The sequence below is a fragment of the Diuraphis noxia genome, unplaced genomic scaffold, assembly GCF_037042655.1.
Source record: "Diuraphis noxia isolate RWA-SAM2 unplaced genomic scaffold, SU_Dnox_SAM2 contig0001, whole genome shotgun sequence".
Lineage (NCBI taxonomy): Eukaryota > Metazoa > Arthropoda > Insecta > Hemiptera > Aphididae > Diuraphis > Diuraphis noxia.
This window is the reverse complement of record NW_028301711.1, coordinates 95,616,649-95,726,724: the sequence shown is the minus strand read 5'-3', so window position 1 is coordinate 95,726,724 and position 110,076 is coordinate 95,616,649. Positions and strand designations below refer to the sequence as shown.

Below are 110,076 nucleotides of genomic sequence, written 5' to 3'. Positions count from 1 at the left end.
TCTGTATTATTATTTACTCTACACAATTAGACTATCCAAAATATTTAGATTAATTTTAACCTATCATCTATTTATAACATCAACTTATTCAACCCTCATAAAGTTAGCAGCACAACTATGACAGAAACAACTTTACGTTAGAAAAATGTCACCCTGATAAAAAATGTACACAATATTACTAGGTATATTACTGTAGGACCTACAGTGTAGGTATATACCATAGAGTAATACTAATAATACTAATAATACTAATAATATTAGTAATACTCTATGGTATATACCTACCTGGTTCTACCTATTATGTATTAACTGTTTTATACCTTTTCGTAACATAATATTATATTTGTTTACAAAAACTATCTGTTATCTTTACATCTTAATGTTACTCTCAGTCAAGACTATTATTATTAGTATTATTATGTTCGTTGTTGTTATTCAGACCTCATGTTTGCCACGTCATTGTTTATACTTTTGTAAATAATATTTATTAATTAATTATATATTGTTATAACAAAATATTAAAGAAAACGATATAAAACATGGCGCAGTCTTTAAAGTATATGTAAATACCAACGTCTTACGTAATAATTATTTAATTGCTTGGATTCAAATCGATAAAGAAAAAATTGAAAATGGAATTATATAGACCAGCGAACCTTAAATTGATTGGTAATATAAATGACAACTTTAAAATATTTAAACAAGAAGTAGAAGTTTACTTCATGGGCCTAGGGCTGTAATATAATCGATTATTTTCTGTCCTTTATAAATAATCAATACAATCGAAATTCGATTAGTTGATTATTATAATCGATTAAAATCGAATATTAATTATAGCCTAGATATTATTTATAGATTACATAAATACACATATTATAACAGTCTACACGGAAAAAAATAACAAACTATATTTTAACATAACTGATATGTTAAATGTTTTTATGTGGAGACAACAAAAATACAATAACCAGTACCCAAATTTAGATTGTATACACGATACACCGGAATGTAAAGAAGCAGCAACAGACATAATTTTATAAATTATAAATATTTGTATGTAACCCAAAAACTATTTAAAACAACAACTAAGGGCCGTTCTTACAATGTCCGGTTAAGTGTCGGTTAAGACTAACCGGTAGAATTCTATCGGTTAACTCATGATAAATTCTTCCGGTTAGTGTTATCAGGCACTAACCGAGCATTGTAAGAATGGCCCTAAGTTGTAAACGTTACCAAGTAAAAATATATACAGGGTGATTCTTTTATCAAACAACATTCATTATTTCAAAAAATATTGACTTTTTTCAATTTTTTTTTTTTCAAAATTTTAGATTCATCTTGTTCTAGAACTATATATTTTTTTAAAATATTTTCACCCTTATATTTATCAGGTAAACCATTATCAACTTTTGATTTTTAAATGACAACCTATACTTAAAATGTCGTAAACTAAAAAGGCTATTTTTTCAATGAATTTTCACGTTTAAATTTTCAATTTTCGTTAATCTGTTTACAAGATATAGCCTCCCAAAGTTGGATGGTTTTGGGTGGCGTTTGTGTGTTATAGGTGTATGTTGGGTGGTATTTACACACCAACACCATATAAGTGTTGTTTGATAAAAGAATCACCCTGTGTACGAAATTTTGCTAAGCTTGGCCAAACATAAAAGTAATTTTCACCATACTATTTTGTAATCGTTAAGATTAATCATGTTAAAACAACTCATTTTTAATATAGTAGTAACAATTTAATGTTTGTAGTGGATATAGAATGATATAATAATGTACACAATACTTTTTGTAGCGCTTAACAAACGTGGCTGTAAAGTTATTAAGCATAATATTATGACTATTATAAGTCTTTTTTTTTTTTTTACAAAAAAAAAACTTTTTATTAAAAGAAAATATATACAATCTGTATAAACAATACAATAAGTAATATGGTTGATTAATATACAAAACTGGACGGCTTGATGGAAGGGAGTGTCCAAACGACACTACTTCAATCTAGACTTTAGTTGATTTTTTTATTTTTTTATTTATTTTTTTAATGATAGAGGAGGTCCCTGGGCTTTTTTGTTATCGTTACAATACGTTAATACATTCGATATCGTTATAATTGGTCTTTCCAATTGAATTTAATATGTTGTTAGCATTAAGTTTGTTGTGCTTATTATAATTAAATTAGTAAAACTGAATGAACTGTGTCGGTAACATATAAATGATAAAAATAGCCCAAAACTCGTTATCACTACCAAACAATATTGCAAATACTATTTGGTACTTGGTACCCTTAATGGCCGTGAGGTTAACGCCGTTTACGGCACAAGTCACAATTGCACAACCCGAACGCGCGCTATTAATTGTCATTTGGTACTCATTTGCGCCATTTGCGGTCATCTGTCATTTACTCATTTGTTACTGGTTTTAATTTTACGTCTTTTGTTTTCTCGTTTAACGTTTTGTGTTTCATTTAATTTTATTACATAACTCGCCCTCCGTGCTAGTGACATAATATATTATAGAATAAAAGTTAATCTATCTAGGCATACCTATCAATAGTTTCAACATTTAAAAATATGGCGGATGCAGATCTAGCCGACATGTTATATGCATGGAAACTTGGTCATTATGTTGAAATATTCCGTGGTACGTTTAATTGCTAATCATCTACTATAATCAATAGGTAAGGAATCATGAATAAGATATACCTATCTTAATTTGTGGTGGGTTAGTATTAAATATAATAAAGGATATATTAAAATATTTTTTAAATTATTAACATTAATAGTTATCAGGGTTTGAACTTATTTGAACTTACACTACAGTAACTACACAGCAAATTTACAATACCTACATGTAGGTAATATTATTGGTTATACATTAATACCGGCATTGCACATAATTATGGTGACCAGACGTACTTATTTTATAAAGACAGTACTGTTTTTTGGTAACATGTCCTACTGTCCTAAATAAATGGTCAAAGTACACTTAAATGTACTTATTTTTAATAATTTAATAATTGCAAATGGGAAAAATATTACCTAAATTCAAATTTAAGGGATTTAAAAAATTTGGTCTGCACATACGCAGTAAAAACTTTTTTTTTTAAATAGCAACACCTATTTTTAACACCATATTCTCCATTATATACCTATAATGTATTATCAATCATCAATAGTACTTAATGAATAATATTTGAATATAGGGCTAACTATGTGAAAACAGTTAATAGACACTCCATAAAAAAATATATCTATTCAGTACCAACTCTGATAATTATTATAGTGTATAATTAAGAAGCCCATATAGTATTCTTGTTAATTAAATATTATAATTAACCATTTACTCAAAACATGCTTTATAAAACTGCAGCACTGCTTTTATTATTGGTATTTAATTGCACTTAACATGTCAACTATACTCTAGAACATGGCATTGATATTTCTTGCTTATCCATGCTTAGCGAAGAAATGATAAAAGAAATTGTACCCAAAGTCGGTGACAGAGCTAAGGTTATAACTAATCTTGGTGAATGGAGAAAAGTATTAGACCTAGCAAATAATAGAACTGAATACATGGTAAGCTTTTAAGATAGTTTTAAAAGTAGTATTTGATAACTTTATTAAATGAACATAATTTGCAAATATTAAATAGGTAACTTAGGTATATTATAATCATATATAATTGCATGTCACCTTTAACAATAGCCTTTTAAATAAATACATTTTTTACAACATAATGATATTTGGTTTCCTAATACTGTTGTGATTTTGATCACTGTTAATACATAAAATTAGCCTTTAAATCTTAATACCTATTAATTATTTAGAAGTATTATATTTTATAATAATGCTTCGATCAATTTACATTGTTAATTAATCTATAATTATTTAGTAAAATATTATATTATAAAATCATTTTTAGGACTTGAATAACTCTCAAATAACTCCAATAGACATTAATGTCTTGTCTCAATTACTTAATGAGGATTTATCTCAATCATCCAATGAGGTTTTGTCTCCATTGAACATTGATGTTTCATGTTTAACATCACCAGAATCTGAAACGAGCACTTTAAATAGTGGGGCATCTACATCATCGCAAAGTACTGTTCAAAGTACAGCAACTACGTCTTCTGATAATACTGCTGAAAAGGTAATTGTGATATTAATTCTATTACTAGTTAACTTTATTAGTAATAAATATAATTCTTCCAGGGCCCTAAACTTCTAGATTTTTTGAAAAGTACAACAGAAGGTAGATCAATTTTGTCTGCTTACAAAGACTTGTTAGATAACGCCGGAAGCAGAAAATTATGCAATTTAATTGTTAGGAGCAGTGGTCGAAGTGGGCCCCCCCCTTCCTCTACTTTTTTGTACTTACATTTTTCATCCCTCTACTTATTTTGTCTAGAATAACACATTCCTCCTAAGACTTGTGTTTTAAAATGAAATAATTATTATGATTTTTATAAAACTTTTTATTTTTCGTATAGGCCGTTTCGCAATCATATTATTTATACCCGTTTTTAGAGCCACGGATTAAGAATACCTTAGTCGTGTTTAGAGCTAATAACATAATATTTTAATATCACAAAACAATAACAATATTGATGATAATAAGTAGGGACGTAGCAACTAGCAATATGCTAAAATATCTAAACGTCATTTCTGACAATATTTTGTTGATAAAATGATAACTGATAAGTAGATGTGTATGCGTGAACGTGAGTCGATCAATTTCTAAATTTAGCCCATGGATATAATATTGGTTATGAGTGTAATGACCACAATTAAACATGTATACTTTTGATAAGGTTTTAAGCTTTATGATTATGGTTAATGCGTGTCAGTACTCAGTAGTAATTGATTATACTAGATATATTAGTACATTAGTAATTTATAGTATTAGTATTAGCACGTTAGTGTTCGACCCCAGTATATTATATTCTCAAAGTTATAACTTATAAGTATAGATTTTTAGACTGTGGATAAATAATTATATCTTAAGCATGTCTTTATTAAATAGGTTAAACAAAACAAACGTGAACCCAATCGACGATTCATTGATTTCTACTCAAGCCATAATGAAAGCATCATCTAATAAAACTGAGACAGTGAGTATATAATTAAATAGTAATGATAATAATATTTCAAACAACTCTTAATGAAAGTGATGCTAAAAATGTTTACGATTATTCAAGTGTCTGGACAAATGAAATGTTCTTAACATTTCATAATAAATATCCCTGGATAGTGGTAAAAGACCAAAAATTGGGCTGTAGTATATGCGTGCAGGTTCAAAACCTTGCCACATTAAAACACAAGGGATTAGATTTGCTATTGAATGGACAGAGTGTAGTGTACATACTTATGGAGTTAGTGATAAAGATAAAAGACAATCCTTAAGAAAAAAAATCCATAAGCATAAAATTAGTGAATGTCATAAAAGATGTGAACAAATTTTAAAAGCACAAGAAGAAAATATTTTGCCAAAAGCTGTGTTTAGGGGTATTTCTGGTAAATTTGAGAGTACAAAAAGAGTATTTAATACTGTATATAGTATTGTTAAAAAAACAAGACCATTTACTGATTTACCATTTGATATTCAACTTCAAAAGTTAAATGGATTGGATATGGGTCGCATTTTACACAGCGATCATGCTTGTGCTGATATTGCTAGCCATATAGCAATAGAAATGAAAGCAAAAGTTACAAATTTTATTGTCAAAAATAATTTTAAAATTGCAGTATTAATTGATGAAGCTACCTCAGTGTCGAAAAAGACTTGTCTGGTTGTTTGTATTAGAGCTTCCGCAGATGTCAAAAATGAAACAGATCCAATAACATTTTTTTTAGATTTATTAGAATTAGAAAATACAAAATCTGAGACCATAGTTGTGCAACTTTTGTCATGTCTAAACAAACACAAATTTTCTCATGAATTCTTAATACAAAATTTTATTTGCTTTGCTTGTGACGGAGCTTCTAATATGATTGGAAGAAAATCTGGTGTGGGAAAACTTTTAACTGAAAAATATCCAGATTTATTGGTCTGGCATTGCTCTAATCATAGACTTGAACTTGCTGTTGATGATGTAGTTAATGAGGTAGCTGGCATAAATCATTTCAAAATATTTTTTGATACTCTTTATGCATTATATAGTTCATCACCAAAAAACCAGTATGGTTTAAAGAGCTGTGCTAAAGAATTAGATTTACAATTTCTATCAATTGGTCGAATTTTAAATACAAGATGGGTAGCTTCAAGTTTGAGGTCAGTTAAAGCTGTTTGGAGAAACTATGAAGCACTTTATTTACATTTTGACAAATGTAGTTTGGATAGCTCGAGAACATCTAAAGAAAAAGCAACCTTTAAAGGTTTAAAACAGAAAATAACATCAACTGATTTTGTTTTAAATTTAGGTCTTCTATATGATGCTCTAACAGAACTATCAGACCTTTCATTAGAACTTCAAAAACGGTCTACAAAACTACCTGATGCTCATAACTTAATTAGAAGACAAATTATGATTTTTGAATCCATATCTGGGAAGTGTAATGACGGTTTTTATAAAGAAGCTGAGAATTCTGAATGTAGTTTGACCTTTAAAAATATTGGCCTTCGTGAAAATAATAAAAATAAAATAAACTATAAAAAATTTTATCGAAGCTTGGCTGATAATTTAAAATCCAGAATGTTAAACTTTACATCTTCACATGTATCTTCAACATATGACACATCAAATAAGTATGTTGAGTTTATTCAACTGCTAGAAGTTTTAAACCCACAAAAATGGCCTTTAGAAGTGGATATATTATATGGAGAGAGAGAAATAAAGCAGCTTTCAAACATATTTAAAATAAATGAAAGAGATTCAGTCAGAGGTTTTCGTGAGTACATAGATAATAAATCTGTTATACCAAACAACCTTAAATCTTTAACTCAAGCTGTAAATACATTGGTAGTTTCTACTGCTGAATGTGAGAGGCTCTTTAGTGCCATGAACACAATGCATTATTCGCATATACCTAACCTAACCATCGCTTAAAAACATCACTTATGGATCTTAAAAATATCAGACTAAAACTACCAGAAATAATATCATCGGTACAAACAACACAAAAAAAAAACACTTTGACAAAACTCATAAACAAGTGGAATATACACCTGGGAAACTTGTTCTTATAAAATTTCCTTTTCAAGAATCAGGAAAAACGCATAAATTAACACCAATATAATATAAGGGATCATATGAAATTATGTCAAAAATAAATTACGTAAATTATATGGTAAAACCATTAATTATAGAATAGACAGATAGACCATGCTATAGGGATTTTCGGTGACTACAATTTTAATTATGATAGCTGCCAATAGGTAGCGTTGTGTGAATTAATTTTATATTATTCTACTGACAGTGCGCAAGACATCATGGAAAGTGATGAAGAACTTGTGATTATTGCTTTGTTGTTAGATGAAGAAGATGAAGTACAAAGAAGAGGAAATAAGAGAAAACATAAAATGTGGATACATGACATATTTAAAAAAAGGTCACAATTTGGAGAATATCATACTCTGTTTACTAATTTGCTCAACGACGATGTAAAATTTTCCCAATATTTTCGTATGTCTCATGCTAAATTTACAACTCTTCTTGACATCTTAAGTCCTCATATATTAAAACAGAATACAACATACAGAGATTCCATAGAACCAGAACAAAAACTTGCCGTGTGTTTAAGGTATGTATTAAAAACAATTAGTTTTAAATATTAAAAAAGGTGGTCAAGTTGGTGTCACTTACGGTAGATTACAAGTAAGTAACAGTATAATGAATGATATTACATTCGAATGCAATGATAGTAATTATTACATTTTAAATTTGATAAATTTTGTCAAAATCCGAACTTAAATGCTTATAAAAAAAAAATTGTGTCTATGTATTTTTAATATTGTGTGTTTTCCTTAATTTTTCATTTGTTTTTCACGGCGCTTATGAAAATTACCAAAATTTTTTACTTCTGACCCCCTCAAAGCACCAACTAGATTCACTTTCCTATCATAAAAGATACTGTTTAAGAAAATCCAAGCATATTTACTGACCTAAAAGGTAATAAGAGACACAAAAAAAAAAATTTAAAAAAATACCTCGTTGTAAAATCAATACATTCATTGCTCCGCTCAGAATCTAAAATATAATTATTGGGTAGGTATTAAATATTAAGTAGGTACATCGTTTAAACACAATATGAAAAACAACACGATATGTATTTTTAAACCAATTAGTTTTTTATTATAGTTGAGTCAGTTTTTTACAATGTGGTACAAAACTAAGTTAGTCCGATACATTATTTATATTATAAGAAATTATTATAAATATTATAACTATTTGTTATTATAAATTATTATAATTATTTATATTATTAGAAAATTTTAAAAATTGACTTAGATATTGACTATCTTGATCCTGCGTATAACAAAATTCGTTTGTGGAAGGCGAAGGAGTCATAATTGCATTCGAATTAGGCAAAAGAGACATTGTTGCATTAGAATTAGGTGACGGGGTCATAATTACATTCGAATTAGGTGAAGGAGACATCGTTGCGTTAGAATCAGGCGAAGGAGACATCGTTATAGGTGACGGGCAATGAATATGCAGAGTTTCGTTCACGGTAGGTGAAAAAGACATTGTTCTATTCGAAGTTTGTTTTGAACTAGACAGTGTAGAAAGCATTGAATAATTTGATGGTAGTGGAGGCATCGTTACGTTGGAAACAGAAGTTGGTGAAGTTAACGTGAGTCTCATCTCTATATTGTTAACCATTTGAAACAATTGCGCCTTAATGTGAACTTGATCTCGAATAGGAAAAGTCTTGACTGTTTTTGCCATATTTATAAAAAAATTCAACCATAGGATCACTTTGAATACTGTTGAGTTGTTCTTTTCTTGATAAATATCCCTGAAGGACGTTAGCTGCAGTTGGTTGTTGTGATGTTACAAACTTAGATTTCCTACCAACATTTCGTGATGATAAAATGGACGATGTTGGTTGTGACTCTTGTGTATCACTTGATTCATTTACCGAATCACTATCTAAATTATTTAGATTACGTGATGTTTCAAGCTCTTCTTCATCACCGTTACTATCATCACCAATAGATGGCGATAGGTTTGATAGTCGTTCTTCCTCGTCATTCAAATACGGAGTGAGGAAAGTGAGCTCTTTATAGTATTTGGGAGGCTTCAGTTTTGATGCTGCTTGGCCGCTTTTGGTTTTGCGCAGATTCAAAGCTATCCTATGGTTGTCTCTAGTTCTGGTCCATCGCTCCTTGCATGCATTACCTGTAATACTTTACAATGAATCAATATTTTTAGATTATGATCCGATCAGCGATGTGTTGATTTCACGACGTGTGTTTGTTTTATATTCCGAAAGGAGTGATGAATGTATTAAGTATTAATTTTACAATACAAAACCGATTTTGGTTTTTGGTGTAATTCTAAAAGAAAGTACCGTAGAATGTAGATACATGACATTTCAAATGATTGTTTATATAAGCATTTTCTACACACCATAGCATTTTCAAAATATTTTGCCTTATTTTCAGCTGTTTACGGACAATTTAAAATTTCAATTTTTTTGGTAAAAAAAACGTGAAAATTGAATACAAGGCTCCTGATTTGTTATTACAACAGCAGTTGAAAAATATTAAAAATACATAGACACAATTGTTTTTTATAAGCATTTTATGTTCGAATTTTGACAAAATTTATTAAAATGTCGATTATTAACAATTATTGTAATTAAAAAACTATAAAATGTTCAGTTTTTATTACTAAGTCGTATGTTAGGCTATTTCTTTATAAGTATTTGAGTATTTAGAAAAATATTAACCTATTTTTTCGGTTGTCATTAAATTTTTTTCAGGTTTTTGGCCACTGGAAACTCTTTTCGTTCAATTTCATTTTCCTTTAGGCTAGGTGAAACAACAGTACGAAGAATAGTTTACTCAACCTACGAAGCCATACACCAGTTTCTGCAGCCCCTAGTTATGCCTAAACCATCTGAAGAAGTATGGAGAGAATCGGAAGAAGGTTTTCGTGAAAAATGGAATTTTCCTAACGCGATTGCTGCCATTGATGGAAAACATGTGTTGATTCAGGCACCACCGCACAGTGGTTCAAATTATTTTTGTTACAAAAAACACTTTAGTACGGTGCTATTAGCCTTAGTGGACGCAAATTATAAATTCATAATCGTAGATATTGGGGCTTTTGGTAAAAACTCTGATGCTAGCATTTTGCGAAATTCTAATTTGGGTAAAGGCTTACAGAATGGAACACTAAATATACCTTCACCAAAAATACTACCAGGGAGCAATGACGCATTACCTCACGTCATAGTCGGTGACGAAGCTTTCCCATTATGCACGAATTTGATGCGACCATACTCACGTGACGATGCACAAAGAAACGAAGAAAAAAAAGTATTTAATTATCGGTTGAGTCGTGCTAGAAATACTGTGGAAAATACGTTTGGAATATTGGCACGGAAATTTAGAATTTTCAAACGTAAGTTGTCTATGTCTCAAGAGCACATTGTGAGTGTTGTAATGGCTACATGCTGCCTGCACAACTTTCTAAGAAATGACACGTGTCACTGGACAGAAAATGATTTGAATATTTCTATTTCCAACATGAGAGGACTGCGAGACTTAAGAAATATAGGTGGAAATTCAAAAACAGATGCTTTGGCGGTTAGGGATGGTTTCAAAAGTTATTTCAACTCAGCAGTAGGGTCAGTAGAATGGCAATTGAGGAGAGTTCGAGCTGGAAGGAGGTTCACGTGACTCTATGATATAGTGGTACCTTTAATACAGTACAATATGTAGTACATTTTGTACTTAAATAGCTTTATTTTACTAACTAATTATATTGAAATATGAATAAACTTACCAGTTTGATTTAATCTTTTTCCAATTTCTTCCCAAATATTATTTCGTCTTTGTTGATTCGAATAATGAGGGTGTTTTAAATTGTACAACTCTTCGTATTCTTGTACAATTGTTATTAGCTTTGCAATTTCCATGATAATATGCGTAATAATAATTATAATTGAAATAATAAATATATTATAGTTAAAACACGTGTATACTGAGTGTCGAAATGCGACAAAATTCAAATGATCAGTGAGCCAGTGAGGCGACCAGTGACGACCGGTCGTGACACGTGTCCACTTATCGGCAATCCGTATGATGTCATCCGCACCAGTCGGAAAAGTTGCCCCTTCGATCAATTTCGTCGGCATTACCGACGGACCGATACGTGCGATCCGTCGGCTGCCGGTCAGTGGACGCATATGTATAACTTACTATACTAATAATTATAAAATCCGTTTCATACGATCCGTGCGATACGTACGATGCGTGCCTATGGACGCGTACCTTAACATTCCTAGACCGGATTGAGGCAGTGACAGAAAAAGCGATAAGCCTATTAATGACTTTATCGTTGGTAAACCTATATTTATTATTTTCTGAGCATTGCGCTATGATTGCCACTATCGCTATATAGTATATTCACAAAATTGTTAATTTTTATGTCGAATTCTACTACAGAAAGCAATAATTAATTAATTTCATTACGAAAGATCAATTTTGTTTGAATGTTTGGAATGTTACGATTCAGTAAAATCTGCTTTGGGCGGAAATATTTAATTGAACATTACATACTATACTAGATTTACCAAGTTTTAAAAATAAAGCAAATCTTTAACCATATTGTAATTTTTAATTTTATTGTATTTTTGTGTTCAAATTTTAAAATGAATAAAAACTCAACAACAACTTAAATAATATAGAAAAAAATAGAAGTAAATTAACTTCTTTCTATAAAAAATTACTTTTTTTTTTAATGCATTTGCCTATATTTTAGATTCTGGCGACTTATTGAATATAATGGATTCTTTTAATAAAACTATGGAAGGGCATAAAGATTTTATTAGAGAAGAAAAAGAAAAACAAAGAAAATGGGAGGAAGAACTATTAAAAGCAGACCAAGAACAAGCGCAGAAAGATAAAGAGGAATTCACCAGCCTTCTTACTAGTTTACTGAAGCCTAGAGATTAATTAATTACCATTATGTATGTATATTTAAAATAACTAAATAAAATGTAAACCAAAGACTGGAAAATAATGCAATAAGATAAGAAAGTATTAAGTTAATTGTTTTGTTTTTAAATATATAATAAAGATGTTTTGAACTGTGAGTCTTATATTATAATGTTGTACTGATGATTATCTGGATGGATAGATATTATACATTTACTGAACATAAATACTAAATAAATACTACAACATAAATAATATACATTATTAAATTATTAATATAATTTATAAATAATATAATAGTTGTGTTTTGTTATTATAAGTACATACTGAATGTGTTAAGTTTAGAAACCAACTATAAGTCTATATAATATGGTGAAAAACGATTCTGAGTGAAGATATACCAAGATTGCTATACTGGATTAGAAATAAAATACTAGGTTTAAAGAATAAAAAAATTTTCTTTATTATTAAAAAAACACAAAATAACGGTAAAATACATTTATACATTTATATTGAAGCATAATTATTAGAATAAAAGTAAATTGTGATGTTTTTTGGTTATGAAAAGAACCGTTTAATAAGATTGAAACAAATAATCTTAAAAAAGACTATTTAAAAATTTAATGCTAAGTCCTGAAAAGAACTGTTTAATATAATAAAAATCAACGCTTATTCCTGAAAAGAACTGTTTAATGTAGTTGATGTGAATTGTCCTAAAAAAGACAAGTTAAGACTGCTTCTATATTGTTTTATGCAAATAGGTACAAGGTCAGAACAAGAAAAAATGTATTTAATTTATTTAAATATGGTTTAATATTTTTAATTTAGAAAGTTTTGCTAATTTTGAGGTAGTTGAAAATAATTTTGTTTTATTAAATATTTTACAAATTAAAAGTTGTTAAATTATGTACATTTTATGATCTATGCAGTTTGTCAATGATTCATCAAGCCATTTTTTAATTGTATTATTATTTTTTAAGCGCTCAGTTAGTTGAAATTTTCTTTTCTTTTTATGTAAATAGTTTTTATAATTGTTTTCAAAAACGTAAAAAAAAAAAATAGTAATATTTTTATTTGGTGTGACGTGTGAAAGGGGGGTGATTTTTGTTGAATATATTAAAGGGCTTGAGCCCCCGCCAATGTAACTCCCTATTTGCGCCTATTTATTAGTACCTTATTAATATTCAATTCAATTTAATTTTTTTTAAATTTATGTTCTTCAAACACCAAATTAATTAATTGATATATTGTGGGTGCTTAATCACATTCCTTTATAGTTTTAAATCTAATGACATATTGTGCTGTGTTCTTTCTTCATACATATTTATTTATTTGCATAAATTTCAAGAAAGTAAAAAACGATGATGCACTGAAAGAAGTAGACATAGACATCACAAATAATAAATTGTCTAATGATTCTGACGAAAGCTCAGAAAAATGTAAGACTATTTTAATTAATGCGTTATAATATAATAATGTACCTATATATTTGATTATTTTTCAGCTTTATTTGATGATAGTGATACTGACAAAAATTATGAATTACCTACCGCTACAGCCGAATGTTCCAAAAAATGTATACTTAATTATGGTAAGAGTAAGATTAAAGTTTAAGTTATGTCCCTAAAATGTATGTTGAAAAAATGTATATTTAGAATCTGAAAATGATGATACTATTTTCGCTGCAGCTAAATCAACTGCAGTTTTAAACCAGCAGCTGGGTATGTATCATATTATTTATTGAAATTTAAGTATCACTGTTTTCGCCACAAACGCTCCTGCCATGAGGTTGGCGTCTGCGACTTGCACCTAAACTGGAAAGCTGCTAAGGGATAGTGAACATAATATATGGTATACGATTGATAAATAGAACAATATCCTTTTATAAGACCTCTAAATATATATATTAATTATGCTAATATGAAATATTGACAACATTTACCCACCAGTGATGGCCAATCTACTGGGAGGTAATACATAAAAATATAACAAATGCTGAATTAATACAAATAATATAATAAAAGGGGGAGACAACTGATCGTACAATAAACAATACACAAAGGGGGGAGGATAACACACACACACACACACACACACACACACACCAATATAGCGGAACCCGGCCGCTGTCCGAGCTGGAACAGGGGAGAGTGGAGGTAGCGTCCTCACCCAGTATGACCAACCTCACATATGCTGAGCTAGCAGTGCGGTCTTACTTCGTGCACAAACAATCACGTTAATATTTACAGTTACGTATTTTTTTATTAGATTAGTATAAAAAAAGTCCAACATTGAATATTACGCCTATCTCCAAAAAACATACTACAGCAAACAGGGTTGTTTTTCATGAAACAACAAATGATCCGTGAGATCAGGGAAACTAGCCGTCATCTAGGATGTCTATCCTATCCCAAGCACAATTGTTGAAAACTATGCTGGATCCGAAGATTAGGCACCTACCGAGCATATCTGGCATGTCTGCTAGTGTTGGATACTTTAAACATGCCTATTGTCAAGGAAACTTCACGATAACTGGATTAATGTCCAACAAAACTGAACCTGACACCAATGTCTCTATACTTCTGAACTTCTGTAAAATGGTTGAATACGCAGTATGGAACATGCCAAAGGCCAAGCAAAGTGAATTCAGGGCGCAGATAAACTCCACAAAAATAATGGGCATGAAGGTCACTGACCTCTTGAGTCAACATGTATCAACAGGGATCATGTGCCTGAGATTTGTTAGAGTATTAATGAGAAAGTATGATGGTTTCCGAAGTCAAGTCAGTGACCTTCTCTCCAAACCCTGTCGGGAAAATAACAGCCTTATTACATAGAAACATGAAAGGAGTGTCGTTCCGTGTATATGAGAGGGAAGAGCGAGTGAACTTCAAGATCAAGGGATGTCAGGGTCAGTTCACTCATAGCGGTATACTAATCACATCAATAGTATGTAATACAACTGGTTCATATCAGATAAGAATGGCACTAGCATCCATCGGAGTTTATTGCAAAGTGGGATTTAGAGAGAATCAAGAAGCCAACCTGAAGAGGATGCAGGATACACAATATGATATGTTCTGTGCCAGGCCTTGGGAAGTCGCTAGGTGTTCAAAGTACGAGTGGAATGCATTAGTAACCACTAAACCTGGCAGAGCAGGAGAGTTAACAATTAGAATGGTGACCGAGTATGAAGAGGGCAAACCACTCAACTGCTACTAGAATGAATCCTTTCAGATAATATTTGAAGACAGAAAGTAAATAATATCGACGAGGCCACCTAAGCCTGATGAACCAATAAGCACCCTAGTTGACATGCCTCTTGGACCCTTGGAAAATTTCTTGACAGGCCCGGCAAAACTGAAGAGGAGGATCCTCCACTATTGTAACAATAATTACCCGAGGTCTAAATAGGTAATAAGTAGAGGTCGGATTTATATTCTCTTAAAATCCTTAAAATATGATGTTTTTATGTCGCATAAATTAGGCAATATATTCTCTTAATATTCTTTTAAAATACCAGATATATGATGTTTTATGTCCTTAAATATGCAAAATATTCTTTTAATATTAAAAAAAAAAATTCAGTTTAAATTTATTTTAGCTAACGAAATAACCTACGTGCTATCGCAATTGATATAATCGCAATTGGATTAATTTTTATTAAAATCCAGAAATTACTTATTTATAAACAGAATTATTTAGTGAACATTATACCTATCAAAGTGCTGATATACGTGAAATATATTCATTATATACCGATATTACAAAAATATTCTCAAATATTCTCTAACCCATAAAATAACCTAACCTAACTGATATTACAAAAATATTCTCTAACGTGTTAAATATTCTCTAACCCATAAAATATGCTTTTTTATGCAGAATAAATTTTTTCCTATGAGTTCTGTGTTTCATGAATCGTAAAGATTTCTCACTCCCACTTAACTGCATAGACTAGAAATAAATATGTAAAATCATAAAAATCCGACCTCTAGTAACCTTTTCACTGCTACGGACGTACTATTACGTCGCACGCAAACATACCGTTCCCTGCTACGGACGTACTATTACGTTCCTTTATCTATAAAACGAAATACGCAAGTTATCACATTAGTGATTACACCGAAAAATGCAGAAAAATGAAACGAATTTAACGGTAAAAAAAACGTTTCTATGTTCATTGTAGTAGCAATGAAAATTAATTTAACTTATTATTTATTTCAGTGGTTACTAAAATGGCGATGTTGTGTTCTGTGCGCGTTATCTGTTATCGGTTTACTGCACGGACGTGTATACGTCCGTGGTTTACTGCTATAATAATTATAATTATTATAAATGTATACCTAACTAATCAAAAACTATTTTGATAATAATATGTTTGAATTCACTACTATGGTATCTTGGTATCTTTATATAAAACAATAAAATGAGTAAAATGTTTAGTCCGATGTTATTGTGCACCAAGTTCGTACATAAATTTGATGTAAATTTTTATAAAATGTTATCTGACGCAAAAATTTTAGAGCATTTAGATGAGATTATACTTGATTATGATTCAGACGACGATTTCATCAATGAAATTGAGGAATTTGATGAAAAAAACTACGAAGAGTTGATAGGTATGTTTGTTTGATTTATTCAGTTTTTTTTTTATTTGAATAAGGCTTTGACACCCGAATTCGAAATTATTCATAGTGTTGTAACTCATTTATAAGTTACAACAATGAATGAAATAAAATAAACATATATAATTGAGCTAGTATAGTTTTGTACAAATGTATAAATTCAATTTGTACATAATTATAATTTCATTATGTATCCATTTTTTTTATATCATAGAGACTGAATCAGATAATTGTCAAAATAATACAGTACATTTTACACCATGTACTACAGCATCTTCTACACAGCAAAGAATTCTTCTTTCAAAACAACGTAGACCAGTATCAAAAGAACAAATAAATCCGAAATGGAAAAAGCGTGGAGTGTTTGTACCTAAGGTTCACCATTTTGATACATCTAAGGTAAAATAATAATTTTAAAAATAATAAATAAACAAGTACATAACTGTATGTAATTCAAAACATATTAGTATTCTACAGTTTTTGATTAATTTTTAAAGTGGAATTCAAAAAGCAGAATTCGAGCTATCAGAAGAATCAACTGTGTTAGACTTTTTTGAAGCTTTTGTGTCACCCAATTTATTGGGAAAAATAAGTTTTGAAACTAACCAGTATTGCCACAAATATAATATTCAAACACCATATTCCAGGTATAAACCAAATAATAATGAAATAAACCATTTTATATTTGTATATTTTTTTTATAAAATGTTTTTAGAGTTACTCATTGGACAGACAACCAATTTGAAGAACTATATGTGTTTTTGGCTTTGACCATGCTAATGGCACGGAATAAAAAATTAGAGATATCTGATTATTGGTCCACTGATCCACTTCTACATCAACCCATTTTTGGTCAGCATATGAGTCGTGACCGTTATTTGTTGTTACTTAGAATGCTCCACTTTAGCAACAACGATGAGCAAATACCTGGGGATCGGCTTTCTAAGATTCGAATGCCATTACAAGAAATAACTAAAAATTTTAAAGATGCCATGATACCATTTGAAAATCTAGCAATAGATGAAAGTCTTGTTCTGTGGAAGGGTCGTCTTTCATTTAAACAATTTATTAAAACAAAGCGACACAGATTTGGAATAAAAATCTTTGTTATTTGTGATGTAGAAACTGATTTCATTCTAGATATTCTAATATATACTGGAAGCACAACAGAATATAAAAAAACAGACCCAAGCCTCGGTATATCCGGAGCTGTGGTAAATACATCGATAAAGCCATACTTGAAAAAAGGTCACGAGCTATTCATTGATAATTGGTATACTTCACCTTCGTTAGCCATGTTTCTTTACAAAAAAAAAACAAATGTCACTGGAACTGTTAGAAAAAATCGTAAAGGAATGCCTAAACTAACATCAAAACTTGAAGTTGGTCAAACAGAAAGTCAACACACAACAACTATGCTAGCTACAAGGTGGAAAGATAGAAGAGATGTTTACATGTTGACAACACAATTTGAAAATAAAATGATTACTATTGGTAAAAAAGATCATCATGGAAACCAAGTAAATAAACCTCTATCTGTGTTGAAATATAATGAAAATATGGGTGCTATAGATAAAACAGATATGTTGTTGAGCTCAATTGAATGTGTGAGAAAAACCATAAAATGGTATAAGAAACTGTTTTTCCACCTGATAGATCTATCCTTACTAAATGCATATAGTTCATACAAGACTGTTACTGGAAAACATTTACCATTGGCAAGCTATAAGTTTCAACTAATCCGGGAAATACTAACGAAATATTCAAAGAAAAGTGATTTGAACAAAAGAGGTCGTCCACGCAGCAGTGATACTGTGATACCAATGCGATTGACAGATAGACATTTTCCGTCCACTGTACCACCAACATCTAAAAAGGCAAATCCTCAAAGACGGTGTTTTGTATGCCAAAAATTAAAAAATAAAAGAAAAGACACAACATTCATGTGTAAAGAATGCGATGTTGGGTTATGTCCAGCTCCATGCTTTGAAGTATATCATACTAATAATAAATTTTGAATTTTCTACTTTATAATAATTTGTTTTAAATTTATTTTGTTACTATTATACTGAATTAACTATGTAATTATTAATAAACAGTTAAAAATATAATTTGTAGCCTTGTAGGTACGTTGCATTTTAATTATTTCAAAATCATAGTATGCGGTTCCTACGCTAGGTTTCCTAGTTTGGTTACCCCTGGTCGTATAAACTTTAAACTTATAATTCAGGTCAATATATATATATATATATATATATTTTTTTTTGATTTCAACACATGGTTATATTTAACTAAATTAATCAATTAGGAACATGAAAAAAAAAAAAAAAAAAAAAAAATTCAGCAGAGATGAGTATTTTAGAAAAAAAAAACTTAGCAGTGAAAAGGGTAATAAGTAATGATAAATAAATAAATAAAGATATAATGCTTACGTATATACGGCAGTGACAGGAAAAACACTTCACACAAGACCGCCTTCTCCTCGAAATCGTTCACATTCTTCACCACGGTCCCAGAGAGCCGGAGTCTTGTGTGTTACTCGCATGGCTATAAGTAGTGCATCGCTTTGACAATCATGCTGATCTATCTTTAAAATTGACGAGTCACTACTGATTTGTGCTAGTTGTGATGTCCCCATTCACAGTTGTTTATTAAATATCTTACATTTATAGATGTAATAATAGGTATTACAACAAACATCAGTAGAAAAATGAACGATGGTGTTCATTAAAGTAAAATAAATAGTTGAATTTTTATAAAATATTTGTATACAGTTTATAACACGGAATTGACACAACAATACACATAGACGGTAGTACACGGACTGATTTCGTTTTACTTAATTCGTTTTACTTAATTTCTGGCTAGTAATCAACAACAATATTCGGACATGTCTCTATTACTACGTTTACATGCACAATTAAGGTCGGTTTAAAAACTAAAGCGGTTTAATCATGCATCATGTAAACGCGTTAAAGCGACCTTAATTACTTAAACCGCTTTTATTTTAAGGACGCTCGAATATGTGGTTTAACCAAATTAAATCGTTTTAATAAATAAAGTCAGATGTATTTTTGTACATGTAAACACTCTAATGATTCTAATCGATCATTTTTATTTTGATAAATGATAACATAATACCATGATAATACAGATTAATCATATTTTATTTTCACGTATAACATACGTAAAATATAAGTCATAACTCATAAGTCCTAACTTCTTTTCTTCTGCTGACGAAAATCGAACTGCCCAACGAAACCCGTTTAAGTTTAGTGACCGATTTCAATTTTCTAGTTCAATGTTTATCTTTTTCATATTTTATGTGTTGCAATACTATCACATATATTGCGTTTTTTATTGAATAGGGAAGTATCCATTGTGAAAAAATAAGAAGAAAATATTAGGAAATTAATAAATTAATAACTCAACAACATTTTAATTAATTTGTATTAAAGGATAGTAAAGTAACTTTCTTTAGTTATAAAAACAGTGAAAATCCAGTTATATTATAGTATTTTGAATAGCAAATAGTCAAAGGCAAAACAAGATAAACAGCATAAGTTATAATTGAAGTTGTTTTAAATAGCAAATGGTCACAAGTCAAAATAGGAAAAAGGGCATAAGTCATTTTACAGTTATTTTTCCATGCAGATAGTAATAAGTCATCAAACAAAAGGTAAAACATTATTTTAATTTTTTTCAAATACTTTAAAAAATCCATAAAAATATAACAATAAGAAATATGAAAACAGAATAAAAAAAGATAAAGAATATTTGATTTTATTAAAATTTATGCTTCTCCTGAAAAGTAGCTATTTTTGACTAATGCCCCTTTTCCCGAAAACCGTCCATTTATGACGAACAGCTACATTACTAGTTAATGTCCATTTAATAGCTGGTAAATTAAAATCACCTAATATAATAACTTTGACATTATTGTAATTACATGACAAGCTATTAACCGTATAAGTATGATCATTATAAATATTTATATTAGAATAAGGTGGAATGTAGATAGCGCCAATTAAAAATACAGAAGATTCAAAAGATAATTTTACAAATAGTTGTTCAATATTATTATTTAGAATAGTGAGACGACAGCATTGATATTAACGGCAATTAAAACACCACATCCTCTGCAGTGCCGTAACTACCCTCCGTGGCGCCATTGGCGAATTTTATTTTAGCGCTTATTTTAGTTTTATTTTTTACTTTTTAGATAATATAATTTGTATATAATATAAAATTCTTATATGTTAATCATAATAAGGCTATATTTTATAAATAATTGAGTCTTTATAGTTTATGAGTTATAATAGATTGTTAATATTATGTAAGTCTTAGCTTACAAAAAACATCTGCAATTTTCAATATTTAACCCACCACTTTTTATTTTATTCATTATTTCGGTCGCTAGTCCATGACCAGTTTTTTCCTAGGATACAATGAAATCAATGCAACTTTCTTTAATACAACATTGATTATCAATCACATCTAAATATCTTATTATCTGACACATTTGTTCTTTATGGGAAAGATCTGGAGTACAGTCAAATATAATGGAAAAATATTTTTCATCTTTTATTTTTTATATGATTTCATTCCGAACTTTTTCACCCATAAGATTTATAATTTCGTTTAGAACTTTTGGTGAAAAATAACTTATTGATCCCTTTTTAGATTTCATTGTTGAAATATGTTCTGCTAAAAGTGGATGATAATGACTTATCAGTTCTATAGTATTCAAAAAAATGCCACAGTTATTTTCTCCTATTATTCCTGATTTACCTCGAAGTGCCAAATTATTTTTTGCACAATATAATATGACATCAATTGCTACTTTTAAAATATCACGCCATTTTTGTTTTTCAATTTTTATCATTTTTTGAAAATCTTCATCTATTGTTTTTCCTTTTTTAATGCGATTTTCTAATTCTTTCCATTCTATATAACATTGTCGGTGAGCAATTGTATTTTCATGAACTAATATATTAGGGTTTAGATGTTTCTAATCACAATAACCGTTTGTTGTATCAGTGAATGCAGAAACTCTGCTTTTTGAAAATAAAACACACGGATAACAAAAAATTTTATCTGTTGAACAACTATAAACCAACCATTTTCGTCTTACTTTTTCTACGTTGGGAAGATTTTTATACAACCATTTTGAACTAAAATGCCTACAATCATTGTCTTCAGGAAAAATATAATTGGATAAATCATTATGATAATTATGGTGGAAATCATACTCGTCGATTGCTACTCGTATTTTATCATTTACTAATGGCCACTTAGCTGGGTCTGAAAAGTCTATGTGACTATTTGAAATTGGTTCTAGTAATTCGGGTTCAGTCTCAGAATTATCAGTTATGAAACTAAGTAATATTATGATTAAAAGTTATTACAGTTGAAGAAGTGCCAGAACTTGGTATATTTTCAAAGTTAACTTGATCAGATGGACGATTGTCAGATGAAGTTGAAGTAGATAACCAGTTTTTTAAATTGATTCCTAGTGGGCGTTCTTTTTCTTCACGTTCCTTTCTTAATTTTTTGAATTCAGCCCCAGACGGTTTTTTTGGAGGCATTCTAAAAAAATATACTTAATTATAAATGTAAAACGAATATACCATTTTTTAAAATTTAAATGATTGAAAACACCATCGTGTTATATTTATTAATTATATTATTTTTTTTTATATTTTTTATTCAAAACATCAAAAATACCTCATTTTTAATAAAAAAAAAAGAAAAAACTTTATGAAAAAATTACAATTTACAAAAAAATAAGCAAACGAAACTAACAGAATATTATTTCGATTAAAATTGAGATTTTAACTAAGATTAAAAATAAATAAAATAAGTTTGGTAAAACTGTCCCTAATTTACACATGAGTGTATAATGTAATGTATTAAATTAAAAAAACATACTTGATATAATTGATACACCGTAGTTTAGCAGCTCTTGTATCGAAACACACTATTACTAAAGTGTATTTTATACACTATATAATATAAAATACGGAAACCGACTGGCGAGTGGCAAGTGACAACTACCGAGAAACGTAGCCCATAGGTAACCTTATAGTGTAGAGGTTGTAATGAATTTTTTACTACTGATAAGTCAGTTTTCTTCATTTACAAAACAATCTTTATTTACTTTTACAAACAATATAGATTAAATAATTTTACATATATTTATACATAATTGTTTGACACGGCCCGCAACGGCAACCAGTACAAAGTACAGGTGCCGCAGCGACCTGCCTACGGTCTTGTCAACCGCCACCACGGGATACGACCGCGCGACAGTCGACCCTCCCGCCACGCCGCAAAGGCACAAGGCGGGACGGGAAGAGAAGTCGTGACGGACGCGGACCGGCCGTCGCCGGTATTTAACTCGTTCACCGACCGTCGTACCGACAACCGTAAAAAGGACGATCAAGATATATACACCGACTCGTGCGCGCTGACAACAACACTTAGTGTTATTTCATTTTCATTTTTATCAAATTGATTAGCGAATAAACGTGGCCCAGCCACATTTCACCTTACCGTCAGTGTTCAGCTTCTTGTGTGTTCCCTCACCACACCACTATCACCTTACCACACCTGACCGGCCGACGCTTCACCACCTCAACACCAGCATCGCCGTGTCAAATTGGCTCCCCGCAGAGGAATCACCTCAAGTCAACGTAAAGGTAAGAGTTTTTGTTCACGCTGACACATACCTCGGAAAAGTGCTTATTATATTAGTATTAAGTGATTTTAGCCAGGTCTGTATTTTCCATACAGTATCCATTTTGTATACATAATTTCACAAAGACATACATATTAATAATCGGTATTCCTAAAAGTGATATTATATAGAATAACGGGTATTGTTATTTTACATGATATATGCTCACGGACATGAATATAATAATAAGTATAGTTTAATTACTTACAGTCAATTAGAACGTCAATATATACGTGTATAACAGTGCAACGCCAAATGCGGAAATAATAACGATAAATATCTACGTATTTCGGGATGCCGGTGATTACCGCGGTTATATTGATACGGGTACGATTGTAAACGCGACGATATGCCATGGGGCGGCGGAGGTCGAGGGTCTAGCTGTCTAATAGCCGTCTTAGGAATCGCACCTTTACAGAGGCCGATTAGAAAACGAGACTACAATACAAGTGTACAGCGGAGGGGAGGATCATAATACAAACACGGCTGCGGATATAACAAGGAGCGTGGAAAATATACAACGAACTATCGTGCGGCGGGATTCACGCTTTGATTCTTGCCTAGTCGGCCAACTATTCCTAGCCGTCTAATAGCCGTTAGGAGGCCGATTAGAGACCAAGGGTTAGTAGCCTCATACTACACACGATCAAAGCGTATCGAGAAGGTCGGAAGGTGCCTTTTCCAGTGTATCGGTCGCTCCTATATAAGTAGCCGGGTATTCCGGGGGCGTGTAGAAATACACGGTTACAATACCTCTATACTGGTTTCGCACTCTCTCTCGATCCGCGCGCTCTATTGGCATTTATGTTATGTTATTTTTGTGATCGATATTATATTGTTACTGTACTATTCCGTTAGGCGTCGCGTCGTAAGTATATTCGTTACAAGGTAATGTAAAGATAAACTTTATCTATACTCGGTATAGATATTATATTATAAAGAATGGTATATACTAATATACTGTATGCCGTCATATTAGTTAAATAATTTGGAAAACTGATCATTTGTGGTAATCATTACTATGCCGTTTGTCGTTCGTGCCTATATGGCTACACATTTCATACACACAAAAATAAAATAATACATAATCAGTGTATAATATAAATGTAAATAATGTAAGGCTGGATTTAGTGCTCGACCGACGATCAGCGCGTACCGTGCGTGCTGACGGTACGCGCTGATCATCGGTCGTCACCGAGCGTTTAGTGCTTAACCGACGGCAAATTCGATCGGCTGTCGTACGTTATTTTGTTATAATTTAATTGAGTTATACTTTAACTTATAACTAACTTTAACTTAACTATTAAGATGAATCCATTCATTGTAAATTCACTAATATGTGCGTATTATTTAATCGACGGAGTAAAAAAAAACTGAGAAGATATCACGTTCACCCAGTAATTGTAGACCGGCCAATTGAAGGGGAATTCTGTACGCTGTTTTCAAAATTACGAGATCACGAGTCAAAATTTTTTGATTACTTCAAAATGTCTACTAAAAGTTTTGACGAGCTGCTTGCAAAACTTGAAGATTCTTTGAAGCGTCAAAACACTTTTCGTATTCCTGTGTCACCGTCAGAAAGATTGGCCGTGACTTTAAGGTAATTATCTTAAAATTAAAATTAAATTCAACAAATTTTAATTTTTAATACAATTTTTTATATTGACATTATATTATTTATGTATACTTCATAATACAACATAATATTTTTTATTACAAATTCTGCATAGTAACAAAATCATCTAAAGAATATGTCGAATCATCATCTGGTGTCTGATACTGTTGTGGTTATTCAGTTATATAAGATGTAGAAGCATCGGAATGTTGTGATTCTGAAGTCGAAAATGTATGTGATGTTCCCCGGTGGACTTCACTAGAACTGCTGGATATTTCGATTGCTTTTTGTAGAACTGCAGAACGGAAAAGTAATTTTTGGTGATTAGAAAAAGTTTTCATAATTGGCAAAAGTGAACAAAAAAATGACATGTCATCGTTTTGCATTAATTTTGTATTTTCTTTAAACATGTTCTATATTTCTCTATCAAAATTATCGTCTTCATTACGAGTTCTTTTTTTAAAACGTTTTGCTTGCACATTTTTCCGTTCAGCAGCAGTAGTTTGTTCTGGTTGGCAAAAGTTGGAGTCTTTGAACGTCGAAGGTAGAGCGTCCTCATTGGTTATCGGTTTGCCTAGTGATTTATCCATTGTGTTCTGACTTTCTACAATTGATTCCTCAGTATCTATTATATGTTTTTTGTCTAAAAACTGCATACAATCAAAGTATACATATTTCTTTTTGTTTCCACCAGCAGACCCAGACTTCGTGTTCTTCAATATAGCTTTGCACCAAACGTAAGCGTCCCGTGCCATCTTCCACCGCTGTTGTACATTCCTTTCTGTAAAATTATTAATTTATTATTATTATTTGGGACCTATTTCATGAAGAATGCCTTTCGATTCCGAATACAGGAGAAGGATGGCTTAAAATCGCCGCTGGCTTCGAGAATATAGCAAACTTCCCTAACTGCATCGGCAGTATTGACGGAAAGCACGAAAGAATAATCTGTCTTGAACACAGTGGAAGTTTGTTCTCAAACTATAAAAAATATTATTCTATTGTTCTATTGGCCATGTGCGATTCCGATTATCGTTTCACCTATATACATGTAGGTGCATGTGGAACAGACTCAGGCTCGACTATTTTTAAGGAAAGCACTTTATTTACGAAAATAAATAACGGAGAAATAATGTTACCTCCACCAAAACCACTACCTAATACTACAGAACCACTTTCATATATGATAATCAGCGATTCTGCATTTGGTATATCAAACAAAGTATTAAGACCTTACGCACGAAGTAATTTGACAAAAAAAAAAGAAGATATTTAACTATAGATTAAGCCGTGCAAGGAGGTATATTGAGTCTACATTTGGAATAATGAGTAATAAATTCAAAATATTTCATAGACTAATGAATACTGCATTGCCGAATACAATAACAATCGTAAAGGCTTGTTGCGTTTTGTATAACTTCATAAGAGAACGAGATGGTTACAGAGTAGAAGACATATTAACTATTGAGGGGTTTCAAGAACTTCAACTAAATGTGAACAATAATATTGTTAGAACAGGCGATTCGATAAGGGATAAATTTGCCAACTATTTCGTTTCTCCTAATGGAAGTGTATCGTGGCAAGATGCTAGTATCTTTTAATAAAATCTATATTAATGTAATTATTATTACAATATTATATAATTCATTTACTCTAATAAAACTTTAATTAACTCATATAATAGAATTATGTTGTTTTTTTAAATACTACAATAGGTACTATCGAATTGAATATTTATAATTAGATTTAGATTTCCATTGGTATTATTTCCATAATTTTAAATAACATTTTTATTTACTTACCAATAACTTTTTTCTCATTATCAGACACATGGTCGTAATTTTGTACTATTGCTTGGCAAACTTCAAACGAAGCTTTTATTTTGGCATCACGGTCTTTGTACAATGCGCAAGATAAGTCCCATAATGGCGGTCGAAGATGCACCTCAGAAATAACACGCTCAGTATCGATGTTCATTTTTATTTATTTATTATATTAATTTATTAATATTATATTATATTTATTAATATTGTAATTATAATTATACTTTTTTAAACTAATATAATAAACAATTTACAACACAATAACATAAAATGTAAATAAAAAGAATATCATATTATATAAATATGTGTACGCGCGTACAGTCGGTCGGTCGTCAGTGTGGAAGTAAACGCTTGCATTGCTAAAAATAGCCATGACTAGCATATTATAGCATGACTTTAATTCATCGATTACAGATTTAAAGTGATTTCGTTTAATCAAAGTTCTATCCATTGATATAGTAATATTTTTAAAATCATCCACGTTTTTAAGCTTACATTTATTTTTAAGAATTTCTAAAACATCATACTGAGTAGGCAGAGTAGCTCGAGTAGGCCTATTTTTATTTGATGATTTACCCAAACGTACAACATTAATTTTAATAGGATCAACATTGACATCAATTCGCCTCAAGATATTAAATATACCCAATTTGTCGTCCGCATTTGACTGAGTTTCAGGTAAATTAAAAATAATAACGTTACAACTTCTAGACTGACGGTCATTAATCTCGGCAAATTGTTTTCTAGTTGTTCCATTTTTATTTCAATTGATTTGTTTTTAATCAAAATTTCATTAAATTGTTTGGATATATTGTCTAACTTACCGCTAAGATCATTGAATCTTGAATCAATAGGGCGTATATCGATTCCGCCAGCTATTGACTCCGCCGGCTACTGTTTAAAATATTTACATATCGATTCCGCTGGCTATTAATTCCGCCGGCTACTGTTCCCGCCCTTGTAATTTGTAAATGTATTTTTAAAATTACAGTCCTACATAATATACTTTATAATATTTAAAATTATAATAATTGTATACTAATTAAAACTAAAATGTATTCTAATTTGTATAAAATAATAAAAATAAAACGAGTCAATATAGGTATTTTATTTTATTCCGTACGTATTGCTATAAATCGTATAGGTATTACGTATATATTACCGATTCTGACTGAAATCTTATCTTTAGATATGATATATCTTAATATCTATAATATCTATATTTATATATTTTATATTGTTAAAATGTGGACTTACCAATCTTTCCGTATTACTTCTCTACTAGTTACTATTTTACTAATCAGAATCGATCTAGTTAACAAAATTGCTGCATCACGTTAGTATAGTGTCGCGCACTCGTATTATTATATTTATTAAAGAGTATTACTTACTAATTATAAATTACAATGAATTTTACTATAGTTTCTTGTGAAAGAAAAAAAGATTTAATTCTATATAATAATCATAAATATTATAAAAAAGACTATGTCAAATATTTAGATGCTTTTAAATTACAGTGTATAAATAAAAAGTGTACTGCAAAAATGTATGTCTATCAAGCCACAAATCAAATATTAAAAAAAGTGAAAGTATTCATAATGTCAACCATAGCGAAGAAACAAGTATTCTAAAAAAATCATTTTCAAATGGACTTAAACGAAAATCGGAAGACGAATTAGAAAGGCATTCAAAAATCATTAATAGTGGCATTTTAAATAATCCAAAAGTGACACATACTTTTACATACAAGTACAGATATTAATAATATTTATCAATGTTTATACCGTTCTCGTAGATCTCATACCCTAAACTCCCAACAAATGTTACGGAATTAATAAATATAATGAGCGAGCGCCAAGTTAAAACCGTCCAAGATGAAAACTTTATTCTTTTAGTTGATTCGGATAACAAAATTATTTGTTTTTCAACAAAATCAAATCTAAAATTATTATGTACAGTAAATAAAATATTTGTGGATGGTACTTTTACTTACTGTGCAAAATATTTTCTCCAGCTATTTACCGTCCACATTTTTAAGAACGGACATTATGTTCCACTTGTGTACTTTTTACTACCCGACAAATGTAAAGACACATATGCGCGATCGTTTGGTTATATTATTGAAAAATGTTCAGAAATAAATTTATTGTTCAGTCCATCGAAAATAGTTTCTGATTTTGAAGAAGCTCCATATTGGTGCAAAAATAATTTGGCCAGAAATACAGATTGTTGGATGCCGATTTCATTTGACGCAAAATTGGTGGAAACACATTCAAAGTCTTGGTAAATATGTATTTGAATACACACAAAATATATTATAAATATTATTTTTGTATTATTTATTATTAATAATAATTGTATTAATTTATTTTTTTTTTTTAGGTTTATCAAAAGACGAATCAAATGAAATAGGTAATTGGCTAAAATTGGTATTCGGCTTACCATTATTATTTATTAAATTCGGAAGAAGTAAGCGATTGTTTTACGACAGATTTGATGTCAATTGCTCCAGATGATGAAAGGGTAGGAAAGTTCTGCGATTATTTAGTTGATTATTATATTGATGAAGGAGCAAAATTCAATCCACGCATTTGGGCATCAAGGGAAATAACATCGGAACGTACTACCAATAGCTGTGAGTCTTTCCACACAAAATGAAATTCACAATTCACAAAAGCTCATCCCAACATTTTCATATTTACCCATGTTTTAAATACAAAAATACAAACTGACACTTATATACATATAAATGGAATAAATCAGTTCGTGTCCCGCTATCGTACAAGCAGCACGTGTGTTACCTTTGTGTCCGTTATCGCTTTTATAGCTGTCGTTAGCTCGTTATATAACATCAAGGTCGACACTTATCGCAGGTAATATGTAATTTAATATACACATATATACATATACCTATATCTTACTAAATAAACGATCAAACCAATTAAATTACCGCCGTCGCGCGGCGATTTAACTCCAATTCAACCCAACATAAAATGTCTACACTAAACCAGACCAAACATCAAATATCTAAATCTAACATGCCACCTTCTTCACCAAAACAATCAACCGAAAATCACGTTCCTGACACCCCAGAAAATATGGAAAACAACTTAACACATCAAAATATTGTAACCAAAAATAAAACTTTCGCAGAAACACTAAATCCAAATCCGTTTCCAAAAAAAGATCAGGCTATTATATTTGATAAAGAAAACGAAGAAATACAATTAAAAGATTGCATTATTGAAATAGGTAAAATAATCAAACCAGAAAACATTATATTCGTGTCCAAAATATCAAAAAAACGAATGTGTATCTTCTTATCGACAAAATACCTAACTAATAAAACTACGAAAATTTAGTAGTGCAAGGTCAAAATATTAAATTAAGAAAGCTATACAATCCGGACAAAAGAATTATCCTTGCAAATGTATACCCCAATATACCACACGAAACAATAATAGAAGCACTTAAAGAGCACAACATAACACCCACTAGTCCTATATCATTTTTACGCGCAGGTCTTCACATTGAAGGTTTTACACACATACTCAGTTTTAGACGCCAAATGTATATATATCACCTGATGACGAAAACAAAATGCCTAGCTCCATACTGATCAATTTCGAAAACGCAAATTATCGGATATTTCTTTCTAATGACGAATTAACCTGTTTTCTATGCAAAAAAATCGGACATACTTCAAACAATTGTCCTAAAGCAGATGAACTTAAACCCACTGAGACAACTAATATTAGCCCTGTATCAAATACCCAAACTCAGTTAAAATTTGATGAACCTAAAACACCTGTACATCCAGATTCGGAATTTGATTTTTTCGAACCAATGGACCACTCTCAAACCGACAATAAAGACCAACCAATTGAGACAGAACCACCTCCAAATACCAAAAGATCAGCTTCAACACAATCGCCCACACTGTCGACTTCAACAATATCAAACAAGGTGACTCCATCACCAAACCAAATCAAAACACGTAAAACTAACCCTACCAAAAAAACAAAATTAACTACCGCGACTGAAAAGTTCATAGAAAACATTGATTCACATTTATTACCAATTAAAAGTTTTGTTGACAATAATAAGGAATTACCAATCAATTACATACAGTTCAGAGATATAATTGAAAAAGTACAAAGTGACCCAGATCCAGAACTTATACTTGAACAGTATAACATTTCGATAAAAGCTATGATAGATATAATTGAAAAAGTCAGACCTAAACTTCAATCAAATAGTAGTAAAATACGTTTTATGCGTCTGCATAACGAACTATTCAGAATATATCTAGACAAACAGTTGAATTCAGACACATAAAACTAAAACAAACCACTTTCCTACCGCATTAGTTAAAAAAAGAAATTAATTAATAAAAAAAATAAAAAAAATAAAAAGTGAATAGTAAAAATACATTTAATACAATTTCAACAAACAACTCAAATATTAATATCCTCCAATGGAATGTAAATGGTTTCTTCAATAGACTCAACGAAATCAAAATTTTAATCAACACACAAAACCCCAATATTATTTGCTTACAAGAAACCAACTTTACACATAAGTCATTGCCCGACATTAAAGGTTTCCAAGTTTTCACCAGAAATAGAAATAACTGCAGCAGGGCCAGTGGGGGAGTTGCCATTTTTATGGACACCTCGTATCCAGCACAAGAAATACCAATAATATCCCATCTGGAAGTAATTGCAATCAGATTAAAAGCCAAAGAAAACTTAACAATATGTAACATCTATTTACCTAACCTCACTAATTTCAACCTAAATGATATTCAAGATATAATAAATCAACTCCCTACAACTTTTTTTTTTACTTGGTGACTTTAATAGCCATAACAGTCTGTGGGGATCTCAACACACTGACGCCAGAGGTCGCATCATTGAAACAATTCTGGATAACCCTAATATTATGTTATTAAATGATGGAAATGACACACACTTTACAACTGCTTCAGGCAATACATCTTCAATCGACCTAACTCTATCGTCTACCTCAATAGGCTGCAATTCCGAATGGAAAGTAATACCAGCAACACATAGTAGCGACCACTTGCCCATCATCATTAACATTAAGTATCGTAATAACGTGGAACTCTACGAACTCCCCCCTATATGGAATCTAAAAAGCTCAAATTGGGAATTTTATACACAATTAACCAACTATGAATTAGATAAATTGTTTATACCAGAAAATGAAGATGCTGAAGTAACACTTGAAACTCTCGAAAATATTATTTTGACCTCAGCCTCCAAATCAATAGGAATTACACGATACAAAGGAAAAAAACCCTCGGTCCCCACGAAGCTTGCGATATATCTATTAGGAACAAGAAAAAAGCCTATAACAAATACAAAAAAACCAAAAATATATTCAACTTAATTGATTTTAAAAGACTCAGAGCTATAGCCAAACGAATCATTATTGATAGCAAAAAACTAGCTTGGCAGAACTTTACTAAAACATTAACAACCTCTACTCCCCCATCCGAAGTTTGGGGAAAAATTAAAGCAATGAAAAATATACCAGTACACAAAAACATCACATTTTTACAAACTAATACCCTAAACTTAACGGCATCTATAGACATAGCAAATGAACTTGGTCGTAAGTTTGAAGAAAATAGCAATAACTCATCACTAGACCCACTTTTCCTAGCACATAAAAAAGATAATGAGGATTACAATATATTTAAAACACCGCAAGCGTTCTCACTCATAGATGAAGACCTAAGAGCATTAAATGATGAAATTACTATTAGCGAAATAATGTTAAGTCTCAGTAAATCCAAAAGCAAGAGTTGTGGTCCTGACAATATTCCTATAGACTTTATACGACACCTACCTACCCAAGGAATTAACTAAATGTTAAAAATATTCAACAAGCTTTATCTGACCAACAAATTCCCAAAACAATGGAAGAAAGCAATAATAATCCCCATCCCAAAATCGTCAAATAATCAACATGCCACTGAAGGTTATCGGCCTATATCGCATTAAGTAAATTATTAGAAAGAATAATAAATAACAGACTCAGTTGGTACCTGGAAAAAAAACCTACTTGGGGAAAAACAATTTGGTTTTCGGAAACAAAGAAGTACCGACGATTGTCTAACCAACATTGAAACTGAAATTCGCGACACATTCGCTACAAAACAAAGTATGATACTTATATGTCTGGACATATGCAAAGCTTATGATAATGTATGGCGGTACAAGGTGCTCACAACTCTATACAACTGGGGGATCCACGGCAACATTCATGCTTATCTACAACATTTCTTATCAGATAGATCATTCATTGTAAAAGTTAACAACACGCTCTCTGAAAAATTCACTCTAGTCAATGGAGTGGTGCAAGGCTCCCCCATTAGTGTTACACTTTTCTTAATTGCAATCAACGAAGTCACCAAAATAATAAAGCTGCCCACCCATATCAACATATTTGCCGATGACATAAATTTACACTGCAAAGGCAAAAATAATAAATCCATTTTAGAAAACATCCAGCTTAGTGTAAATATCATAAATGATTGAAGCAAAAAAAATGGTTTCAGATTTTCATCAACTAAATCCAAATGCATAATTTTTTCTAAGAAAATAAAAAGAGAACTTAAACCAGAAATAAAACTCAACAATGTAGTTATTCCCTTAGTCAATAACATCAAAATCCTTGGAATGACCTTCGACAACAAACTGAACTGGAACAAGCACTTTTCAGCCTTAAAAACAAACACTTCCAAAACCACCAACATAATAAAAATACTTGCGAACAACAAATGGGGTGCTCAAAGTAAAATTCTTCACAATGTTTACAAAACACTAATTAGATCTAAAATAGAATACGCGGTGCTATCATATACGGCAGTGCAAAACAACAAGTCTAGAAAAACTCGAAACAATTCAAAACAACAATCTACGCCTAATAACAGGTGCATTCAAAAGCAGTCCGATATTCGCAATAATAATCATTGGTTCAGAATACAAATTTAGATTACCTACCCTAAACAGCATTTTCACCGTAGAAGCCTTAGCGATCCAAAAAGCAATCCATATAATCAAGGAAATGCCTAACAACACCTTCAACATACTAACCGACTCTCTGAGTACATTATTAAGTATCCAAAACCCTTATAGATTATATAGTTTTTGACTTGAATTTGAGTTTATTTTTGGTCTGGTATTATGGTGACAACGGTATCGTTTCTATTAAAAATTACTTACATAGTAGCTTAATTCTATCTATGAATCAATCATTCATTAAATATAAATTACCTTTAAAATAATCTCAGAAGAATTTGGTTTTCGCACATTTGTAGCCAAGTAAGTAATTTTATTTTGATCTCGCATTGCCATTATAAAAGGAACAACATCATCAACTCCAAATTCATGTATAAAAAATTTTGCCATGAAGGTTTTTTCTCCTAAGCTTGTGTAATCTATTACTGAATATTTGTAACCGGTGGGAATTTGACTCTGAACCACATTGAAATTGTTTAATATTTTGTTATTCTATTAATTGTAATATTATTTAAAAATTAATTTCCTATTTTATATTACCTGTAAATCAACATGCATAGGCTGACTATCGATTATTTTTGAACTTTCTAATTCTAATGAACCGGGACCTAAATTATCTTGTTGTGTCTATAGATCAGTTTTTAAAAATATATTGTTAAAAGCGGATTAATAAAGGATTATTATTAAATATATTTCTGAGCTGTTTTTAATATGTACTTGGGTATCAACTTCTTCCAAATGCATCTTCATATGTCTAATCATATTTTTTCTTTGAGTAAAAGCCTTCTCACATTTCAAACATTTGATTGTATTTTCTTTAGGGGTCTGTGTTTTAATGTTATGCTTTTTGAGTAAATGTTTTTTTAATGTACAGTTGTGTTTAAACTTTACTCCACATTCATCGCAATTAAAGTTCTGTAAAGATATAACGTTTCTCCCTTTAATACCTGGGATTTTTACTCTTTAAAATATAATGTACTTGAATATATTATAGTATATAATGCTTCTTATTAAGAACCATTCAATTAATTCAAGTATAAATATTCACAATTCATGTAGTAAAAATTAGTTACTACAGGATAACAAAAATAAACAAACAAATACATAATATACTATAAAAATGTACATTATATTTTTAAAAAATTCAATAAATATTCACAATTCATATAGTAAATATTAATTATTCAGGATACCAGGATAACAAAAATAAATAAGTACATAATTACATAAACTATAAAATGTATATTATATTTTTAAAAAATTCAATAAATATTCACGATTCATGTAGTAAAAATTAGTTACTACAGGATAACAAAAATAAACAAACAAATACATAATATACTATAAAAATGTATATTATACTTTTAAAAAATTCAATAAATATTCACAATTCATGTAGTTAACATTAATTATTACATTATATATTATATATTAATATATTATAATAATAATTAAAACTCAATATATAATATGCCCCCATTATAAACACACAATAAAATATAGGTAATTTATGATAAGTTATTACTATTATTTAGATATAATAATTAAACATTTAATATTGAGAGTTAAGGCACATACAAGGCACATTCTGAATTTTACAATATTTTATAATTTTTTTTAATTAACTAGTCTAACATAGTATGACAATAAGAGCTACACCCAATATTATTATATTTTAACACCTGACATGGAAGCTTTTTAATAAAATAATAAATTATTGACATGTAGACATTGATGCCATACTTACACTTTCTGCTTTGCTTAAACCTATAATATAACAAGCAATTAAAATTCAGATATCAAATATGAAAGTACAAGGGAAGTTTCTTATGAGTTATTTGTGGTAAATACAACTTACTCATTTTAAAACTCTTGGAAAGTTGGAAATCTCAAATCTTTAAGTAAAATAAAATATTAAAATATAATTCTAATAAAAATATAATATTGTTATTTAAATATTTTATCTATGTATTAAATGATAAATGATAATGGCACTGTGATAATACGGTAGATTGGACGGCGTTGTGTAGTGGTAGAGGGGGCAAGTTAAATGAGTCACCGTGACACGATTTTAAATTTCGCGTGCCGGGCCACACTATCCATTTTCACCGGTCCGTCGGTGACCGGTGAAAACGCATCCGTTAGCTGATAAAAACCAAACACATTTATATGAATATAATTGGCCACACTGTCCGGTGCGCAACGTTCCGTCGTCCGTTAGCCGGATCGCAACGCAACATGCTGCGTTGACAGTGGACACATTAATACATTATCCGTTTTTAACGCATCCCGCGCGAATCCAAGTTCCTAGGCACCAGGCCACATATATATTTTCAATTTGTTTTTTAAGTTATTTAATGATGGATTCAGATAAACTAATACAAGCCGTACGTGGACAAAGTGCTTTGTGGGAAATTGGTTCCAAGGAATACATGAACGCAAATATAAAAAAAAAAAGTTGAGCCGAAGTAGGTTGTCTAATGTACCCTGATTGGAACGAAAAAGAGCAACAGGAAAAAGATGAAGCCGGTAATTATACAATTTTTTATTGGACAAGTATAATTATATTTTTTTTTTTTACTAACTAATAGAATAAATGTTTAGAGGAGATGGTATTAGGTAATTTGATGAAAAAAATTAACTTAAGTCACCTACCTATTAACATAAGTGTATATAACTCTAAAAGTTAAAAGTTTATGTGGAGATAAATATTTATTCAACTTAGCTAAGAAAAAGTTAGTTATTATTATTATTTTTTTTTTTTATATCTAACACCTGTCTTAGGTCACACATTTAGTGATAATACATTTTTTTTTCTAAATTATAACTAAATATTTAGTCCATCCTTATATATTACTTTTTTCGCAAACTAGTTTTGGTAGTTTAGCTTTAGACAGTTATATTCTCGTGGTTTGTGTCTAATTATGTCTAACTAAATAAAATAGGTATTTAATCTTAAATCATTCTTTAAAGACCATAATATACCTATTACCTATTGAATAAACAAATATTAATGAATCAATTAGTTTACAATACAATTTTACTTTATTTAACATAACAAAGAAAATTGTAAACTTACAGAATAAGTTGGTACCTACCTCCTTATTTTATATTAAATCAAACAAAGTAATTCATATTATTACATCATAATATGACAATTACATATACTTATACACATGCAATATACACCTATAGATATTCAATTTTATATTAATACTTTTTTATCCCGTTTTTTATTTACTTCAAGCATCAAATAAAACAGTATTCTGTAAATCATAAAAAGTTTTAAAATTATTATTATAGTTTAACTTTTTATACAATTTGTATAATTATACCTACTTTTACTTTTACAATTACCTACTTTATTTTTAATTTGAAAATGTAAAAATCAATGGTTTTTAAAAAGTTACATGTTAGTATACTGAAATGGTACAGCTCCAGGTCCCATAAAATAATTAGCAAAGTAATCTCTTACACCAATTCCTTGTGATCGAGAACCTGTAGCATGTGCTTCAACATCATCCAAAGAGTGGGTTTCTGCATCCTCACTATTATACCCATCTCTTACTCTTACAAAGTTGTGTAACATGCAACATGACTTGACTATTATATCAGCGATATCTGGTTCAACCTGTATTGGAGTATGTAAAATACACCATTTGTTGGCTAAAACTCCAAAAGCACATTCAACCATGCGCCTGGCTCGTGATAGGCGATAATTAAATACTTTTCTCGTTAATGTTAAACCACGTCCTGGGTATGGTTTAAGAAGATTGATATGAAGTGCAAACGTTTCATCTCCAATGAAGACAAATGGTTGAGGATTATCATTAACATTAGGTAGCAAACTGGGACTGGAATATTAAGTTGGTTTGAATACAATTTTTGAAGACACTTGAATCCCCTTCCTTTCCATAAGCTCCGACATCTATTGCGGTAAAGCATAGATTTGAATCTACTACTGCCATTAATATGATAGAAAAATATTTCTTGTAATTGTAAAAGTTTGAGCCTGAATTATTAGGATTTTTACACCTGATGTGTTTTCCATCAATTGCTCCTAAACAGTTTGGAAAATTAGTTTTGAGGTAATATTGTTTTGAAATTTCAATCCACTTTTCATTTGTTGGCTGAGGCATTTCTGTTGGTTGTAAAATTGTCCATATGACTTGACAGGTTTCAAAAACTATACAGCTGATTGAACTTTTACCTAAGTTGAAGTGCCTTAAAAGATAAGCCAGTTGATAAATATCTATGAAAAAAAAAAATTGAAAATAAGATAAAATTACTATTATTACTAGCAGAAGTTCAAAAATATCCATTTAAGTTTGGTGTTGGCGTTTTAGAGACAGTATCATTATAATATATTAAACCATAATTAATGCAATTAATATTTCTAGAGAAAACTATGAAAAATACTTGGCGTCATATCAGAGATAACTACATGCGATATTTAAACCAAGGAAAAAGTGGCGATTCAGCAAAATCAAGGAAAAAATACATATATGCTGATTCGTTATCTTTTTTGCAACAATCTCTCGTAAAAAGAAGGTGATTATTAAATATTGAATTTTACTAGTCATTCTCTAATCATATATGTATACCATCATTGATTTATTTTGTATTTTTTTATTATATAATTACTATTTAGGACAAGTGGAAATTTTGAAAATATTGAAACACCATCATTGGAACATGATTCAATTGCTGAAAATGATAGTGATTTAAATCTAAACATTAGTAGTGATCATGTTAATGATTTTAATTCACAACCATTAGCACCTCAAACAGAACCCATAAGCCAAAAACAACGATCACCCTTGGCAAGCTCGGCAGCTCGACAATCAAAAAGAAATGTACCTCAAACAAATGCATTTCAATCACAGTTATTGGATTTGTTGAAAGAACATGAGCTTAATATTTTGCAAGATTCTGATAATATGATGCTGTTATCTTTTTCACCGAAGTATAAAAAATTAAACGAAGACCAGAAAATAGATTTTCAAATGCAAATGTTACAATTTTTTAAAAATATTAATAGACCTATGCCACCATTATTCTATCAACCAATAATACAAGAATTAGAACAACGTCCCCTGTATCGACCTCCTATATCAGCAAACAATCAGACAACACAGTCATATAGTCTAGCAGATCCCTATTCACAATTTTCAACACATTCTCAAAATTCATACCAGACCTTGTAAACCAATTTAGTTTTGATTTTATAAAGTTATTTATTTTGCTGTTAAATAATTCACCTCTTTTTTAATTATGTTGTTATCGTATTCTATTAAAAGGACTAACTATTTATTTTTTATATATATTATGTTTAAAAAGAAAGTTATTCTAAGTTTTGTTTTTAATTTTTTTTACAATTTTTATATAATATGTTGTTACTGTTACTATGAAAAGAACAAACTATTTTTTATTTTTATGTTTAAAAAGAAAATTATTAAGTTTTTTTTAAAAATAATTTTACATTTTTTAGAGGTACAATGTTGGTTATTGTTTGTATAAAAAGGATAATTTACAAATAATACTTAAATGTTATGTTTTAATAAAGTGCACCTAATAAACTAGTTATTTTTTTTATTTTTTTTTAAATACTTAATAAAACTATACAAGCAGAATTTTTAAAAACAACCAATGGAATTATTATAGGTAATAATTGTTATCATATAATATAAAGGACACAAAATATGCAAAAAATAGTAATAGGGATAAATGCAAATTGTATTTCATTATACTATATCTTATATATTCTTACAGGTTATATTATGTTTATTGCATGTAATACACTTTACAATTGTAATTTTAATACTTAATATAATATATTAACAAAAGGTTACTACCCTCACACCATAGTAAAATATCAAAAAATCAAAACCTAACTGCAGTACGGTTGAACCGTGCCTTACCTATAAAAAATCTTAATTGGCAAAGTGTGTTGGAGTGCACAAAAAAATAGCCACTGATTATAATACATTAGTGTATACTATAAATATTAAATACCTATATAATTTGAATGCTCTTATAAATAGGTAAACTCTGTGTAATAAATAGGTAGGTACTTACCTCAAAGTAACTGATAACCTTTCTTCTACACTGATAGGCATTTGAGTACAGTCATTTTCTTTATAATACTTTCACGTATTCGCCCCAATAATTCGTCAAAAGTTTTTATACTCATACGAAAATATTCGAAAAACTTTTCAGGGTATTGCCGTATGTTCGAATAAAAATATTGAAATTGTGTTTCACGTTGTAGATTTAATGGATGCACCCAATATCGTCTGTTTATTGGAGACTTATCTTCATTTAAAAAACCTTGTGCTTCCAATAAGCAAATAATTTTAATTTTTTTTGTTTATTCATGTTAATTTATGTTTAAATTAGGTTTAATTTGTTTTTTGAAACAATAAGTACATTAATAAAAAAAAAGACTGAAGTACCTACAAGTGCACAGCACAATATATCATGACAAATTAAATTAAATTTGTCTTGCAAAATATGTTGTGTGAAATGTGGTACAACGCTATCAGTAACATAATTTTGGTGGAAAATGGATCCACGTGGTGGGAAATGTGAATAATGTTTTGAAATTTGGCGGGAAAACTTTACGTCAGTAGAAACGGATTACAAAAACGGATGGTCTGGCCGCCAAACCACAATCCGGTAAAAATGCATCCGTTTACCAACGCGACAAACGGACCGGTGAAAACGGATAGTGTGGCCCGGCCCTTAGTGATCCATAGTATCTCCTTTTTTGTATTGATTCTTGATTATTCTATAGTATAATATCTAATATCTATTCGATTATTTTATTATTAGTAGTAATTACTGTTCCTACGAAGTGTACTGTTCGAAGATTATAACATTAAGGTAAGTTTATTATTAATCATATTGGAACGAAAGCAATAATAATAGTGAAATCAGATTTTAAAATTAATATTCAATTTTTTAATTATATTTTTTTTTAACTTTTGTAGGGCATTAAAAATAATAATAAAAGTAATTCTTCAACAAATAACAATTATGTCTATGTGGAAATATATACAAAAAAAAAATATCGAACTTGATTCAAACTTAATTAACAACCAAATTAATTCTAATTCTAATAGTTCAACTTCAAGCGTTAATGTAAATTATGATAATCAAATTCAATCTGAAAATAATTTATCTACATCTAGTACATCAGATTTTTCAAAACAAAAAAAAAGAACATTTTTAACATCTTGGTTAAACAAATATGACTGGTTAGAACATGATCAAATTAATGATAAAGCTTTTTGCAAATTATGTAAATCTATGAGTAGTAATAGCAACAATAATGTTTCTGTATTTATCTTGGAAGGCTTTAATAATTGGGAAAAAGCGGTGGAAAGATTTAATATGCATGAACGTTCAGAATTGCACAAAACAAATATCGTTAAAAATTCTTTTATTAAAACAAATGCTAATGTATTTGCTCAGATAGTCATAAAATATCTATGGAAGAATCAAGATTTGCTTTTGATAAAATATTATCTTCTATAGTTTTTTTGGCAAAACAAGGCGTAGCAATAAGAGGGCATACTGACGAATCTGCAAATTTCAATCAGTTATTAAAACTTCGATCGGAAGATTCGACTGAATTAAAAAACTGGTTAGTTAGAAATACTTATAAATGAATTTCCCATGATATAACAAATGAAATTCTTAGTATACTTTCAAGAGAAGTCATTAGAAACATTATTTAAAAAATAAAAGAGAATACATTCTATGCTATTTTATTAGACGAAACCAGTGATATTACAGTAAAAGAACAAATTTAATTTTGTTTAAGAACAGTGGACAAAGAATCATTTGAAATAGAAGAATATTTTATAGGATTTTATGAAACACCTAAAACTGATTCTAATACTCTTTTCAATATTTTAAAAGATATTCTGTGTAGATTAGAGTTGAATATTCATAATATTAGAGGACAATGTTTTGACGGCGCTAGCAATGTTTCTGGGATTCACAAAGGATTACAAGCTAAAACTAAAGAAATTGAACCCAGAGCATTATTTGTTCACTGTCAAGCTCATTCTTTAAATCTTGTTACCTAAGATAGTAGGTATGCAAAATGTAGAAAAAGCTAGAGATATACTAAATTTTATAAGAGAATTAATTACATTTATCAACCAATCACCCAAGAGGCTATCTTGGTTCAAAATGGTACAAACAGAAGAGAACATGACTGCTCTAAGACCATTTTGTCCAACCAGGTGGACGTTACGATATTCTTCTTTGTTATCTGTTATGGATAACTACGATGAACTATTGACATTTTTGTCGGATTTTTCAAAAACTGAAAAGAACGATGCAGGTTCTAAAGCAAAAGGATTTTTAAAACAATTAAAATCCTCAGATACTTATATTATGCTTAAAATAGTAATTAGTATTTTTAAACATATAGAAACAACAAATACAATATTACAAAGTAAGTCTTTATATTTTAAACTTTCCGTACAAATTTTGAACACTTTGGAAGATACTATATCAAATATGAGAGATGTATTCAATATTTTATGGGAATCTGCAAAAAACGAATGGTCAGATTTAAAATTAGATCCACCGAAAGAATCTAGAAAACGAAAATTGCCTCTTAAATATGATAACGGTACAATCGAGTCCTTTTTATTTACACCTGAAAGTAAATATAACCAAATATATAAAGAAATTATTGACCATATACTATCTGGTTTACAACTAAGATTTAATTCTGAAGTTCGAATTTTTTTGAGTGATGTTGAAATGTTTTTTATTGATCCAAGTATATCACCACAATTAATTCTAGTAATGTGTGTTTTCAATGTAATTCCAAGTACTCAACAGCTTATAATTTGAATAAGCATATGCGAAAAAACATGCCAATATTGTATTAAAGGTATTTTATTGGGTACTTGTTTGTTATCGCCCCGCCAGTACACCGTATAAAATTTATCGCCCCGCCACTCTTGTTTGTTATCGCCCCTCCATAAATAAAAAAAAATATTTCAATGTATAATATTATGTTATTTTATTTTAATAGTTTTAAATATATAAATGTATAGTATAAAATTTAAATTCAAAAATGTATAAAATATGTAGAAAAATGTAGAAAATATATTATGAATATATAATTATAATGGAGGCCAGAATTCGGAAATATCTTTGAGGATAGTTTCAAATGCGTCTTGTTTTCCGAGACGTGTTCTCCACATAAACTCTGCCAAATATGATTCTAGAAAATTTCTGTTAGTCCCACTACGATTTTTATTGCCCCATTTAGCAGAACCCCACAACCTCTCAATATGTTGGGTGTGAGCCCCTGTGTCCGGATCGACAAAATTATACGTGTGGTTTACAGTATTATGTTTGAATCCCACTTGTTGCAAATTATTGTAACGAACTAATCGAAAATTATCATAAAAATGATAAAATTTAGTTTTCTCATTTTCTAAAATATATCACAAACGATTAGCAATAGCGATAAATTGTATGCGATGTACTGGAGGGGCGATAACAAACAAGAGTGGCGGGGCAATAAATTTTATTCGGTGTATTGGCGGGGCGATAACAAACAAGTACCTTTTATTGATATAACATTTTGTTTTTAAATTTTTAATATTTTTAATATTCACAATTTTTTTTTTGGAAGGAATGTAAAGGAAAAGTATATACTTGTAATGAATGTGGTGAGACTTTTAATACAAAAGTGAAAATAATTAAACACATAAATTCACATAATGGTAGTCAATTAGGCAATATTAAATGTTCTTACAAAATTGCGAACAATCATTTAAAACATTAAAAGCATTTTCAAAACATTTGTCAAAACATAACATAAATATTCAAATGGTGTCACTTAATTTCAATACTATAAGGAAGGTAAACTAAAAAAATAATGTTAGCAAATAAAAAAAAAAAAAATTATTACTAAAAATTTTGTTTAGAATTTCATATGTAGAAAACTGATGTTGAAAATCAGGAAAAATGTCAGTATGTACGTAGAACATCAAAAAACAAAATAATGAGGTCGAATATTTATATCATGTATGTCATCGGTCAAATAATCCAAGATCTTCAAGCACAGTAAATAAACTTATTATATAATGTAAAATCTATTTATTTATTCTTTAACTAAAATATATACATGCATTATTAGGGAAAAAGAGCTTTAAAAAGTAATGGATCTGTTAAAATATCAAAAATTTGTCCTTCACAATGTGATATGTCATATTATAAAAGTCCACATAAAAAAAAATATAATAAACGTACAATATTGGAGCACTCGTTTATGGCATACAAATGAAATAGGAATGCAAAGATTCCATACAGAGGATAGGTCTATGCTAGCTGGTAACTATTGCAATACCTACACAACAATCAACTATAAAGGTCAATACTAATTCATTAAAATTAAAAATTATTTTATTAGGTAAATTAGCTCTTGGGGTACCAGTTCAAAGGGTTCTGAATGATATTTTATTTATTTATTTATTTGAAATACACGCCCGAAGGCAATTAGTACAGAATAAATTAGATACTGAAATTAGTTTGAACAAAAAAAAAAAAAACATATCACATAAAACATCATAGCATTAAATACAAAAATATTAATTAAATATATTTACACTCTGGTTTTATTAATTATATTCAATATATTAAAATAGAAAAAAATTATTAGAAAGAAAATATTAATATTATTATTATTTTGTATCGCTTTTTAGAGGAATGAAAAATATCAAATTTATTTTGTAAGTTATTACAGCCTACAGGAGACTAGTGCTCTGTTAATAGGGGAGAAAAATGCGTATAGTGTTTTGAGATAAGAAATGTGAAACGTCAGCCGGCTTCTAGAATTAAAAGTGGGAACTGATATATTAATTTGGCTGAGCAGAAAGCTATCTTTTATTGTGTCATGTAAGATTTTGTAAATGATTATGAAGTCAAAATATAAACGTCTTGAGCTTAGAGAATTGATATTAACCAGTCTTCTAAGGGGTACATAGCAATGATAAAATATTATGCAATTATTAGGAATTTTTGTATTAATAAATCTTAGGAATTTATTTTGAACTCTTTCAATTTTAGTTATCCATACAAGTTGGTGAGGGTTTCACAAAATGGAGCAATATTCAAGTGATGAACTTACTAGAGCAAAATAAAGAGTTTTTAATGACACAATGTTATTAAAATCACGAGTGTTTCTTCAGGTTTAAATTATATTAAATTGTTTTTTAAATATTTTTTTGAATGAAAGGAGGATTGAAGGACTTACAGAATGCTGTATCAAATATGACACCCCTGCCACAATCGACCTACATGAGAAAATGTTACCATAGTGGATGCAGTGAAACAATTACAGTAACAAAAACCATCAACAGTCAAATTTGGATAAACACAATAATGCACCAAGAAGAAAATATAGAGTGCAAATTAGAGGATATTCTACATAGCATCGAAATAAATGGTATTAGGTAAGTTTCAACTATTTGTACTAAGCAAATTGAAAAAAAAATTATTGATTTTATTTTATTTATAAAAATTATTATATTTATTGAAAAAATATATTTATATTATTTTTAATAAAAATTTTACACAGATACAGATTTGTAGCAGTAGTAAGTAGCAGTAATAGCGTTCATTTCAGACATAGAGGGAAGTTTGGCACACTACGTCACTTTCTGCAGGAGGATTCATGGGTTTTGGAAAAGACACGATGACCTACATTCCAAAATAAAAAGATGCAAAGAATCTACATTAGTAAAACCCCATGCAATACTATTAACAAAACACCAATAAAAAGCGGCGAAAAAAAAATTGTAAAAGTCTACAATTACCAACAAAGAGAGTTTCAAAAACAAAAATTATTTTTTTATTCATTCGATACCTAGGGATTCCCACTCGGCAGGTAGAGTTCTTACTGTAATTAAAAATATATAAAATACATAGACACCGTATTTTAGATTCTGAACGGATGTATTAGTGAATTAATATTTCAAAAATATGTTTTTTATTTTAATTTTAGATTTTTGTGTCTATCGTCACCTTTTGGAGCAGAAAAAATACTTCGATTTTTGTTTCAAGAGTACTTTCTGGTACACAATTGGATGTAATAAGCATTGGATGGGAGAGGAAAAGGGTTTCAAAAGTAAAAAATTCCCCCTAGTTTTCAAACAAAACTAGGGATTCTTAAATTATTTACACCTAAGGTTTGAAAATTCAACACCAGATTCCACATAAATTTTGATTACGATAATAATACCTTAAATAATATATAGGTACTATATACTAGGTACCTATAAGTGTATAAAGTTAAAATTATAACAAAATCAGAAATGAAGAGTAAATTAGCGAATTCATAGTTTTTTTACGATAATCATTATGATATAAAAAGTAACTATAAGTTGTGGAGACTTGAACATTTTGCCAAATGTTTAAATTAAAATTTTCATTACCTGACATATTTTTATGAAATATAGGAATTTGAAAGTTTCAATTTTTTTTTTCTATGAATAGAATGAATATTTTTTTACCTATTGATAAACAATTTTCCGCTTAGTCAAAGTTATTGAAAGTTTATTACAGAGATTTCAAATACAGTTTTTTTTTTATAGAAGTTTAAATTTCAAATATTGACAAAATAATATGTAAAAATTACGAATATTCGGGAACATATGTTTAGGCTAAAAATTAAATATTTTTAAATTGTTTTCTCAGGATTGAAAACAACAAGGTTGGTTTTCTCAACTGTCAATGAAAAATATCGAAAATAAGTACATCTGAGCAAATTTTTTTATAGGCATTTTAAATGCATACATACCCATTATCAGAAATATAAATTGTTTGAATAAAAATATAATATTATGATACCCTAGGCTGTCACCCATCAGAATCGTTTTTTGTGTAGACGAGGTCCGTTCGATTCCTATACCATACACCAGAGCTAGCTCCAGTTTTTACGTACCAACGGTTCACAGGAAAAAGAATAAATCATTGGGAGTTTGAACATCAAAATTAATTGGTTATGCTTTTTTACATTTACAGGTGTTTTAGTGATATAGTTAAATGACCAATAGTATATGGTTAGTATATTCAATAGACTAAAATAGGTTTGTTGGACGATTTCTAAAAGTCACTGGGAGTTCGAGCACCAAAATTAATATGATATGATTTTTTTTATTTACAAGTGTTATATGTCGTGCCAACTTCACGTAACCTCATTTTTTTACCCATACTATCATAGGTATATAAAAGAAGTTGTTCCTTGTCAGAACTTGACATTATTGTAAAATGGCGATTATTAAATCAAAGTGGAAAGATATACGCAACTGTGTACTAGATCACTATATTACTAGATTATGATTGTTTTAGCAGACCGCTCACATAATATTATCGCTGCCTGTGTGCCGTCATCAGATCGCTGACCGCCGCGTGCCCGAGCCTTTGATAGTTTTCTTTGATTACTATAGTTATGTTACGGGTTCGGGATTTGTTACAGTCAAAATTATCAAATTATGTTTAAAAATATTTAGATAATTTATATTTTATTTTTGAAAACTTAAGTATAGGTATTTTTGTTAAAAAAAATTGTTTAAATTAAATGTGATTAACGAAAGAACATTATGTACTGCTATTCATTTTGTTATACAATTTAGAATCTAGATTTTCATTATAGGTTTTACTACAACTATACAATCGTCGATATTGTCAATAAAATGGTTGAATCATGCATCATAGAAACTATCGTAAATAGAATATGTACTATTCAGATACAACAGACTACGAATTTAATATAATAGAAAAAATATTTTAGAATGGTTTTCAAATATAATTTTACGTACATATAAATTTAAAATGCAAAACATGTACAAATATGTACTTTTCCAAAAATATGCAAATTTAATCTTATAATTTAGTTTCACCTTTTCATACAATAAATTTATAACTCGCCTAAAATAATCAACTAGGTACTAATACAAAAAATCATGCGAATGCAAGAAGTCCCTAGTTCAGTGGTTTTCAACCGGTGTGCCGCGAGCGCCCTTGAAGTGTACCACGAAAAAAAAAATAAATATTATATATCTAAATATATACTAGGTATTATATCATGTATTATATGAATTGGTGTGCCGCGAAAATTGTGTAGGAGAAGAAGTGTGCTACGTTGTTAAAAAGGTTAAAAACCACTGCCCTACTTAGTAGCGATAATATTGGTTTTCTTGCGTTGCCCAATGCAATGTTATATGCCATTAAATTTTAATTTTAATTGCTGCACTGCATATTATATTTAATATATTTTGGAGGTATGTATGTAACTACATAAATATAAAATAATGTCTATATATGTAATATGTATGATATATATATATAATATATTTATAGTTATAACTACTTAAATTTAAAATGTTTAGTATTAAAAGAACAAAAATAACAAAATTATTAGCAACTCCTCTGTGTATAAGTATTAAACATTAAGGCCTCTATAAATACCTACATGACGGTCACCGCGCGGCCGTTTTTCAATCACAGACTAATCGCGGCGCGTGTTTGTTTTTAACATTTAATAATTGTTATTAAAAATAACTTTATTGTGGTGGTTTTCCAATATTATTCTTAAATACCTATTTAAACAGATTGAATTGAAATATGTATATGAAATATGGCATTATATGCTCTCGTATTTCATCATAGACGCATGTTTCTTGATTCAAAGACTAAAGTACCAAGTAGGTAACCATTATTTAAATTGTAAATTTTAATGTTAAACATCCTATATTTTTATTTTTTATTTTTTAATCTATCAATACCTAAGTACTTAATACTATTGGTAGAAAACTAGCTGTAGAACCTTCAATTGTAATTGAAGCAATTTTACTTTTTAAAGATTATATCATATACCTACTGTACCGTTTCTTATTAATGTATCTTTAGTTTTAATTGTCAAGCTGTAATAATTTTATATTGAGAGCTTTAAAAATAAAAAATAAAAAAAATCATATACCTACACTGATGATGATGGCAAAAAAATTAAGTAAACTTAATTACGTTGTATATTTTTGAATAACTTCTTTTATTTAAATTAAGTAATAATACTACAGTCAAGCCTACATGAATTCATTTTAGAAATTAAAGCTGCTACTGATTCTGTATGGCAAGATATAAGTAAGCATCTAGATGGACGTTAGAGTAAAAATGCAATACATATTTTTGCTCAACAAGGTCGTCATGGGATAAAAACTGTGTTGGGAATAAGTGATGTTTCATCTCAAGAAGACATATCAGCTTTGGATCAATTAGATGTTGAGACAAAAATGTCAACTGATTCAGGTAATTGATGTGTTTAATTTGAGTATAATTATAAGAGGTGACTGGATATTTTTAAAATTTAAAAAAAATAATTTATTATTAAAGATGGCATGGTATTCTGCATTCATATTTTTAAGCTACTATATATAGGGTGCGTTCGTCTTGGACGCTTTTTACGTTATAAGCGCTTATCAGTGCTTCAGTGTCGTTCGGCTTGGCACATTGAAACGCTCAGAATACAACCGTGACGTCATTAATACTGGAGCTACGTCATTGTTTCGCGCTCACAAACGATTTCATGAAATAGGAAGTGCGGCCAAAGCGTCAGCGCTTTGGGGTGTTGACGAACGGATTAAAGCGTTTGTTAGTGATAACGAATATGGAATAATGATAGTAACATTGAACATTTGTATTTGCAAGCACCGAAGTCATTATTAACATAATTATTAATTATATATTTATATAACATAATTTTAAGATGAAAGTGACAATTATAGATGGTGATGATGAGTCACAGTACACTGTGGATGTAACGCCCGAAGAAGCGAAGCGCTTAGAGTCAGGTGCCTATGTAGTTAAAGTTAACATGTGTTTAAAGCTGGGTTATACTCGGAAGATTCTGTTTTTAGTCTCTGATTGTCAGCAAATAACTTGTTGTACGGATGTTTGTAATAAGTTAAGGTTAATGGGTCTGATGCCTAACCCAGAAGTTCCCTATCTTTTTTGACCTACAGCACCTGCTTAAAGTATTTTCTAAAAACCTGGATGCTCCCTATACTAGAAGACATTTATATAGATTATAACTGTGATTGTTATTGAGGGTTATGGTAGGGCAGTTACTTATTGTAAGTGTGAATGTACAGTGAGTGGATTTTGATTTATTTATGTATTTAGTCGCTTGTGATTGTACCTCCGATGATTTGCGGAATAAAAATCCCTAGGAAAAAAAATCTCCTGACTACAATATTATTCACAACCACATGAAAATGGTTGAACAAATATTTTTTAAACGTTAATTAGTATCTATAATTATCACATTATTAATATTAAATTACAAATACGTATAATTTAGCTCTTTAAGATGTTTATATGCTATGTTTTTACGAGTAGGTGCCTACATTCAATAATTATTGTTTAAAAATTATTATTATTATTACCTATATTTTGTAGTATTTGTGTATTTTAAATATTTTTGTATGCCATGTTTTTAAGTGAATTATTTGACGTACCTATCGATCATTCAAAATATTTTTATATGCTAAACTATTTGTTACGGTGAAACGCGATAGGTATATACCACATACATTCATTATAATTTATAACTAATGTTTAATAATTATTTTTATTTTTATTTTACTACATTATTATAATTTGCAAATTGTTGTAGTAATATAAAACAAAGTATTACGTATTTGTAATTAAATATCAATAATGTGGTAATTAAAGATACTAATTAACATTTAAAAAATATTTGTTTAACCATTTACATGTGGTTGTGAGTAATCATGTAGTCTGGGGATTTTTTTCTGTGGTCGTTCGTTGGGGGATTATTTTTCGGATTACCACTTCCGATAGGTACCTAAGACAAAAGAATAATAGATATACTGTATAGTATGAATTAAGAAATGGGTTAAGAATGAAATGTAAAAGTGCATTAACTTATTAAAAAGTTAATTTTGTTTTAACTTTTAATCTTATTCTTACCTAGTTAGTTAACTTAATAACTTAGCTTGATTCTCAAAATTAAAATCATGTTTATACATAAGTATTTATAACTAGGTAAAGTTAAAACTTATTATTAATTAATAATATTACTAATTAAATTACTAAACATAATGTGTAATAAGATAGGATTTGTGGGTAGGTCGGTGGTTGGTATTTTTTGGTAAGATATTTTGATCATTATTACTTGAAATAAGACTTGAGTTGTTGAGTATAATATTCATAATATATGTGTTATGCATACATGCATTTTTGTTTATAAAAAGAATGCTATATAATGTAACTATTTGTGTGTTTAGATACAGCATTTGGGGAAACAATTTTAAACAAAACCAAGTATAGAAGATTTGTGGAAGAGTTTGTAGCTGATGAAACATCTGAACCAAATGAAAGTGTGTCAGTTGATCAAAATGAAATTTCAATGATAAACAATATAAATACCGAGACTGAAAATAATGTTTTTAAGTGGCCTCATGAGGCAATACTGCTTATTGTAGAAGAATATAGAAAAAGATCTGAAGACTTTTATTCGGGGCGTATATCTCAAAAAAAAAATTGGCAAAATATAGCTGAGGCATTGATAAAAAAAAACCATCATGTTACTGGTCCACAATGTCAGTCAAAATTTGGTAGCTTAAAAAGAACTTATAAATCTATGAAAGACCACAATGGTAAGTCAGGGAATGGAACTCGAACATGGGCCTATTTCGATTTATTGGATGGTTTGATTTGTTCCAAGCCTTGTATATCACCAATTGCCACTGCATCATCCTCTGGTAAAAGAGTTAATTCTGAACCAGAATACTCTTCTGTTCTTACTGTCAACTCCAATAATTATGACCAACCAAGGAAAAAATTAAACCAAATGCCTTCTGTGGATAAGGTTATATTTGCTATTGAAGAAAACAGAAAAATATCAGAGGAAAGTAAAGAAAAGAGACATGTAGAAAAAATAGAACAAAAAAAAGAGGCTCTTGGTCTTCTAGCAAGAATAGTTGCTGTTTTGGAAAAAAAAACATGATGTATTTCCTATTCATTATCTATTTTGATTACTTTTTTACCTTTTATAATTTGAATTGTTATTGTTTTGAGATTAAAGACTAATAATTATGTATTATTCATTGTTAACAAAAAGACTTGTTAAATATATGTTATTTTTTTTTTGATGTTGATTAATAAAACTAATTAAAAACATTAAGACAGACTGTTATATTTTAAATTGAATTGTTATTGTTTTTGAGATTAAAGACTAATTATGTATTATTCATTGTTAACAAAAAGACTTGTTAAATATATGTTATTTTATTTTAATGTTGATTAATAAAACTAAGTAAAGACATTAAGACAGACTGTTTTGTTTTAAATTGAATTGTTATTGTATTTGAGATTAAAGACCAATTATGTATTATTCATTGTTAACAAAAAGACTTGTTAAATATATGTTATTTTATTTTAATGTCGATTAATAAAACTAAGTAAAGACAACAAAGTAAGACTGACTGTTTTGTTTTAATTTATTCTTTTTATATTATACTAGCTGACCCACTCTCTACCTTACTGCACTGATATTCTTCTTCTCCAATAAAATTAATTTGTAAAAATTTGGCTTGTTCATTTGGTTTTGGCGTCAAAGATCCTATCCTATGATACAGTTTTCCTCTTATTTTAAAAGTTGGCATATAATTATTATTCACAATCTCTGTACTCTGTGGCACCAAATAATGTCATTTGAATTAGATATTATATATTTTATTAAATGTAGACTTTTTATTGAATTTAGATTTTTAATCAGATATAGATTTTTTAATTCAACTGATGTATTATATTGTATATCATATTAATAAATTATATCATTGAATAGCCCATAAGACATACTAAATAGTATATATATTAAACAATACATAATATTATATTAAATCAGATCGCATTATATATATTAATAATTATACTTACTATAATTCTAATAATGTGGTTTACTGGGGCACTGGTTTAGTTACAAAATTGTTTTTTTTTTGTGGTTACAAATCGTTACATAATAGATTAAATATTACCAAGCGGTTTTTAAGTCAAAATGTTGACTTTAGGGTGCCAGGGTAACACACCTAGAATATTTTGGGTTATAAGAAAATGCCAAATTTATAATAACACATGATGTTATAAACCATTTTAAAACAAATGCATTTCTTGTTGAAAGATGTCATTTTACTCTAATTCTACATGCGTAAACGCTAGGTTTAACATTACTTTTGTGACAACTAATTTTGATTTACATTTCATGAGTAGAGCGGTCTCAGCTATCATCATATTATAATATGTTTCTTCACATATTACTATGGAGTTGATACTGTTTTTAGATTTATTGTACCTACACATGTTTATGTAAAAACTCAAAGATGCTTTGAATTTGGTTGAATAATGGTTTTGATTTTGTCTACATTTGTTTATTGGGAAATTCATGGTATTGGATAAATTCAAAGACAAGTGACTTTTAGTTGGTAATTTGAGACAAATTATTATATTATTTGATGCAAACAGTGATTAATATGTTTAACGAGTATATTCCACTGCAATCAGAATTTTTAATGTTTAAAACATACATATTATTTTAATTATACATTACGAATAGACAATCGTTCACAAATATCATCTCTCTTAATTACACCTAGTCGGTTTACAGCAACATTGCCTCCTACTTGATCATGATCTTGTACGGCTTCTGGTAATAACTCAACTGTACTTGGAAAATCATCATTCTTTAATAAACATATATTGTGTAATACACAGCATGCTATAATGTATTTTGGAATGAGATCAACATGCTCCATAGCAAGTGTGGTGAGAAGACTGCGAAAACGCCCTTTAAGCAATCCAAATGACCTTTCAATTGCCATTCTTGTAGATGAATGACAAAAATTGAAGTTTTTCTGTTTTTCGGTAAGATGCCCATTGTCACGGTAAGGTACTAATAAGTGTTCTTGCAATGTGTAAGCTGCATCACCAATAATATGAGAGTTGTTGGGAAATTTTGTAGGGTTGTGTATGTCCTCGTTTAAATCAGACAAGCGAAACACTCGTTGGTCATGAACTGAACCAACGTTTCCAGCATAACAGTGAATAAATTTACACTGATGATCACAAACTGCCTATAAAACATATTAATTTTTATTCAATTTTAATGATTAAATTGTTATCTAATTCAACTACACAAACTGCCGTATGAACAGCCATTTAAGTGTTACTTAATATTAATTTAAGGGTCACCTAAGCAGTCATAGGCATAACTAGGGAAGGGGTGACTTGGGGGATGGGCGCTAAGCATCCTAAATTTTATTTTAGCCCCTCCTGTCATAATATTCCTATACTCCTACCAACGATAACTATATTTATAATTTTTAATTTAAAATATCACTTTATTTTTTTATATAAAAAAATGTGTAGTTTTTACTACATGCATGATCTTTTACTCGGAGATCATGAAAACTTTATTGAATTATTTTCTCCTCTACAATTTTACAAAAGATACAGTTAGGAAGCTTTTATAGGAACTTACTATTTATTGTACTTCTGTAAATATTTTACATTATAATAATTATACAGTGAAATAAATATTTTTTAATAGATTCAGTTGTACACATGTACATTAAGCACAAATTTAATGTAGGTATTTTTAACTATATTTTTTAATTTGGGTTCTTCAGAGAAGTTGTTATGGATATTATTATGCCATAATAATAATTATTATTATTATTGTTACATCTCAGTAACAATTGTGGTTTGCCAATCCACCTATTCTTCAACACTAACATTGCTGTTAATTTTTTCAAAATATAAAAATTGAAGATTTAGTTCAGTGTTTATGCCTAATTGTTAGTGACAATTTACAAATTAAGATTCAACGAACAACTGATAAGTGATAACTCAGATCAAAAAATAACATAACATACTTGAAGTTGAATTGAATGGTGACCTTTCCTGTTCACGTAAGACTCTGGATGATCATGAGGTGCAGGAATATTAATATGGGTTCCATCTATTGCTCCGAGGACATTAGGAAAGTTACTGGTGGCAAAAAATCCATTTCTAATGACCATTGATCTTTCCTCATTAGGCCATGCAATAAAAGCCGGTGCTAGAATTTCTAAAGCATTAACCACTCTTCTCACACATTTCAACGCAGTTGCTCTCCCTACATTAAATTTTTCACAAATTGACCTGTAAACTTATATGAGATAAAACAACTAACTAGTTTGAAATTCTAATAGTAACAAAAAATAGTAACTTAAAAAAACAAACCCGTATGAAGCCGGGGTTGCCATTTTCCAAATCGCTAAAAGCAACTGCTTATTAGGTTCAATAGTTGGACAGCCAGGTTTTTTCCTAACCAATTTTGGTGCAATTATTTTCAATATGAATTCAAACGTTTCCGGGAGCATTCTATAAATTATTTATATTAATAATTTAAAAATATTATGAGAAAAGTTCTGATGCTTATAGGTAATCATAATTAAAGTAAAAACTGGAAATGGGATTTGAATTGTCCATCGTCAAACTGAGGTACAATCTTTTCGACATAATTTTCCATTCTAGGTATTGCATTTTTGGCAGTTACAAACGGTACTGCAAGTTCAAAGTCATGATCATCGTCCTCACTATCTTCCGACGAAGAGAAAAATAAAACATCTCCAACTAGTTGTAAAGCTAGTCCAACTAACTCTTCGTCATTAAAGTCATCCATTAATAACGAGGTAACTATTAGCTATTACTAATTAGAATTTATAATTATTTTGATTATTGAGTGAATGGTCAAATTAAATAAAAATACGTGAACGTGATAACTCATAAAGTGATAACATTGAAATGATCGCGCCTGAATAATAAATTGCGTTCGTCTTGGACATTGCTTACTAGCGCTTATGCCAAGACGAACAGTATCGTTATCGTGAGCACTGTAATCGCAAAAGCGTCCAAGACGAACGCACCAATAAGCTGTCTGTATTATTTATAAAATAGTAAAAAATAAATATGAAATGTTTAATTTTTATTGGTATGGATTGAAAACTTAAAACAAGGTTTTTCATAAGTGTTCATAGAATAACCAACATAATAATTATCTAAAAAATATATTAACACAGTTTTTTTAAAAGAAAATTTAACAAAAAATAAGATTTTAGTTATTTTGTTATAATTTGAAAATTGTTTTCGTTTGTAATAAGTATGTTATAATCATTGGGTGACAATACAAAACGTAGGTACTATTTGAATTTTAGATTCTGAGCGGAGCGAGGAATGCATTGATTTTACAATGATGTATTTTTTTTTGTGTTTGTCATCAAAATGGGGCATTAAAAATGCTTTGATTTTCGACTTCAGTACCTCGTTCGATCAGAAAGTGAATCTAGTTGATACTTTTGGGAGGTTAGAAGTAAAAAAATCTTAATACTTTTCTAAATAATCGAGAAAAACAAACTAAAAATTAAGGGAAAAACGGGAAATTTTACGCACAATCAATTTTCGACAAAATCGATTTTGGTTTTTGATGTAATTTTAAAACAAATGACCATAGATACATGAAATTTTCACCGAATGTTTATATAAGTATATTCTATCCACCATGCAATTTTAAAATTGTTTTGATTTAAGTTGAACTATTCATAGGCATTTGAAATTTTCGATCATTATTAGTTTTTTTAAAATTAATATTGATAAAAATTTATTTGTTTGGCAGAAAAGCTTGAAAATTTAATACAAGGCTCTTAGCATATTGTTACAATAGCAGTTTAAAAATAAAAGAAATTCATAGTCACAATTTTTTTTAATAAGCATTCAAAGTTTGAATTTTGACAACATACGTAAAAATCACGAAAATTCATAAATTATTTTATGTTAGAAATTCATAAAAAGTTTTCCTTTTATATCTAAGATTTGAAAATTTAATACATGACTCCTATCATATTTTTACAGTAGCAGTTGAAAAATAAAATAAATTCATAGCCACAATTTGTTTTTATAAGCATTCAATGTTTGAATTTTGACAAAATAAGTAAAAATCTCGAAAATTCGTAAATTATTTTATGCTAGAAATTCATAAAAAATTTCCTTTTTAAATCTAAGATCTGACAGTTTTTAATAATCTATAATATTTCCTAGACAGATAAACCGTCTCCGATCAGAATCGTTTTTCGTATACAATGATATAATTATTATAATTAATTTACAATTAGTAATGTGTAGGGCAGAGGACTTGTAGCATTTGCATATTTTTTTTGCACAGCCACAAAAATAGCAGAGTACGAAACAAATACGTTTCATGCTTCCACAAAGCTAGTTTTGAAATTTTATTGTGCATATAAATGCATATTTTACGTTTTTTTGGTTTGTAGGGCATATTTTACACTGTTATACGCTATTTTGAGACATATTTTACTTGAATCGATTTTTTCCACAGTGACATTTTTATTTCAAAAAATACAGTCAAAATGTTTGGATAAAAATGTATTTATTTTTAATTTTTGTCGTTTAATATGGTTTTTGACCGTCCTCGGGCACACATTTTTCTTAGAAGCGATAACGATTTTAACGTAAACTATATCTACGACATAACCACCACAGATACGTGTGTACACCATGCGAGCTTTTATTCGATTAGGATTTATTTATAAAACGTTTCTAGACACGACAAGAATCAATATTTTAGTATTTAGTCTCAGTCAGTTCAGCGGAATCGTGTTATCGTGTTATTAGCCGTATAATATTAGAAATTTATTTGAACATTTAAATTTAATAATTTCAAATTTGTAATAAAATGCCGAAAGTTAAACAGCATTTAAGTAGTCGGTTAAATTGTTTTGTGTCTGAGTTTGGTGCCCGTATGTTTTCGACCGACGGTAGAGTCCTGTACTGTAACTATTTTGACGTTAAAGTAGGGAGTGAAAAACGGTTTAATGTTACGCAACACATTAATACAGATAAACACAAAAATTCCGTCAAACGTAAAGAAAAAAACCAAAATGCACTTGAATTGGGAAAAGTACAACAATTGGTGAGTAATTCTAAAAAATCATCTTTCAATAAAGACTTATGTTCTGCAATGCTATCAGCCAACATACCTCTTAATAAGCTAGGTAACGTTCAATTAAAACAGTTTTTGGAAAAATATACGGGGAAACAAATTCCGGCCATTACTACTTTGCGCAAAGGCTATGTCGATGAAATTTATTCTAAAACTATTAATAAAATTAGAAATGCTGTCACTGGTAAAAAGATCTGGGTATCGATATAGATGAGACCACCGACTCATTGGGCCGATATATTGCAAACTTAGTAATCGGTACTCTTGAAACCGATGGTCCAGGCCAAACATTTTTATTGAATTCCGAAGTACTGACCAAAGCTAATCATTCGACTATTGCGCAATTATTTGATAATTCGATGCATTTATTGTGGCCAGAAAAAGTGCGTCACGACGACGTCCTACTGTTTTTAAGTGATGCGGCGCCTTATATGGTGAAATCCGGGAAATCAATTCCAACATTTTATCCTAAAGTTATTCACGTTACTTGTATTGTGCACGGACTTCATCTTATTGCTGAAAAAATTCGGGCAAATTATTGTAAAGTTGATAAAATCATCGCAAATGTCAAAAAAGTATTTTTGAAGGCGCTCTATCGTGTTGCAATATTTAAAGATAAAGCGCCCAATATTCCACTACCGCCAGCACCTATTTTAACAAGATGGGGGACGTGGATAAGAGCCGTTGTTTATTACTGTGAACACCTTGAAGTTATTAAATCTATTGTCGACTCTTTGGATAAGGAAGACGCTATTTCTATTGCAAATTAACAAAAGTATTTTTCTGAAGCAAGCCTTGCGGCAAATTTAGTATTTATCAAGTCACATTATGGATTTTCACCTGATACAATTACCAGTCTTGAAGCAAAAAATATTTTACTTAATCATGCAATCGATGCAGTGCAAAATGTTAATTTGAAATTGTGTCAAGTCCCTGGTCCAATTGGAAAAATTGTTAAAGAAAAAATGAATGATGTTCTGAAAAAAAAAAAATCGGATATCAAAGTTTAATTCGAATTTCAAACATTTTAAATGGCGAAGAAACTTCAATGGACGAACTACCCGAAAATCTTAGCATAAATGATTTGGTCTACTACAAATACGCTCCAGTTAACTCTGTCGACGTTGAAAGGTAATTTTCAATGTTCAAAGTTCTTTTGGCAGACTATATAGACAATCTTTTCAGTTTGAAAATTTAAAAAAAACATTTGATCGTTCAATGTAATTTTCAAGGTAAAAGTATTATAATAATTAAATATGTAATGACTAAAATTATTTTTATTAAACCATGGGTATTATTTTTTTTTTAGAGTCAGAAAATGTAGAAAATTATGAAAATTAAGAAAATTAAGTAAAATCTATTAATTAGTATTAATGTAATAAATAAATTAATAATAATGTTAATGTATTATGTATTTATTATTTAAATAAAAAGGCTAAAAAAAATTTTAAGTGCATATTTTAATTGCATATTATGGGGGTTTTTTTAGTGCATAAGTGCTTGCATATTTAGAGCTTTTTTAGAGCTACAAGTCCTCTGCCCTAGTGATAATGTTTTGTACACCATATTTGATTATCAGGTATTTTTGAACAATTTTGCGATGAGGAAAACCGTAAGTGATTTTCTGAATTTAAAAAAAATAAAAAAATACCTAATGGTTTTTGTAAGAACATTTTGGAAACTAAATTCCAAAATCGCAAGGTTAGAATTAAGTATACCTATTCAAAATATTGTTGCCTAATGGCTAGTAATATATTTTATCTAGGTACCTACGTACATGTGTGGCTATTATTACAATTTGTATTACATTATTTATTATTTTGGTATGGGGTAGATTTGAATCTTCATTAATGGGGTAGATAATAGGGTGTAATATAGGTCTCTTCTTTTTGGAATACCTATCTTGTGGTTGGAGTAAACTAGTTTACTGGATTTATACCACAACATGTGGGTTTATCTATAAGAAAACCCAAAAAACTAGCTTTTCACGTTAAAAAAAAGTTGAAAAGAAAACATCTAAACCTAATTGTAAACATGTTTTTTTTTTACTATCAAAATAAATAAAAAGTTTAATTTGATTTAATATTTATTTATGTTCAACATTCAAATGTGGCCCTTTAAATTAATTAAGACACGTATTCAAATCCTATTAATTATATTGGCATTACCAGAAAATATTTTTATCTCGTAACATTACATTTTCTTTTATAAAATTAAGGACTTCATGTATACAAATAATGTTACCTTCAAGTCCATAACGGCTAATAAGTAGTAGGTATAGGAATTTTTATATAAGTTGATTAAATTATATAGCATTATGGGTATAACATTGATTATGTAGGTATGTATTATGTTATCAGTGCTTGACTTGGCAAAATTAAAGTTAAGAGACTTATGTTAAGAGCATCCCCATAATTTTTTAAACGTTACTAAACCGTGAGAGCTACGCCCCACACCCACATCTTTAAATCATATAAAAAATATTTATAAATAATCAGATTATAAAAAAATTATTATTAATATTATATTGTATACTATAGTTATAACTTATAAAATATAATAACAAACACAAAAGTAACCAAGTAAACACAATTTACTTTAACTATTTATTTATAACATAATTCCTTAACCAATATTCCGATACTTTAAAATTAGAACAGGAAATTGACAAAAGCTCATTAATGACATTAACACAATCTATGATCAAGGAAATAATACCGAAAGTTGGAGTACGTTCAAAGTTTACTAACCAACTTAATATTTTAAAGTAAAATGTGCAAATTGAGGTACTTACTTAAATCAAATATTATTTGAATATTATAAAACTATAACATATATTTATTTTAATAGGATGTTATAATAAATGTAATGGGATGTAGTAATGAATCTGAGACTGAGCATTTGGATTTTAATATAACTGAAGTAAACATGATTGATACTTCAGTAGAATTGATTAACGATAGTAACAAAGGTATTCAAGTTAGTCTTCTGACAAAGTGAAGGTAGTCAATTTGGAGGTATGATTATTATTATATATTATTGATATTAAGTTGTTAATTTTCAAGAGCATAGGTTAGAAAAAAAATTATTTTCATAAATTCTAACCAAATGTTCATTCTTTATAGCAGACTTTTCTCCAACCTATAGCACAAGAACTTAAGAAAATTCTGAACTCTTCTCATGAAGGGAAACATATATATGAAAGTTATCAAATATATAATTTGTATCAAAATTGAATCATAGACTATCATGTTCACAAGAATCCTAATGAAAAGTTATCTATATGCACAATACAGCAACTTGCTTTAAGTATTGTTCCTTACCTAACCTAACTTTTTCCAAATGAGTCAGCACATACTTACTTTGTACCCTACAAGAAAGAGAATGGATTTATTAGACCAAACAGAGGAAAGTTGTGGGATCGTTATTCTAATGTCCGAAAAGATATTAGAAAATTAAATAATAACATCTTGAATGAGTCTGAGAAAATCATAAATACTACTGATATTAATGTTGATCAAGGTTCATATATTATTATATTATTTATATTTGTACCTGTAAAATAGTTTTTAATTTTAACATAACATTTAGGAGCTATTGAGAATGATATACTTTGGCTGAAAAATAATCATGAACCCATGAATATTGTCATTGATAAATGGAACATTACTAGGAACTATAGACACAAAGAAATGATGGTTTACAAAAAAGAACTTTATTATTTTAAAGAATTTCCATCTATTACAGATGGTCAAGGTTATCAGTTGGTTAGTAAGACTTAGTTCAATCAATCTCAAAAATATTCATGTATAATATTATGTGGGTAAATTAAAAACTGCAATTGTAAGAAAAATAATACATGGTAGCTTATGTGTATATTATGTACACCTTCTTATTTAGAATGAAAATATATGCACATTGGCATAATTTACTTACTATAAAAACTTAATGTAGGTAATTTTAAAATGATTTACATCGTTTTTTGATTTATACTTGGAAATAATAGGTGATAATAAATTAGTGGGTTATAATGCCTATTATAATGATACCACAATAATGTATAATATTCTAGATTGAAAAGGATTTTAAAATGTATCCTCAAAAAGAAGTTATCTTTTGTGATAAATTTCCTAGTTTGATCGAAATTTTACCAAATCATATAAAAAAGTTTAAGCCTAAACTAATGAAAGATCCAAACTATTTGGTATTGGCTGATCTACAAACATCTAATTCACCAGGCAAATAGAATAATTTATTTTAGTACAATGTTTATTTATTTATATAGTTTTATAAATTGCTATTTTGTATGTACATATTAGATCATATTACTGCTGCATTGATTTTAATCTTAAGGATATTCCTATCATTAACTATGAACATATCGTCTAATGTTGGTGGGACACGAAAAAGAAAAAAAGAAAGCTGGATACCTTCAAATGAAGAAATTTCAGAAGGCTTTATCGTTATTCTAAAAGTAAAGTGATTATAAAAATATTATGTCGATCATTGAACTTAACATAAGTACTTTATTTTTGCAGAGTGTTGCTCAATTAAAAGAAATTGTTAATATCAAAACAACTAAGGCTATTTCATTTGGGCTAACTGTTCAGCCATAAGTTGCTTTGCTTTGTTCAGATCCTCAGAATGAATTGGTAGTAGCAGCATCGTATGTAATAATAAACAAATATACATATAAAGCAGAAACACCGCTAAAAGCTATAGATATCTGTTTCAAAGTTTTTTTGCTCTTAATTTAAAATATCCTGTACAATGACCACGTGTGGGAATTTATTCAAAAATTCTTTTATGATATCACTTCTAAAACAGATAAAAAATATCAATGTGTTGACAATATTATTAATGATTTTAAACTTTCATAATTTTGGTTAAACTATGTTTCTTTAAATCATTTAATTTTTTTATGTATTTTTTTTTTTTATAATATTTATTTCTTAGGTAGTTTGTACCTACTTATTATATACTTTAAATTTATATTCAATTTAATTAAAAATGCCTCAATGTTTTCAATGCTTTTCTCAATTCAGTAATTATGATTTATTTTTTCTACATCTTAAAATTTACCATCCACATATTTCTCCTTACAAATGTCTTGAAATTAATTGTTTTAGAACTTTTAACTGTATTAAATCATTTAAAAAAACATGTTATAGTTCATGGTAATAACTTGAATGAATAAACTATTTTAAATCCAAAAAATATTCAAACTCTTCCTATTGATCATGTAAATATTAGTCACGAAACTGATAATTTAAATATTAATGTGAATAATTCTCAATCGACCAACAATAATATTATTGAAAATTATGAATCTTTTGTCTATAATAAAGCAATAGTGTTATTATCAAAATGGTATAATGAATTAGGTGTGCCGAGAAATAAAATTCAAATTATTATTGATGATTTAACCTCATTTTTAAAAGATATTTATAAATTTACACAAATTTCAAAATATTCTAAATTTTCTAGTTCTTTAAAATATATCGGTAAAACTGTAATGTATTCTTTAGAAATAAAAACAAATTTAGCTTCTATTTTAAATTATCCATAAATTATATAGAAAACTCTAATTTTGTTTCTTGGATTGAAGTAAAAAATATTCATTACACAACAAATAATATGCATTTGGTATTGGATATTTCAGATTTACCTGTTTTTGGTTTTTTAAAATACATTTCTATATTACCTGACATTACAGCTTTAGGTATTTTTGAAGTGCTTAAAACAATTAATTTTAATGAACATTTACAATCATATTATGTTGAAAAAACTCGAATCATATATTCTTTAAGCTTAACTGATTTGCCTAATTTTAGTCCTACATTTTGTTGTAAAAGGCAAAATGGCCTTAGTTATATACCTTTAATATTGTAAGCATTAAAATATATTTGCTAATAAAAATATTAGTTATAAGTTTATATTTTGTTTTTAATTGTCCAAATCTATATACCTAATCCTAGTTAATGGTAAAAAAGTAATTGTTAATATTCATTATGTTATAACGGTTTTAACGGTTTTAACAACTATTTATTATAGTTACATTAATCATTGAATTTTGTTACAGTAACTATAAAAAAATAGTGGATAAATAACTAATTAAACAGTCTTGATAACAATGTTTTATAGTTATATTAAGTAATGTTTTTAGTTACATTAACTATAAATAATATAGACTAGCTAATTTGTACAGTTCTTATAACAATGTTTTGAAGTTGAGTCAAGCAACATGTGAAGTTACAACGACTAAGCAAAAATATAGGATAGCTAATTATATAGGTCTGACAACAAATATTTTATAGTTGTATTAAGCATTGTATTTAGTTATAATAACTAATCGAAAATTTAGGACAACTATTTTGTATAGGTCTAACAACTGTCTATTTTTAGTTGCAATGACCGCAGTTTATAGGTTAGTTCAACTAAATAAATACCACTAAACACGAATGGTAATAACATTTAAATGAATAGCTGTCGCTATGCTAACTTGAAATTTAGGGTTATATGAACTGTTGAGATGGTTACTGCAACTATTATTTTTTTCCGTGATATATATAGGTACCATATATATGATATAAATCAGCGGTCGCCAACTTTTTGGATCTCGCGGACGGACCACTAAATCCATAACTCTAAATTCTAAGGACCACTTATGTCTTGTACTCATTTCTTAAATACCAAGTTATAAAAAAAAATAAAATTAACGCATATTTTATAAAATATCAATAAAGGGTTTTATTATTAATAACAAAATTATTTAAGTTAGTTTAATTATTTGATTAGTGATTACATACAGCGACTTTATAAACTACTTTTGTATATTACGATTATAAACTCACAATATTACAAATAAATATAATGTTCAAATTTGTCTGTGGACTACTAACCTAACCTAACCTAACCAGTTAGCGATCGCTGATATAAATGATAAAGGTAATATACCAATTACCTATATGTATCGTATAATTTATAATTAGATGCTCACAATATATTTTAAAATACAAAATATGTAGGCATGTATTTTAATTTATTACCTATATAATAATATAAATATTATAATACAGAAAAAGGTCTAAAAATTTAAAAAGCATGAACACATCATAAGCAAAAGCTATTTGCCACCCCCAAACATTTGCAGCTTGGGGCATTTTCCACTTTCACCCACCTCTAAATGCGCCACCGATTATATACATATTTGGCGAACTCTAATTCAAGTGTCTACCGTTAGTAAATCTACAATATATCCTATAATATTTTATTATGTAATACATCTTAGTAATACATTTGTGTCTAACATAATGGAGCTTAAAATTTAATCAATGATGGAATTCATGGTACTATAACTTATAAGATAGTTATTAAAGCTATTTAAGATTATATTTAATTAATAATTGAGAACCCCTATAAAATGAACTGATTGAATTTACAGATGATAGTTAGATGAAAATTGAGTAAAGAACATTTTAATATTTTTCACAACAATAACAAGATGAAAATGTAATATCATCTATCCTGTTGTACTTAATTATATTTTAAACATACATATTATTTACTGTAGTTGATGGCATTAGCTCACTTGCCAGTTGCCAGGAAATGAAATTATGTTTCATGGGAATTTGTATTCAATACAATTAGGATTTAGACTTATATAAGATTTAGGTAAGTTAACAAGTACATTAATAGTTTTAAATAATGTATAATTACTTTTCTATTTCAGTCGCAGACTACGGTCTTGAAATTGAACTCAGAACATTGATGAACTATTTTGAACGCTTTTGGATGGACACAGTAACTCCATAGAGGTTTGCAGTATGCAGGCTTCAACATAATAACAAACAACTTTATTGAATCATACCATGCATCACTATTACGGCTGATGGGACAACATCCGCAATTGTACAGATTTTATGGTAATTTTTTTTTTTTATCAAATCAATCACTGAAATTAGATAGTTAGAAGAAGTAATACTCTGATTTGGTAAATATGTTTATAGATCATTTAAGAACAGTGGAGCAAGAAATGATTTCAATAGAGCGATAAATGGACAAAGAGTATGAATAATTGTTATTCCTTCTTGATAAATATATTCAAGTATTTTATGAAAATTGTCATTTATAATATTACATAGGTAGCTCATACAAAGAACAACATTTTTAAGTACAGTGTAAAAGTGTTTCTTCATTAAATACGAGTGTCTATATTTTTTTTTTATCACATTGAGTAGGTATTGAGTAAAATCTATTATTCATTGATCAACTACCTACATGATCTACTGTATTTAACACATGTGATATAATATGTATATAAAATGCAAATAATTACTTAAATGTGTTTCAAATAATTCAAAAAAGTAATTATAATTATAGTTATCAGGAATACTTGAATGAATTATATTAGAAATATATTTTTTCAATACTTAATAATATGATCATAATAAACTAATGATTTTTAAATTGTTTAGGTAAGACAATCAGCTTATAGAATTTATCCACACAATTATATGGCTATTCGGAATGCATGGGTTAATGTGGAGAATGGTAGATACACACTGGAAGAAATCTTACGAAATGTTTCCTACACTCCAGAACAAATAATCAGGAATGAGTTGGGAGAACCAAATTGTAATGATTGATTCTCATTACAAATTATTTATTTATTATTATTTTTTATTCTTATATTATGAAGATAGTTACATATTATTATGTTTACACAAAAGTTTAATTTAACAACAACAAATTACAGACAAATTAATTTATTTGATACATCAGTGTATATATATTTACATATTATATTATAGGGAGGATCATCAGGCGCGATGAATACTTGATAACGGCCGTATTTTACAATGTAACTTTATTTCTTTTATTCTAATACCGGCAATAATTCACAACTTCAAATTATCTTCTTCATTGTGTATTTGTTTCAGCTTCCAACAACTATAAATTCACAAAAAAAAACAGAATAAACAAACCGAAACCAATAACAAAACTATATTCAATCGATTCCAAAAAAAAATCATATTCATAAAAAATGTCATTAATAACGATCTCGACCAACATTTCAAAAACATTTCATACGATACAATAGAAGAAAATTACTTAACTGAAGTCAACAATTATAAAAAAAATTTAAATAACCTACTTAAAGTTTTGCCAAAAAAAAAAAAAATTGATTCCTCGTACACAGTCGACGAAATATTAGAATTAACAGAAGAAAAGCATATTGTAGAATCAATGATGTACAGACCTCCACAAACGCCCATTATAGTAATAAATAAGTTCTCCGGATCAAAACCGAAATTTTATACAAAATCTTCATATGTCAAAATATTCAAAGATTTATATTACTCTAAATAAATTAAAATATATAAAATTAAAAAATTGAATTTTAATAGTTATAAATTTATAATATAGATATTTACAATACTTGTTTCAGCTCCAACCTCATCATAGCTTCCAAGAAAATCCTAAAACATCACAAGGACCATATCAAAACGATAGGTATTACCAAAGGAATACACTTAATTACAAAACTACGTATTTTTTATAGCTATAGGGTGGATATTTTAATAATATAATTATGTTCCGGTTAGGTTACAATATGAGGATTTTTCTTGTAAAGAAAAATGCAAAGACCGTACAAAAGGAAATTGATATCACAGCAAATAATAACGTGTATTAACGACAACGAATAAGGTCGGCATTCGTGAGTGTACTAAATACAAAAATAATTCAGATAATTTAGATCACGTACGTTGTTTCTGTTATTGCGATAACGACAGATGAAACTATCACCGCCCCCTTTTTGTAATGAAATGCCACCCCCCCCCCCAATTAAGCTTGTAACTTCCATTGCCCCCCTGGATAGCTCTAGCTAAACCTATTGTTTGACATATAAGACTATGTCAACGGAGTGTACATCACTACGGTATTGCCGATATTTACGGTTTCTTTTTTGTATAAAAATTAATTAAAAATCGAATAACCATGCGATCGACTTGAATCCTTCACTGTAATATTGCAAATGTTCTTGGCTACCATCCATGCTGGTTTTTGTTTTTGATAACCATAATTTTATGGTTATCATATTATGTCCAAAATATTATTTTATTATTTCGATTATAATGTCATAACCATATTATTTTCAAAATATCATTAAAACAATGCATTATTAACATTATAATAATAATATCTTCAAAATAATATAATATTATTACATTTATGAAATTCTATTAATATTATACAAATAATATTATTGGCAAAATAATTATTTTACATTATATTAATATATTTTTTTAAATATTATTTTTCTGATGAAAATATTATATTAATAAAACATTATCATTACGAAAATGGTATCTGGGAACTTTGACCTTAGTTTATTACAGTTTATGATATGTTTTGTTACAACATGATTTGAAGCTACTATATAGCTTTCTAGATACATATAAAAAATAAATTGTTAAATACTCGTACTAACTTGATTTTATAATAATAGGTTATTTATTGATATAAAATAACAAAATAAACAAAAAACGTTTTAGAAACTAAACTACTTAGGTACCTAAACTAATGTATACGTAAAATTATAGTATAAGTACGTCTTTATTATAAGGATATATAGATGTAAATTTAAAAAAAATGATTCTACTTGTAATTAGGTATTATTTTGTTGTAACTTGCAAGAGTAGATTAATACCTACTTAAATAGATTTTAATACTTACAATACAATTATATACATAATATATTATTTTAATAAAAATATAGTAATCAAGTAAAACAATATTGAAATGGAACTGACCCATCGTTTACAAAATAATCTGCAAATTAATATTCTCGCACATCAATCTCTTCATGACGAGCTCCGGAATTTCCATAGTTTTGAATATCGTCCAAATTATTTAAAAAAATATCCTCAAATTGTTATCCATCTCTTCTTCGTACATAGTTATATAAAATACAACATGCTTTCACGATACAATCAGTAAAATCTGGTTCGACTAATATTGGGGAGTGTAAAACTCTCCATTTATTCGCTAGAATGCCAAAAGCACATTCCACATATCGCCTGGCCCTCGACAACCTGTAGTTGAAAATTTTTTTCTTATCATTGAGTTCACGTCCTAAGTACGGCCTCAATAAATTTTTATGTAGGCCAAACGCTTCATCTGCTACTATGACGAAGGGTTGCGGAGAATCTGTGGTATTAGGTAGGCACACCAGTGCGGAAAGATTTAGTTCTTCGGAATACAGTTTTCTACCAAACGGGCATTCTTTAAAAACGGCTCATCTATTGCTCTTGACTATCTACTGCTCAGTTCTGGCATCTCTTTAGGCTGTAATATATGGTCCATATAACTTTGCACGTTTCTTGAACGATTGTTCCGATTGTACTTCGTCCCAATAAGAATTCGTATTGCAACGCCACAAAATTTGACCCAGTGGATAAATATCTAAAATGTATTTGTTTATATTCATTTTTTCAGTTTACGCAAATATGTATATATTATTTTTTTTAAATATTTTTTTTTTTTTTTTGTGTTAATTATTAGATAAATAATTCATTTCACAGAAAATTTAATCATGATATTTTAGCATGGTTTGATTTTTAACGGCAAATTTTATGGTGGTCCTGGACGGATACCACAAATATGCGTATGGTGGAGAGGTTACACAACAGAAAAACACTTTTTAAGTCGCAGAAGTGCGGTGGTGGATGGTTTATTGTCGGGCAAGAAAACAAGTCACAAAACAATAAAAGGAAACAATATAATATATGCTGAAAAACAGAACAAAGTGAACACACTTGGGTGGAGAGACGGTACGCGCGAGGACGGTGGTAGTGCGATGGTTGTCACTCAAAACGCAGCCGTGGAACTGACTTGCTACAAGCCGGTTCGCGGTACCGGCGGTCGACATTTCCAGGCGCGCTTATCGCGTGTCGGTGTCGGCCGTCGTCGATTGGCGGTTGACAGAGAGAATAGACGGCGCGGGTTTCCGCGCAAAGGCCGTTTGAATTCAAACGACTATTACGCGGGACCGCGTCATAATCCCCCCCCCCACCAAACCGCCAACGACGGCGGTGTGCCAGCCAGTATCGGTGGTGCGTGGTTGTGGGTGGTGGGGTGTAGTTGTGGTAGACACCTTATCCGCGGCCACGTTTTCCTGCTGGTTACAGCGGACGTGACCCGGCGGTGTCTGGGTGTGGTTGTCGACGCCGGCTGTGGGCACTCTTCCGGGGTTCCGGCACGTGTTTCTGGCTGGTGGCAGCGGACGTGGCCCCGGAGTGTCTACTGCCGTCGGGGTGACGCCGGGAGACTATGGAACGTGTTATCGAACACGGTCTCCATGTCCCCCTCGTCACCAAGGTGCGTGTCCGGCCCGTCCAACAGTTCCGCCTCCTCTTCCGCTGATATTTCCATATCAACGAATTGCGAAAAGGCGGCTGTTGGTTGCTCCGTGGTCCCGGCTGTTCCGGCAGGTATTACTACCTCCGGTGCCGTGGCCGCGGTGTTGACCGGGTTAGTGGTTTGGGGGGGCCGTGGTTGGTGCCGGTTTCTCCAGGCGGTGCTGCTGGGACTCATTTTGTTTTTTCGCCCGGTGGTCCCGCAGGCGCTGCTGGTTCCGGCGTTGACGGGCGTTCGGCACGGCTGGTACGGGTGTACGCGTGCAGGTGGCGGCTGTTGATGTCTGCGTGGGTGGCGCAAGACGGCTGACTGCGACGGGCGTCGATTGCTTGGCTACTGCCAGCCGTGGTGCGGGTACCGGGTGCTGTAACGGCGGCCGGATCGGTCGCGCCGCGGTCGCCGGTCGTGGTGTGGCTGTCGGTCGCCTTGTCGTCCCCGGTACTGCCGCTCACCGGGGACTACGCGACCGGTTTGTGCGCACCACTGTTGTGGGGTCGCCGCTCGTCGCCTTTCTGAAGACCTCAGTGCGGTCCTCCCACCCCCGTGTGTACGCGGCCAATAGTACCGGGTCCCGCTGTAGCTGCGCCGTCGTCATCTGGCGTACCCGTGCCGCCGTGGTGGTGTTGGTGGTCTCCTCCAGACTGGCCGCCCTCAGTAGTTGCTGGCTACGTTCCAGCAACTCTGCCGCTTGCTGTATGGCGGTTGGCGGTGTGGTCGGCCGTTGTTGGTCCATGGTATGGATGTTGTTCCGACTAAAATTTGTTGAATTTAGTTATGGGCTTGTTGGTGGGTGGGGTGGTGTAGGGCGGGGTTGTGTTGTGGTCGTCGCCCGTTTGAAGCAGGACACGTGGATTTTGCGTGCGGGCTGTTGGTCCGTGAGGAACACGCCTTTGCCCACGCGTCTGTGTAGCTTCACTGGTCCCCACCATTTCGGTGCGAAGCCGGCGTGAAATTTTTTGTGCGCGCTCGTCAGGTGGTGCGCTTTATAGTACACCATGTCACCTGTTCGGTATTTTGTGTGCGTCTGACCCCCTGTTACAGGTGGTACGTCCAGTACGGCACTTTCCCGTTTTGACCTGTCCCTATCTGTGTGCCCTATCTGGTTGTCCGCTGTCGGAGACAGTGCCCAGTCCCCGGGCCGCTTGCCCTCTCTGCCGAGGACAAGTACCGACGGTGGGTATCCTGTCTGGTCGTTGCGTCTATTCCTGATAGAGAACAGTATGGGGGCTAACTTGGTGTCCCAGGTGTTGTGGTTCCCGTCGACGAGTAGCGCGCGTAGACCTTTTTTTATTTCCTGGTTGCGGCGCTCGACTGGGTTGGCCCTCGGATGATATACCGGAGTTGTCCAGCCCTCGGCCCCCCATCGTTCGATTGCTTTGCACATGTCATTCGATACGAACTGCGGGCCGTTGTCTATTTAGCCATGCTTTTACCATAACGGCCTCTTAAGCGATTTATTACAATAAAACTCAAAATTAGGATTTGACGAAGTAAACTAGCTATACTATTAGGTACAATAATTATAATAATAATTCCATATTTAGATTTGTATTTTCACTAATTACAAATTCAAAATACACAATAATTTATATTATATTTTTAAGAATGTTAAATGATACTTTAATTCCATTAAATACATTTTATCTTAGCGTTGGTTGATTAATTAAATGTTGTAATGATAAGCTGTTTATTATATTGTTAGATGATACTTGTGTGTGTGTATGTCACCAGACATAAATTGTAACATGAATTAATAATAAAGTAATTAACATGTATTTGAAGTAAAGTAATAAAAAGTTGAAAAGTAATTAAGTCATAAAAAAAAAACAAAAATTTTTACAAATATTAAGTACCTACATATATGATGGTAGGATTATTTATAACTGTATAACAATCAGCAATTTATTATAAATAAACAATTTGAATAAAAACACAAATACAATTTATAGGTAATACTAATATAATATACTTATAATTATAATATATAGGTATTATAGGTATTATTATATTATATTATAGCGTGTACCTAGGTATATTTTAATAATCAGCTTGCATTAATCGCGAATTAAAGTTAAGAATTATATGCCACCACCGCGCACGTATCGCAGCTGAAGTCGTGGAAAATCCTACGTGAAGATGATGGTGAGGATCTATCTGAAACCGAGTCAGAGGACGGAGTTGCGGTGAACGCAAGGGGTGGCCATGAATCATGTAAAATGCATCGACAACGGTGTACCTTCAGTGTGGCCACTGTAACGAGTAAAAACATATTGTACCAATTCCATATTGATGTAAATATTATAGAGTCATGATAATGTGCACATAATTATTGTGTACAGTGTACACTAATATCGCGTTCATCTAATAAAGAAATATTAACGCATTATAAATAATAATAATTAATATATTTATAAATAATATAATATTAATTATATATAATAATATAATAATATATATATAATTATAATTTTTAAATAAAATAAAAACTAAAAATAATATAAAGATATTACTGCCCTTTGAATAGTACAATTTTGTTATACCAATTCCTTAAGGATTCAGTCTCAGACATTTTTTTACAAACATAATTGATCTGTAGATTAAAATATGAACAAATTATGGACTTCATTAATAATATGACATGATTAGCTTCAGGTTCATAGTAAAAATTATGAAATTTAATGGATTCAAATATTTTTGAATTAGGCACAAAGAAATGTAATGTTTTATTTACTACTAACATTTTATTCGTTGGTTTGTGGCCAGATTGGTAACTTCTAATATTTCTTTCAGTCTGCAAACAAAGTGTAATTACATCAGAACTTGGGTATGACAACCCACCTTTGTCTCTTAAATTAATTAAAGATTTTAAAAAACAATCTTTTTCTCCAAAAAGTGCATTAACACAGACGTCACATTTTATTTTACCCTCTAACTGATGTGCAACAAATCCAGCTTTATAAATAATAGCTTCTTCAGAGAATTGTGATAATGAATTAGTATTTGTAATATAGTCGTGGTCTTGTAATTGTAATTGTTCTGCATCAACTTCAACATCAATATTTCGAATATGACATGTTTCGTTTATACAATCTGTTGGTTCTTTAATCTCAACACTGGAAGTATTCAGTATACCTATTTGATCTTGAGGTATACAGTTTCCCAATCCACCATCACGAATTGTGGCATGTATTATTAACTTGCGATATGACGAACGGAATTGACGTGCTGTGGGATTGTTATTGTATCCTCCATGGGACCTAACTGCTCCAAAAAAGAGTTCCAGGTGATCCTGACTAAATTTATAAATGGGTAAAAACTTAAGTTTTTTTGGTATTATTAACAGTGAATATAATTTCAATAAGGATTCAAAACAAATTAGAAAACCCAGAAAACCGGTTTTCCTATTTGAATTTATAACTAATTGTCCATCCAGAAATTTTAAAGACTTTACATAAGATGAAAATGTTTCTATGAATTCAGAAATCTCTTGATAATTACTGGCGCATAAAGCTTTTTTGAAACCATAACAATTAAGTGATCTTGAATTTAAAATATCAAATGCATTATTTAACATTTTTAAGAACTTAATTGTTGCTGTTGCATTTTGAAAATCTTCTAAATTTAAGTTATTCATACAGAATTGTAGTGCAGTGGCTACTGATCGGCTAAGTAATTGGGTGGCGAGTTTAACTTTCATTTTTTGCCTGGAAAAGAATACATGTTGTTTTTTTAGTTTATTTGATAAATGGCAATTTTCATTTTCTTGCAATACCAAAAGTTTTTCAATAAATGCATAATCTATGATTTCATTATTATCATCTAAAAATCTCCTTTTCTCTCCAAAGCAATTTCTAACTAATTTAATCATGTGTGAAGGATCAGGTAAAATAACTATAGGTTGTAGATTATGAATAGTAAAATTAGTCTTTTAATTATTAGGATCATATGAGCAGCCAAGATTTTTTGTCATACCAATATTAGAAGAACAACCATCAAAAGTAACACTCACAACAACAACACCAGTTTTAGTAACTAGGTCTAAGTATTGAGAAAATAGATTAGATTTTTGTGTACTATTAAGATGTTTACATAAGAAGTAGCCAACAGGCAATTTCCATCGTTCATTAATAGCTACAAGCATAAAAACAAGACATTCGTTTGCTATATCTAATCGATCACTATCTAAATCTGCGCCAAAATTCACATATCCATGATAATTACTACCATCCCATTTAATATGTTTCCGAATGGCCATTTCATCTAAGACTAAAGCACAATATATGGTGTGGTCAGTATTTTTGCATTTTAATGTTAACATATTTAATGATTCTTTAGTAAAGCCAGGACTAGCATCTGTTTTTGTATACCATTTACTTAAAGTTCTTGGATGTGGTAAAATGGTATTAAATTATTTGCGGACAAAATCATAAGCTTTACCTGAATGAAAATGAAGCGAAAGAGCAAAGCGTCTTAATTCAGTTGAATACTTGGGTGGAAGCTTTTTACCAGAATTTTTTTTAGCCAAGCTACTAATTAAAAATTTGTTTTTACCAAAACAGTCAGACAAAAGGTCAGCATTATCTTGATGTAAAAGGTTATTGTCTTTTAAGGTTGCTATCAAACTCTTTAGCGAAGATATCGATTTTTGTTGGCGGTGAACTTTTTGATTTAGATATTTGATTCTTTTATTTTTTAAACTGAGTTGATGAGAATAACTGTTGATTTTTCGCTTCAATCGTAATCTACCTGGCGAATCATTAATATCAGACTGACAAATATTATTAACAGTCTGATTCTTCATTTTATCTATAAAACACAAAAACAGCTATTAAAAACAATTTTTCCAATTTATATAAGTAAACATACTATTTTATCTGGTTTTTTTACTACAAATGTATCAACAATACAATGGTCATCTTTAGTAGAAATATTACTGTCCAGATTTTCAATGTTAATTAGTTCAACTCCTTCCATACCTGATGCTTCATATGTTACCTACATTACAAAAAATAATAATAAAGAAAATATAAAAAGAAAAAAACTTGTAGGAATATTACCTTTATATGTCGTTCAATGGAAGGATTAACTGATTGGTTGTACTGATCTAATGGCACAACGATTTCAGGATACAATGTCTTAGGCTAAAATATATTATATTACCTATTAATTAACTGAATAATATAATCACAGAGTAATAATGGTTGTTTTTACCATAAAATACGTACACTTTTAACTCTTTGAATAAATATTGAGGGAATGGCTATTTTTTTTAAATGAACACTGCGTAAAAAATGATTAAAACAGTCCATAATACAGCATACATAATGTTATACAAAATAATTGTTACGAATTATATCATTATAATAGCGCGCGTTCGCGGAGATAGTGTCGATACATCGTGAAGATAATCAAATCACTACGTATACGCCAGGTGCGGTGGCAACGATCAACACTAGCGCTCCGTAGACGCGGTGGCCTGCGCAGCTACGACTAGTTTTCATCGAGTGTTATATTTAAGTATATTACGTAGTTATATTAGAGTATAGGGATGGGAATTTCAACTCACTTAAGTGAGTCAAATCATTCAACTCAGTTCAGTTTAATGAACTGAATCAGTGAGTCGACTCTCTTATCAACTCTCAACTCTCACATATTCGATGATTCGTTCACGATTCAAGGGTACGGTCAACTAGTTAAATCCTCCGTGAGTTGTGATTCCTGTGCCCTGCTGCCCTGGTAGTTGTTTCCTCCCACTTGTTTGAGCTGTTGCTTTTGTATAACATACAAATTGATATTCGATACATTATACAACACTGACAGTGTAGCTAGATTACAAATAACCAAAAATCTTACTACAATAATTAATAAATAATAATAAATTATGCTTTCTCGTATTGTTTTTTGTGAAATTACATTGTATAGATGAATAAAGAACTTTGTAAAAAGTTATATCAACAAATCAATAATTATTTTTATTTGTTGTGTTCAGTTGTTTACAGTCTTACACTTAAAACTAATATAAGTAAATAATATACAAATCAATACTTGAATTTAAATTTAATTCAAGTATTATTTGTATACACGTAACCGGTTTGAACAGAATTCAGTCGATTCACAAAATAAAGAATTTTTTAATCACTAGATGCCACGATTTAAGTTTTTCGGGACAACTTGTTCTAGTTCTCCCTTGTGACGCCCTGGTCACAATGATAAATATATAAAGGTTTTCCAAACTCGTTAATGCCAGTGTGAGGACTCCCTGCCTGGTTACTATTGATTTCTGAGCGACAAGTGTTAGTGTTATAACCAACGGAACTCACCACATCAATGAACAGTGACAGTGTTCAAATGGTAATAGCTGGTCACAGGGGGGAGGATGATCCGCCTTAAATTTTTTTTTTTAAATTTTATTGAATAAATTACCAAATTTAAAATGTTTTTACTTTTCATAATATATACGTATAATGCCCACATAAAACATTCTTCAGAAATACAAATACTTGCCATGTATAATGATTTTCAAATACTTTATTATTTGGTAATTAAACACCTGTTAATAAAATCATAAATTAATTTAATTATTTTACTAGGTAAGAAATTTTTAACTTAAAGAGGTATATTCAATTTTCAAAACTAATTTTAATTGATTATCAAGTATACTGGGTTAGGTTAAATTATATGCATGTTTTACCATATTTTTGTAAAAAAATTTAAAATTAACTGAACTTTTTTTTGTTGTTAATAAACAAAATTTTGTACAATATAGCACTGTACCTAACATGTATAAACTATATTTTAATATGAATAAATGTGAATACTAAATATGTCTATATTTATTTTTATATCCCCTCATCCCCCCGTGAGAAAATCCTAGATAAGTACTATTCTTAATCCGCAATTACGGTGATTTATTTCAATATTGTCTTTTGAATTTGGTATATGCATAAACTTATTTGTTGTTATATTCAAATAGATAGATAAGTATTCAGTATTAGATGATCTAGGTATAGGTATGGTTTTTATACGATAAAAAATTGAGGAGGCTCGTAGTATTTGGGGAGTCAAGATCCCCTAAGTTTTTACTTATATAAATTACTTATACCATATAAAATTTTAGTAAAATCTATGAATTATCATTATTCAATTCTTATTATCATAAATAAATAATAAAGGATAGGTACCTACGTTATACAATTCGTAATTTTATGTTTTGGTTAACAGCATGAGTCAATTTTTAATTTCATATTCCAATGCAAAATATTTTTTCGATAATTTCAATTCTTAATCGAGTAAATAGGAGCCTAGGTACCTACGTTTATAAGGTTTATATGAATCTAGAAAAAATTTGGTTGTCTATTCCGTTAATCATAAGTCATAACTTTAAAAGTTTTAACTTATACCTAATTAATTAATCGTTCTTAATCCGATAATAATGTATTACAATTCTCTAAAAACTATTCTGCTTCTGGATATGAAATAAAAATGTATGTAGCCATGGAGGTATTGTTAGTCAAAAAAATACATCGATAAAAATAATGACGTATTGGATGAACAATCACTTAACTTTTATTGAACCATTAAATGAATTAATTTTTATAATGTCGACAAATTATGTAAAAAATTATTTAGTACAAACTCTTTAATAATTCTTGAGGTAATGAGAGTTCACTGTTGTATCTTTGGCATGTCTTTATAGCTATATTTATTTTCCACAAGGCTTAAACAATTGAAAACTTATATGCATAATTATACATTTTATAGATAAAAATAGAAATATTTTTTCCAAAATAAAAACCATCAGTAGAAAAATTCCCACACACCACTGACCACTCCTGTACTTCTGTAATATACCAATGGAGTATGGACAGTAAATATAAAAATAGCCCCATACCATATACAAATTGATACCTACCAATCATACCATTCTTGGATATTAAACTGGCATCATCTTGTTAAAATAATTATTACCACTTAACAAGTTGTAAGTCATTTATATTTGCTCTACACCACGGTTTTAAGTTCATAAATAATGAGTAAGTCTAGTGTAGTTTGGGACTTTCTTACATTAAATGTTGAGACTGGCCGAGTGAAGTGTGGTTTGTGTCCTGTGACCATGAGCCATAACCGTTCTTCTACATCAAATATGATGAGACACATGCGACTTAAACATGGAACAGTAGATTTGAATAGTAGAAGACGGCAAAATGTATTAGAAATTTCAGAAGACCAAGTTGATGATCCTGATATACCAGAACAAGGAGTTTCAAATTCTTCTCGAGTAAGTAATCCCAATTTATTTCAATGTAAAATACATGCTTACATAAAAAAAGTGTAAAATATAAATACAAATTTACAATGATTTGTAATAAAATGTAAGAAATAAATATGTCATATACAATATTATAATATAGATTTATTTATTGTGTACATCAGGATACTAAATAAGATAATGAAATGATTTTCAGTCTGATACGTCTCAATTGGTTCAAACACAATCTTGTAGATTAAATGCTGTAGCACGGCCAATTCAATCGAACTTGATTACTCGTTACATGCCAAAACCTGTTGGTGCATCCCGCAGAAAAGTCATTGATCAACAAGTGTTAAGAATGATTGTAAAAGAGTATTTTCCCTTCAGTGTTGTGGAAGATAGAGAGTTCATCAAACTCATAAGTATGTTAAATTCAGGTTACACACTACCATCTAGGAAAACATTGACAACATCACTTCTGCCTGTAATGTATAATGAAGTTTATGAAAAAGTAAGAAATGATATAAATTCTAATGCTCGCTATGTAAGTTTGACAACTGATAGCTGGACATCAATTAAAAATGAAAGTTATACAGCTGTAACAGCACATTATATTGATAACGACTGTATCCTTAAAACATATTTACTGTCATGCTTTAAATATTCTGAGTCACATACAAGTGAAAATTTAAAAAATGAGCTAATACGGGTGGTTTCTGAGTGGGGCTTACAAAATAAAATTGCAGCTTGTACGTCTGATAATGCATCAAACATAACTGGAGCAATTCTTTTATGTAATTGGAGACACATAGGGTGTTTTGCACATTCTTTGAATTTAGCCGTCCAACATGCTCTCAAAGAAGTGCAAGATATCAGGGACAAGGTTAAGGGCATTGTTGGTCATTTTAAAAGAAGCTCTCAAGCAGCTGCCAAATTAAAACTCAGGCAAGAACAACTGGAATATTCACCTACTCTGAATGTTACACAAGATGTGGTAACTAGGTGGAATTCTACTTATGAGATGTTTGAACGTATTTTGCATTTAAAAACTCCTTTATTATCTGCTTTATCCGAGTCTAACTATGATGTGCATTTAAATGTATCTGATTGGCAAATCATTTCAAATACATGTGATATTCTTAAGAGGTTTAAAGAAATTACTATTGAAATAAGTAGTGAAAAATCGGTTTCAATATCCAAAGTTGTTGTTCTCAGTAAAGTGCTAATTAATTATTGTGGTCAGTTGAAAAATAAATATCCTGGTTCATCTGTGACGACTAAATTTATTGATGTATTGACAAATCAAGTAGTAAGTAGATTTGAAAAATATGAATGGAATATTCTCTACGCAGAAGCTGTAATTTTGGACCCTCGGTTTAAAAATCATGGATTTTTAAATAACAATGCTTTTATCGAGGGAAAAAAGTCATTGGTCAATAAAGCTAGGGATATTCAATTGGGATCAGAGAACCATACAAGTGTTGCTACTATGCCATCAACAAGTCACGACTCAATCTGGAACGATTTCAACACTGAAGTTCAGAGTTTAGTTCAAAGTCAAAATCCAACATCTGCATTTATTGTAGAAATTGATAAATATCTTTTAGAACCTTTAATTCCCAGAACAGCTGATCCTTTGCTTTGGTGGAAAGAAAACACAAATGTTTACCCAAGGCTCTTTCAAATAATGAAAAAACGTTTTTGCATTTTGGCTACATCTGTTCCATGCGAACGGATATTTTCAAAAGCAGGTCAGACAATCACTGAAAAAAGAAGTAGACTGCATAGTAAAAATTTTGAAAAATGATATTTTTAAATTTTAATTTATAGTTTTTAACACTACACAATATTATGTAATAAGTATATACTAATATTTTATTTTGATGTTACATGAGGTTATAATATGTAAGTATAGGGTACAAGTAATATTGTATTAATTAAAGTTTTTTTTTTTTGTAAATCATTTCAATAAAAAGGTTTTAAGTACCTAAGCAAAAATGTTATTTCCTATAGGATATTTTTATTTAAGATTTAGTATATTATTTTAAACTATTGAATTTAAATTTATTATTTGTATAGTTTACATTCTTGTATATAAAATAAATAAAACCATAACATACCTTCACTCAATCAGCATGATCATGTTAACTATTTTCATTAATTATTTATGTTCATACACCTGCTACTTAATTCTGAGTTTTGACAAATGAGTTAAATGCTAATAATACTATATTTTGAATTTTCTAGGTACTTCCTCCAAATATCCAATTCTACAAAATTAGTACAAATTACAATGTAATTATTTTTTTTAATCACATACCTAAGTCAAGTCAACACATATAAAACACAAAAACTGTGCACACCTACATTGTGGTGAAGTAAAATGCAATGAAATTATTTTCAATATTTCTGTTTTACTAATATTTTTTTTAATTTCAGATTTATAATTATGTATGTGAATTAAAATGTTGCACTCAATTATATACTTAATCTCATTCTGAAGACGTCTGGTGTTTGCTTGTGTAATGTGTGAAATGAAAGTATTAGTATTAAGAATTTTAAGAGTTGAAATGTTGAATAATTGATTCAAATTTCACAACAGTCCACTAGTCCAGACTCGAGACTCAGTCGAGAGTAGTTTAGAACTTAAGTCTTAAGAAGTCGATTCTTAAATCTTAAGTTTGGTTTGGCATCAATAAAACTGTCGCTTAAAAATAATAGACATCTTAAACCGGTGGTAACTGCCAACTGGTAATACCGTAATAGTACGTATAATAAAATATAATAGTTATAATAAAATTATTTTTATTATCTTATGACTTAAATCGTGATAACTGATAAGTAGTATTGTTCGCAGAAATGTGATTATAAAAATATAAACCACAGATAACTATTATTATCTGTGTTATAAACTCAACTCGCGGAACAATTCACAGTTCACAAATAAATTCATATCGAATTGTTTACTCCGACTCGATTTTGAATTGTCGAACTTTGGTTGGTAAAACTGAGTTACCGAGTTGTCGAATCTCGAATCACTGATTCGAATCGTTCAGCTCATCTGAAAGAGTCGACTCACTGAGCCGACTAACTCATGAACTACACATCTCTATTAGAGTAATATGATATGTATACTGGCGTACGTGACTACAGGAACGGACGTTCTGGTTGGAATCTGCTTATCCAGCAATTCCTACCCTGGCTGTTGCACAGACAGCCCCCTTAGTCACGGCCGCCCAGTCAGTCAGAAACTTTTGTGTCATCAAACTTATAATAACATTTGGTGGTGTAACTGAATGAACAAGACTGATTAAACTGAAAATAAAATTTAATTAAAAACTGTTAATTATGTAATAATGTATAATAATTCATGCACAAAATTATGTATTAATCAAATTTATTTTTCTACTTATACATGTTATTTATTTAAAAAAAACTTACCAGTAAACTTTATGTACAAACGTTGTGCTTTCCAAGTGGTAGGTATTATAAAATTTACGCCACACTTAATAATATACATAAATCACAAATTCCGATGTCATCATATTATGATGAGTAGGTAGCATTTTCTGTGCTCACACCGTGTTTAACATTAGTAATTAAAAGTGCAAAACACTGTTAAAATCCTGTTCTAAGCACAGTGTTTTTTCGATTTTGAATACCGTAAAATGAGGTGACTTCGGACATGTGGGGTGACTCCGGACCACGGATTAATATACTGGATACGCAACGAACCTGTGATAAGTGAAGCACTGACCTTCTCACGTTGCGGTAAGATTCCTAGCGCGATCGTGTGTAGTATTTACAAACTAATTCCCGCGTATTTTTAATTCGTGATTTTATCACATGAAAATATATAGTAATATATTATATTATAAAAAAAGTCTGTATTGTGTAAGCTCTATTAGCATAATATAATAATAATCATCATGGATTAATATATTAATAATCACAAAGGTTTGAGATTATATTTTAATTGAATCTGTGTTAACAATATAACCTAATAAATCAAAGATAATATTATGCAATAGGCAACTGACCAATATTTTTTATTCTAATATATATTATTTTCTATCAACATGCCGCCTCGGTTAGATAAATGTTGCATTGAAAATTGTTTAGGAAATTCTAAATCTAGGTTTAGTGTTCCAATAGCCTCCCATGAAAAATGGGAAAGAGTAATTGGTAAGACTTTAAATAAAAGGTCAAGGATTTGTGGTGATCACTTTCTTAAAGAAGATATAATTGACACCTGGGTGTCAGGACAAGGGACTAATAAGTACTCGGTAAGTATTGATTAAACATTACAATTTATAAGATTTATGCATCTATGACTACTAATTTGAATAAATCTATTAAGTATTGCCTAACTATATAATTGAATTAAAGTCTGTATATTTTTATATTACTTTATATTTCATTAATTTTACTTTTAACATATCTCAAGATATGTTTAAAAAAGCCTCGCTTAAAGAAAGGTGCAGTACCAATGGTAATGTTAAATTTGATAAAAAGTTGTGAAGATAATCAAAATCAAAAGTTCAGTACCGTGCCAATTGTAGAACAGAAATCCTGGTTGGATGAAAATAACTCATATGTAAATATACAATTTAAAATTAACTTTTGTATTAAAAAAAATATTAGAAAAATGTATTTAATAAAATTTAACTTAGGTAAATGTTTTTACTCATAAAATGGATATTAGTGATTCTACTATTTCTACTGAAGCAAGTACAAGCAATCAAAGTACTTCATTTGTAGAGGTTAGTAGTTGTAATGTAGCTTTTATTAAAATAACATACTATAATATCAACAATTATAATAATTAATAATAAATTGACACATACCTAAAATGTAATTTAATTATATTTAAGAAAATAATATGTCAATTTATAAAACACATAAGAATATGAGTAATATATACCCTACAGCAGGCACCTCATTTGTTTAGAAAATATATTTAAAAATGTTTTCAATTTTATAGGAGCCTATATTTTATGTCCTAGTAGACAAACAAAATAATGTTAAACTTCCTACTAAGTGGTTTAAGGATATTTCGATGAACGAGTTGAATAAAAAGTTAACAGTTTCATTTTTTAAACTGTCAAATTATAATATAAATTATCAACATAGTATTGAGAAAGAATTAATAGTTACTCAAGGTAAATAAAACTTGTTGCTATATAACTAACCATAAAACTCTGAATTTATCTATTTTAAATTTAAATTTATAATTGCTAATAGATTCAGAACTCATCATACATGTTTTTAATGAAAATATAACTAATGAACAAAAACAAATACTATTTCCCTCAACATCTCATCCAACTGAAAATACAACTATAGAAAATGTAGAAAGTATAATTAAAACTCTTGATTCTTTGAATGTATGTTATGGAGCTGTTCCAGTAAATAATTATCCTGATATAAAAGAATCGTTTGGCCATCAGTATCAAAATATTAATGGGTTTTGGAAGCATTCAAGTTGTTCTAAAATATTACCAGAAAATAGGTAAATCTATCTAATGTATTCAGTAGACATTTTTACAAAAATAATATAGTAGTGTTCTATTTAGTTAATTAATTTTAGTTCTAGTTCTTGTTGTCTATGGTGCAAACGGTTATTGTATTCAATAAAAAAGAAGCAAACCCAACTAAAAAATAAAAAGTCTATTAAAATTTATTTTTCACCAAGTAAAAAATTACATTTTCAAAACCTTAGAAGTATACGAAAAAAAAATAGACAACAAGTATTGAGGTCAAATAATAAAATCATTCAATTAAAATTTGATCTTAATTTATTACAAAATAAAATAAATGAAATGTCAAGTAATGAATTAACAAAGCGTATTGAAGATTCCGGAATTCCAAAATGCCAATCTGAATTAATTCATGAGATATTTGCTGCAGCTAAGTACAAAAATCCAAAAAATAGACACTACTCAGAAAGTTGGATGATTCTATGTTTATTATTTCAAATACGGTAAATATTATATACTATAAAATACAATTTGGATCTATAGTTTTAAATATTACTAGATAGTAGATATTAGATTATAAGTTGATTTTCACATGTTGTATTTATGTTTTGTATAGATCCCCTTCCGGATACAAATTTTTACGTGATCAAAATATTTTACCATTGCCATGTGTAAACACTATTCGAAAACATTTACTGGCCTTTAAAAGTGAATGTGGTTTTGATAATTCATTTTTTAAGTTGTTAAAGAAAAAGTTTTCTAATAAAACTCAACAACAAAGAACAGGCGTTTTATTATTAGATGAAATATTCCTAAGGACTAGCATTAACGTAAAAACAAGAACATTAACATACAGCGGGTTAGAAGATTTTGGAGGTGAAATAGAAAACAAGGTTAATAGTTCAGAATTAGCGGATCATGGATTAGTTTTCATGTGGAAAAGTTTAGGAGATGACGTAACTCAGCCCATAGCTGTCTTTGCGTCTAAGGGACCAGTTAAAGGTTAAATTATTTTAAGTAGCTATTATGTATAATATATTAATACTAATATTATGTTATTACTTATTAAGTTAAAATTTGTAACAATATAGATATAGGTACTATAATATTATCTAAATCAAATTTTTTATGTTTATTATCATAGGTATTGATTTAGCACAGTTAGTTGTTAAAGCAATTATTTTATTGCTAAAAATATTAAATGTAACTGGTAATAAAACAGAGTTCAAAAACTATTTCCAAAATCCATTTAATGAGAATCGAAAAATATATGTATTTTCTGATGCCCCGCATGCAATAAAAAACGTTAGAAATCGTTTATTTCAAAATAAGCAATTAAAAGTAAATAATAAGTAAACCTTAAACCTTTAATTATCATAATTGATACTTAGAAAAATATTTTACTTTAAAAAAATATGTAACAATTTGTTTAGATACATCCATCAAAGTCTAGCATCAAATGGGACCATTACAGTCAAGTATTGAAATGTGATACAAAATCAATGTTAAAAATATGCCCTAAGATTACAAGGCAACATATAGAATTAAACAATATGACGAAAATGAAAGTAAAATTAGCTACACAGGTATTTTATTAATTTATTTTGTAAAAACTTGTGTCTATTATCTACTTCTAGCCTCTAGGTATATCTATATTATAAATAAATATTTTAAAATGTATCTATAATTTTTATGTTATGCTATGTATAAATATAGGTATTTAGTAATTCCATGGCAGTAGGCCTCCAATTTTACAGAGAACAAAATATTAATGATCTTAAGGATTCATTGGAAACACAGAATTTTACACTTAGGATGAATAATATGTTTGATGTGTTGAATAGAAAATTTCCAGCAGAAGGAATTAGGAAAAACAGCAACGATTTAGAGGTTTTTTTTATGTTGCATTGTTGCATGTTTGTGGCATTTTTGTTAGTTAGACACTTTATGATCATCTAATTTCTATGTATCTATGTTTGTGTAAATTTCTTAATTTCTACTTATAAAAATCTGTGTTTATATGTGTTCCAAATTTGTGTGGTTAAATACTTTAAGGGTTAAATACAAATTGTGTTAGGTACCTAGGTATTTTTTACATTCAATCAAATATAGCTAATAGTAAAAAAATATTATACACTTATTTATTTTTGAAGGTTTTAAAACAGAATCTTCAATGGTTAGACGAATGGGAAAAAAATCTAGAAGATGGTCTTATACAAGAAAAAGAATTCCTCACTAAAACTACTGCTGAATCTTTAAGGCTGACACTAAAGTCTACAATTGATTTAGTATCATTTTTACTTGAAGATTGTAGCTTTACTTATGTTTTGACTTCAAAACTAAATCAAGATAGTTTAGAAGTGAGTAACTATAATTATATATTTAACTCTTTAATGCAATAACAATTTATCAAAGCTCAAAGCAATATATATTTATTATATAATACTAAGGTATATGTATGTTATTCTTGTACTAGTTAATTAATAATTATGTAAGTTTGTTAATTTAACATTTTTATTTATCGTATATGATTAATTGATACTAAATTTCAAAAATTTTTTGGTATAATACGACAAACCTCTGGGCCAAATGACCACCCAACTACACCTACTTTTCTTCAACTTTACAAATTATTGTCTGTTTGTTCATTAGTAAAACCACCAAAAAGTGGTAACTGTACAGTTATTGATGGTATTTAATTTAATTTTGAATTGTTAGTAATAATATTTGTATGATAATTCTAAACATATTATTACCCACTTTAAAAATGTAGATATGGATTATACACCATCAATAACTTTAACTGAGTTGAAAAATGCAATTAAAGAAAATGATGAATCATTTGTCCGAGAAGCAAAAATTGAGAAACTAAAAAATTATATTGACAAAGTAGTTGAGGAAGGAAAATGGGACATGGATGATGTATTTAGAGAAACCAATTTTAATGATGATACAACATTTAATTGTGTTGTATATTATTTTGCAGGGTAAATATTAATTTTATTTTTGAATACTAATTTGATTTTGTTTATAGATAGTTAAATGTATAATTTTTGTATTTTTAAGGTATTTGGCAAGAAGACTTAGTAAGAAAACAAAATGTCAACTTTGCCTAACAGGAATTAAAAATAATGATTGTATTAATAACTTACCTGCAGCTAAATTAACAAACCTTAAGTCTCGAGGTTATTTAACACAACCAGATAGTGGCTTTTATGTTTTGCTAAGACAAATTGAAAATTCATTTGCTCTTAATGCTCAAAGCCCAAATGCTTTTGATGACACTATAGACCATTTTTTTAACAAGAATTATTTAATTCCATTTCCTTGTGATGAACATAAACATGATATAGTTCAGTTTATTTTTGTGTCATATTTAACCATGCGAATGAGACAATTCACTTGGATGAGTAATAAAAAAATAAAATCTACGAACAAAGTGAAGAAAAAATTGTCAAAACTAGTTCCTCATTAATCATTTTCAAACTCTAAAAATTGTTTGTAGTATTTAATTAATATTTAGTTTTTTTTTATATTTATATGAAGAATATAAACATTATAAACATTTTAAATATTATAAACTATTTACAAATCACAATTTTAAAATGTAATTTTAACTTTTAAATTAAAATATAATTAATATAAATATGGAATAATGTAATAATGTAATATTGATACAATATTATGGTATACAATAATAAGTAATTATCATGTGGTGAAACTGTCTTAGTTCATATTTTCATTCATTAGCGCTAGGTGTCATGCCGCAGTCGAAGAAGGACAATGACTCAAAAAAAGCAGTGATAAAATGCATCGTTGCGTATCCAGTATAATAAATTAATCCGTGCTCCGGACAAAACCATATTTTTGTATTTTTCTTATCATTTTGGAATACAACTTTGATAAAAGTTGAAAATTAATGCGCCACGTTAATATCTATCATATCCTCCATAGAAAACAATATTTATTGATAACATGATATTATCATACCAAATGTTATGGAGGTAAATACAAGATGATCTATTTTTGGATTTTAAAATTATCAAACTGATAACAACTGTAGCACAACAACAAATAAACATATTTAATCGCGGTTTTCAGCAATCTGCTCGCAAATTTATCAGTTATAATTTACGTGTGTTAAAATAGTTAATTTATTTATTCATACATTGTAGTGCCACATTGTTTGTATTATTTTAAAACGTGGGGTGACTGCGGACAGCAAAATCACGATGCCCAGATCGTATAACAAAAAGGTAGGTGGCCGTTCTTACCAGAATTATGATCTTAGTATGATTAAAAATGCAATCGATGCCGTTCGTTGCAAAAAAATGTCAATTCGACGTGCTTCCGAAGCGTTTGGAATACCAAAGAGTACATTATGTGATCATTTAAATACAAAAACATTTATAAAAAAACCTGGTGGACAACCCATTTTAAACACCGATGAAGAAAGTCGACTTGTAGAAGGATTACTGAAATGTTCTGAGTGGGGGTTTCCCATGAAGTGCCGTGACATTCAGTTAGTTGTTAAATCGTATTTAGACTGGTTGGGTAAAAGTTCAAGTAAGCGTAATAAATTCAACAATAATTTGCCTGGAAAAGATTGGGTTGAATTATTTTTGAAAAGAAATAATACTCTTACACTACGATTTGGTGAAAATATTAAGCGTGTGAGAGCAGCTGTATCAACATCTGTTTTAAATGATTATTTTGATAACCTTAATGAAGTTTTAAAAGATGTCCCTCCAGATAATATATTTAATTATGATGAGACAAATTTTGTCGATGACCCAAGTAAAAAACTTGTTGTGGTAAGACGAGGTACCAAGCACCCAGAAGTTATAAAAGATACGTCTAAAACTAGTATATCAGTTATGTTTTCTGTGTCAGCTGACGGAAAAATGCTACCACCTTACACAGTTTATAAGGCTAAACATATTTACCCAACGTGGATTGAAGGTGGCGTAGACGGAGCAGGTTATAATCGGAACGATAGTGGGTGGTTTGATATGCCCATGTTTGAGGATTGGTTTATAACGTGTTTTTTACCGGCTTGTCATAATTTGGACGGACCTAAAGTTATTATAGGTGATAATTTAGCGAGTCATTTATCATTAGAAGTAATTCAACTTTGTGAAAAAAATAACATTCATTTTGTATTACTTCCCCCAAATGCGACCTACTTATGTTAACCACTCGACGTCGCCGTTTTTAGACCGATTAAAAGATGTTGGCGAAATACTTTGGATACTTGGAAAGTCAAAAATTCTGGAACAATACCTAAATCCGAATTTCCCAAATTACTTCGAAATACTTTAGAAAAATTAAGTGAAACAATGTAAAATAATATTAAGTCAGAATTTAGTGCAACAGGTCTACCCGTTCAATAAGCAAAAAGTTTTAAATAAAGTTCCAAGTGTATCTGAAGAAAACGATGATGATAAATCAAGGTCATGGACTGAAGCGTTTGTTGATATTTTGTCTGTTGTAAGAAATAAAAAAGATACGGTAAAAAAATTTAGAAGAAAAAAAATCAATGTATCTGCAGGAAAAAGTGTAAGAATAGATGATATTAAAAATAAAGACGAATTAAATGATATTGGTGACCTAGATGACCCCGACAGCGTTCAGGAAGAAAAATCAATTGATATTTATGCACCTTCTACCAGCGGGACACAAGGCAATGATTTATCGGAGACAATTGACGAAGAAGATTGTATTGATCCAAATATTGTTATAAAAAAGGGTGATTTTATTATTGTTAAATATGAAACAAATAAACGAAATATTATGTATATTGGTCAAGTAGAAATGGATAAGCCTCCATTGATATACGTGAATTTTTTGAGAAAAAAAACAAGTGCACAAGAAAAGTCATATTTCGTTTTCCCACAAGTCAAAGATAAGAGTAATATCACAAAGATGCAAGTAGTACGAAAATTAGTGCCCAGTAAAATAATGAAACGAGGACGTTTTATTTTTGACAATATTGATACAACTAATTTTCATTGAAGAAATAAAATAAATTTACAATTTACATACTTAATATAACATTTTATAAAAGTTTTGTTTGATAATTATTAGTTTACGTTTGAAAAGAAAAAGTTTATTTTTAATTTGAAGTTGACATTTTTGTAAAAGAAAAAAAAAATTTTGTCAAGTTATTTAAAATACCTAAGTTGTATTTATAATAAAGTTATGGTTTTTTTTTTTTATTTAATTCGTTACATTTTTTTTAAAAACGTCTACATTGTCCGAAGTCAACCATTATAATTTTAACATCGGTTTTTAATGAAATTCAAAAGGTGTCCGAAGCCACCCCATTTTGCGGGCGACTCCGGACAGTTTTCAACTTTTAAATAAGTGTGAACTTTAATGACTTTTATGATTATTCTTCTGCTATATGATTTCAACATACCTAAAGAATATTGTATATTTTTTTCATAATTTTAGAAAACCCGGTTCAAAAGAAAATTTTAACCCGGTTAATTTTTCAAAAAACGTTCAAATATGTCCGGAGTCACCCCATTTTACGGTACCGATTTTTTACATGGGTAGCACAGAGTGCTATTATTGTGTTTATATTGGTTTTATAACCGTGAAATATCGAGTTTTAAAACTGTTTTTGGACAGTGTCAACACTCTGTGATGACGGTTCAATGTTCAGTTTTAAAATTGTTTTCTATTCAGTGTCCTGACAGTGTTAACACTTTCATTATTACTTGAAGCTTTTGGTCCACGTTTTTCATAGCATTAACTATCTTAACGTTAGAGTTGTTTAGCATATGTAACTGTATCATAATTTGTTTATGAACTGCCTTAGATGTTTTTTCATTAGTGGCTGATGTTTATTTGATTTGTAAAAGGTTTTGACAACAGCAGTTTTCTAAAACACACATCTCAAATAAAATATAAATTTTCAATTTAAAATATTAAAATATTTTACAAACCATTTTTATTAATGAAATTTCAGCATTCGATTGCGTCCACAGGAATTTGTCTAGGGGTGGGCAAAATATTTTCCTTTTTAAATTTTTTGTTTCACTATCCTATTAATGATAAAGTATTGTTTGTGATGTTTTCTTTCATATACCTGTGTGTAGGAGATGTAAAATTTAAAAATTATTTATGAATTATACATAGATATTTATTATTATATTATTTATTATACTTAATTATGATTATTTAAAACTTAATCTTACATTCTTATGGCATTAACTTTAATTAATTAACAAGTTATGCAATTTTAAATCAGCAAATGCATTTTTTTTTTTTATAAATAAAATGTTACCATAAATTTAATAATTTAAGGTTAGGATTTGAGGATAAATATTATAATTTTACTACCTAGATGTTTTAAAATAATAACCTTTTTTATTATACTCGTATACAATATATTATATTTTATTATATTACAACTTATTTTATATTTTAAATTTGTTGTATAGTATATAGTAATTTATCTTAAAACATTAAATTAAAAAAAATATTTTGAAAAAGCCAGGGGGGCAAATACCCCAGCTTGCCCTCACCTGCGGGTGCCTATGGACGTTATTAGGATTGTTCTACTACATATTCTTGAAGAACAAGAACGAGATGAACAAATCATAAATATGTTGTTCGCGAATAAAAATAAAAGGCAAAAAGTTCATAATATGTTTACAGCTAGGCCTAATGAAAGGACGTCTGAAAATTTAGTTATGAAACACTTCATCGATGATGAGTGTAAATTTCAAAACTATTTTAGATTGACAAAATATCAATTTGATTTTGTTTTATCTGCCATCGAACAGCATATTTTAAAGATCCAACAACTACTGTGAAGTTTCCTATAACACCAAAAGAAAAACTTGCTTTAACGTTAAGGTATTTATGTATTTATTTGTTTAACACACCGCTTAAACGTCGATCCGTTGGGTAGGGCACCTATGGCCTGTGTCAAGTGTCAACACGTTGTTGACAGGCACTACATTTTTTAACTTGATAGATTATTTTTTAATTTAAATGTGAATATCTATGTTATTTCAACTGTAAATTAAACTAGTTCAAAAATGTATTAGAAAATAAACTAACTATTTAAGTTAAAAAATTAACTTTTTAACTACCTAGCTAATGCCAACCTTTGCTGATTTCAATTCCCAAAAATAGAGTCACATCAAAATACAAATAAATCACACATTGCAGTTAAATTCGCTCAGAGTTTATTAAATTAAAATTGTGAAAACAGACTAAAATATTTAATTATGAATTTAAAAAAAAAATCAGTCACTTCTTATATCATTATGTCAATAAGGATTGTTGGGACGTGGTAAGCAAGTAGTACTAAATAAAAAAGGGCACGAATTCGTTAACTTAAAAATGTGGACTGTATTTTTTATTTTTATCCATGCAATAAATTATAATAAGAATTACACGGAAAAACGCGTTGCGTACAATATAATAGTATGCTTTCCGTGGAGCGCAAATGTTTTTTATCTAACGACTATCGCCTATAGCTCGCGACTCCCTAATTAGCGGACTATCGCCGCCGCGACATTATCAAACTATTATATAGGTACTTATCGCGGATAAACAATAAACAACATAACAAATGAACAAATAAAAAGTAAATAAACATTACAATTTTACAATTAAATAAATACATTTTGCAAATCATTAAGAATAATATGATACGTCGTTTTAACAAAAAAGAATAATAATAAATTTATAATGGCTTAATCAGCGTTATTTCCTTCAAAAGGTAAAGGGCACAATTGCCGAACTGCACGCGTGACATTTCCCGTCGAAGTTCGGACTTCAGCAACTCGCACCTCCCCATCACCACTAGTAGTAATCTTAGTAACTCGTCCTAGCCGCCATCTTAAGGGGGGAATGTTGTCTTCTCGCAATAATACCATGGTATCCACTTCCAGTTTAGGTCCTTTAGCACCCGCCCACCTCTTTCTCTCTTGTAGCTGATTCAAATACTCACGGCTCCATTTTTTCCAAATAATTTGTGAGTATTGAGCAACCCGACGCCATCGCGTCAAGTGGCTTGTCGGTATATTTGACAAGTCCGGTTCCGGTATCGATAAGAGTGAGTCGCCTATAAGGAAATGACCTGGGGTCAAAACGGACGTGTCATTTGGGTCGGATGACATAGGAGTAATAGGTCTGGAATTAAGGCAGGCTTCGGCGCGCGTAAGCACAGTACTAAGCTCTTCAAAATGCAAGTTAGCGTTGCCCACAGTCTTTTGTAATAAATGTTTCATGGATTTGACCGCGGCTTCCCATAATCCAGGAGACTTACGCCTTCATCTCACAAACTTTGAACCAAACGTAAAAAAATTGGCTTTGGATCACCAAGCACAACCATCTCACTGATTAATACATTTAAAAACATTTTAGTTATCCTCTTAAATTATATTTGAACATAAGTTTTACATTTTATTTTCATTATATTCACATTTGTATATATATTATATTTATTAATTATTCAATATTAAACTTTTCATGTATATTATTTTTATTTTTATTTTAATGAAAATAAAAAGTGGATAATCCCACAAATAACAAAATTATTCTCCTATTTTCAAGACAGTATAGACATATAGTCTGTTAACTGTTGACTGCTGTCTATTTGACTGTTGCAGTTTGAGTGAAGTGAATCATATTTTTCTTTAGTGAATATAATATAAAAATAGTTATGGCAGAAGCAACTCAATGTCAAACATTAAAAAAAGGTGATGAGTTTTCTAGTTTGGTACATTTAGAAGAGACCATTAAACAATTTGAAGTTAATGAAAATTGCAATCTATCCAAATTTAACACGAGGACAATCGAAGGTGCCAAACGAAAAGGATTGAAGAGACATTTAAATCCAGAATAGAATATGCTTGTTTAAATTATATGTGTGTTCAGAGAGGTAAATATAAAAGTAGATCTAATGGGATACGCCCAAATCAAAGGTAAGTAACAATAAAATAATAACTTTTTTTTTTTAACAACATTTTTAAACAATCTAAATATTTTGTTGATACATTAATACATTTAGTTCATATCGTTCCAAATGTCCCGTGATGATATGTGTATGACAATGATATAGGTAATAAGTTAGTAATTACTTCTATTGTTACTGAACACAATCATATACGCAGTAAGGTGAGAAAAAAAAATTTGGTTTTTAATATAATTAATATTATCATTAAATTATATTAATTAGGCAATCTTTGACCACTATCCACGCCAGCGAAGACTTGACTCTGATGTTAAATCAATAGCATCAAAATTAGTGGCAATGAAAGTCAATAAAAAAATCGTGCAGAATGAGTTGATGGCACAACATAATAAAGTAATTACTTTAAAGGACATACACAACTTGGCTTTAACAAATTCTCCTAAGTTAGATGCCCTAAAATCGTTAGTTGAAAGTTTTAAAAACAAACAAGGAGTTAATTTAGAAATATTGAAAAATAATAATAACGATTTAAAGGCTATATTCTATCAAGACGATGAAATGAAAAGAATATTTGCATTATGTCCTGGAGTGCTATTTTTAGAAATATAATTAAATATAATTTAATATATAAAATCAATGATTTGAGATTACCACTTTATGTATTTCTAGGTTTGAACAATCCCTGTATTTGTGTTGCAACCTATTAAATAAATAAGTATTCATTTTTAAATGTTATTTAACCTTTTGTAGTTGTCAATAGTAATGGGCAAAGTGAAGTTGTTGGTTATTGTATTCTAATTTCTGAAGATTTAGGAACTGTTACAGATATGGTTTCAGTTTTTATACTACATAATTCAAACTGGACCAATATTAAATGCATTATGGCCGACAAAGACTTCACAGAGAGAAATGTTTTTAGAGAACAATTTCCCCAATCTAAAATATTAATTTGCTTTTTCCATTGTATAAGATCATTTTTACAGGAAATAACTACAGAAAAAATGAACATAACTACAGGTCTTACTTTAAATATAATTTACAATATAGTATGCATGCATTTTGATTGGATTTAATTATTTTAGGACAAAGAACGCTTTGTCTACAATTGGCAAAAGAAATGGTATATGCAAAAAACGGAGAAGATTATAATAGAATCTATGGCCAATTACACAAAAATTAAAAGTGTCATAGATTATTTTGAAAAAAATTGGCATAGAATTAATGACGAATGGGTTATATATTTTCAGTCAAAATATATGATTTTTATATAATGTAAAATTTTATATAATTTTATATATGATATTTTGTATTTCAATATTACGTTAGTGGAATTATCCTACCTTGTATTATTTTAGAAATAATTTCTATTTAATTTTTTTATTAAACATGCCCAGCTGTTTTTGTTGTAGTAGATCAAGAAATCTAAAATCAAAATATGCAAATATCTCTTTTCATAAGTAAGTATCATCAGTAACAAATTAATAACTGTTATTTGACTGTCATTTTCCAATTAGCAGCTTTATTAATATGACTTTTATATATAAATAACTTATTTTTATTTCAGGTTTCCGGCTAAAGAAAATATAAGAGCAAAATGGTTCAATTTTGTAAATGAAAATGGATTAAACACCTCAGATATAACTAAAAATGCCTTGATATGTTCTACTCATTTTGATTCTGAATGTTTTACATTTAATCAGAATCAAAACATAAGCATTCTAAAAAAAACTGCTGTCCCAACTTGTATTATTGCAAGAGTGAAAAATGTAAGTATTAATGTTATATTTAATACAAAAATGTATTAAGCATTTAGAGTTTTTGTATTAAATCATTCATTTACAGCCTAAAAATATTTACTCGGAATTAGTCAAACCTACGCTGCCAGGTGTTTCAAATTCCAATGAGCCTAGCACAAATAAAAAATGTATTTTGTTTGAAAGGACTGAAGTCAAGGTAAATTATAAATAATGTGTTTTAATTATTTTACTTATTTTTAAATTGTTTGTATTTACTTCAAATAGGTAATAATCATAACCCCTTTCATTTTAGTTACCTCTGAATGAATTAAATACTGAAGAAGCTATGAATATTTCATTGATATCTGTAGATGGCCAAGAAACACCCAAAAATGAAAATGTATATGTTCTGGTACCTACCTAATTACTAAATTATTATTTTTAAATGGTTTCTTACATAGGTAATTTTGTATTTTTGTCATATTATAGAAGTCTGTCAATTCTGTTAAAAGTGCAAACAATGATGACGAAATTGCATCATTGTTGGCAGTTGATACACCATCAACTTTGCAATCTATGAATATAGAAAGCCCTTCCGATACATTTATTATTAAAAAACCTTGTGTAAGTATTATTGTTAAAATTTAATCGCATATGGAAAATTCATTATTTTAAATGTGTTATTCTTTACATAGATCAAACGTGAAACATCACGTCTTATGGTTGCTAGCAAGAGTAATCCTTCTGATACTCCACGTCGTCGCTTTCTAAAACGCGGGATTCGGGCACTAACGGATGAGCTTGCTATTAAAGATCTGAAGCTCAAAACTGTGTTGCAAACAGTTAGAAGGCAGCAAAAGAAAATTGCAACAATGAAAGAAATAATCAAAAAGTTACAAAAAGAAAATCTCATAAATGAAGATGTTGGCTACACATTGTTGGAATCTTTTGGTAATAATCAAGATTTAATAACTAATTGGGCTAATAAAAATATGGGTAAAAAAGTTCCTAAAAAATATAGTCCATCTGTTAGACAATTAGCCTTATCATTGCACTTTTTCTCGGTTAGAGCTTATGAGTATGTTCGACAGCAATTTAACACTATTTTACCACACCAGCGTACTCTTAGTAAATGGTATGCTAATGTTCATGCCAATCCAGGCTTTACAGAATAGTCCTTAAAATCACTAACATTAAAAGTAAAAAATTCTCCTAATTCGGTTTATTGTGCGCTAATGATGGATGAGATGGCCATTCGCCAATATCTTCAATATGATAGTTCTACTGCAATGCAATGCAGTACTTCTACATTGCCGTGTAGATTGAGGAAATGGAATGAATAATGATAGCCTTGACGTAGCCAAAGAATGCCTTATATTTATGGTTGTTTCAGTTGATGAAAATTGGAAGCTACCAATTGGTTATTTTTTAGTTAATAATCTTCATAGTTCCCAGAAATCTGAACTTATTAAACATGCTTTGACACTTTTACAATCAACTGGTGTAACAATAATAAGTTTAACATTTGATGGATGTGCAACTAACCTAACTACTGCAAAACTTTTGGGTTGTAATTTTAACGTTAGTGCCTTATGCACATCTTTTGTTTTTGATAATACACCAAATAAAATAGTGACATTTGTGGATCCAGCTCATATGATTTAATTGGTGCTAAATGCCTTTGGAGAGAAAAAACAATTTTTAGATGATGAAGAAAATATTATTGATTTTGAGTACATATTAAAGTTGTTTTGTTTGCAAGAGAAAGAAAGTTGCCATTTAGCAAATAAATTAAGGAAAGAACACATTTTTTACTGTAAACAAAAGATGAAGGTTAAGCTCGCATCACAATTACTTAGTCAGTCTGTTGCAGATGCCTTGAGATTTTGCAAAGATAATTTAAAGATGAATGAATTTTCTGGAGCTGGTGCCACAATTAAATTTATTGAAATGTTTAATATTGCATTTGATATACTAAATTCACGTTCAATTAATTGTATTGGTTTTAAAAAAGCTTTAAGTAAAGAGAATGTAAATTATATTAATATATTTACAAACAAATTTACCAATTACATTAAAGGTCTTAAGGTAAAAGAAATTGAAGGATTTGTACCTATTTTAGATTCAAAAAGGAAAACAGGATTTATTGGTTTGTCGGAGGATTACACAGTGCTTTATTATTGTATAACACTTTTGTAGAGCCAGGCAAATTAAGCTATATTAAATTGTATAAATGTAGTCAGGATCATCTAGAATTGTTTTTTGGTACAGTAAGCTAGAGCACAAGGAGGATATAATACTAACCCAACAATTTCGAGCAGCATATAGAAAATTAGTGATAAGAGTAAATAATGTTCAAAGCTTTAACAGCGGAAATTGTATACCACTTGAGGATATTGACATTTTACATTATTCCAGTACAGATCCTATTAAAGTATTAAATAATAATTCCATAGGCATTAGTTCAGATGCAATAATTGACGAGAATAATGTAGAAAATATAAATTCATTTATCATGGACCATGACTACATTGGTAATAATTCTGAATATTCAATTAGTCAGTTCTCTAAAGAAATTATAATTTATATAGCAGGTTTTGTGGTTTATAAACTTAGCAATTCACTTAAATGTGAAGAATTTACATTTGCATTAGCAGCTTTGAAAAAGGATTGTTTCTTAAACTCTTTAATCACTTTAAAGAATAAAGGGAGAGACAAAGGAGGATTAATGTACCCTAGCGAGGATGTTATTGAAATTTGTTTTAAAACCGAACATTTTTTAAAAATATATAATTATAAACAAAAAGCAATTAATAGATTGGAAATCCAAACAAAGGTTTTAGCAGATTATTTGTATAGTTCAACATTATTCAAGTCTTTAAGGAGCCATAGTCAAGAAACACGCAGTCCATTGTCAGATCATTTTAATATTTTAATAAAGTCAATAGCTATAACCCAGTGGCGGCTCGTGCCTAGGTGTGCAGGTGTGCGCACACCACATAGATTAATTAGATATAATAGTGAAAATGTATAATAAAAATGTATACCTAATAATAAATAAATTTTAATACAACATATTCTGTTAAACTGTATTTATTATATAAAAAATTAAATTTTAGAAACAAACAAACGACTATATTTATTATTATACTCCTAAAATGTAATCGAGTTATGCAATAAATACTCATCAACTGGTGTGCAGCTCAGTCTGAACCATAGACAAGAATACTAATAGCAAATACTATAAATGACAATACGGGACAAACAATGATAATTGTAGACGACATAGCCCCCTGAAAATACTCGGACGCGCTCTATGTGTCAAATACTGAATTTCATATTAATATACTAATACGAAGACCGCCCAATTTTAAAAAGCTATATCTCGCTAAAAATTAACAAAAATGATAATTCGAACGATAAAATTAAAAAAAAAATAACCTTATTAATTTAGGACACTTTAAATATGGGTTGCTAATTGAAAATCAAGTTGATAATGGTTTCACTATTAAATAAATGGGTGAAAAAATAAAAATTTCATACATTTTGAGAAAAGCATGAAACAAAATATACTGAAAAAAAATGATAAAGTCAAATAAAAAAAATCATATGTCATATAAAAAATCGATTTTGTCGAAAACTGGTTTTGCGTAAAAATTTCCGTTTCCCGATTTTTTTTTTTGAAAACTACTGGAAAATTTTTACTTTTGACCTCTATAATGTACCAAGGATACTTTCCTACTTTGCTATAGGTAACCACCTCTGATGTTTGAAATTAAAACATTATTTCGACAAGTTATGATTTACACACATACACAATAAAAAAAAAACATCATTGTAAAATCAATACATTCATCACTTAGTTCAGAATCTAAAAACACCCGCTCTCTGTTTTATTTTAAGGAATCTATAAATATAATATAAATATAAATATCTATAAATAGTATCCGATAACCAAAATAAACATTTATTTTTACAAACATAAATGTTTATAATAAATATGTGATATAAGGCATATAATATCTCTTTTCTATGTAATGAGCCTTCATGAATTTAATTTATAATTTAAAATAAAAAATAAAATGCCTTCACACAAAAGTTGTTCGTTTTGGAGTTGCACAAATAACAGCCGACGAAATCGAGGTTTAAGTTTTCATAAATTTCCATCAGATGATAATTAGTAAGTGTATAGTTATTCTAATTACTCAGGTAAGTACTATAGACTCAGTGGCGTAACAAAAAATTTTGGGCCCCACGCAAAAATAAAAAAATGGGCCCCTAATATATTGTTGTATCAAATATAACCCTTAAACCAATGGTCTCAAATTACTGTGGGCCCCCCGCAACGCATGGTCTGCAGCCCTCAGTTACGCCACTGACTATAGTCAAGTTTGTTTTCGGTGATTCGTGCAAAAGGAGGTAATAACATCACACCAGACTCCTCCAAGTTTCATTCTGCAATACGAATGTGCATTGCTCAACAACTTCTTATGCCTCCCATTAATGGAAATTGTGAGGTTGATGCATGTGCATTTTTAATAAGCTGTGCTGATTTACTTAAAAATAAAAAAAAGTTTAAATTTGAATTTCAACAAAAAGAAGTAAATATTTCTTCACCTGATGATATAGATTCCAGGTTTGATGATAATTTAAGTGACATGAACATCAAAGTTATACAGTTGGGTATTCATGAAGAAAATGCTATAGCTTACATAGCTGGTTGGGCTAGTTCAAAATTAAGCCACATAGAATGTGTAAATGAACTGGCTACAAAGGATAAAGACCAATTAATAACGATGAAAAACAATTTTATAACTATGAAAGAATACGAAGAATGTAACTTACTTTTACCACTTCCGGGCACTTCAAAATTTGTTGAAAAAATAGTTTGTCTTTTCAATAATAATATAGAAAATTTATTGATAGACAACAAACATGGTATAAAGAGTAGAATGTTGGCTAAAATTGAATGTTACATAAAAATATGTCCCAATATTTGTCAAAATTGTAGATTTTTATTCATTGATAAAATTTTGAATGTAACCATCAATTCTTTTATAAAAAAATGTAATAATACACCAACTTTTAAACAAGTGAAAAGTAAGAAATTAAAAAAAATAATGCATTTATAATAATGTAAGTACCTATTTTACTTGTATTGTTGTATTTGTATGTAATAGGTATGAATATTTTTGGTAAATAAATTTATTGTATATTATATTATTATATTATAATAATATAATAACTGTTAAAATGTTAAATACTTAAATATAAAAATATTATGTAATATGTATTTACTTTTACTATTTAGTAATTAGTTTTAGTATTTTCAAATACTATAAATGATTTATAGTATTTGGTATTTTACAGCTGATCAAAATTTTCTGTTACCTATATAGCTGAATATTACAAATTACAATCCTAGAGCGCGTTAGTTACTTTATCAGGGGGCATACTTATTTCGCGATTTTTGACACTAGTTGTCCCGTATTGTCATTTATAGTATTTGCTAATAGATAGGCAACTCCAATGTTAACGTCTAGAACATTGCAAACAGCGCTCCCGGTGTTTGATGTAAGAACTATGCAGCAGCGGCGCAGGGGCGCGTCGCGCGTCGTGCCGAGGCGGCGCCGGGCGCTGGCGGCCCGTCCTGATTATTAAATCCATGGCTAAATTTGTTATTTAGCCATGATTAAATCATTGACATTTTTTTTTACCAATTTATGATTTATAACATTTTATATTAGTACTCAAATACAACAGTTTTTGTACTAAAACCAACATTTTTTAAGCATAACATATCAAATTATAAAAATAAAAATTAGATATCAATTAATAAAAGAACACAAAAGTTACTATTAAATAGTTTATTGAACAATAAAATTCAAATAATACATTTAGTATAGTTCATGATTATAAGACATACACAATAACAAATATTAAAACAGACACGTAGTAATAATAGTAATAATAATACAATAGTAATAATAGTAATAATAATACAATAGTAATAATAGTAATAATAATACAATAGTAATAATAGTAATAATAATAATAACATTAATAATATAAATATTAAAAAATATTAAAATAAAATGTTGAATACTGGTTATAAATTAAATAATTAAATAGAATTAGGTATACCTAATCCTCTTTGAAAAAGTTACATACCGATTAAATGCTTTTAATTTAATTTGATCGGTTTCAGTTGGTGCCAACTTTTTTTTGCCTTTCATAATTTGATTTATTTGAGTGCACCAATTATGTACAATCATTTTTATAATAAAATTTAAATATTTTTTAGGAAACAATGTACCGTGGTCCTTACATATGATAATATTTATATTTAAAGTGGTATTAATAATGTTGGTCAATTCAGCTTTTACATTTTTATGGTGGCATATTGCCGGTAAATTGTGACCAATAATGTCAATTGAATTTTGAACTAATGAGCTGAAGACTGAATTAGGATATTTTAATAAATATTTGTTATAAGGTTTATAATCTCTAGCAACAGTTAATTCATGGTCCTTTGTAATAGTTGAAGAGCATACTTGTGATAAACATGTAGAGCAATCATGGAAAAGAACAGTGTTTAGTTTTTTAATCACATACCCAGCAATGTAGTTCTTAGTTTGTGAACCTAAATTGTTTAAAACTTTAGACTCACAACTAATCATCTTTGGCAAACCATCAGCTACTCTAACTTCTACATCTTCCTCATCAGTTTCTTGGGATTCGGCATACATATCAATCAACGCCTGGTATGTTGTTAATGTACCTTCTCCAAAATCTTCCTCACAGTTACTACCAGGTGAATGAGCAGACATCAAGTTGTTTAGTAATAATGTTCTGTATGATGACGCAAAGGAATCACAAGTCGGATTATTATTTCGGTAACCATGGGCACGCATTGCACCAAAAAAATTTTCCAAAGAATCTTGGTTGAAGAGTCTCAACAGTATTGATCTTATACCATTTTCTTGCATTATTTTTGAAATTTCTTGAAAACCTGTTGAAACAAAGTAAAATAAAAGTTAGTATTATAATTATTATTATAATTATTATTATTTAAAGTACCTTTAATGGTCTTTGACCAATTTTTAAGTGTTGGAGGCTGCGGGTGTGTACGCTTTTTTGTCAATGGGTTGATGAAATACATTGAGTTCAAGATTTTTAAAGACTCTTCCCAAAGCTTATGGTGAGGAGAATTTTTTTTCACGGCTGTTCTGTAAATTTTACCATCAATAACTTTATCGAAATTTCCATTCACCGAATCAAAAAGTTGATCGAAAAAAATACACAATTTTGCGGTGTCTGCAGCGTTTTCATTGAGAATTTTTACACCTGCATAAAAATAATAATAGTTAATACATTTATAATGTAAATTAATAGTTTATCAAAGATGAATGACTCACTCGATAAGTATGACATGATTGAAGACACACGTTGACTGAGAACTTGAGCAGCGTTTTTGACCTTCATTTTCTTTATTTTTTTACGCTCTACATGTTCAGATGTTAGTCTAGGTAACATTCTCACATCTTCAATGTTACTATCAATATTATATAAATCGACAATATCATCCCAACTGGCTTCTTTTTGCTGACCATCAATGGTGAATACAACATTTTTGTTTAGCATGTTATTCCTTATGCCTTTTAAAAGATGGGGAGGATCATATAAATGAACCACTCTCAAACATTCAGTCCCTACTATCACTTCATAGAATTCATCTTTGTAATTTAAATTTTTTTTTAAATATTCTGCTTTGGTATCGTTCTTCAGAATATTTATTGCAGCGGTATTAGTTGCACCCTGGTCACAAACAGTTGCGATAATTTTCAGGCCAGTGGAATGGACTGCTCTTATGACATTTTTTATTTGACTAGCTAAATCATGGCTACTTGTTGTACTTTTACAAAAAGTGTAAGATATTGGTTGTTTAAATTTTTTCACAACTCCTCTTATTAAAAAAACTAGCGCATGGTCAGCAAAATTCTGAGTCCTTGACATTCCATTATCTTCAAATCCAGTTATGGAACCAGTAGAGTCGTTATATTGTAAGCTAGGTTCAAGACTCACTTCATCAAAAACTATTACGCAATATTTTTGACGATCCGAAAGATTTTTTAGATTTTTCTTTAATATTTTAATTAAAGTATTATCAATTCCAGTTTCTGTAGGTATTTTGGATAGCAAATTTGATAAGGTTTTTCGACAAGGAAGTGTAAATAATTTGGATAAAATGTTATAAGATTTGGCCCCTCTTTTATACAATGACAAACTCAACAGCTTTTCTTCGAGTGTAAATCGTCTTCCTTTTGCTGAAGTATTTGTTTCACGAAGTTGTAGTCTAGTGAATATAGCTGCAGCTGTAGTCATACGACTAGACAGTTTAGAATTGATTAAACTATCAGACATTTTTTCAGCAGCAGTAAGCCGATCTTTAAACTTCAGACATCTTTGTTTCATGGAACGGAATTGTTTATTCAATAAAACACTATCTGCATACAATGACTTGCATTTGGGTGTTAATAGATTTGCTCGCTTAACACCAATTTTAAATAACGGCCCTACAAAAACAAATTTAAAACATTTAACATTTAACATAAATAGTTTGATTCTAATATATACATTATTATTTTTCATTTTAATTTTTAAATAAAAAAATAATTTATGCGTTAATAGTTTAAATACATTCAGTCAACCTTTATGCAACTATGTTACACATTTGTACAGACTGAACACCATTATAATAAATTGTTTGAAATGAATATACTAACCAGAACTAATGTTTTTCAATTTTGTCTTTTTTCCACGTTTTACTGTGGAAGCATACGCATGCACTACATCAGCATTGTCAACAATAAAAGCATCACTAGTACATTTGTCAATGGTATCAGCGTCACAATTTACTGCATAGCAATAATATTCATGCATAAATATTATTTAATTAAGAAGCAAATCAAAGAGAATAAAGCAGAAAAGATTATATAAACAAAAAGGACTTACTCAAGTTATTTTCATCATCATCATCATTAAGCAGATCAAAACCTGATAAATCAGAAACAGGAGAAACACTGCGTGCAGTTGAACAATTATTGGTCACTTCCAAACAAGTAGCTGGCAATTGTTGATTATTCAATGATTCGGTAGGAACTAGTAGCATGGAAGAACATGTACTTAGAGGCACTAATAAAATATTAAAATAAATTAGCTAGCTAAAATAAAAACATTTTAAATTACAACTATAATAACAGGTACAACTTACGGTCACAATTAGAATTCATATGTTGTGTAGGAACGCTATTTCTTTTCAACATTTTTGTACCCTCACTGTAATTGCTAGGTAAAAAGTGGTAAGAACATATGCGTTTAGCATAATAGATTTGTTGTGGATCTAAACCATCAAACTGTTCTGTACCGATCACTTGTACCCAATTACTAAGTACAGTCAAATACAATTTTGGATTTGGAAATCTATGCGAGATACCCCCTATAAAAACATTTTAACAAATATAATCAATCATAGTAAGTTCCTAGTTAGTAGTTAGTAATTTTGTTAATTAACAAATACACAAACCTTCAAAATTGCAGTTTTTCACGCAGCATTTGTACGCGGCACGACCCATCGTAAATTCGTATTATAATACGACACAATAATAAATATTAAACACAGGACAGTAAACGTTAAACGATATTAAGTAATATAAAATATTAGTCAATACTCAATAGTCACAAGTCACTTGCTCAGCTGCGTTGCATAGACAAGATTAGACGTCCATCGAAATATTCGAAATGTAACGTCATGAAATCTTATCTAGCATCATCATTAAATATTTCAAGGAGGTCAAACAATCAAACTCCTTGATAACGATACTAGCGAACCTAGGTTTTGATGTGGTTACTATTTTACGATGTCGCATCCGCGCCTATAGAGTTACCAGCCCCTGGTCTGAACACCGTCTGTCTGTGTAAAATACGTTTGGTTTCGAGTGGGGGAATCGGCAATTATATGTGACCTTGGTGTGCAGCTATAGCTGCACACTCGTCAGGCGGTTGCACGCGATAAACATACACACGGAGAAAAATATCAAGTATCAACTCTGTACTGGCTTTGTAAACTCCACCGCTTTTGTATTTTTATCGTTAAAATAGTTTTTTATTATTTTAATATTATTAGTTGTGACAATAAATAAATTATAAAATATACTAATTATTATTATTATGATTAATGCTAATAAATATTTAACTTATTACATTTATACTCGTACTTAAAACAGATTAATTTTTTTTAAAACAAACTTTTGCAATAATTGCACACCACCTACTTTGAACACCACGAGCCGCCACTGCTATAACCTACATAAATTTAAAAGTTAATTACATTTTAAAAACACATAATGAAACACCATCCCTTAGACAGTGGTAAAATAAACTTACCCTGTTTAGAGGTCAATTAATTAAAAATGTATACTAAAATAATAATAAAAACAATGTTCATATTTTAATTTTAAGTTTTAATATTTATTTTATAATAAATGTTTAGTGTTTATTATTATAATTACTAATTACTTATGTAGTGGAATAATATTGTTTTATTTTAATTAAAGGTAATGGTGAAGAATATACAAGAATATACCAATATTACCATGGATTGTTAATTCATAATTAATTGTTATATTACTATTTGTGAAATAAAAATTGTCAATTTACATTAATTTTTAAAATAAAGATTTGATTTAAAAATATTGTCTATTTAAATTATCAGTGCTACCAACAATTTACCTAACATAATATATCATGCTTAATATGGCTATCCTGTAAAAGGGAGTTTAACTGCGCTTCAACAGTTTTATTGAACGGCCTCTTTATATTACTCTATGCTATGTACTGGTGAAGTGCTATAAATAGGTATTAAATAGTGAATATATTGTATGTCTATGTTTATGAGTTATTGAGATGTATGTTAATAACTAAATAATAATAATTACAATTCGAGTGAAGGTATCACCAGTAACATTATTTATACAGTATATACTTTCATAACGCCGACAAACAACAGTTTTGTTCCTATGTTACTTGACATTAATTATTAAACCACCAATTTACCTATATTTTTCTAACACTAACGACAATAATACATTATACCACAAATAAAAGTATTGTCATATCCGTTGGGATATTTGAAAGATCCACCGTCGACATGAACTTAAAATATGTATTTTGAACAGAGGTTAGATTACCAAGGACAAAACAACAACAGATAGGATTGCCGATTGATATGAAAACAACTACTGTTAAGCCGTTTTTCGCCATAACAAAAAGTGAATTCAATATCGTTTAACCGATCAACTTTGTACGAAACGTAAGCTTTGGTTTATGATAAGGAAAATGAATATAGTTTAACAGTTAGTAATATGCTTAGCGAAAGACATAGCAAAGTGGCAATCTTCAATTGGCTATTTAATTGGAAAAACTGTGACATACCTTTGCCAAAAATCACAGTATGCGATCAGTCTCTAGCACTATTGTCTGCAGCGGTAGGTACCTACAATGTTTTACTCAGTACTCTTCACTCCAAGATTACATAAACGTTTGTGCTGATTTAATAATAAATAATCTACCAGCTAATAAACATTGGATTCCAAGATATAAGAACGGATATTGCACACTTTTTGAAGTTGATTACCAAATGGCCACCTCTTAAAATTGTTGCGAGGAGAATTAAAGAGGTTATACTACGCTCATTATGTATGCTAATAAAAATGCAGTCCCTAGATGCAATGTTTTCTTTCTTGTTAAGTTTGTTTATTGTACTTACAAATAAACAGACGGTAATAATAGTATAAGTGGAGAAGAAACTCCGTGTGAAATGCATAAAGAACGCATTATCTATGCTAGTTCAACTGGTAAAGTGGATAACGATGATCTATTGGAAAAGTTATTAGATCCTGAAAATGGTGAAGAAATCCAATATAATGTACCAGAAACTCAGGGAACTTTTAATGAAGCTCTGGGTAATTTAAATAATCCATTTCAAAAATGGGTTGAAAGGATACGAGTATATAGCGAAGGTCAAACATTTTTACAAACAGGAAATAACATTAATCCATTATATTTACCAGAAATAGTCCCTTATATATTAAAATGCATAAAGCTAAGGCCTCTGTGGTCAGGTATAATGATACCAATTTTTTGGTATGGAAATGAAACAGCAAATTCAGCCGTTATTGAATCTAGTTTTAAAAACTAAAAAATATTACATTTAAAAATATTTCAATGCCTACAGATATAGAATTGTTGTTAGAACACCATTTATCATCACTCCGTGGTGTGTCATTATTAAAATCAGATCATAATTTATCAAATGAAATTCCTGAAAATAACGAAGTAAAACAAATTATTTCACCAACTCATAGATATATTTTCTTAAATAATAAAAATACATTATGTGGAGGACAAAGTTTCAGTAGAGATAATTCACCAACACATGTTGTGAATAATCATTACGACAAGGACAGTTCACCAATCCATGAAGAAAATATAGCAAAAAGCAAAGAAAGTACGCCAAGCCATTTATGTAGTGATATAAATGTAGACAATTCACCATCTATCAGAGAAAGTAGTTTGAATAGAGACACTTCACTAAAAAATATAAATAGTGATTCTAATGAATGTTAAAATACTGCTGGTTTAGACAATTTAAATTACATAAAGAGAATGCCAGTGATAGAAAATTATGAAAAGAAAATTGATGACTACATTGAAAATCTCTATAAAAACTTCAATACTATAAACAAAAATAAAAGTAAATGTCCATTGTGTGCTGCAGGTAACTTTCCAACAGGTTAGGAGGTTAGTTAACATAAAAAATGTGCTGTCTGTGAAGTTCCAGTTCATTCATTGTCTTCATGTTCGCTTACTAGACCAGGTGGAACAAGTGTATGCTTAACATGTTCTCATGATGTATTATTTGTTGATAAATTGGCAAAAGAAAATACAGTCTAATCTAAACCCGAATCCTCATCTTGGACACCTACAAATAAACAATTTAAAAAAAAAATGAAAACTTTACCCATTTAAAAAAATGGTTCTCGTGCTGATGAGTCAAAAAGTTGTATGATTAAAGACTTTGGAAAGGTTGTACTAAGCAACTCTTGCGCATTCGACTCAGTTTCATTGAAATTAATAGTTGCATATTGCGATAGTGTTAATTATAACACGGAAGTTGCGGCGGTCCTAGACGGCTGCCACGAGGATGAGTGGTGTTAGTTGAGAAAAAAATGAACACACACGTTTTTTTGTCGCAGACGGCGATGATTTTTGTATATTTAAAAAAAAAAAAGAAACAACAAAATAATATGTGCTTGAGGAAAACACAAAATAAGTGGCACAACAGTGTTGCTGAACACTACAATGAAAAAAAAAAAACCGTAGTGTGGTGGTGGAGTACGGAACGTGCGAGGACGATGGCGGTGAGGTAGTTGTCACTCAAGCGTAGAACTAACTTTGTACGAGCCGGTTCGCCGTACGGGCGGTCGACATTTCCAGACGCGCTTATCGCATGTCGGTGTCGGTCGTCGTCGATTGGCGGTTGAACAGAGAAGTGACAGCTTGGGTTTCCGGGCAAAGGCCGTTTGAATTCAAACGGCTATTACGTGGGTCCGCGTCATACTTCCCCCCCCCTCAAAATAACAGTGACGGCGGTGTTCCAGCGGTACCGTTGGTGTGTTGGTGTGTGTGGCGGAGTGTGGTTGTGGTAAACACCTTATCCGCGGCACGTTTTCCGGCTGGTTACAGCGGACGTGACCCGGCGCGGCGGTGTCTAGGGTGTGGTTGCGGACAGGAGCGTTTAAATACAGGAATACACCGCTCGTGTGCGCATGCGCAATATGGTATCGTCCGCATAACGTAGATATTAGCTGATAACATGTTGATTATCGATTATCGATATCAGTAATTTAAGCGGCAAACTAAAATTTTGAATAAATACATTATTATGGTATGGTATTCAAAACTTACCAATTCTTACCCTTATAGGCTTTGAGCTATCTTTATGATGCTATTCTATTTAAGATGACTGATAATAGAACATATTTCAACTAACACGCTTATGACATAGGCATTTAGAGTATTTAGACATGTTCT

The 110,076-nt window shown here is 29.6% G+C and overlaps 9 protein-coding genes and 3 pseudogenes across 9 annotated transcripts; 7 read left to right on the top strand and 5 right to left on the bottom strand.

Moving 5' to 3' along the window:
• Nucleotides 1-8,404: 8,404 nt before the first annotated feature.
• LOC149062564 (uncharacterized) lies at nucleotides 8,405-9,542 on the bottom strand (annotated as a pseudogene).
• Nucleotides 9,543-25,200: 15,658 nt separating this feature from the next.
• Nucleotides 25,201-27,079, bottom strand: LOC149062563 (uncharacterized; annotated as a pseudogene).
• An 11,306-nt stretch (nucleotides 27,080-38,385) lies between these two features.
• On the top strand, nucleotides 38,386-39,271 carry LOC149062562 (uncharacterized). Its single transcript, XM_089217983.1, has 2 exons — nucleotides 38,386-38,528; nucleotides 38,629-39,271. The coding sequence occupies exons 1-2, from the start codon at nucleotides 38,386-38,388 to the stop codon at nucleotides 39,182-39,184; spliced, it is 699 nt and encodes a 232-aa protein (XP_089074109.1). The 3' UTR covers nucleotides 39,185-39,271.
• A 9,728-nt stretch (nucleotides 39,272-48,999) lies between these two features.
• On the top strand, nucleotides 49,000-52,152 carry LOC149062561 (uncharacterized). The gene is made up of 2 exons (XM_089217384.1): nucleotides 49,000-49,322; nucleotides 51,323-52,152. The coding sequence occupies exons 1-2, from the start codon at nucleotides 49,307-49,309 to the stop codon at nucleotides 52,042-52,044; spliced, it is 738 nt and encodes a 245-aa protein (XP_089073510.1). The 5' UTR covers nucleotides 49,000-49,306; the 3' UTR covers nucleotides 52,045-52,152.
• A 5,673-nt stretch (nucleotides 52,153-57,825) lies between these two features.
• Nucleotides 57,826-62,708, top strand: LOC149062560 (uncharacterized; annotated as a pseudogene).
• A 7,690-nt stretch (nucleotides 62,709-70,398) lies between these two features.
• Nucleotides 70,399-71,248, bottom strand: LOC149062559 (uncharacterized). Its single transcript, XM_089215359.1, is given in 2 exon segments — nucleotides 70,399-70,657; nucleotides 70,659-71,248. Coding segments are annotated over 2 exon segments (849 nt in total).
• Nucleotides 71,249-71,287: 39 nt separating this feature from the next.
• Nucleotides 71,288-71,899, bottom strand: LOC149062558 (uncharacterized). Its single transcript, XM_089215358.1, has one exon. It carries the CDS (start codon nucleotides 71,897-71,899, stop codon nucleotides 71,288-71,290), a length of 612 nt encoding a protein of 203 aa, XP_089071484.1.
• Nucleotides 71,900-82,845: 10,946 nt separating this feature from the next.
• On the top strand, nucleotides 82,846-84,364 carry LOC149062557 (uncharacterized). Its single transcript, XM_089217603.1, has 6 exons — nucleotides 82,846-83,052; nucleotides 83,214-83,363; nucleotides 83,440-83,533; nucleotides 83,641-83,711; nucleotides 83,751-83,928; nucleotides 84,011-84,364. Exons 1-6 carry the CDS (start codon nucleotides 82,846-82,848, stop codon nucleotides 84,280-84,282), a joined length of 972 nt encoding a protein of 323 aa, XP_089073729.1. The 3' UTR covers nucleotides 84,283-84,364.
• Nucleotides 84,365-85,808: 1,444 nt separating this feature from the next.
• On the top strand, nucleotides 85,809-86,648 carry LOC149062556 (uncharacterized). Its single transcript, XM_089215357.1, has 3 exons — nucleotides 85,809-85,832; nucleotides 85,963-86,136; nucleotides 86,400-86,648. Exons 1-3 carry the CDS (start codon nucleotides 85,809-85,811, stop codon nucleotides 86,646-86,648), a joined length of 447 nt encoding a protein of 148 aa, XP_089071483.1.
• A 373-nt stretch (nucleotides 86,649-87,021) lies between these two features.
• Nucleotides 87,022-88,056, top strand: LOC149062555 (uncharacterized). Its single transcript, XM_089217601.1, has 2 exons — nucleotides 87,022-87,233; nucleotides 87,313-88,056. The coding sequence occupies exons 1-2, from the start codon at nucleotides 87,022-87,024 to the stop codon at nucleotides 87,719-87,721; spliced, it is 621 nt and encodes a 206-aa protein (XP_089073727.1). The 3' UTR covers nucleotides 87,722-88,056.
• A 4,907-nt stretch (nucleotides 88,057-92,963) lies between these two features.
• LOC149062554 (uncharacterized) lies at nucleotides 92,964-93,500 on the bottom strand. Its single transcript, XM_089217600.1, has one exon. The coding sequence runs from the start codon at nucleotides 93,498-93,500 to the stop codon at nucleotides 92,964-92,966; it is 537 nt and encodes a 178-aa protein (XP_089073726.1).
• Nucleotides 93,501-95,517: 2,017 nt separating this feature from the next.
• On the top strand, nucleotides 95,518-97,097 carry LOC149062553 (uncharacterized). The gene is made up of 6 exons (XM_089215356.1): nucleotides 95,518-95,643; nucleotides 95,751-95,952; nucleotides 96,029-96,139; nucleotides 96,236-96,334; nucleotides 96,412-96,546; nucleotides 96,618-97,097. The coding sequence occupies exons 1-6, from the start codon at nucleotides 95,573-95,575 to the stop codon at nucleotides 97,095-97,097; spliced, it is 1,098 nt and encodes a 365-aa protein (XP_089071482.1). The 5' UTR covers nucleotides 95,518-95,572.
• Nucleotides 97,098-110,076: the final 12,979 nt, after the last annotated feature.

What these genes read in the sequence shown, in the direction of transcription:
- LOC149062562 (XM_089217983.1), top strand. Translation starts at nt 38,386, where the DNA reads ATGAAAAATACTTGGCGTCATATCAGAGATAACTACATGCGATATTTA. An exon ending in CAATCTCTCGTAAAAAGAAG is followed by an intron (nt 38,529 to 38,628) that starts GTGATTATTAAA and finishes ATTACTATTTAG; the next exon opens with GACAAGTGGAAATTTTGAAA.
- LOC149062558 (XM_089215358.1), bottom strand. Translation starts at nt 71,899, where the DNA reads ATGTGCAAAGCAATCGAACGATGGGGGGCCGAGGGCTGGACAACTCCG.
- LOC149062557 (XM_089217603.1), top strand. Translation starts at nt 82,846, where the DNA reads ATGCCGCCTCGGTTAGATAAATGTTGCATTGAAAATTGTTTAGGAAAT. An exon ending in AAGGGACTAATAAGTACTCG is followed by an intron (nt 83,053 to 83,213) that starts GTAAGTATTGAT and finishes ACATATCTCAAG; the next exon opens with ATATGTTTAAAAAAGCCTCG. An exon ending in TGGATGAAAATAACTCATAT is followed by an intron (nt 83,364 to 83,439) that starts GTAAATATACAA and finishes AATTTAACTTAG; the next exon opens with GTAAATGTTTTTACTCATAA.
- LOC149062556 (XM_089215357.1), top strand. Translation starts at nt 85,809, where the DNA reads ATGAAAGTAAAATTAGCTACACAG. An exon ending in AAGTAAAATTAGCTACACAG is followed by an intron (nt 85,833 to 85,962) that starts GTATTTTATTAA and finishes GTATAAATATAG; the next exon opens with GTATTTAGTAATTCCATGGC. An exon ending in AAAACAGCAACGATTTAGAG is followed by an intron (nt 86,137 to 86,399) that starts GTTTTTTTTATG and finishes TTATTTTTGAAG; the next exon opens with GTTTTAAAACAGAATCTTCA.
- LOC149062555 (XM_089217601.1), top strand. Translation starts at nt 87,022, where the DNA reads ATGGATTATACACCATCAATAACTTTAACTGAGTTGAAAAATGCAATT. An exon ending in GTTGTATATTATTTTGCAGG is followed by an intron (nt 87,234 to 87,312) that starts GTAAATATTAAT and finishes TGTATTTTTAAG; the next exon opens with GTATTTGGCAAGAAGACTTA.
- LOC149062554 (XM_089217600.1), bottom strand. Translation starts at nt 93,500, where the DNA reads ATGAAACATTTATTACAAAAGACTGTGGGCAACGCTAACTTGCATTTT.
- LOC149062553 (XM_089215356.1), top strand. Translation starts at nt 95,573, where the DNA reads ATGCCCAGCTGTTTTTGTTGTAGTAGATCAAGAAATCTAAAATCAAAA. An exon ending in ATGAAAATGTATATGTTCTG is followed by an intron (nt 96,335 to 96,411) that starts GTACCTACCTAA and finishes GTCATATTATAG; the next exon opens with AAGTCTGTCAATTCTGTTAA. An exon ending in TTATTATTAAAAAACCTTGT is followed by an intron (nt 96,547 to 96,617) that starts GTAAGTATTATT and finishes TTCTTTACATAG; the next exon opens with ATCAAACGTGAAACATCACG.